This window comes from Eschscholzia californica, unplaced genomic scaffold (assembly GCF_041429995.1).
Source record: "Eschscholzia californica isolate CP2 unplaced genomic scaffold, dmEscCali1.0.p SCAF_5, whole genome shotgun sequence".
Lineage (NCBI taxonomy): Eukaryota > Viridiplantae > Streptophyta > Magnoliopsida > Ranunculales > Papaveraceae > Eschscholzia > Eschscholzia californica.
The window spans coordinates 53,091,583-53,230,982 of record NW_028238472.1 but is presented as its reverse complement, the minus strand read 5'-3'; the positions used below and the strand labels follow the sequence as shown (position 1 = coordinate 53,230,982).

General features: G+C 35.9%; 17 protein-coding genes, 2 long non-coding RNA genes, 1 other non-coding gene and 1 pseudogene across 28 annotated transcripts; 10 read left to right on the top strand and 11 right to left on the bottom strand.

Annotated features, from left to right (window-relative positions):
- Positions 1-475: 475 nt before the first annotated feature.
- LOC147540614 (F-box protein At4g19940-like) lies at positions 476-2,614 on the bottom strand. The gene is made up of 2 exons (XM_086641712.1): positions 2,385-2,614; positions 476-2,279 (listed from the first exon to the last, which is right to left on the bottom strand). Exon 2 carries the CDS (start codon positions 2,273-2,275, stop codon positions 602-604), a length of 1,674 nt encoding a protein of 557 aa, XP_086497838.1. The 5' UTR covers positions 2,276-2,279; positions 2,385-2,614; the 3' UTR covers positions 476-601.
- Positions 2,615-3,147: 533 nt separating this feature from the next.
- Positions 3,148-4,989, top strand: LOC147540613 (putative F-box protein At4g38870). Its single transcript, XM_086641713.1, has 2 exons — positions 3,148-3,240; positions 3,326-4,989. The coding sequence occupies exon 2, from the start codon at positions 3,330-3,332 to the stop codon at positions 4,848-4,850; it is 1,521 nt and encodes a 506-aa protein (XP_086497839.1). The 5' UTR covers positions 3,148-3,240; positions 3,326-3,329; the 3' UTR covers positions 4,851-4,989.
- Positions 4,990-11,057: 6,068 nt separating this feature from the next.
- LOC147540612 (uncharacterized) lies at positions 11,058-21,397 on the bottom strand. 4 transcript variants are annotated; one of them, XM_086641710.1, is made up of 23 exons: positions 20,012-21,205; positions 19,693-19,874; positions 19,153-19,268; positions 18,096-18,304; positions 17,889-18,005; positions 17,685-17,813; positions 17,475-17,600; positions 17,203-17,258; positions 17,002-17,101; positions 16,790-16,907; positions 16,427-16,636; positions 15,968-16,262; positions 15,400-15,493; positions 14,974-15,082; positions 14,212-14,611; positions 13,857-14,091; positions 13,352-13,540; positions 12,942-13,231; positions 12,675-12,849; positions 12,355-12,597; positions 12,187-12,266; positions 11,920-12,088; positions 11,058-11,391 (listed from the first exon to the last, which is right to left on the bottom strand). In XM_086641710.1, the coding sequence occupies exons 4-22, from the start codon at positions 18,210-18,212 to the stop codon at positions 11,941-11,943; spliced, it is 3,231 nt and encodes a 1,076-aa protein (XP_086497836.1). In that variant the 5' UTR covers positions 18,213-18,304; positions 19,153-19,268; positions 19,693-19,874; positions 20,012-21,205; the 3' UTR covers positions 11,058-11,391; positions 11,920-11,940. The 4 variants fall into 4 exon arrangements, with proteins under 4 accessions (XP_086497836.1, XP_086497835.1, XP_086497833.1 ...); XM_086641709.1 differs by having other exon boundaries at positions 11,058-11,375; XM_086641707.1 differs by lacking the exon at positions 19,693-19,874 and having other exon boundaries at positions 11,058-11,375; positions 20,012-21,397.
- A 4,129-nt stretch (positions 21,398-25,526) lies between these two features.
- On the bottom strand, positions 25,527-32,424 carry LOC147540611 (plasma membrane ATPase). Its single transcript, XM_086641711.1, has 14 exons — positions 32,238-32,424; positions 30,432-30,551; positions 30,112-30,348; positions 29,228-29,989; positions 28,884-29,111; positions 28,454-28,763; positions 28,105-28,343; positions 27,971-28,003; positions 27,763-27,844; positions 27,514-27,674; positions 27,245-27,418; positions 26,659-26,841; positions 26,370-26,551; positions 25,527-25,995 (listed from the first exon to the last, which is right to left on the bottom strand). The coding sequence occupies exons 1-14, from the start codon at positions 32,292-32,294 to the stop codon at positions 25,899-25,901; spliced, it is 2,865 nt and encodes a 954-aa protein (XP_086497837.1). The 5' UTR covers positions 32,295-32,424; the 3' UTR covers positions 25,527-25,898.
- Positions 32,425-43,958: 11,534 nt separating this feature from the next.
- On the top strand, positions 43,959-51,064 carry LOC147540609 (uncharacterized). Its single transcript, XR_015225612.1, has 4 exons — positions 43,959-44,022; positions 44,562-44,702; positions 46,636-46,818; positions 50,704-51,064. It is a non-coding gene; the product is annotated as an uncharacterized LOC147540609 (long non-coding RNA).
- Positions 49,244-50,853, bottom strand: LOC147540610 (uncharacterized). Its single transcript, XM_086641703.1, has 3 exons — positions 50,718-50,853; positions 50,172-50,301; positions 49,244-50,069 (listed from the first exon to the last, which is right to left on the bottom strand). The coding sequence occupies exons 1-3, from the start codon at positions 50,851-50,853 to the stop codon at positions 49,391-49,393; spliced, it is 945 nt and encodes a 314-aa protein (XP_086497829.1). The 3' UTR covers positions 49,244-49,390.
- Positions 51,065-57,985: 6,921 nt separating the features above from the next.
- Positions 57,986-61,588, bottom strand: LOC147540608 (vacuolar protein sorting-associated protein 32 homolog 1-like). Of its 2 annotated transcripts, none has more exons than XM_086641704.1 (9): positions 61,289-61,588; positions 60,978-61,216; positions 60,740-60,824; positions 59,796-59,895; positions 59,469-59,554; positions 59,259-59,350; positions 58,747-58,861; positions 58,466-58,661; positions 57,986-58,212 (listed from the first exon to the last, which is right to left on the bottom strand). In XM_086641704.1, the coding sequence occupies exons 3-8, from the start codon at positions 60,809-60,811 to the stop codon at positions 58,470-58,472; spliced, it is 657 nt and encodes a 218-aa protein (XP_086497830.1). In that variant the 5' UTR covers positions 60,812-60,824; positions 60,978-61,216; positions 61,289-61,588; the 3' UTR covers positions 57,986-58,212; positions 58,466-58,469. The 2 variants fall into 2 exon arrangements, with proteins under 2 accessions (XP_086497830.1, XP_086497831.1); XM_086641705.1 differs by having other exon boundaries at positions 60,740-60,820; positions 61,289-61,536.
- A 608-nt stretch (positions 61,589-62,196) lies between these two features.
- LOC147540607 (protein neprosin-like) lies at positions 62,197-65,559 on the top strand. The gene is made up of 7 exons (XM_086641504.1): positions 62,197-62,685; positions 62,768-62,854; positions 63,011-63,298; positions 63,406-63,564; positions 63,955-64,008; positions 64,244-64,390; positions 65,025-65,559. The coding sequence occupies exons 1-7, from the start codon at positions 62,515-62,517 to the stop codon at positions 65,397-65,399; spliced, it is 1,281 nt and encodes a 426-aa protein (XP_086497630.1). The 5' UTR covers positions 62,197-62,514; the 3' UTR covers positions 65,400-65,559.
- Positions 65,560-66,669: 1,110 nt separating this feature from the next.
- Positions 66,670-69,551, top strand: LOC147540606 (protein neprosin-like). Its single transcript, XM_086641502.1, has 7 exons — positions 66,670-67,006; positions 67,104-67,190; positions 67,353-67,643; positions 67,715-67,873; positions 67,999-68,052; positions 68,327-68,473; positions 69,078-69,551. The coding sequence occupies exons 1-7, from the start codon at positions 66,824-66,826 to the stop codon at positions 69,450-69,452; spliced, it is 1,296 nt and encodes a 431-aa protein (XP_086497628.1). The 5' UTR covers positions 66,670-66,823; the 3' UTR covers positions 69,453-69,551.
- A 1,047-nt stretch (positions 69,552-70,598) lies between these two features.
- LOC147540605 (transcription factor bHLH87 pseudogene) lies at positions 70,599-72,653 on the bottom strand (annotated as a pseudogene). The gene is made up of 2 exons (XR_015225526.1): positions 72,472-72,653; positions 70,599-72,254 (listed from the first exon to the last, which is right to left on the bottom strand). The product of XR_015225526.1 is annotated as a transcription factor bHLH87 pseudogene (transcript).
- Positions 72,654-74,669: 2,016 nt separating this feature from the next.
- LOC147540604 (uncharacterized) lies at positions 74,670-75,771 on the top strand. The gene is made up of 2 exons (XM_086643232.1): positions 74,670-75,176; positions 75,265-75,771. Exons 1-2 carry the CDS (start codon positions 74,754-74,756, stop codon positions 75,769-75,771), a joined length of 930 nt encoding a protein of 309 aa, XP_086499358.1. The 5' UTR covers positions 74,670-74,753.
- Positions 75,772-78,612: 2,841 nt separating this feature from the next.
- On the bottom strand, positions 78,613-78,693 carry TRNAL-AAG (transfer RNA leucine (anticodon AAG)). Its single transcript has one exon. It is a non-coding gene; the product is annotated as a tRNA-Leu (tRNA).
- Position 78,694: 1 nt separating this feature from the next.
- LOC147540602 (protein neprosin-like) lies at positions 78,695-84,259 on the bottom strand. 4 transcript variants are annotated; one of them, XM_086643914.1, is made up of 9 exons: positions 83,906-84,114; positions 83,607-83,685; positions 82,269-82,311; positions 82,037-82,123; positions 81,515-81,808; positions 81,251-81,412; positions 81,045-81,098; positions 80,336-80,482; positions 78,695-79,150 (listed from the first exon to the last, which is right to left on the bottom strand). In XM_086643914.1, the coding sequence occupies exons 2-9, from the start codon at positions 83,666-83,668 to the stop codon at positions 78,767-78,769; spliced, it is 1,233 nt and encodes a 410-aa protein (XP_086500040.1). In that variant the 5' UTR covers positions 83,669-83,685; positions 83,906-84,114; the 3' UTR covers positions 78,695-78,766. The 4 variants fall into 4 exon arrangements, with proteins under 4 accessions (XP_086500040.1, XP_086500041.1, XP_086500042.1 ...); XM_086643915.1 differs by lacking the exon at positions 82,269-82,311 and having other exon boundaries at positions 83,906-84,259; XM_086643916.1 differs by lacking the exons at positions 82,269-82,311; positions 83,607-83,685 and having other exon boundaries at positions 83,906-84,120.
- Positions 84,260-85,488: 1,229 nt separating this feature from the next.
- Positions 85,489-89,619, top strand: LOC147540601 (mitochondrial-processing peptidase subunit alpha-like). Its single transcript, XM_086641063.1, has 13 exons — positions 85,489-85,813; positions 86,158-86,391; positions 86,501-86,797; positions 86,898-87,065; positions 87,256-87,423; positions 87,534-87,614; positions 87,748-87,814; positions 88,013-88,110; positions 88,273-88,345; positions 88,434-88,504; positions 88,616-88,665; positions 88,952-89,064; positions 89,208-89,619. Exons 1-13 carry the CDS (start codon positions 85,775-85,777, stop codon positions 89,252-89,254), a joined length of 1,506 nt encoding a protein of 501 aa, XP_086497189.1. The 5' UTR covers positions 85,489-85,774; the 3' UTR covers positions 89,255-89,619.
- A 2,750-nt stretch (positions 89,620-92,369) lies between these two features.
- Positions 92,370-93,584, top strand: LOC147540600 (leucine-rich repeat extensin-like protein 7). The gene has a single exon (XM_086643231.1). The coding sequence runs from the start codon at positions 92,370-92,372 to the stop codon at positions 93,582-93,584; it is 1,215 nt and encodes a 404-aa protein (XP_086499357.1).
- Positions 93,585-94,076: 492 nt separating this feature from the next.
- LOC147540599 (DUF1005 family protein (DUF1005)) lies at positions 94,077-97,040 on the bottom strand. Its single transcript, XM_086642341.1, has 2 exons — positions 96,196-97,040; positions 94,077-95,078 (listed from the first exon to the last, which is right to left on the bottom strand). Exons 1-2 carry the CDS (start codon positions 96,798-96,800, stop codon positions 94,418-94,420), a joined length of 1,266 nt encoding a protein of 421 aa, XP_086498467.1. The 5' UTR covers positions 96,801-97,040; the 3' UTR covers positions 94,077-94,417.
- A 5,650-nt stretch (positions 97,041-102,690) lies between these two features.
- LOC147540598 (profilin-4-like) lies at positions 102,691-105,877 on the top strand. The gene is made up of 3 exons (XM_086640939.1): positions 102,691-102,952; positions 104,386-104,523; positions 105,532-105,877. Exons 1-3 carry the CDS (start codon positions 102,830-102,832, stop codon positions 105,664-105,666), a joined length of 396 nt encoding a protein of 131 aa, XP_086497065.1. The 5' UTR covers positions 102,691-102,829; the 3' UTR covers positions 105,667-105,877.
- Positions 105,878-106,625: 748 nt separating this feature from the next.
- On the top strand, positions 106,626-109,586 carry LOC147540597 (profilin-like). Its single transcript, XM_086640938.1, has 3 exons — positions 106,626-107,180; positions 108,190-108,327; positions 109,243-109,586. Exons 1-3 carry the CDS (start codon positions 107,052-107,054, stop codon positions 109,375-109,377), a joined length of 402 nt encoding a protein of 133 aa, XP_086497064.1. The 5' UTR covers positions 106,626-107,051; the 3' UTR covers positions 109,378-109,586.
- Positions 109,587-111,619: 2,033 nt separating this feature from the next.
- LOC147540596 (protein IQ-domain 26-like) lies at positions 111,620-114,547 on the bottom strand. Its single transcript, XM_086644064.1, has 4 exons — positions 114,509-114,547; positions 113,626-114,071; positions 112,623-112,826; positions 111,620-112,325 (listed from the first exon to the last, which is right to left on the bottom strand). Exons 2-4 carry the CDS (start codon positions 114,067-114,069, stop codon positions 111,669-111,671), a joined length of 1,305 nt encoding a protein of 434 aa, XP_086500190.1. The 5' UTR covers positions 114,070-114,071; positions 114,509-114,547; the 3' UTR covers positions 111,620-111,668.
- A 5,736-nt stretch (positions 114,548-120,283) lies between these two features.
- Positions 120,284-124,208, bottom strand: LOC147540595 (uncharacterized). The gene is made up of 2 exons (XM_086644747.1): positions 121,531-124,208; positions 120,284-120,945 (listed from the first exon to the last, which is right to left on the bottom strand). The coding sequence occupies exons 1-2, from the start codon at positions 124,139-124,141 to the stop codon at positions 120,470-120,472; spliced, it is 3,087 nt and encodes a 1,028-aa protein (XP_086500873.1). The 5' UTR covers positions 124,142-124,208; the 3' UTR covers positions 120,284-120,469.
- A 5,191-nt stretch (positions 124,209-129,399) lies between these two features.
- LOC147540594 (uncharacterized) lies at positions 129,400-134,239 on the top strand. Its single transcript, XR_015226395.1, has 5 exons — positions 129,400-129,463; positions 129,549-129,757; positions 129,933-130,019; positions 133,541-133,835; positions 133,919-134,239. It is a non-coding gene; the product is annotated as an uncharacterized LOC147540594 (long non-coding RNA).
- Positions 134,240-139,400: the final 5,161 nt, after the last annotated feature.

Genomic DNA, 139,400 nt, shown 5'->3' with positions numbered 1-139,400 from the left:
TCAATTTTCACTTTACGAAAAATAGGAGATCAAAAAGAAAGTTAGTCATAAAGTAGGGGCCAAAAATGAAATAACTCTTTTTTTTAAAAAAATTGTCACAATTTTGCGACAACTTTACAACACCTTGCGAAAACAACTTTACTTGTAACTTTACTGCTCACTTAAAGTTCTACCCAAGTTCTAATGGTAAGCTCCGCCCATAAAGTTGTAACTTTACTGCTCACTTAAAGTTCTACCCAAGTTCTAATGGTAAGCTCCGCCCATGATCTTACCGTATTTAAGATATAGAAAAAAAAAATCTGAAATAAAAAAAAAAAAATCCTTTTTTTGCCGTTCAAAATCAGCTGAAGCCTTCTTTTTTACTTTGTTTTTAGTCTTCTTCCTTTCGGTTCGATCTGTTATTGGTTTGACTTTCCACTCCCACGTTGTTTTTTATTAAGTGAAAAAGTATTTGCTGTTCTCGAAACCAAATCCAGAGAAAGAAAGAGAGCTTATAAATGGGATCACAAAAAAAAATGTACTATAAGACTAACAAAAATTACATGAATACGAATGCAAAAATAAGTTAAAGAAGGCAAACAAAGTTACTAACAAAACAATGTCAAAAGGCATTGGGATTATTAACTGACAAAAGACTTTCGGAAAAAGTAGTAGAAAAGCTACGATGGCATAGTTGTGGAACTGAAGACGGGATTCCACTTACATCCACTTTTGTCCAACTACCCTTCTTCCAGTTGTAACAATAAAGAGACACATGTTTCTCCTTCTCTCCAAAACCCCAATCAACTGATGTTACGAAAATCTTATCATCTGATCCTACAAAAGTGTGAAACTCTACACTATAATTTCTCTCCATATGAAGAGGTAATGTGATACTACTTGCTTCACTCCATCTTCCATTCTTCTTGCGAAGACTAGTAGAGGTTCCATTGATCTCATCCTTCTTGTCCTTGTAATCATTATCTTCGTATATGTACATCTTGAACGTACAATTATGCAACAAAACTACCATAGCTAAATTTCCATTCAGTTCAAATAACTTAGCAATTCCGCCAAAATAGTTACCTCGGTCCACAAACTGATCAAGAATGAAATCAGGGACAGTGATTGTTCTAAACTTTTCACTTCCTACATCAAATGCAACTAAATATACAGGACGATAATTACGTTCTGAATCCCAAAAGAAAAGAGAGAAAGTGGTCCAGTAAATAACACCATTCGCATAAACATAATCATCTGATGGTGAATAAGGAGGAACATCATCGATCCTTCTCCACCTACTATTATTGTTAATATTATTACCATGGCACCTAATGGTCAATACTTCACAAATTTTATAACGGTGGATTTGGAAAGGATCTCGCTGCATGTTCCACATACATATTAATTTGTATTCATCAGTGGTAGGATCAAAACCAAACCCGTAGAAGGCCAAACCAGACACATATCTTTTTTCTACTCCGAATGTTGAGTGAAACCAAGGTGATACTTCTCCAGTACAGATATTGCGTATACGAGCACCATGTCTTTGATAATCATTAATGAGACAGATTAAGCCGTTTATAGGTTTGGAAATGATACTGTAAGAAGACGAGTTTATCTCCCTTACTGTGTCAACTACTAGTTTCAGTTTTGTGCCTTGGCCAGTGAGGACACCATTGTTGTTGTCGTATACTTGTTCTTCTTCTTCTTCTTCAAACAAGAGGTCAGCTGTAATGTGGTATTCGATATATGGCCAAGAGTCATAATATGTGGCACCTCGCAATCTGTTTAGCGCTTCTTGCTGTTCCTCTGTGCGTGGTAGAGGAATAACAATAAATATACGAGCAGGAAAGCGTTTTTGAGGACGGGTAAAGTGTAAATCAATGATTTGTTGATCTTCCTGAATCAAAGAACACCAATTCTTGCAAACGGATTTGAAACGGAAAAGGGACTTAACCGGAAGTCTGGTTAGTATCTCAAATATCAACCAATTACCATCACCATTACTACAATTAATAGTACTAAGATTAGTAGTACATCTACCAATACTAAAAGAACTATAATGTGATGATGATGATGATATAGTATTAGTATCTCCTACACCATTATATCTACTACTAATACTAGTACTAGAAGGACTGGGTGAAGTGTTAATATTACTACTAACCTTCTTCTTCTTCTTTTTATTTAGGCGCCCCCCGCGTTTAGATTTCTTTCTTTTGAACATTGTTGTTGGTGGGAAATTAAAAACACCACCACCAGCTTTCATCATCCTAATTCTAGAAATCACCATCCCCCTGATTTAATCAAAATATAATAAGTATTATATTAAAAACCCATTGGAGAAATTAAATAAAACCCTAATAATAGAAGGACAAAAAAAAATACTACAATTCACTCACCTTTTTCTGAAACAAGCCACCGGAGCTCTTGTCCGACGACGGAGTAGAATTATAGAGAGAGAATTTGTGTGAGGGTGAGGGGGGGTTTTATTAGGGCTGCCACACACTACACTGCTAGTATCTTTTTAACTGAGGACCGACCTCAGCAATCGGCTTGTCTTGGTGGGGTGGTGTATAGGGGCACCAACTTGATTTACCATTGGCACCTCACTACACTTTTCTTTCTTTTTTTTCTTTTTTTATGTTGACCTCTTGAACTTAAGAACGATGCCCGGCTAATTGAACTTAAGAGTTGGAATCAAGTGTACAAGGGTTTTAGTCGAAACACTTGACGTCAAAGATGTTAGACCGTGGATGAGGGTCCTACTCCTGTTAGGAGAGAATAGAGCGAGAGGGATATGTAGAAAGGTGAGACGAATACAGATACAAGTACAAACACGGTTTAATTTTCTCCGTATTGATAAAACCCGCTTATAGCTTGGGTTGCTCGGCACATAGGTCCGTTACTACTAACACAAAAAATACGCTAGGACGGCATCCCGGTGCCCAAAATAAAAGAATCTCGGACGCTCAAATAAAAAAAAGTATGGCGGGTATTGAGACCTTTGTTACGCAATCAACAACCCAACCCAAACTCAAATAACTCACTTTGGGAAAGGACCAAATGGGTTGAAAACCCCACCCTTTATTTAGGTCAAGGTTTAGTCGGTGCCCCTATACTCTTCCCCAGCCCTGATTCTAGTTCTGAGACCTAACAGTCAGTGGCACCCTAATAAAAAGTAAAACTCCCCAGCCCTATACATTTTCTCTCTGTCCGTCTCCAATTCTAGCTCCGGTGGGTTGTTTCAGAAAAGAGGTGAGTGAATGATATTATTATGTTTTTTTTTTTTTTGTCCTAAATATAATTTATTACTAGGGTTCTAATATTTTGATTAAATCAGGGGGATGGTGATTTCTAGAATTAGGATGATGAAAGCTGGTGGTGTTTTTTATACCCCATCTAATACTATGTTCAAAAGAAAGAAATCTAAACATAAGAAGAAGGTTAGTAATGATATTAACACTTCACACAATCCTTCTAGTAGTAGTAGTAGTAGTAATGGTGATGAAGATTGGTTAGTAGTTGAGATACTAACCAGACTCCCAGTGAAATCCCTTATTCGTTTTAAGAGTGTTTGCAAGAATTGGTCTTCTTTAATTCAAGAAGATCAACACTTTATTGATTTACACCTTACCCGTTCCAAAACAAGGCATCATCATCCTCGTATATTTATTGTCGTTCCTCTACCACGCACAAAGGAAGAGGTAGAAGACCTAAAAAGGTTACGAGGTGCCAGATATATTGACTCTTGGCCATTTATCGAATTCCACATTACAGCTGACCTCTTGTTTGAAGATGAACAATTATACAACAACAATGGCCGTGGCACAAAACTAAAACTAGTAGTTGACACTGTAAGCAAGATAAATTCGACTTCTCACAATACCATTTCAAAACCTCTAAACGGCTTAATTTGTCTCATTGATCAATATATAAAACCTGGTGCTCGTATACGCAATATCTGTACTGGACAATTATCACCTTGGTTTCACTCATCATTGAGAGCACGGGTAAAATATGGGCGTGGTGGTATTGCCCGCAACGGATTTGGTTTTGATCCTGCAACTAATAAACACAAGTTGGTACTTGTGTGGAAGATGAAGTCAGGTACCAACCGTTATATCTGTGAAGTTTTGACCATTGGGCACCAAGGTAACAATAATAATGGATGGAGACAGATCGAAGATGTCCCACGGGATCCGTATGTACCATGGGGTGATTCTGTTTATGCAAATGGTGTTATTTACTGGTCCACTTTCTCTCTTCAATTTTGGGAGCCAAAACGTAAATACAGTCCTATATGCTTGGTTGCATTTGATGTAGGAAGTGAAAAGTTTAGAACAATCACTGTCCCTGATTTTATTCTTGATCAGTCTGGGAATGCCCTTGATAAACGTAACTATTTTGGCGAAAATGTCAAGTTATTTGAACTGGATGGAAATTTAGCTATAGTATTTAAACTGAAGAATTGCACGTTCAAGATGTATATATACGATGATCATGTTTACAAAGACAAGGAGGAGGATATCACTAACGGAACGTCTAGTAATTATTCTTCTCCCCCTAAGAAGGATGAAAGATGGAGTGAAGTAAATAGTATCACATTACCTTTCCGTACAGGGAAGTATGATTGTGTTAACTTTCATACTTTCGTAGGATCGCGTGACAAGATTTTGGTAACAGTTCGGGGTCCGAAGACAAACGGAAAGTGGTTGTCTATTTACTGTTACAACTGGAAGAATGGTAGTTGGGTAGAGGTTGATGTGAGTGGAATTCCATCCTCCGTTCCAGAATTATGCTCTAGTAGCTTTTCTACAACTTTCTTTGACAGTCTTTTGTCTCTTAATAATCATACTGCTCTATGACACCACGATCGTAGCAGAAGAATCAACTTCACTTTATCTAGAAATTTTATTTGCCTTCTTTTTTTAAACTTATGTCTGCATATTTTTCATGTAACTTAGTAGTTTTATGGATGTATTTCCTTATTACCTCATTCCATCATAAGCTTAATTGTGTCTCTCTCTCTCTCTCTGAATTTGCTTTGTCACATAGTTTGTTAATAATTCTTCGTCGTTTTTCGAGAATGATGAAGTAAAAGCCAATGACAGACCAGAATGACACAATTGGTCGACACCGGGAAGAAGCTTCTTCTCCTTCTGAACACTTTAATTATTGGCAAATACCATATGAATTGATCAAGTAAAATATGACCATAGAGCTTACGGAGGCAATTGAACTCAAAATTTTACTCATCACTCAAAGTTCCCACCCAATTCTAAAAATATCAAATATGATTCTGGCAAATTTTACTCATAATTTTAGGCCTGTGTTTTGGGGGATAAAAGAAAATTGAGAATTTTGACGAATTTTCTGGAGTGCCAAATTAGAAAGCGAAGCAAAACATCTTCTTCCTCATCTCCTACCACATCATTTTTGAATAAGAATGAAAAATTAGTTGCTATTTTCTAAAGCAATAAAACTAACAGAGTAACAGAATTACGTGAAAAAACTAATAGAATTACATGAAAATGAGTCCAAAAATAAGTTAAAAGAAAAAAAAAAAAAAAGACAAATAAAGTTTCTAAATAAACTGATGTTGATGGTTCACTACCGCAATAGTGTCAGATCAGTTACTGGTTTGGGGATGTCTCCTTTCGCTGGAAAATTAGAGACGAGAAAAAGGGAAGAGAAGAGAGGGGGAGGAAGGAAAAGAGAGAAATGATGGCAGTCGAAGGTGGTAGACAAAGTAGTAAGATTCAAACAAAAGTTGAAAGTTGTTCGCAATGGTTGTTTGTCGACGACTATTACCCGAATGGAAAAAAAAAATGGTGGTGTTGGGGTAAACCAAATAAAAGGCCAAAATATTTTGTTCAAAATTATTTTTTCATAACAATTACGAAAGAGAATTGGTCAACTAAAGTTGACTAATTTTTGTACAAAGTCTTTGCACTCCAGAAAACATATATTTTCTAAACGTTGCCCGTCTAACACTATGGGGTTCTAATGTTCAATTCTTGTTTTCCCGTGATGATAAAACCCATAACTTGGGCTTGCTCGGAACATAGGCCCGCGTCACTACTAACACAAGAAAGAACACTAGGAATTGTATTTCATGATTCTATATCTCACTGCATTGCAGGGAAGTCAGTCGTCATCAGGTGCCGATCAATAGAAGGAGAAGCTTTCGCGGCTCTTAATGCTCTAACTTTGGCCAAAAGCTTGAATTTTGTTAATATAATACCAGAAGGAGACTGCAACAATGTCATGCGAGCAATCAATGGAGAATGTAATGCAGTTCATTGGACGTGTTGAAGACTCTATTAGACAGCTTCGATCATTTTTTTGTTAAGTTCACTAGTAAACAAGTAAATAGGCTTGCCAACCGAAAAGCCAATGAGCTTGCAAAAGCATCTAGAATATCTTTTGTTGAATGAAGCAGATCACTTTAAAAAAAATGCAACTCTTCAAGAGGACTTGACTAATTCCTCTAAACTTCCATCTAGGACCTAGGTTACTCTCCATGTATGAACTAATATAAGCAGTGTTTTATATCAAGAAGAAACATCATACCAGTAAAGTAAAAGTTTTAATAACTAAGTTTCACAAAGGAACAGTATTGATCGCAAAATTTAGTCGCGAGAATCAAGGAAACGGACTAGAAATTGAAAATAAATTTTGCAGGTAGAAGCAGTACGAGAAACGAACGAGAGATTGAGAACAAAAAATGAAGAATTAGAAAAGGAAAATGATCAACTAAAGCAAAACAAAGTGACGACCATCAAGTTGTGAACCACTAGCAAGAGACCTAAGTACAAAAATTTAGTCCAAGATCAGAGGAAAAATGCAGATAACTAGTACTTGAATATCAGAATATTCAAATTCAGATATCAATGTTGGTGGAAACGGGAGCTCAATGAACCTCAACTGCATGACATAACGAATCTACCTCGCGATCTATATCTAGGACCTCAACCTAGCATTAGTACCTGAAATTTACAGCCTGGGGACAAGCGGGTCTAGATGGCACGACGAGCTGAAAACTCAGTCCAGTTAGAGACTGTCCCAGATCCTTGGGCCTTGTATCTAGGTTTCGCGTCTGCCTTAAACATGCTGGTCCCTTGTCGCCCCAGACAGACAATAAACATTACCAAATCAACTCAAGTTTGGCAATTGGTAAGAATAGGCTCTTTCCATTCTCTTGACGTTTCTCAGTAATCAACGAATAAATACATCGAAGTCTGGAAAGACGTCGTAAAGACATAGTCCAATGTTTGGAAACTGCCTTCCAAGCAATAGGCTCGGGTTCGACTCCTTGTTAAGCCAACTAATTTTCGCCTCCCTTCTAACATACGCTGGTCGCACAAAATTTGAACCTCTGTTGGGCAGATAGCTTGCTATGAGTTCATCAATACATAGTTTGACAACGTTTTCTGTGCAGGTTAAGCCTATTAAAAGAAATATAATGAGCCTATAATGCGATGTTGTAAGAAGAAAAAGACATATAATGAGACTAATAAAGTTACATGAAAAAGAATGCCAAAACAAATTAAAAAATACAAATGATGTCTCTACATAAAGTGAAGTTGATTCTTCTGCTACCGTGGTAGTTCAGGGGGCATTGTTATTGTTAAAGGACAAAAGACTTTCGCAGAAAGTAGTAGAAAAGCTATGATGGCATAATCGTGGAACTGAGGACGGAATTTCATTTACATCGACTTCTGTCCAACTACCGTTCTTCCAATTGTAACAATAAATAGACACACATTTCTTCTTTTTCGTGCCAACAATAGATGATATGATGAAAATCTTGTCATCTGATCCTTCGAAAGTATGAAATTTAATACGATGATCGTTTCCCATTTGGAAAGGCAATGTGATTTTACTTACTTCACTCCATCTTCCATTCTTCTTAGGCGGAGAAGAAATGGTAGGTGTTCTTTTGATCTCCTCTTTGTCCTTGTAATCATCATCTTCGTATATATACATCTTAAATGTAGAATTGTTCAATCTAACTACCATACCTAAATTCCCATCCACTTCGAATAACTTAACAAGCCTCTCATATTGGTAACAAACGTGAGGCTGGTCAAGAATAAATTCAGGGATTGTGATTGTTCTAAACTTCTCACTTCCTACATCAAATGCGACTAAGCATACAGGACGACGTTTTGGCATAAACTCCCAACAGAAAAGAGAAAAAGTGGTCCAGTAAATAACACCATTCACATAAACAGAATCAACCCATAGTGTATCCGGAGGGTCATCTTCGACCCTTCTCCATCTACTATTATTGTTCATATTATTACCTTGGCGCCCAATGGTCAATACTTCACAAATATTATAACTCATTAGTGTAGGTGAGTTCATGTCCCACACACATACTAATTTGTGTTCATTAGTGGTAGGATCAAAACCAAATCCGTAGCGAGTCACTTTACACACATATTCTTTTTCTACTCTCAATGATGATTGAAACCAAGGTGATACTTCTCCAGTACAAATATTGCGTATACAAGCAGCAGGTTCTCTATATCACTTAATGAGACAGATTAAGCCGTTGAGAGGTTTCGAAATGGTACCATATGAAGACGAGTCTACCTTCCGTACTGTGTCAACCACTAGTTTCAGTTTTGTGCCACAGCCAGTGAGGCGGCTGCCACCATTGTTGTTGTATACTTCTTCTTCTTCTTCAAATAAGAGGTCAGCTGTAATGTGATATTCCTTATGAACCTAAACAAGTCTAGCTAGAGTTTGGTAAAGGCTTGTTTACTATACAATTGTACAAACTGAAAAACTTACAAGCCCCAACTTGTGAACCCCTAGCAAGAGATCTAAGTAAGAATGAACTAGAACTTTAATATTCAAATTGAGATATCTAGGACCTGAACCTAGCATTAGTACCCGAATTCTTCCACAGCCTTGGGACAGACTGGTCTAGATGGCACGACGAGCTAAAAACTCAATCCAGTTAGAGACCGTCCCAGATCCTGGGCCTTGTATCTAGGTTTCGTGTCGGCCTTAAACGGGCTGGTCCCATATCGGCCCAGACACGATAATAAACAATACAAAATCAACTCAAATTTGGCAATTCGTAAGAATAGGCTCTTTCCACTCTCTTGACGTTTCTCAGTGATCTATGAATAAATATATCGAAGGCTGAAAAGAAGTCGTAAAAGGATTTGTAGTCCAAAGTTTAGGAAACTGCCTTCCAAGCAATAGACTCGCTCGGGTTTGACTCCTCGTAAACCCAACAAACTTGCGCCTCCTTTCTAACATAACACCAAATTTGAACCTCTGTTAGGCAGATAGCTTGCTATGTGTTCATCAATACATAGTTCGACAACATTTTTTTGGGCAGGTTAGGGTGAAAGTTATGCCTAGCAAAATAAACATGGCAGTAAAATAACTCATCAACTCTTCTCGTCTGATCAACTATTTTGCGTTTATTTCTTGTATACAGTATCTATGATGTTGTTTGTCAATGTCTACATCAAAAATGTCAATAGCGCTTCACATAATTCATGTATACTACAATAAGTAAAAGCAAGAAATCAAAAAGTGAATTTCAACAAAAAAAAAAAATCAAAAAGTGAAAGAGCACGATAATAAAATCAAACACTCGTACATGGAGAATACCTTTGTTTCAACATAACTCTTGCCAACTATCATTAATTACAGATTCTGTGAAATTTATAACTCAAACTGAATTAGGGTTTCAAACTATTATTGCAAAGAAAAATTAAGACAAAAAACAACCCAAACGATAAACAAACGAAAATGAGTCGTGAATAATCATCCCGTCATATAATTAGACTAACAAAATTACATGAAAATGAACAAAAATAAGTTAAGAGAAGGCAAACAAAGTTCCTAAACAAAGCGCATATGATTCTACCACTACTGTAGCAATGTTAGAGGGCATTGGAATTATTAACGGACAAAAGACATTCGCAGAAAGTAGTAGAAAAGGCTGTAGGGCGTAGTTGTGGAACTGAGGACGGGATTCCACTTATATCAACCTCTGCCCAACTACCCATCTTCCAGTTGTAACAATAAATTGACACGCATTTCTTCCTCTCCTCAGTACACCGAACAACGGATGTTACGAGAATCTTATCATCTGATCGTACAAAAAGGTAAAACTCAACTCGGTGATTTGTCTCCATATAGAAAGGAAATGTGTTACTACTTACTTCACTCCATCTTCCGTTCTCCTTACTATGGTTAGTAGTAGTTCCGTTGATCTCATCCTTCTTGTCTTTGCAATCATTATCTTCGTAAATATACATTTTGAACATAAAATTGTTCAAAAAGACTACAATAGCTAAATTTCCATTCAGTTCAAATAACTCAACAGTTGCGTTAAAGTGACTACGTGGGTCAAGGACAAGGGCATCCCAAGACTGATCAAGAATGAAATCAGGGACGACAGTGATTGTTCTAAACTTCTCACTTCCTAAATCAAATGCCACTAAGCATACAGGACGATAATCACGTTTTGACTGCCATGAAGAAAGAGATAAAGTGGTCCAGTAAATAACACCATTCACACAAGTAGAATTATTCCATGGTCCATATTGTGGGGCGTCTTCGATCCTTCTCCATCTATTATTGCCTAGGCTTCCAATGGTCAAAACTTCACAAATATAACGCGGGCATCTGATCTCATGTCCCACACACATACTAGTTTGTTTTAATAACCAAGGTTGGCCAACATCATGATGTCGGTACTTGAACTGGTTAGGTAAGTCGTTTAGTCTTGGTAGGGAAGTGTATAGATAGGAGCACCTACTCCATTTACTATTGGCACCCCATACATGTTAGAGGGATTTGGTGGGAAGTGAAATTTCATATACATTCACCATTATTATTAACATCCTACATCTCTCTTGTCAAAACCTAAAACAGGTTAAGAAATTATTTTTAAAAGTAGTTTAGGCGTCTAAAGATATCAGGACCCGGCCGGGCAAACATCATTGACCAAGTCTTGCATCTCCATCGACTCAAAACTTATTTCTTCACCCGAACTTTTATGACAGCAACCAAAACAGAACTCTTCAAAACAAGTATTTCGTCGCAAAACTTTGTATTATAAAATTTACAGCAATTTGATGTATACGATTATGTCTGTACATTCATGCAAAAAGATATTACTGTAACAAAAAGAAACTATGGTGGCAGGTCAATATAGAAGGCGGTCGATAAAGTTGTATACGAGGTGCATATAGAAGCAAAATAGCATTCAATTAGTAGTACCCAAAAAGCCAAGCATCTCAGTTCTCCCAAAAATAAAACAGAGGATTTGTTGAGATCAGCTTCTCCTCCTAACTTCCTGCCACGACTTTCTCTGTCTAACTCTCTCTCTCTCTCTCTATTCCACTGTATACCTGCAAACATGCAACTCTGATAGCATTTTTACGATACCTGTGGACCGTATTATAAATGTAGAAACTAGAACACTTTTGCAAAAACAAAAAACTAGAACATTTAAAGCTGAGAGAAGTGGTGGCTAATGGTCGTTCCGTGGCAGGCACGAAGGGGTACTGGTTGTGCCGTGCCAGGCACGAAGGCCTAATAGTCGTGCTATGCCAGGCACGAACGGCTATTGGGGCGTGCCGCGCCAGGCAAGCACGGCTATTGGGGTGTGCCGTGCCAGGCACGCACGGCTATTGAGCATGCCGTCCCAGGCACAAAAGGCTATGGGGGGTGTCGTCCCAGCCACAAACGGCTATTGGGGTTGCCGTACCAGGCACGAACTGCTATTGGGGGTGCAGTGCCAGGCACGAACTGCTATTGGCCATGTCGTGCCAGGCAAGAACTTCTATTAGGTGCGCCGTGCCTGGCATGAACTTCTATTAGGCGTGTCGTGTTGTGCCTCAGACTTTCATACGATGTTCAAACATAGGTGATTCACGTTCAGTTGTTCGTTACCTGGTTAATAAATATACTCTATCATGACTGCCAGAACAAGTTTGGATTGTTACTATACAATGAGCGATCTTGAATCTCTAGATTAGCGACATGCCAGTTGACGAGTTGTGCCTGGACAAATTTGCAAAGTAACAGTCCAGTCGGAAACATCCACCACCCATTTTCATCCCTGTAACCATCATTCATTATCATGTTTGTTAAAAGTCCCACATCGACAAACAACTGAGAAAATCTATTATATGATCAAAAGCAAAAGAATTTTCTCACATGCTGAAATTCCAAGGTTGGAAGCTCGGATGTTTTTTGCTCGTCTTATAATGAACAAACTCACAAATAAAGGCCACCGCCTGTGTAAACAATGAGCTTGGTTACGAGCGGAAAGTAAATATAGCATATGTAGGTAGACACATGAGGTTATAGTTCAGAATAACCTACCACATTGATTAAGGACGTCATGTTCCACAACGCATATACGCGTGCAAGGCCCGCGGATCGCCTGGGTCCATGGCTGAAAAGAGCATTGATTCCAGCAGGGAATGGAGATAGGATACCAAGAGGGAGGACAACCAAAACTAGAAAAAAGTCTAGTAGTGAGATGGAATATAACTGGAGCAAAGTGAGCAACACTAAGCTAAAGTCTCCTAAAAGTAGTATCGAGATAACCAATCCAACAAGATCCTGAAACACGGAGAAATCCCACGTTAAACAAGAAGGTAAAAGTGATATTCGAACTAGTTTAGGTAAGAGAAAGTTACCTGGTGACCGACTGGTTTACTATTATGCACTATAAAAGAGAAGAAATAAGATAAATTTTTCTTCTCGTTAAGTGTATGTAAACTATAAGCATCTAGAATCTCCCCAGGAGTCGACTTGTGAATCATAAGGTTTTCACTGCTTGAATCTTGGGAAAGATAGTTTCTTTGAATACCACTGCAAAATAACGTGAAAACAAATCAAGGCGAATGATATAAATTGCTCCAAGAAAAAGTGAAATTCACAAGAATAGGAGATGAGGGTATTACTTGTTCTTCTGGTCGGTTCTTTTTGCCTCATCTAAAACTTCAATAGGTGTTGGCTGAGATCCTTCTTCAACAGCGTATATAACAAGCCCGAACTGGTGATATCCGCAAGCTGTTCCTTGAAAACAAGCAAGATCAGCACGTACACCATGCATGCTCAAAGCAGGATTTGCATGAGTTTCAAGCCAACGGATAACAGGAAGAAATGTTGTTTTGAAGTGCCCACGTCGAACTAATCGTAACTGTGCATTCAATCCAGCTACTAGCCGATACCAGATGGTAGGTGGAACAGACTGCATTTACGCGAAAAAGTAACTCAAATTAACACTCATGTCTAAACAACCATATAAAATAAGTAACCTGTGACTCTGGTTGGTTTCTCATTATAAGTTGTCGATATTTCGAAGGCAAACCTGACTCATTAGACTAGTGATAACATTATCACTATGAAGCAACAACGGAGCCGTATAACTTCCATCACCTCCAAATACTAAACGCATAGGAAATCTTCTGTGAAGGCAAGGAGGAAGATCAGATCTCTTTTCATCACCTCCAAGGAAAAAGTCCACATATGCTAGCATCAAATCAGAAGTTGCAGCTACCTGCAAAAGAACAAGTCGTATATGCACATCAGCTTGATAAACATGTAAAATACTCATCTAACTACAATAAAGATCAACTCAATAGAAGGTCGATGATTAATTACGGCTTTACAAAAATAAGGAATCATCGCAATACAAGAGTTTGATGTCACAGTCAATTTGAAATGGGACACGATATCAACTTCTGTTTAAGAGTATTATATGAAATTTTCAACTCACCGATTTTAAGCCCGCATATAAATTGATAGAAGGAAATAAAAAAAAAAAAAAAAAAAAAAAAGGAAGTGATATTCACAAACATCTTCTGCTAACCAACCTTTAGCCCCTCATAAAGAGCACGAGAACGGCAAGAACGCAAGCAAGCATGATCATATTCTGACCGAACAAATTCACGCAGTCTTTGTAATTTCATTCTTCGACGCCATTGCTGCCATGACCATGCAAGAGGATATGCAAGAATGGAAAGAATACTATTGACAGATCCCTCCCACCATTGATATGTAGCCAGAGTGTTAATCTCATCGGCAAATCTATTGAATGCATCTTCATATCTGCCACGAGCATAATAAGAATGAACTTAAAGTTTAAGACATTAACAATTCAAGCTACTTTATGGTCAAGAATCCGAAGTATTAATCAAATAAAAGTCAAAGAGAGAATTCCCAACATACACAATTTCAGCTATTTCTGCTGGAGGAGAATGAGGAAGATGCCAAGGTTCGCTGAAGGTATTTGGCCCCAAAAAGTACATCCTGTGAACGTGACTCTGTGATTCCTCAGCTCTATTGGTTTCCAGGACCTCATTTAGTGACTCTAGGAAAGGGAACGAGTGATCTATTTGAGAGCCATGCTGTGTGGGAGCTGGGCCCGGTAATTCATCACTGCCGACAAACTTCATCCGTGCAACACTAAGAACAAGAGCTAAGAGTACGAGGAGACTTAAAAGAAGAAGACCAAACAACCACGGTCCACCAAAAGTATATATTAACTCTTCCAGAGCTGTATAACAGTGCGGCATATGATATCTGTCAGAAATGCATCGGTACGGACAAGGAGTCTCGGCAACACCACCTGTCAAAAGATAAACACAGAAGTGCAGAAAGAAATTTACTACCATTAGCAATCGACTGAATAGAAAACAATCGTCGAAAATGCTTTTAAGACTCCAAGACATTGATTATCTGCTTAGCCTCTTAGGTGCTATAATATGAACATAAATTTGGCAAAATAGGGTGTGAGAATTTGTAGTCAAAGACACGGTTACATATATTCACAAATACACCCCCATATTAACGTAATACCAAACAGAATATGCATACCAAATCTCAACATAATGTCATAAGACCTCAAAAATTCAGTAGGGCTACATGTGTATGTCTGTTGAAGATCGCAAATAAGATAACAAGACAAACAAAGCTGAAGTTGAAACATACCTCTAACACTAGTATATGTGGCGCGACGAGGTAAATTGAAAGGTGGGCATCGACGACAAAGAGCTTTATCAGATCCAGTGACATTCTTGTAAGTACCAACTGGGCATTCCTGCAGTAATTCAGTCCATCCACTCGGTATAAGAACAGTATCCATAACAATCTTAACAGTATTGAATATTGAAAACTGAGAAGTCCCGAGCATTAAATTCTCTTTCAAAGAACTATATCTCTCGATTCTCTCCCACAACCCAAATATTATGAGGATTATTATGTAGTAATAATATCTGCACCTAAGTCTTCAGATTGAGAGAGATCATTTTTTTTTGTTATTAGAGTAAAGCATGTAAAAATTCTGAGGGTTTTTAATAAATATGTTTAACCAAAAAAGCATATTCAAGATATATTAACATCATAAAACAAATCTACCTCACAGAAGGTCCCGTAAAGTCCTGTTGGGCAAGCTTTCCCAGTAACGGTTCCATTTTCTCCAGCATGAGCCTGACCAGAACCGAATCCTCCCCTACCATAAGAAAACAAAACCCAAAATGATTAGCTCCTTCTCCTATACAGTCTAGTACAAGTAAATTAAACGTGGATACGAAGATATCTTAGATCGATAGCATATCTTGATAATCATAAATGTTGAATTGTTGTTGTCTGTTGTTTAACACGATACATTAATTTCTGCGTAGGAGAAGACATGACTCATTAAAATTTAGACTCTCAAATAGGGTGCCTCATTTGTGTGTGGGCAATCGACTTTTCCAATTGAATCTTCATTTAACTCAAATAGTTTTTTCACTAGGTGTAACTTACTATTTCGGACTTTGGAGCAAAATAAGGCTGCCCTGATAACCGTCATCACTATCACTTAATCTATAAATCTGCAACATGATCCTATTTCGTTAACAACCCTTTTTGGAGCTATATTTTTTTCAATTAAGACAAGACAGAATCAGGGAACAGGGATAGTAAGTGTTTTTTAGATACATACCATGTGTTTATGCTTCCGTTCACAGTAGCAAGAGGCAGATACTCATCTCCAGTCAGAATGCCTGACCAATCAAAGTGGATTCTTCCACCACCCCCGCCACCACCACCTTTATGACTACCACGCCCTCCAATACTTGAAAGAATAGCAAACTCACTTAGTTTCAGAGAATGCAAAAACAAGAGGACAGTTCCACCGGATCCTCCCCCTGGGCCTGCAATTGTAGAACTTTCTCCATCTGCTCTAAGTGAACCATGAACGGACAAACTTAACAACGAATGCTCCATTGAACCCATCACTGTTGAACAATGGCAGAAGAGTAAGCATTTAATTAACAATTATTAGTTGTTTTGAAGTTACAAAAAAAATATTCACAACTTCCAATTTTTTCAGACAAATACTGGCAAAAGGAAAAGATGTAGTAGAGTTGGTCAATGCAAGTGACAAGATCCAAAATCTTACCAATGATACCTCCACCTGCAGTTGAACCGATAGTGTTGTCGTATCCACTACCACTGCCAAGCTCACAAGGCAAATCAGCATTTCCATAGGCAGCACCGCCCTCTGCAAGACTACCATTAAAATATCCATCCCCTCCTTTACCTCCATGTCCACCACCACCACCAATTCCATTGTCTAAGACTACTCCTCGGCCCAAACCACCTGTGCAGCCTAATAAACCCATGTATATCGAATATAAGGTTAGCTCTACTTGGATAATCGGCACTCGAACTTTCATAGTGTAGTAATAAATTGACTATATTGACCCTTAAGCAATGCAAAAAAATGAACCAACAAAATAAGAAAAGAGAGGAGAGAGAGAACCAAGTCCCGATGCGCTTATTGTTCCAGAAGGCTGGATAACTACAGTTCTTGCCCTGTGAAAATGAACGATACTTCCTCTAATGAGACCTTCAACAGTTACATCTTCAACTCTGCATATCTGAGGAAAAAAAACCACCATGTCATACATATGCAACTACTGCGCTGTCATTGCCTTGTGAACTAACGAAAGTAGCCAAGTTAACGAAAAACACCTGAAGAGTGAAGGGAAGTGAAGAGTTAACATTGCAATCTTCAGGCGGATGAAGTAATTCTGCAGGGCATTCTTGGGCGTCACAGTATAACCTTGGTGTCCTATATATCAAAGATGTACATCGAAGAAGAGATGTCAGTAACGTCAAACATTAATAAGCATGATAGTGTTGAATCCAATTGCCATCCAACCACAATCTTACATGTCACTAATAGTGGCGTTTGGTAATGGACCCTGCAGCGAAGATCCTGGACCAACCTTCACATAAACAGAAGAGATTCAATCAATAAGCATGTAAAGCCTAAACTAATGGGCGGGATCAACCTACGACATCTCAAATGACAAGCAAGCACAAAATGATATGGGCATATAACAAATGATAAAGACAAAAAGTGCTACAAATCAACAACACCGAACAGAAGTGCTAAAGTAGTAATTATTGACACAAAAATTAAAATGGAGTCCTCAAATTACATTGATACTGTAAAATAGAGATAGAATAAGACGCTGGGCTTCTATCAGATTTCCTGGTCCAGTCAAGTTCAGCAAGCCTTGTCCATGAACTCCCAGATTTGCATTAGAGTGTATTACAGATGATTCCTGAAACAAAAGTTTGTGTATTACAACATGCGCAATCCATCAAGTACACTTAATGAAATCGCTGATTGGTTAATAGTGAAATACCTTAAGAACAACCAAATTGCTAGCCTCAAGAAAAGATGTTGCAACAAGTGCATCACCACCACCATCTATCAGCACTTTGGAGTTCAACATCAAGAACACTTTTACCGACATTCTCAGAGCTCCATATACCTACACATAGGAAATAGGAGTTATGATTCATATGAGTAACGAGATAAAACCATAATATAGAAAGATGCAGCTTACCCTGATTATCGAATCATTCATCAGCAGCTCTTCTGCCATGAGCTCAAACTCTGAAGAAGCATAATGTGATAATCCAAAGACTAGTACCCCAGATGACAAACTAAGCTGCCCTTGTACCTGCATATTTACCAAGAAGACAATGATATAAACAAAGACGAAACTGTATTAGTAGCCTATAACACACATAACATTTGGACACTCACACACCTGCACACGACTCCAGAGTAAAGGAACAACAGCCCTTGCTTTATTCCTAACATAAACATTTGTCCACAGTGGCGGATTAGGGAAATCGAGAAGAAGTGTATCTGTTTGTGTTGACATGTTATGGTTAGTAATAATTAGGCTCCTGGGAACAGCATCATAAAGAGTTCCAGCGGCACCAGAGTTTTCTGGACAGCCATAACTGCGTCCTCCTGCAAAACAAGAACAATTAAAATGGAGTTGGCTGTAACCCTTACTGATGAACTACCAAAAATATCTTTCGTGTGGAGTATAAAGATTGAATACTGACTGATTATACAGAAGAAAGATTCGCCAATTGTAACAGGATAAGAACGGAATCAAGGACTAGATGGTTGAATGAGGGGACTGTTCAGTTAGATTTTTCTATTTCTTTCTTCTTTCCAAAAAAAGAGATTCAATTCTGATAGCTTTAGGAAATATAAGGAAAAAACTTATGCTTTCAGACCCTTTCGGCTCAAAAGGAAGACGACTTTACAATGAGGTAGTGCGACAATAATTGGGCATTCACTCGCTAAAATATACATGTCAAGGATGATATATCAGATATCATTCAATAATGCCATTGAAATCAAGGAAAGTGCGTCCTGAATGGAAATTCTGAACTAACTTACCAAAGAAATAAACTGATCACTATGAACAACTTCAATAACATACTATATTTTTCCTTGTCGACAAGCATTAGATGAATAACACACGTATGGAATAAAGAACTAGTCTCTTTCCCTAAACAAATCAAGTTGTTAATACGTCTACAGTCTGCGCCGCAATGGTCATTTAAACCATCAAGATGTGTATTAAAAGGTCAACATGAGACCATAAGAAGAGATCTAGTATTAAAATAGGAAGAGAACAGGGGAAAATCAATGAGCTAGTGAACCTGCTTTTACAAACTACCCCCACATTAACTTAAAATAGAAAAAAAAATTACTAAGAAAGGGATTTAATATAAGGTCGCCAAGAAAAAAAAAGGATTGTAAAAGAAAGCACTAGCAAGGAGAAAGAAGCAAGAGAGACTCACCATGAACCAGGATTTGTGGGTCCTCGCGTCTGCTGAAAATGTTGATAGCAACTCTTCCACCCCCGCCGCCACCCCAACCGTTACCTCCAGAGGCACTTATCTGTCCGCTTCCATTCCTATTCGTGACAAATAAGAGAACTCAGAGAAGATAACATTGAAAAAGATGCAACAAAAAAAATTACTGGCGGAGAGACTAAAGATAATGAAGCAACTAAAAGTACAATCTCTAACTAGAGTTGCCGTAAAATCCATGTGAAAGGGCAACTCTGGTGGACTACTCCAAATCTGCTGAGACTTGTTATGTCAGGATAAAATAGGAGGTGCATGTTTTCTAGAGTGTCATACAAATATTTCATATAACTGAAGCCTCTTACTCGAATACTTCGCACCTCTAAGTAGACATTAGTTGATAACCTTCCTTTTCCACATGAACAATAGTGTGTCAGAGTTTCGGGCAAAGGAGAGTGCTTCAAAACCATGTCAAGATATCGATCTCAAGGTGATTAAGTAAAATTGTCACACATTGTTCGAAATCCTTACCTACAACAAGTACTCAACCAAACCCAAACGAAGACAAGATTTCTGCACCTCTCGTATCATTTTTGTACTTTCTTCTTCATATACATCTCATATCTCTTCCTATACATTCAAGCTTCTAATGGTAATGCTAGTGGAAGTGTCATGTTTCTATGCCCGATTAGATCCGTTTTCGCCCATATAACCTAGGTATATTTAAGATTTATCATCGAACATTTCGGAAAACAATTGGTTCTTAAACATAAACAAATAGAAGCGAAATCGAAATCACTTATATGTACATGCATGTCTATAATAATGGAGAAAGAGATGAAGACATTACATCCTATGAGCATTGATATGAATACTACCACCAGATCCACCACCACCCTTGAGACCACCATCACCACCTTCAGCCAAAATAGTTCCATTAACCTCAAGAACTTCTATAATATACATAGAAATTCTCCCACCACCATCACCACCAAATTCCTTTTCATTACTAGTTGTTCCACCTTTACTTCCATAACTTTCAGGCTTCCCAAGTGAAGACCAAGCATAAGCATCACCACCCCAAACATCTTTAGGGTTTTTAGATTCATCTGTTACACAACAAGCACCTCTTCCACCATGACCACCACCAGCTCCATCAATTCCTTGTGGAGTACCACTAGTTTGTGGTGGAGGTGAACCACCTAAAGCTGTTGTATTAACTGATGACCCATCAAAGAAAATTGCATTAGTTGAATTTAATGAAAACCCACCAGAATAGATTGATGAATTCCTACCCAAACTAAAATCACCAGTAATATTGATAGTGATTAAACACCCAAAACTAGGGCAACTAAATGAAACACCAGGAAGTATAATAAAACTACCAGAACCCTCTATATAAACATCAGATTTAAGAAGTATACTTGAACTAAGAACACATGAAGTATTAAAAGAACCAGTTCCATTTAGATCTTCTTCACATGAAAGTGAAGGAGGAAAAGAAGGAGGAGGAGGAAGTGGTGGAGAAGGAGGAGAATAATCATGACTGAATAAATCAGACCCAAACCCAGACTCAAAATCAGAATCAAACTCCGACTGAATCAGAGAATAATATTCTTCTTTTGAACAAGAAACAAATTGGGGTAAAATTATAGGGTTTATGATTAAAAGGTTGATGATGAATCCATAAAAAAGAAAAAGAGAAACTCCCGCCATTGAAATAAGAAGCAAAAATTCATCACATTTAAAACCCTAAATTAAAAACAACCCAATTTGGATCATAAGTTTTTATGACAACCCACAACCACCAAACCCCCAAAAACTAACTAGTTCTTCACAAAACCCAATCTCAAAATCTTTAGTTCTGTTCAATCTGTTCGTCCAAATTGATCTAAATTAACAATTCAGACGAACAAAAGAAGTCTACTATCAAAATGGGTAAGATAGAGAAAGTGATGAAATTTTGTAAATCTATGAGAATTTAGAAGATCCAAGTTGTTTTTAATTTCTTCAAGCAAATAGAGAGAGAGAGAAGAAGAAGAGTGAAAAAAATGCACAAATAAACAAATTCTCTGTCATTAATATTTTGCCACGTGGAAGACATGTGGGCAACCAGCAGGGACCTTTTTCAATGGGGTATATTTTTTTTTAAGGATTATGAACACAATATACTTTTTTTTTTTTTTTTTTGTGAACTGAACACAATATACTTGGTGCACTATCACAGAGCAAGTCCAACATCAGTCTGTCTCAGGTCTTAGAAATTACTTTTTCACTCAAAATTTACAACTTCAACAGTTCAGCTCAGCTCCTAAATTCAGCTCTAACCTCATCCTCTCTTGAGGCCTTAAATATATGTATGCGCAGGGGCGGAACTACAACTAGGCCGGCCCCCTTCGACCTAGTCGCGTTGACTGTTGCGGTAACCTTGTTTCACAAGGATTACCAATATTAGTTCAAAGAGTATATAAAATATAAACAATATAGACTTGTAGGCTTTATCGTGTAGCAGGAAACTGTGTTAATGACTTGAGCAACCCGGGTTCACTCCCTGGTGCCTCTATTATTTTACAATGTACTCTTAGTTTTTAAGACTAATGCTATATAAAATTATCGAATTTCTCTGGAACTTGAATTTCAAAAAACATACAATTTACTTTGTCGAAAACCTCACACATATTATCCAATTTCTTTTTTTTTATTATAGAGTTTTGAGAGAGAGACCACCTCTCACATAGATTGGACAATAAAAACATATTGTGACTTATTTAGCAAAAGTTTAGTCTCAAAAATCTCTATTTAGAAGACGGTCTCAAGTGATGAAAGTAAAATGAGGTTAAAAAAATCATAATTTTAACCGATGGTAGTACTCTTATTTCGAATTATATATGCATAGAGATCATTTTTTATAAGCGAAGTATAAGTATACAATGTAAATAAATTGTCAAACAAAACAACCGAATTCGTATTAAAGTGGCCCCTCTTTGCCTGTAATCCTAGTTCCGTCCCTGTGTATGCAGGGGCGTGTTTGAGGGGGTGCAACCGGTGCCGTCGCACCGGGCCCCCCTCAAACCACATATTTTCTTATAGAGATAGGGGCCCCTAAATTCCGATTAGTTATATTAATTTAGCAGTACACAATGAAACAAGATGGTGATGTAGCTGAATTGGTAAACCTCTTGAGTGTTAACAAAGAGGTCTCAAGTTCAATCCACCCAACAGTCACTTTTTTGTTTATTTTATGAACTCGTTATTATCTCCAACTGTTTCTAACAACAACTATTTTCTTCACAAAAAAATAACAACTATTAGTTATGGTATTAAGTTGTGGATAAAGTGATAAACTATTAGTTTAGTTTGTATGTTTATGAAGTCGAATACTTATTGTTCTATCTTTTCGTGGAAGGAGTGTTGTCAAATGTGTATGGTTTTTGCATGGAAGTATTTGGGATGAAAAAAATACACAACTTAGAATAAGTATTCAACTTCACGGAAGGAGTTAAACTTTTTTTCTTATCAAACTTAGTTTCTTAAGAGATAATTACTAAACGTATAATGTGTGAAAAGAGTTTACGTTTTGATATCAGTAGAGAAAGGGCCTCAAATATTTTTTTCGCACCGGGCCCCCAAATTCTCGGCCACGCCACTGTGTGTATGCGAAAAACTCGTGTGTGGATTTTTTGTGGGTGCGCAAAGTACGTGTGTGATTTTGTGTATGTGTGAAACACTTGTTTGAACTATTTTCGAAATAATATTTTTTTTCTTAAGGTTGGAAAATTATTCGGGAACCAACATGTTGGATTTTAAAAAATGTGTGGGTTTTTGTTAGATTTTATAAAAAAAATATAATGTGTAAGTTTTCGTTAGATTTTATAAAAAACGGATTATTAATGCATTTTAATCATTTAGTAGTAATATAGCTTAAAAAAACTATTTTTTTCTAATAATATTTATTTTTTAAAAAATAAAAAATTGGGGTCGTGGGATGTGATCCAACAGCCAAATCTGGACATTGGATCACATCCAACGGCTGGATGAAGGCCCCAATATGACCTGGGGACCTCCCCAACTGTCACCAAACAAATTAACAGCCGTTAATTAAGGGTCGGTTGAACCCCCCGGTTAGGGTTGGATCGGGGGGAGGGGTTGTTAATTCAAATTAACAGCCCCTCTAGCTCCAGGTTGGACTTGCTCTTAGATTTATCTGACGGTTTATTATTAACATTTTACATTGAACAAAGACTTATTTGTGTCTTTCCAACAATGATATTGTTTGACGAGTAACGAGATTTGTAGAGTGAAAGACAATGTATAATTTATATATACAATATTGTGTTTGTTTTCTGAAGTTACGATTACCTGGTGGTTCATTATCAACATTTTACACCAAACAAAGACTTATTTGTGTATTTTGAATAAAGATAGAGTAATTTTATAGACAATGCCTAAAGTTGTTAAAAGCCATGTGTTTTGCCTCTAAGACTTAGTCAAATCAAGTTGACTAAATTTAGTTAGAAGCAATGTCATCCCTTCTTCTCTGGCAAAGGTCGCCGGTCAACCGGCGATGTTTTCCTGCCGACGACCTTAACTTAAAAAATACAAAAAAAAATTCTCTTTTATTCTACCTTCTTATTCTTCTTCCACCGGTGATGATTTCCGGCCAAAATTCTGGTTTCCTCTCTATCTCTTTCTCTCCCTTCTATCTCAAAGAAACCAGACGAGATTTGGTTTGAAATCAGATCTCGTCTGGTTTTGTTGCCAAACCAGATCACGTCTGTTTCGTATGAAAACCAGACATTCTCGGCGAAGGGGCTCCTCCCCTTTGCCGGAAATTCGAGAAGACGGTAGAGAGAAGTAGAAAAATGAGCAAGAAGAAGAATTAAAAAAATTAAGGTCGTCGGTCGACGACGGCTGGATCCGACCGGTGACGACCTAACGACAATTTTATTCCATTAAGTCGAACATTGAATGAGGTATTGCCTCCAAAATACACTTTGTCTTTAACCAAACTAGGAATTGCCTTTGTCAAGACTGCCTCTAACAACTTTGGGCACTGCCTATTAGATCTCCCGTAAAGATATTATTCGACGGCCATAGAAATCAGTAGAGTGAAAGGTAGCCTACAATAATGTACAATTTCTCTATAGAATTGTGTTTGTTTTCTGGAGTATTAGACTTCCAAATTGTTTTTCGTTTAAAATTTAAATTTTTAGTTGATATTATCTAAAAGGGAAAAATAATACAATCAGTATTCACATTTTAATTTTGAGAGAAGCGGACTTACAATCTATAGAATATAGAAAGCGCAAACATAAACATTAAGGGCATTCAATTGAACGGTTCAGATGCAACATTACATTAAGGACATTCAATTGAACGGTTCAGATGCAACATTACATTAAGGGCATTCAATTGAACGGTTCAGATGCAACATTAACAAAAATATTATGGGTAGTTTGAAAATATATATTTATTTATGTTTCAATAAAGTTATAGAATTTAGAATGGATTCACATTTTTTTAGGTAGTTTTACAACTAATGAAAGATGGATAATTATATATATATTGTGGTTATCACATTTAAAAGATGTATTCATGTCATTTTAAGTAAAACTCTAAAAACATTATCTAGATCATAATATCAATGTTTATCCTTTAAAATAATTAAAAAAGAAATCATTTGTCATATTGATTGGTGGCAATGATTCAAAATCTATACAATTAACTAAGCAAAATCCTTTTCAAATTTCTTCCCTTAAAACTTAAACAAGGATTAAGTTTGGATTATACAAGCAATGACTCATATCATAATCTCTTATTATAGTAAAATAAACATAACACATATCACCCATAATGGGGATTTGGATTGTTAAACATCATTTTCATAAAACCGGTTTTCGTAACATTAAAGTTCTCTCTGTTTTTATCTATAAAATGGGATTTGTCTCAATATTTAAAACCTTATTCAGAATCTGATTTAGCTTGAGGGAAAACTCATAGTTAGTTTTTCTATTTTGGGACACAGCAACAGTTGTGGCTTGATCTATTAACTATGGTATGAAAAACTATTATAGTGTTTGATCTATTCAAGTGAGACACAAAATAACTTGGACATCGGAAACTAAAGGGACATCACGGTAGGCAGTGGCTAAGTGAGGATAATATCGTTGTGGGGGTCTACGACATTACTACCTACTCTGATGGTAGGACGAATCGTCTGTCTTTGCCCATAACGAGGCCTCTCAGGGGGTTCGTGGAGCCTACCTAATGTGAATAGTTCAAAAATATAAATAAAATCGTCGTCTTCCACAAAAATTCTTATATCACCAACAGTAAAATGATAGAGTACAAACATAGTAAACACATTAAATAAACTCCCCTAGTCTTTTGATAATCAAATATCATAGAGAACAATTACACCCACAAACAAAAAAAAATCAAAATTAAGGATAAAAAAAGTCAAAAAAGAGAAGAAACAAATTATGGTTGCAATTGAGAAGTACATTAGCTCTTAGTACATAGGGAGAGTGAAAAGAAAACATAGCCTTTTCCTCTAACACCTAAAATAGACGGAAAAGAAGAAAAGTATTTACTCATTCATCAAATGATTTTATATTGCCAATCCGAAATTTTAAAGTCAATGATTAATATATAATTCGTATCCACTCTGATTCATCTTCTTCTCGGTTCGTTAATTAAGTGAGAGCCGAAACTCACTTTTGCCTTGTCTCCATAGCTTAAACGGTGTAGTGTTGGGCAATGGTATCAATGTCAAGACCTTTTAGCTTCACCACCGATTCAACGTGTCCCTTGAGTGTGTGGAGCTCTCGAAGCCTGTAGAAAATTAGACGGATTTAGATCAAACTTCTTTCGAATTCCCCAAACGAAATAAGAATCAAGCAATCGAGATAAAAATAAGTCGGGGTTAAAAGCTTAGTAGTTGGGCTCTCTGAGTAACTCAAGGGCCCTTTTTCTTTCTTCTTCACCCTGTTTCAGAGCGACTATTTGGTCGGGTCAAAGCACCAAAACAGAGGCCCAAAAGTGAGTGAGGAGGCTACGGGGTATTAGTCGGATGCCGAGTTGTTACGCAAGCGGATCAAGTCGTAAGGCCAACTACTTCGCTTTTTTAAGTGGTGAATGTTTAAATCATCTATGGTAAACAAGATTCGATAAATATTAAACGATGAAGGTGGATTGACATTGATTACCTTGCAACTTCGGCTCGCCTCTTGGCTTGCTCGGCGATCTCAGAGAGTTCTCTGTAACTGTTCTTGTCGGAGAACAGATTATTGGTTTCAGGTGGTTGAAGACCATGAAGAGTTCTTTGAGCATGAGCCCATTGTGCTTCTCTTTCCTCTCTTCCATAATCCTTCTTGTTAGTAAAAGCAGTCTGTTTTTACATATAAAACGATTAATTATATACCGAAGAACCCAAAATGGTAAATGTACAAGAAAAACGTAGAGCTCAAGGAATGGTGAGGAGAGAAAGAAACATACTCTGTTCTCGATGAGGTTATCCCAAGCCTTTCCACTGAGAGCATAACGGATACCGAATTTAAGAACGTCGAGTGGGAAATAGGTCACGATACTGTAAAGCCAGATGACTCCAGCCCATCCCCAACCAATTCCTTGAATCTTTGCGAAACCCCAGTTGGCATATACGGCAAGCACGGTGGCAATCTGGCAAATCATCAATCATATTGGTTAATAATGAACTGAGACTAGTTCGATTTGGTAACATCTTACTTAGGCTTAGAGTAAAATAAGATATGACTCAACGGTAGCTTCCAGAATAAACTTTCAGGCATCCCGAGCACCTTTGACTTGGAAGCCTGGTCTCTCTAATATGTTTACTCGGACTGAAGTGGGTGCCCACTTGGGCCCCAGATGAAGCCAATTGAGGGTGTATTCGACTTGGGTGGGCCTATATCCAAATCGCGGGCTCCTAAGGAACTTTACTGCATCATACAAGATGGGCGTATCACTCAAGGGTCGAATGTGTGGTGGTGGTGGTGACGATCCCATTAATTCAGGCTCAGGACTTCTACTACCTTTGAGAGGAAACAAGAAAACAGTTTCTTACCAGCTGAGCAGCTGCAAATGCACCGAGCAAGAGCAATCCGGGGCGTTCAACGAAAGACCAGCTACGAGATCGAGTAACAAAAATGAGGGCCTGACTCACGATACTCACTTGAAGGTACAAGGCAGACATCATTTCTCGAGGATTATCTCTGATAGGTCTAACATTGAATTTGTCCTGCATCATCAACAAAACGAAAATATTTGAGAACACGACGTTAGGAAAATCAATAGAGTACCGAACTTCGGAGAATTGAAAATTGTGTTTCGTACCGAGAAGAAATCGGTTTTGTATGCAGCCCAGAAGAAAATGACTGTCATTAGTGCTTGGTAACTACCAAGTACTACACCAGTTGCAAAGATTTCCTTTAGTTTCCAGCTATCAGGGGTTGGAGATGGCTTTACTCTATCTTTTGATATGGTCATGATTGTTCCTGAAGATAGATGAGCGTTTATAAGATTGAAAAGTACTGAAAATAAGTTCAAATGATCACTTCAGATTAAAAGATCGAAAAAACTCACCATCATTTAGAACAGCAATGATCAAAACCATGAAAGGAGCAAAGTCAAATTTCCATATTAGAGCAATGAACATAAATCCGAACTGTCAATTTGGAAGCAAAGAGAAAAAACAGACAGCCGGATCAATTGCCAAGATCAAGATAAAAAAAATAAAAGAAAAAAAAATCTCATAATGAATATCGGAAGTTTCATAGCTATTTCAACTTACGACAATACGGATTGTGATTGATACAGCATATATCTGCAACAGAGAAGCAGAACAATGTCAGCTTTAGATTAAAACCCTATACCAGAGAGCAAGAGAGAGGAACCGCCAAAAAAACACGACTAGAGGTAACTCACAGTGTAGTTCTTCATCCTCTGGAAAATAGCTCTGCTGGTAAGCACTGCACTAATAATAACAGATAGTCCAGGTTCTGTAAGGACAATGTCCGAAGCACTTCTAGCAGCATCTGTTGCATCAGCGACAGCAATTCCGATATCGGCTTTCTTCAAAGCTGGTGCATCATTAACTCCATCTCCGGTCATACCACAGATGTGTTTTTTCTCTTGCAATTTCCTCACTATTTCATATTTATGCTCTGTTTCACCAAAAGTCGAAACAACCGTCTTCTATTAGAACGACAAAAAAAAGCATTTCGATAATTAAGCAAACAAAGGAAAGATATTGCAAATCAAAATCCATATATACCAGGGAAAACTCCGGCAAACCCATCAGCCTTCTCAATCAATTCGTCTACGGGAAGAGCAGCAATAGATGCATCCTTGTTTTGACCAAGCAACGCCGAAGACGGATACATGTTGGTTCCCATACCGAGCCTCCTTCCTGTCTCCTTGGCAATGGCAAGCTGGTCTCCTGTAATCATCTTTACATTCACACCAAGGTTGAGAGCCCTCCTAATGGTTTCTGCACTGTCGTGCCTTGGAGGATCAAAGAGTGGCAATAGACCGATAAATTGCCAAGGTGCTCCTGGACTTTCTTTGTTTCTCTCAGGTACTTCCTGTAAACAAATGAAAAACATTCGGACCCATATAAGATGATTGGTCTATCGGTGAGTTTGGCTTTTGCCGCTTAGCCAATGAAAACAAATAACAAAAAAATTATAGTCAAAATTATGAACCTGTCTAGCAACGGCGAGTGATCGAAGTCCACGTTCAGCGTACTTATCAATCACGGAGTGAACCTTGTTCTTCACATCCTCCTTGCAGTTGCAAAGAGAAATAATCTGTTCAGGTGCACCCTTGCTAGCTCTATGCCAGCTGCCATCATTTTCGATATAGGTAAGAGCGGTTCTTTTGTCGACAGGGTTGAAGGGTAAAAAGTGAACCTCTCTAATACCAGCTCTAGCCTGCCAATATACAAATTTACATTGATGAGTTCTCCGAGTTGTCGAAATTTTTTAAAAATAAAGAGTAAAAGAGAATCGTAAGAGAAAATGATTAGTAAAGAGGGAGAGAGTTGCACCTCCTTTGGATCAGCAAGCATTCCAACCATGGCAGCATCGATCGCGTCCTGATTTTCTACTCTAGATGCCCTTGCAGCAAGCAGAACCACGTGCTCCTTGTCGACACCCTTGGTGAAAACTTCGATCAAATTCTTGTCAACACTAAGTTTGTTAAGGGTCAATGTCCCAGTCTTATCACTGCACAAGACATCCATACCCGCCATCTCCTCGATGGCAGTCATCCTCTTAGTAATGGCACCTTGCTCAGAAAGCCTGTGGGATCCAATAGCCATGGTAACAGATAAAACAGTAGGCATAGCAATTGGGATACCACCAATCAAGAGAACCAAGAGATTGTCAATTCCGTCTCTGTACTTCCTCTTCTGAATTGGGTACATCACGATAAGCTCAATCACAATTCCAACTGCGATCGAGCAAATACAGAAGTTACCAATTGCTGTAAGAACTTGTTGGAAATGACCAACATTGTTGGTGCTGTCGACCAAATGTGCAGCCTTTCCGAAAAAGGTGTGTACTCCGGTAGCAATAACAACAGCTTCTATCTCTCCTTGTTTGCAGGTTGAACCAGAGAAGACCTCTTCTGAGGGATGCTTGGTTACCGGTAGGGATTCTCCAGTCAATGCAGACTGGTCAATCTTTAAAGGATCACCCTCAAGAAGACGGGCATCAGCAGGGACGATGTCACCCAACTTGATGCTGATAATATCTCCTGGGACAAGAATGCAAGCTTCTTGTTCGCTCCATCGACCGTCTCTGAGCACCTACATAAATATACATATGTCGAGGCAGGTTAGTAATAGAAGTTTGCAACCTAAATCATATAAATACTTCTCCTTCTTAAAAGAAAGACCTAAATTGTATAAACTAGGATACAATAGTTTACCTTAGTTTTGGGAGCGAGACCAGCCATTAAAGCAGCTGCTGCGTTACCAGCGTTGTTTTCTTCATAAAAACTGATAGTAGAGTTCAGTACCAACAACGTCATGATACCGACAAAATCTTGCCAATCCGGAGGTCTATGGTCACCGTTTGCCAAAACAATGGCCATTAAGGCAGCCATTTCCATAACCCACGAGAGAGGATTCCACATGAAACCCAAAAACTTGAGAAGCTTACTCTCCTGTATCAAAATAACAAAAATGTTAAACATATGATATCAAGAAAAATGGTATTAACATTTTACTATATGTGAAAAAGGCGTACCTTTTTCTCTTCCAGCTTGTTGGGCCCGAAGATCTCGAGCCGAGTAGCCCCCTCCTCGGATGACAAACCCTCCTTTGTACATTTCAACTGCTCAAACACTTCCTCCATGGGAATCCTTTCCTGCAAAAGGAATAGACATTGAAATAAGTCAAATTCTAAGACACGAATGTCATTCAGATCCGTCACGTCCAAATTCCAAAGTAACAAAGATTTTACTGAACCTAGTGAAGAATTGTTTCACCTAAGAGAAATGTTGTTTGGCCCGAAAATGAGGGGCCAACCTCAGCCTGGAAGCTGATATTTGTTCACCTTAACCCATTGCTCCAGGCATGTGGAGAGAGCCCAGAGCAATGGGAGCCAGCCACATCAGCTTCCGGGCTGAGGTCGGTCCCCATTTTCAGGCCAAATAGCCTTTTTGTTCATCTAAACCCAATTAATTGAAATTGCAAAATATCAGGATCAAGGACCACTATAGTGATTGATTGGTCCTCGATTTCCATAGTTGGTCCCGCGTCCTTTAGCTACATAGTATTGATTCTTATGGGAAATAATGTCACACTAGAACCATTACTTTTCAGTACCGATTAAATCTTTATCGACAAGTGGGATTTCGGCCAAACCTATGGTACTTTTTCATCGGGCCTCATCGGACAACAATATTATTTGAATATTGATGTTACATCGTATTAAATTCAGGGAAGCCGCTAGAGGGGACTCCCTGTCCACTCCCGGACAAAGGGTATTTTAGTCTTTTTTGCACAGTGAAAAGGGGTAATTATGTTGACACTATTTTATAATTATTATTTAACTTATTAAATAGAAGTTCACAAAAAAAAACAAAAACTAATGTTAGGTAGAAAATCTGACGGTAATGGGGTTCGTTTCTTTTCTTTTTTGACATTTATTCCGTACAAGATACAAAAAAAACTTAAAAACAAGAGAGAGAGAAAGAGATAAGCGGTACCACGGAAGTACTCAAATCCCAAAATAAACAAAAGAAAAAAGAAGGAGAACGTGGTACAGCAGTACTAACACCACAGTTTTTACACAGCTCAAGAAAAATGATGAATGAACCTGTTTCTTTTTTTTTTTTAGGTCAAAATGGAAATCTGTCAAACACCTTGAGGTCAATAATACATAGTAGATGTTCTTAAACAAACAAATAACCTTTCTCTCTCTACTTTCTACTGAGAAAGTGGTTTCATGCTCCACTTATTGTGGCTATAAAGTGATTAAAAAAGCAGAATATAAAATTACAGAGATATTGATGAGAAAATGAAGAAGAGATTTAGGGAGATCTGGATGCAAAAGATAAGATCTACTACTATTAAGATCAGAAAAATCATAGATTCAAAATCAGGAAAGTTTTTTTTTTAACAAATCCAATTTATACAGAGGAATCCTCCATGAAAAACATAAAGATCTTCTTTGAATTACAAAATCAAAGTAACAAAAATGAAAATAAAAGTTTCCTATATAGATCGATTTCTTCAAAGCTATATAAAAAAAAACTAACTTCAATTTTGAAATAAATTTATCAAAGAACATAATCATGATTTCTAAGTAAAAGAAAAAAATCAAACTTAAAAAAAAAAAAAACAGAAGATTTCAAGATTTTTCATGCCAAATTAACTAATACAATTCTAATCTAAACTCATAAAAACAAACATAAACTAATTTCTGAGTATAAAAGAGAGAAATCAAACAAAAAAAACACAGACCAAATCAACTACTAGTTCATTTCTAATCTAAAAATCATAAACAAAGAGAAATCAAACAGAAAGAAAGAGTTAAAGATATATATACCAGATCAACAGCTTCATTCTTAATCTCTTCCAAACTAATTGCCTTATCGGCTCCCATCTTCTTCTTCTTCAATCAAATCTCTCAACTCCAAATCAAAACTTTTTTCCTCTGAATCATATAAACAAAAAGTAAGTAAATGGGAGAGAAGGAAGAAAACTAATTTCCCACTTCCTTTTTGGCTTCTCACGTTTTTTCTCTTCTTTTTCACCCGTTTTTATACTTCTAAATCTGACCATTTTACCCTTCGTTTAGTTTAGTCAAAAAATCTTGCAGATTTATCGAGTTAAACTTCCTTTGTTAGTTGACCTCCTCAACTTCTTAAGAGATTCTCTTCAAGATATTTTCCAAGTATGAATCGGGTTGTGGCGGGCTTGTGGGCAATCCAATCTTAACGACCTATGTCTTATGTGAGAGGTGTATATGCACGCACACACAAACACGAAAGATTTATCAGTATAAATTGTAAATCTCGTATGGAAAAGATTAACCAAGAGTCCATCCAAGATCTCTTACCATATCCGATACATAACTAGATAGTTTGAGGAAGTGTTTCGTAGACTTAAATAATAACTATGTTTAGCACATAGAAAATGAATGTAATTATCAAAAATATTTGATTTTTATTGTCTATCGTTTGTTCTTGGTTTGGATTGTCTATCCTTTTTTAGATTGGGATAAATCTTTACTCATAGGTTTAAACACGAATTAGATTAATTGAGATTGATTTTGTTAGTAAATTATTTGATTTGTATTGTCTAATTTTTATCTTTTAATTTGAGTTTCCGTTTCAAATATTCTTTCTCATTTTGTAGTTCTAATTCATTATTGTGTCAAAAGTTATTTTAGAGTAAGATTTCTAGTAATCCCATTTCTTTCTCATCTGAAAAAAATAAAACAAAAGGTAATATCTAACTGTTAATTCACAAGTAATATATATTTATGAGTTAGAGTACTATAACCACATAAATTTTATTCTTGGATACAATGGTCCACATAGTAAAAACAAACAATATCCCAAAATAAAAGTTAGTACACCAATGTGGGGCTATAGCATGTAGATTAGATGGATAATTTTGTAGAGTTCTATAAACAATATGTGTATAGAAGAAAATCTGTGTTGTATTTATGATGTATATAAATATATTTTATTTGGGGGGTGAAATTGTTTTACAAAATCTAAGATAATGCATTTTTAGGACTAGTATGATTAATAAGTTAATTTGATTCCAAACATCATTACCTGCAGAGATCTAAGTAATCTACTACCAAAATTTCTTGTTAAATTGCATCAGTTTCTAAACAACTATCGGTTTGTATTCAAGTCACCGTATTTTAACACATTTTTTTAAATAAAATTCTTTTGTAACTACTATATATTTCATGAAAATATAAATTTTCGAGTAAATATAATGAATAAAACTATAGGTATTTGATGTAGGATTAGAGGTGAATGAGAGAAATGATGATATTTAAAATCTAATGTGTATACCACTCAATCACTAGCATTATAGTTGACTAAGAAAATAGTTATGGACACAAAATTTTGACCAAAGATGTGGTGTAATTGAGTTGTAATGATGATTAAAAGATAGAAGATAAATCAAAATGATTTTTCATATTCAACCCCCCAATTAGATCCAAAATTTGGATAACACGATCCTCTATAAAACCAGCCCGTGAAAATGGGGACGTATTTGACTTTCAAAAAATGATGGGTCCCACATAATCACGAAGGGGGTCGTATAACCTTTGGTTGTGGCTAATTGGAAGCAATATGAAGTTCTCATGACCCTTCCCCAATTACACCTTTTAACACATAAATCTTATATGAGAAGTGTGAGATTGAATTACCTCTAGCTTATGTCAAATCTAAACAAAATAGTACCAAGTAAATTTGTCCTGATTTCAACAACAACAAAAAAAATGTAAATTTGTCCTGCTTATATAATGTCTATACTAAATTTATGTATAGAAAGGTGTTGCCGGAGTGTGGTAGCGTTTCTTATTTTATTTCAGAAGAAAAAAGATTTACAAAACATGCATGTTACTGTGTTGATTCTTTTCCAAATGAGATGTTTGTAGAATTTAGAAATTGGTTGGGTAGAGAGGCACTAGATCTTTTTGCTTGCTAAATAAAACCTCAATTTGCCCCATATGTGATTATTCTAGTGTAGTCCATAGCTTGTATTGTAGGAGCCGAATTATGACATTTAGCCTAGTTGAGATACTATAGTAAGTTTGAATACATATTTAACTCAAAACGAAAAGACCATTTACGAAAGGATCTTAAATATTGCTGGAGTAGTTGTGGAAATTGGACTTTCTTTAGTCTATGTTAGATTATTCTAAAATTCATACTTGGAATAATTGACTTTTATATGTCGATACAATGACTCTAATTGTTTTAAATTTTTGCCTCTCACAATTCGTTAAGCATTTTCCTAACGAGAGAACCACCTTGGTTCGTATGAACACAAAATGAGTCACATGAGGACGACCTTTTTAATATTTGTTTAGTGACCATTGAATCACTTCAAAAGTTGCCAAGACATTTAACAAATTTGATGTTAAAAAAGATTTGTTTATACATTTATTTCTCAACGGTTATGACAAACCATGTGTTCTAGGGTTTATTGTCTTTCCTTAGGCTCTCACATGGACCCACAACATGTGTACATATTTAGTGCTAGTGGCTTTCTTTTATTCCACTTCTTTTATAATTACAATATGTGAGTACATGAAATAATTCAATTCCAAATATAATTCAAAATAGAAAGGTATAGAACATTATGTAGCCAAAATATATGAGTAAATAAAAATCCTCCACAAATGTACTCAAAATAGTCTCCACATGTCTACTATTAAGATGAAGTAGAAATGTGGGCCTAGCTTTTTCTATGCTTCATCGTCTTAAATAGTCGAGAGTAATGATAGAGAACAAGAAAAAGTAAGTATATTCTACAACATAACTGTTACGTGATTTTCTGTTATTCGTTGTTTAGTCGATTAAAATAAAGTACGGATCACGACAATCCACGTAAAATTTATGTCTAGAATATGTGTGATTTTTCTTGTTCCTAACATTTTTTTCTTTTGTTTAGTTAAAACCGAGATTTTCATATTTTTCTCTACGGACTACATATTACTATAACTAGATAAACTTGATAATTTATTTTCTGAAAGAGCAAGTGGAATGGGTGGAACTCGATCGGCATGATGCAGTAATGTTCCTTTCAGCCATTTTACAAACACTACATGTACTAATAATCGACAAACAACTCTAAATTTAAACACATAGAACTTTATGGTTGTAAAACTATGCGTCACCATGTCTCACTAACACCACAATTTTTAATTAATTAATGCAAAAAAATATTGTACATTAGGTTCATGAATTTGCCTAACATGAAAAAAAGGCAATGGGCATCGCATAAAAATCACTACCAAAAGAATGGTAGTTCAACATTTTATAATTTTCTATCTTTTTGGTAGGAAACATTTTGTAATGTTCTTGTTTGTTAAAGTAAAGATGCTACATGGACCACCTAAATCAAATTTCTATTAATAAGGAGGAAAAGTTTATCTTGTGACATAGGTTAAATTCCTTGTAAATACACATAGATAGAAACAACATAGTTGGTTACAAGACCACTTCAGTACAATTACTGATTTTTGATCAGGTACAAAGTGAGAGCCAATGCTTTCAGAAGAAATGGCAAGGGAGACTGGTCAATCTAATTTGATTCAATAAAATTTAATAGGTTATAAGAACCTGAAATAAACTTATGAAGAAAAAACAAGTAAACTAAGAAAAACAATAATATAAGTTAGCAATTACACGGACATTAGTGATTTAACTGGTTTGATTGGTTAGACTTATGACGTGACGAGTACTTGATGCAATTATTTTCACGATCATTTTTTGTTATGAATGAATAACAAGATTACAACAATCTTTCAGGAGTTTCAGCATTTAACTTTCTCCTCAAAATCGACAAAATAAAATATCCCTTTATATTGGTATTTGGTAACAACCATTTATGAAACTAGGACAAAAATAATTTATATAACAGGTCTAAAAGATTTCTCGGATCACAAACTAAGTTAGACATCGACTCATATCCACGATACTTTTAACAACTATTTATTTATTTTTTTTAGCCCTTTACTCTTTCTTCTCTATCTTTTCTTCTTCATCGTCACCTATTACGACGATAGTGTTGATCTTGAATGAGGGTGTATATCTATCTCGGTTTGCGACTGACAAATTGCTTTCAGAATTTTTGACTCGATCCATGTAACTTATTTTTGCTCAATAGATTCAGAATTGCTAAAGTAGGACTTATCTTCGTTGCTTACAAGGCAGGACTTCTGTTTATAACGAGTATTCATGTATCTTGCTAAATTAGAAAGAGATGCGGTGAGGCGGTGGAATTGTGGTATCAAGTGAGGTATACAAATTGAAACTGTTGAGATATCTTTGTAACTTGTCCTTCATTCATAATAAAAATTTCTGCGTGATTGTTCGCCGTGGAGTAGGTCTAATAAACTGAACCACGTAAATCTTTAGTATTTTGTTTGATTGATTACTTTCTTTACTGCTTTTCATGATTGCTTGTCCTACGATACAACACAAAACAATTTGAGGACGAAAATTGACACGTAAGCCCTAAAAAAGATTCTGCAGAAGAAGAAAAGTTCGAAAATTTCAAAAGGAATACGTCCAAATATTTCCATGTAAAAGAAAAGGAAATTACACCATATCGTTTTATATTTTATGTCCTAAGACAATTTCTATTGTCCCCAAGCATCAACTAGAAATTAATATCCACATTGGTGACTAATTTTTTACTAATCAAATCAAATTTTGCAACTAAAAGTTAGATTATACCTACCAAAACAATCTTAAACAAAATACTTTTTTACCAGAATTTCACTTTTTTTAATATTACTTTTTAAAAGATATAAGTATTATTTTTAATTATTAATTAAAAAAATATATAATTCCAAAAGAGTTACCAAAATATTTAGGTATTTATTGAGTTGTGTGCCCCCTGACTTCTCTCTCTCTCTTCATGGCCAGCTTCACCTTCTTCTCTACTTGCATTCTGTCTCTGACTTTTTGAGATAAAAAAGAAAAAGTCAAAATAACCCCTCCTTAGTTTTTCTTCCTTAAACAGACCGTTGAAGATATTGTATAAGACCGTTACTCTGGTTTCGATTTCTGTCAGTAATAACTCCTTACTATATTTTAAGTTTAACTACCTTATTTTATTAGAATTTGATATTGGTGCTAATTTCTATAAATCCAACGGCTGTTTCTTTAATGGATTAGTTATATATAAGCCCCCTAACTCTTACCAACCTAACATTTTAGTCCAGTTCAGATTGATTTGTATTCCCTCGGTTCATTGTGTAGTTTGGTGCGAGGGCGGTCGGGTCTGAAAGCTGAAGCACCCAAAACGACCGTCTTGGGCACCAACGTCTCATGTTACGGATTGGTATATCACTTTCGAACTAACAACTAAACAAATCTGTTACTTAGTTATGGTTTAGTGGTTAATAGTTAAGAGCATGTGCAAGAGATTCATGGCTTCAAATCTTTCCCTAAACACAATTACAGTAAGATTTTTATTTTATTTTGGCTGACATGCATAATTATAACCGCAATCTATATTTGCTATATTAATTACGTAAAATACAAGAGCATAATCAGACAACATTACAATGATATTTTAATCAATTACGATCTAGTGGACTATCGAAGTGCTTGTATTGGTTCGAGTTACTACATTCATAATAAAATGGTGAAACTATCCAAACTCTAACAATTACCAATATTGTCTCCGCTTTTGTCCCTCAGGTCTAAGCTCAACATACACCTTTCAACCAAAAAAAAAAGATCAACATACACATTGTGTCGTCAAGGACTACATCGAAAGGGCTCAATAAACTTGAGCTCGTTATAGCTTAGACTCTAACCACTGTCCTACCTAGTGTGGGGCCTATCATTGATAGATGTTTTTTTTCTACGAAGACGTGCATTTCTTAAGTCATCGATGAGATAACACTAAAGGAGAAAAAGTAGCCAATAGCGATTCTTTATTCATGAAAATTTATAAAATTGATTACATATTATTAACAATAATACATAATTATTAATATTATATATAAATTGAAGCCATCAAAGTATTCAGAGAAGAAGATGCAAAGAGAATTATTGCCATTGAAAAGGAATCCATTTTCTTATTTGTGGAATACAAAATTGAACTTCAAAACTGTCTAATTAAAGAAGATGCTTTTAGATTACTTAATTATGATTAACCCATAATAATTTCACTAATTCTTTATTGGTTAAGATAAAGTTAAGAACTTATCTGGATCAATTAAAATTTGACATGCTTTAATTTTTTTTTTTTTTAAATTTGACATGCTGGAATACGAGTGTCCTTGACTAGAAAATGACACCAAGTGACAGCATTGCTAGATCTTTCATTCATTTTCCCTCTTTCTTTTTTAATTATAGTTTTTTTGGTTTAATTTAATTTAGTTGGGACTGTGAATAAATATATTTTCTTTTATACTAATAATTCTGGAAAAAAAAGGTTAGTAGAATTGGAAAGCACTAGAGTAATTTTTATAATTATGAATGATTTTCCGATTTGGGTATTTCGTATTAAGGAGGGGGTTCTGCCTTCTTACATAATTAATAGCACATTCAATCTATAAAATCATGTTACCCTAGTTATCTGTACTTATAATTTTGTAATAAGTACTCGTCATTATCAAAGAAAAAAGTACTTCATAACTTTTGTATTAATCACAAGAAACATTAATGTACACTCACATGTTAGTGAGAAGAAATGCCAATTAACTAATGAATATCACAACTATTACATGACTAATAATTGATATCCTCCTAATTAACACTAAACACCAAATAGTTACACCCTCTTACACCACATTCTGTATCTAGCCCTCACATGGATATGTCAATAAGATGCATAACTCCAACATTATTATAATAGTGTGCTTTTCTTAATCAATTATTCTAATCAATTATTCTTATTTGTGCTTTGTCTATATCAAAGTCGGAATAATTCACATAATTCAGTACTGTAAAAAACTCCTTTGTCTTTATGTAAACTGGAAAAATCGTTGAGTACTATGGAATGATATTTCTTGGAACTGTGTAGATTGGAGTTAGAATCTTTCCTTCTAACCGAAAGAGTGACTATATCTTAATGTATACGAGGGAAGAAAAGTTTGAGAGAGAACAACAGTGATGCACACACAGAGCGTCAAAGACGAAATCAACCAAAAATAGATTGAATGACCAAGTTTATCAAGTCAACATCTCACTTTTCAAGCAGCCAAGATCGCGGTCGTTGATTGCATATCTCTATTCATTTCGACATCCTTTTTCGGTTGGTCTATCATTTTTGGAGAGTAAGTTTCAAAAGATAAAAGAATATAGGAGGGGCTAAAGACGCACATCATGTTGGAATCGGTACTGAACTCAAAAGTAGCTGGACCGGTTTTTGACTAATTTGATGAACCTATATTCGTTAGAATCTCGAGCAAGACGTCTCGTTGGATTCATCTCGTCGAGCTCTTGAATTTAGACTCAAATTTTGTCCAAATCCGATTCCGTATGAGTGAGTTATTACAAAATTCGTTTGGTATGGTACCATTAACTCAAAACCGGGATTTTGAGTTAGTACCACATTTATGAAAGAGGAAATGGTTTATTTCCTTTTATAGAACCTTCCATATATTTATGGTATGTTCTTTAGAATAGAAAGGTGACTCACGTGGTTTGCACCACGCAAACCACGCACGCGCGGCGTGGGCGAATGGGCGTTTAGGGCGCATTGGGCGCTTTTGAGGCGCCCACACGCACTTTGCACTTCGCATCGTCGCAAGGAGCGATTGGATTTTACGATCATAGATATGATCTGACGGTCAGGATATTTGGCGCTCTTTAAGATAGATCCGTTAAGATCCGACGGTCAACATGGCACCCGAAAACCAACAGACAAATATGACTGTTGGGAAGCATCCATTCTTTTCTAAGGCACCTGTCTGAAGTGTCACCAATACTTCTATAAATACCAAACAGAATCCAGCAAACAAAATACGAAAATTTTAGCATTCACAGTTACATAGCATTTAGAGTTTAAGAAGTCGATTCATCTGTCGTTCTTACTACTTGTTCTAAGTTCGCACGCTTTCAGAAAACGAAGTACTCTTAGTCGTCATACTGAAAGGTACAGCCGTTGTATCCTAGGAGACAAACACCTTACTGGTTTTAGTACTAATACCAGGGTGTTCACTGTCTTAAGGAAAGAGACAACTCGACTCGGCTTTCTCTCTCTAATCTTTTATTTAATCCTTGTTTTTAAATAATATTGTTTTCCTTTTAATCTGTTTGAGATACAATATTAATTTTTTTTTTAGAAATAAAATTATCTCTGAATCTATTTCAGAAAGACACTCTAAAGTGTATCCCTGTTTTATTAAGGAAAAAAAAAACAGGAAGATCAGATTCTTGGTTTTTCATAATACCAGAAGAACAACACATCATAATTATTGTAGGCGCCCTATTACACAAAACACCTCACAATTTGGTTTCAAAAGTGTGCCGACCACAATTATGCCGGGTGCCTTTAGCCCTTCCTAATAGATCCAAACTGAAAAGTGAGTCTAGTGGCACTGGTGGAGGATTAGTCTGATGTTACCTATTGAAAAAGGCTTTTAAAACTTTATCTCAAGGTACATGCCCCTCCATGCCCTAAGTAGCTAGATAAGGGGTCCATTTCCACTACGAAGAAGCATTCATTCACTTTATTTTATCATCTAAGAATCTATAACAACAATAAGTACTAAATGAATGTAAAGTCATGAACCACTAAAGTTCTCAAACTCTCTCTAACACCACCGACCAATCTATATTTTAGAGAGAGAAATAAGCTTTTGTAGTGTATTTTTCCCTTGGCCATATCTATTTGATGGATATCTTTAGTCCTTTTGTCTACGAAGAGAGATATGGGTGAGAGAGAAGGATAGTTTGGTTGAGTGGTCTCAATTATGCAAACCTAAAAGAATTTTCCAACCATTGGTTGGATCTTTTCTTTCTCCTACTTTGTATTGCTAGGTCTATGAGTAATGCACTTACAAATAATTGTGAAATAGTAGGGTCATAACTTGGTCTTATAACTTCTAAATTTTTATGATTTGTTAAATGCAATGTTGAAATCCAACATTGCATATGTGTTCTTTTCAATTCAAATTTGATTCTTCCATGTCGTCTTTTTTTTTTTTTTTTTTTTTTTTTTAAATCGACTACGTTCTACGTTAGTCGTTACAAGGCATTGATACATCACGAAGTGTATAAGTTCGATAGCCGCCTAAGTTAAACCAAGAAATGAAAGAGGCCTAAAGCTCAACAAGATGAAAGAGGCCTAAAGTCCGACTAGTTTATTACATAATAACCAAGTTCAATATTTCTGGATTTACGCTTTTAGGGATCGAACCTGGGACTTCTGCATTGCAGAAATGCACTGACCAACTGGGCTACCAGTTATTGACCCGTGTCGTCTTTTACTTAGAAATGATTATTTTGCAAACGTACCCTTGATATGATATTTATGGCTAATGTAACAAAATGATTATTTCCGTTAGGCGTCACAACTTCTTAAAATTTTCAAGGTTTAAAAATACAAGATGATGGGTTCTAAGAATATCTTCAACCTACGCTTGGTGTCGAAATTGAATTTTACTAACCTTAGTTAAGATACAAATATATTTGTGAGTAAAATATTATGAAAAAGTATTTTTCAAGTTCTACTAGTTTTTCCTATTGAGTGAAATTTTACTTTGTTTTTTGTTTCATCACTTAGATTAAAATTTTAAACCCGAGTGTTATATGGAAATTAATTGACCGGAAACTATTTAAAAAGTATATCATTTTCTATTTATTTTTGTTTTCTATATTAACCCTTTTTTTTTTGTTTTGAAATAGAAGTAGTCATGGATCGTTATCATTGCTTTTGAAAAATAAAATCTTTAGAAGCTAGCTTTAAGTCAAGTATTGTCAAATGGCCCATCGTGAAAGCATTACCACAATTAAAAACAAATTAGAAAATTAGTTATATGCTGATTTCACTATCTTCTTTCCTCATTTTGATGTTGATGTGTTAATTAAAAATTATAATACTTTTCTTAACTAATGTCATCTCCAATAGAAACAAAGGAAGAGTCGTTAGATGATTTTAGTTTTTATTTTAAACAATTAGCATTATTAGATGGTATTCTATTCATGCTGCCGTTGTGCCGCATCACAATTTTGGCTCTTTTTGTTCCAGGAGTGAATATAGAGAAAAGGTAATCACAATTATTATTTAAAGTAATACTTTAATAAAATAAAATTAATTTATTAAGAATAGAATTACGTTAAATAGAGGCCTGCAAAAGACGAAGGAGAAAAAGTATATAAATGCACATATGGAATCAAAATGCCTCAAGAGAGCCATCAACTTCCATTATTCCAAGCGTGCCATAGAACACTACATTATAATTTCTATGAAAGGGATATCAAACTTGAATTTTGTAAGGATTGGTCCAATTGAGTTATGAAAATAACTCTCATCCCCATGAAAATGCTATAAATGAAAAACTTAACAATTTTAATATTAATGTTTAAAGGTCAACTCTGGAAACAAAATATATGCTTTTGTCTACCTAAAAATAAAATATTAAGAACTTTTGGTCTTACTTACATAATATATATATGTTTATATTGGAAAGGGTGTGTCTATTTATAAAATTCGAGGAAGTGATTCATGACATGTAATTCAAATTTCACAAAAAGAAACCCAAGGTAAACTACATTAACGTTTTAACGAAAAAATAAACATAAAATGCGTGGTTGGATTAGTTGCAGAAACTACAAAAACAAATTGTTTTGTTATATGATAATGATAAATGCTACTCAGACTCCCAAAGTACAGAAGAAGTCAAGAAAGTAGGCATTTTGGAAAAAATGTAAATCACTTTTACTTTGGATGAAATGACATAAAACTCAGACTCCAAAATGCCTACTTTCTTGACTTCTTCTGTACTTTGAGAGTCTAAGTAGCATCATCCCTCAAGCTTTAGCAGTTATCGATATTGTTCTTATTTTTGACTCAGAAGACCAAGCCCAATAAGTATAGAGTTTCCTTTCATAACGGACCACGAACTCCGGATTTTTTTTCGAAATTTAAGGCTGAGCATGCACCTCAATTCTAATTTCAGAAGTTCTCTTACCTTATTAGGGACTTTTACATACCCCGACCCCAAATATGATCCATCTTCGGCTTAGATACTATTAGTAACGACCCAAACTTTAGTAGTTAGCGATATTACCTTATAAAATTTTAGACACACCTACAAAATTTGTTACACACCCACTTGGTCATACCGAACTGACCAGATCTAGTTAAATTTGGATGTGAACAACAATTTCGGTACGTAGGATCAAAGCCCAATAAATTCATGGGTTTGTTTCTGACGAAGACTCTCCGAACCCACCCGAAAGACATCGGAGCTTACTAATTTAAGCACACACGTATAGTTTGGGCTCCCGAACTATGGAGGATTATTACCTTATGGGCCTAAATTCCAGCCCAACCAAAGCCCAAGATGACACTAAACTTCCCGCCAAACAAAGAACATTTTACGCTCCTCTTTTCTCAGTTTTCATCACCAGCTGCGATTTCAGTTCACGGAACTCTCTATCATGGTGAGTTGTTCTCCATAAACCCTAATTTCTACTTTCTCTCTCTAGTTTATTTGTTACAGATCATATTGTTGAATCATTTTCATTGTTATAGTGTTATCTCTTTCGACCGGTTCAACTTCAAGTAAACCTTTCTGATCTTATTCATTATCGAGTTCTTTTTTCTAGGGTTTTAGAGGAGAAATCGGTATTATAATCTTAAAAATTTGATCAGTTCGTTTATTATACATGAAAAATCACTGAATTCTATGGAGGAAATTCAAATGTATCATCTGGTTTTTGCTTTTAATTGATTTCGGATTTCGGAATGATATGATATTGTTTTTCCTTCATTATTTCTGATGGAAAATTCTACCTGATTTGATTTCTCTGAGACCTCCGTGTTAATTGGATTATACAATTGGAAACCTAATTTTCTTGAAGTTGTATTTTCCCTTATGTCGCTCAATTTTGTATTTTCATCACCACAAAGTTCTATATCGCGCGCATTGGTACTATAGTCTATACTAACACGCCTTCTCTTGTGATTCTCTCTCCGTTAGGAGATTTTCTTCACAGATAATATATTCGTAGTTTGGAAGCGGGTTTCGGAATGATTTTCCGGGAGCACAAGAGCAGCTCGAATGCATGTTCAAGGAGCACCGCTAACCATTATATTTTGATGAAACTCTCCCGTTTCAAAGGTATTGCATCTTCTGGATTGCTTTATGAATGAATGATGTGTTATAACTTATTACTTATCAGAAGAAACGATAGAACTAACCAATCACACACAGTAACAGGTTACGTGAGTCGTAAAGACCTGATCCACTGCGAAAAATGTCAAGATAGTTTCACAACATATGAAGAACAAGAATCAAAAGGTTTCACAAGAGCCTCTACCCTATAATCTTAAGACTCTGGCCCTCTTTTTCAAACGAAAATACGAAAAACAGAACACCACTTTTATATTTTCTTCAGTTCTGCACAAATAGGTATCTCTCGAGTTAAGAAAAATAAACAAATTACATCCCCGTAAATGATTGCTAGATTAATGATCATCTAGTTGTCATATGGTGGGGCCAAATGATAATGAATGTGAACTGAAGTCAACAATTTTAAGCTCATCTTCTCTTGACAGACTACCCTACTCAATTTGGGTCAAGCATAACCATCAGTTATCCTTGTTTTAAGGAAGAAAAGTGATGCCAAACATTAATGGGGGAAGGTGTATGGAGATTTTTTTTTACCAAGCATTGATTGTTCTCCTAACTCTTACGGGTGAATGAAGGCCTATAAATTGGCTTCTTCATTCACAATACAATTATCCATTCTCAAGTTCTCTTCTGTAAACTAAATGAAAGAGAAGAGAGAGTGTTGATCAACAGAGTTGTGTAAGTGTGAGGGTGAGAGAGTTGTAGTGATATATTGTAACCGGGAGTGAACTAGACTTTGTGTGCGGTAACTCGGGTATGTTGTAACTTCAAGTTCATAGTGGATTAACTTTGTGCGGCTGAAAAAGGACGCAGGACTTGATCCGAACCTCTATAAATCTTGCGTGTCATTATTCTTTATTTGCTTCGTGGTTATGTTCTATTTATTCACTATTGCATCCAATATCCTAGTTTTCCGCATTTGAGAAAATCTCTAAGTAGACTGCTCACCTATAAGGAGTGGCTATTTTTCTCAACACTAGTTGCAGGTTAAACAAATCATAATAGAGTAGTCGTTCAAGACCCATCTATCACATAACAACTCTTCCCGTAATTAGTTCAAATTTTCTTTCTCCGACATATTTCTTAGTTCATGCTCGTAGCTAAGTATTAACATGGTTGGAAGAAAACTCCAGAGATGATATTTCATCTTTACTCCTTTTATCTATCTTTGATATGGAGTGTACACAGGCAGAAACAAGTGATATCAGACCATTGACTTTAATTGAGTGCTGCTGCATATATTCGCACAAATCATCAAATTAAAAAGGGTTGAATTTGCCAAAGAATTTGAATTTCCTCTACATGAACCAATTAGCACCAGAAGGCTAGATATATAAGGTGTGTAGTTTAGGCCAAACCATGTGTTGTCAAAGGTGCCGACTTGTGGACAAGGTATAATATTGCCAAGCGAGGTGAGCGAATGCCACCCTAGGCAACACGAACTAGTTTAACATGTTGAATTATTTAAATTTGCGGTGAACGTTTTGTACTACAATATGCAGAGATAGCTTGATTGTATGTTGTGTGAAAACTTTTGACTTTGTACAACAACCTTTAAGTACATCTTTAGTCTAATTTGGCTCCTGGATAGAAATATATTTTTAATTTGATTATAGGGTAAAGAGAATCAACTCATCTTCATATTTACACGAGTATAAGATAAATGTATTTTTTAACTCCTTTACGAATGGATTGTTAATATATGGTCATCAACTCCATTTCACATGAGAATATATGACTTGATCAAATAGAAGTTCCGAATAATGATGTAGAAACCTACCCTTTCATGCCATAAACAAGACCGTGCAATTTTACTTGAACATTAGGTAAAGCTAGGGTTATCATTAGTTAAATTCGATTATGTTCTTTTTGGATTTCATCTTGTTAAGGTTCATTTGGAATAGCTTCTGTTGAAAACTAGCTTGCAGGGAAAGGATTTCCCCATGCTTATACGCTTCAAAAAAGTGCTTACGTGATATGGGATTAGTATGGACACTCTTCAGTGCCAGGCTGGAGTCACTGAGCATCCCCTCTACGAAGGATTGGAGATTTGGCTGTTGGGTGGTCTTGGGCCTCTCTCTCACCCCAAAAGCTAGCTCACGAGGTAAGACTTTTCGCACACTTATAAACTCAGCCTCAGCCTCTGCCTCATGCAGGGTCAATGTGTGATTATTCCAACAATCTCCCCCCTTGGGCCTTAACTTCAATAGTTATTGGGCCGAGACTTGTTATACCCGGGCACTAACAGTGTTGGGTGGTCTAGGGCCTCTTTCATCCTAAAAGCTAGCTCATGTGGTAAGGCTTTTCCCACACTTATAAACACCCATCCACAGTCAATGTGGGATTATCCCAACACTGGCCATAGGCAAACTCAACAAGGTACAATTCACGATCCATCCTTAGGAGCCAGAACTATGATACTATTGCTAAGTCTTAATAAGCTCAAATTTCTTTGAAAACTGCATGCAAAGAAATGGTTGTCCAAACTCTATACGCTTCACATATACACTATGATTAGGCAATGTTGGGATTAATCTAGACATATTCTTACGACATAGTAGATCATTTACGTCCTTTTACATCGTAAGAAAACAAATTTAGCCTAAAGAGCAAAGTTTCGTCAGCGGAACATAAAGAATCAATATAAATCATAAACTTTTAGTGAAATTGATTAAAAACTTGTTAGTCCTTATCTAGATTTTCATTTGATAAACCTATAGGCTATAGTCCATGCTTGACTTAGGAATAGCTATTTATATATAGTATATAAAATAAAAATTGTAGAAGAGATCATTGTCATGACATAAATTATAAGGAAGTTTGTTCTAAACTATTGACTTTAGTACGGAAGATAGTTTTTAATTGTTTTACTTTATCGAGTTCTGGTTATCCTTTTCTTTATAATAATATGGTTTATCTACTTGTCTTTGTTGATTAATATGCACCAATAATTTCAAATCTTCTTCTTGCTGTTTTCTTTGTTTTTGTCTATAGTGAATTTGATAATGATCCATTTAAATGTTTAAAAATAATTGAATTTAGGCATCGAGGTCGCTTATTTACAATAATTAACCTGAAATATTAATCTACAGAGACAATACACCTCTACGAAACTTCTTGATTCCCTTGCATTGAGGCTCGAAGCATATACCTCAACCGTCTTCTTAAAGTAATCGACCAACCATCTAAACTAATCCAACTTGTAAATATAAAATTTGCGAGGCGGCTATTGAGTTTATGTCATCATAATAAGTTAACAACAAGAGTTATTAAGTTCAGTTAGGGCATCACTTGGACCATTATCTAAATAAGTTTTGTTACTTAACTGTAACCATTGGGGATGTGCAAGGATTTAATGATTAAACCATCATTGGACTAAAATTATTTTAAGTCAATTTATTGATGTCATACCATAAGGAACTAAAATAAATGTTTTAGTAATGTATGGAGGTCTAATTATAATTTTTTTTTAGAGGGTACGGATTCTTGGGCCTTTGTACTGCTCTTCAAAACCCTAACCACAGAAATATTGACTCAAAATTCCGATTCATCGGAAAGAGTTGCTATAATGAAGTTTAATTCGATTGAGTGGTAATACTTGATGTTCTTTGCAATTTTAAATATCAAAATGTCTAAAGGGATGTCTTTCTAATTAAAAAAATTGCATGGAAAATTATAAATAACAAAAGAGCCCACAAAAAAAGTAAAAGAGAAAAAAACATACACAAGTATAGAATTAGTACCTTCTTTTCTTGAAAGTGGTTTGAGGTGGACTTTTTCTTAAAACTTTGAATTGGCCAAAAAGAAAATCATCATCTTCTCATGCAACTTTCATGACTACTGACTACTCACAGATACAGAATCTTTGCTGAGAACATCCCCATGAACATTTCTTTTTCATTTTCAAACATCATCCTAACAACAAAAATAAATATATATGACCAAATCAAACCCTAATAAAGTTTTTTTGTCTTAGATCAGCGCGTATAATCAGAAGATTAGTCTCATTAGAGAAGAGGATCAACAACCTACTAATATTTATGTCGGTCGCTAAATTAGTCTTATGTCTCCTGTTAGAGATGAAAATCGACCTAATAAAGTTTTAAGTAGTTTAGTACGTACAGACAGATAAACAGTCTCATACAAAGAGAAGAGAATAAACCCTAATAAATCTTTGTATGGAAATCTTTACGTACGATCAAGAGATTAGTCTTGTTAGAGAGGATGGACAAACTTTACAAGTCTAACACATTTCCTGCACGTCATTACGTTTGTTAAAAATATTAGTCTAGTAATGGTTTCATTATAATTAGTCCCAATTATTAATGGGTTTCATTTTTGATAGAGGTTTTTATACTATGTTTGGGTTAGTCGATCTATTCGATTAGCTAATCTGAATTAGCTCCTTGTATAGAAATTCCTAGTTCCACCTCGTGCGTGATCAAGAGATTAGTCTCTCTTGAGGACGGTCAATGTGTACCTCGCGATCTTTAAAACAAAGAACTAATAGAAGTCTTAAGAAGTAATTGTGGAAGAAAACCAATCATAATATGATAATAAAATCAACATCATAACATCATCTATAATGATAATTAACCAAGTTAATCTACTACTAAAACATCTAAGAAGAAAAATCAAACTAATTTCATTCACTCTAAACATATATAGTTTAGTTTTTAGTAATTTGTAATACTAGAAGTTTTACAAGCCCTAAAATAGTCATAAATGTTGTTAGCAGCAGAACTTGAAGCAGCAGTAACAGCAGAAGCTTCACTGTTAGTTTTCTCCTGATGATAAAAACCAAAATCCTGAAGAAGATCATCACCATAACTTAAACCATAATCCATTAACAACCCATCTTGATCAAAACTCTCATAATTACTATAATTGTTTTCAAAGTTGGGTATATATAACGAAGAAGATTGAATTGGATCAAGAACTGAAACTACTTCTTGAGATGATGATATTGTTGTTGTTCTTGATGAAACAAGACTGTTTGTGCTACTAATCAATTCAGAATTATCTTCCATGATTCTACTCAACAATGGAAATTGATATTCACTTGTTGTGTCAGAAACAAATCTTTGTTGTGTGTTATAATCTTCTTGAAAACTAGTATGAATTGGTAATGACAATGTTGATATAGAATTCAAGTTTAGATAGTTCGAGTACCCGAAATTGTCAACTTTAGGGGTTGTCACCAATGAAGTAGTATAATTCCTGTTGTTTTTGTTCTTGTTATTGTTTGGATAACTAGTTTGTTCTGCCATGAATTTCTTCTTCAACTTTGTGTTCCAGTAATTTTTTACGTCGTTATCGGTTCTTCCTTTCATTTTAGATGCAATGACCGACCACCTAACATCACCCAAATTTATATAAAATAAGATTAGTCAAAAGTATTAAAAGAATTGAGTATTGATTAAGAAAAAAAATAGATTAAGTTGATCAACTTCTTGCCTGCTTCCTATACTTTTATAAAGAGAACAAATAATGTCATCTTCTTCCTCAGTAAAACCTCCATGTTTAATGTCTGGTCTAAGATAATTAAGCCATCGAAGACGACAACTTTTTCCGCACCGCTTTAGACCTTAAGATAAACAATAACTTCATAAGTTTTGGTGATCATAAGTTATATAAAGTCTATCAATTTAAGAACTTATTAGATGAATTTTCAAACCAAATGTGCAGAAATTAAACTAATTATGTTCTTGAATTCGAAATGAACCTTCTAAAGTTGGAAAGCTAGTTAGGAAAATCATTGAAGAGTAATGGTAGACATAATTTAATATGACTAATGCCAGGGAACAAGAAAAACTAGGCAGACTCCGGGCAGAATTCCTATGGGGCTTGCCGTGATTCGCTGTTCAGTTTATCAGAATCATCCGAAACATGAATCACAACAAGCCACATAAGTTTGAGATGTTGAAATGGGTAGTCATATAAACAAATAACAGAGTAGTTCTAATGTTCTTTATATATATATATGCAGGTGTATGAACTAACCTGCTTTTTGAGGTAAAGCAATCCAATTTCCACCAGTGCCATGTTTCTCAACATAATTCTTGAGAGCACTATCTTCTTCAGGTGACCATGGCCCTCTTTTCACATTAGCTTTGTCACAACAAGGTGCTCTTCCCATCTCTCTGTTTCTCTCTCTCTCTCTCTCTCTCTCTGTATACTTCACTCTGTTTCTCTCTCTCTCTCTAGACTTCTCTGTTTTTCTCTCTCTAAATGATGTGAAGGCAGCTGAACTTAATAGACTCAAAAGCTCTTAATATATGTATTTAACTTGTATAAGAAAAGAATGAGGACAAGTTAGAAAAAGAAAATGCTTTTTATGAGTTTAGAAAGCTTGACTGTGTATAGCCTTCTCTTCCTTTTTCTTCCTTTTTCTCATGTTTGTGAAGTAAGAAAGAGAAAAAGAAGAGAGAGAGAGTACCCAGTCAAAGTTTTCACTAGGAGTTAAATTTACTGTTTAACTTGAGAATAAAATTACGACTCAATTATATAATCTAATGCATAATTCAATTTATATATATATAAAACAATTTAGTGAATGGTCTAATTTAGGGATCCCATTGTTTACACAAGTAACTAGAAGCTGGACCATTGTTTTGGAAAAGTGATCCTAGGTTATTGATTGATATTATTTGGCCCTTCAAAGACACATTTTATAAAATGTTTTAGCCTTTTAGGTACATTGTATTTAGTATTTTAGTTATTGATTCATTTTTTTTTGAGTTTGAATTTTACAAAATGAAACCGATCATCATGTTTATATATAAAATAAAAACCATATTGTCGATGTATCAATATGACTATTATTGCAACGTGTGTTGGATGTTATTGAAAATAAACCATGGGCTCTTATCTAAAGTAAAGAAAATAGAAAGATTAGTCTTTTCACCGTAAAGTTGAGATGATGTGAGGAATGCTAAAAGTGTTGGATTCTCTTTTTTTTTTTTCGATGATCAATACTGATACACATCTGATTTGTTAATTGATATTTTGAGATTATTTTGTGGCTATAGAGATGTTTGTAGTGTATAAACTATTTCAACAAAAAATAAAATAAGATCCATTCAAATTTCATATAATGTAGACTTAGATAATGAGTCTAAGACAATGTCTAACGCATCTTTACAATCAAGACTAGCCGAAAATTGGTTCTTTAGCTTAATTCTATGATTCTTTTTTGTATCAAACAAAACTCTAAAAAATGCTTTTGAAAAGCATAAGTTTGATGTATAGGGAGCTTGAGAAACAACCATCTCCATCACTAAAAAGGTAGAGAAAACTGTATAACACTAGACCCATCTTTATTTTATTTTCTTGATGGTGAAGCAATTGAAAATTACCAAATGAAAAATTGATGAAGAAATGCCAAGTCAATCAAAATCCAACACTTGTTTTTAGGAGGAATCTTGAAAAAAAAAACATGTTTAAGATGAAAAATCCAAACCTTGCTACTACTAATGTCTAATAATAATACCCTACTCCAAGAATCATTCCCAAGCTGCCCATCTCTGACCAAAAAAGAAAGGTTAGAAACTTCAGTCCTAGGCAGCCATCATACTTTTGTGGATTAGAACCCTAAAACTTTGATAAATCAATCCAAGTACTAACCTTAATGGAAAATCAGTCCAAGTAAAAAAAAGAAATTGTTAAATCAAATCGAAAAAGTCTAAATTGGGGACGAAAAAGTCAGGTTTGAAACCTAAAATGTGCAACCTTAATTGTATAAGATACCATTTGTAATATGCACCTATACATAAACATCTGAACGGTTGTGGGGAGATACAAACCAGTCTTTTGGACTGCTAATGACATTATCTGTTTTAGCATTTCTGGGCTTCACAGTTTCATAAGACCTTGCTAGAGAAAGGTGCTTGATCTCTTAAGAGGAGTGCCCCAATCTATCTCACTACCTTCGTTGCGTAAAACGTGAAATGCATAACGTTAATGCACAACACCTCAAAATTGGGAGTGTGATATACAAATGAAATATCTGTTATGTATAGGATTTACTCATCAAAGCGGACAATTACGTACCATGTGATTTTCTGATCACTCTGAACCTAAATTTTGGTTATTTTCGTAATTTATTTTTGATGATTTTGTAGACTTTTGCCCAACCACCTGTAGCTAGGGCTGGGAAAACGGTCCGGAAACCCGCGATCCGGCCCGTTCGGCCCGAACCGTGGGAGACCGATGACCGAAGCAGCCCCGAGCCGGGTTAGCCCGGCCCGATTAAACGGGCTAATAGGGCCGGGCTCGGACAGGTTCTCAATTCCGAGTCCCGGCCCGTTAAGCCCGTCCGAAGCCCGGCCCGATGAGTAGCCCGTATGTGTAGCCCGAAAGTTTGCCCGTTAGTTGAGCCCGATGAGTAGCCCGTCATCCAGCCCGAAAATGTCCGCGTGTTTTTAATGAATCCAACGGCTGAGATTACATGTAATCTCAGCCGTTGGATTAAATCAATTGGGCCTATAAATACAACTATATTCCCTGTTATAAAACCCTAGCTCATTCTAAAGTTGAAACCCTAGGGAGAGTCTCTCTCTGTCCGCCGCTCTCTCTCTGTCCGCCGCTCTCTCTCTCTCTTCCGCCCCTCTCTCTCTCTCTTTCTGTTAACCCTTAACAATAACTCCATTAAAGACCACCATTAAAGACCACCATTAAAGAGTTAGGGTTAAACTCTTACTCGAAATACCATTGATCGATCGTCCCTGCTTCGGTGTTCAACTTCAAGAATGGTTAGTACATTTTTTCGAGTAGACTCTTAACGATTATATCCTTAATATTTGAAGCCTCTCTGTGATTTTCGAGTAGCCTAAAGTGGGTTGAAGCCTCTGATAGTCTGATCTCTGTGATGATGTGTTCATGATGGGTATACACTGATGATCTTCGGATCAAATGATGTGGTTAAGCCTTCGAACACATCTATGATGTTATTTGAAGCCTCTCTGTGATTTTCGAGTAGCCTAAAGTGGGAAGAAGCCTCTGATAGTCTGATCTCTGTGATGATGTGTTCATGATGGGTATACACTGATGATCTTCGGATCAAATGATGTGGTTAAGCCTTCGAACACATCTATGATGTTATTTGTGTTTATTTTCAATGTTTATTTTTTTTTTTTTAGTTTAAGGTTGTGATTATACATTTATATGTGAAGATCTCAGACTCTAACGAGTCAGATCTGTTTGATCAGACAGATCAAAGACAAACCTTTGATCTGTCTGATCAAATAGATCGGATAGAGGTCGTTCATCCTTGGATGATCAAAGATGTACTCGGAGCTGTATTTTTTTTTTTTTTTTTGTGGTGGATGGATGATGATCATGATGTACATGTACAGATACAAAAAAAAATAGTGGATATGTTTATTTATTTTTAGTTGTGAAACAGAACACCTCATTTGAGGTTGATCTGTTTAATCAGACAGATCTGACTATCGATCTGTCTGATTAAACAGATCGAGTGTTCTGTTTCATTATCATAGTATCATACATGATAATCAAATAGTATGATACTATGATAATCAAATAAAATTCGAGTATGAATGTATGATAATCAAATAGAATCACTAAAATACGAGTCTGATTTGTTTAATCAGACAGATCTGAGTCATCTGACTAACGATCTGTCTGATCAAACAAATCAGAGTTATGTTTCATAATCATAGTATCATACTATCATTGATACTATTTCGTCCAATAGTATGATACTATGATAATCAAATACACGATAGAGTAATTTTTTTTTTGTATTTGAAACAGAATCACTAACATTCGAGTCTGATTTGTTTAATCAGACAGATCTGAGTCATCTGACTATCGATCTGTCTGATCAAACAAAACAGAGTGTTCTGTTTCATAACTATTTGATTGATAGATAAAATCATAGGTCCTAAAAAAATCAAAATGATCTTGCCTTCATTTTAAAACAACCAACTTCTCTGATTTTTTCTAAACCAACTTTTTTTTTCTAATTCTATTCTCTGTTTTGTTTTAAAAAACTCTTCTCTTTTTCTTAACTTCTACCCTAACTCTTTTTAAAACAACTAAGTTTTCTGATTTTTTCTAAAACAACTTCTTTTGTTTCTATTCTCTCTGCTTTGTTTTCAAAAACTCTTCTACTCTTTATACATAACTTACTTCTATTCCAACTTGTCTGTTTTTGAACTTGTCTATTTCTAACTTCTATATTTCTTACCTTCTCTGTAGGACTCAAGATTTCAGACTGGATCACTTGTCATTCCAGTTTTGGATACGTTGTTCAAACACTTAGAAGGACCGAATTGATGAAGAACCTATATGGTTCTCCCAATTGTGGACACTTCTTTGTTGTTAGAACTCCGTAACCAAAATGGGTGGTTCAAGGAAGCTGGTTAGAAATTGAATGTCCGAACGAATATTGATGTTCCTACAAACCGATGATGAATTTCGTTATCTTAGATCTCTCGTGAACTCAGCTTAGTAGAATGACTTTCTATGTTGGCTGTGGTTCTACTTAGGTTGATTTGACGGAGAGTCAGAGTGGTGCTCATGGAGAAGTATCTCCTGCTGGTACTGCTGATCCTCCTGTTCTTGGTGTGTCTGCCCCTGCTGGTTCTCCCGCAGGCGAAGTAGATGTGCTGACTGGAACGTCAACCTGTGCGAGAGGCAGAAGTTCTAAGGTTTGGGACTTTTATTCTTTTCATGATGCTCCTGATCCTAAAAATGGAGGCAAGATCGTTAAAATGGCAAAATGTAACTTTTGTGGTGTTTCTCGAAATTCAAAATCATCTAACGGGACAACGCATTTCAAGAGACACACATTTAAGTGTGCTAAAGCACTAAAAATCGACTTGACTCAATCAAAGTTGGTGCAAGATCCAAACAGTGGTAATATGGGTTCATTTCAGTTTAGTCAAGCGAGAGCTCGCAAAAACACGATCAAGCTTTTAATCCTTCGCGAGTTGCCGATGCAATTTGTGGAGGACCCCTTCTTTCAATTTTATATTACAGATTCCTTCCATCCTGGGTTCAAGTCATTTTCTAGGAGCACTGTTAGAAATGATATCCTTAAATACTTTAAGGAAGAAAAAGATGCACTCAGAAATGTTTTACTTAGTGCTCCTGGTCGAATTGCTCTTACTTCTGATATCTGGTCTTCGAACCAGAGGCTTAGTTACATGTGCATTACAGCTCACTATATTGATGAAATTTGGTGTGTCCAAAAGAGAATCATCTCTTACATTCTCTTGGACAAGTCTCATACGGGGGAGCACATTGCCAACGTTTTGTATGATAAGCTAACTAATGACTGGATGATATCTGGCAAAGTGTTTTCCTTGTCAATGGATAATGCAAGTGCAAATACTGTGTCTGTTTCTCGTTTAATCGAGTTAATGCCTCATTTACCTTTGAGAGGCGAATTATTTCACGTTCGATGTTGCTGTCATATCTTGAACTTGGTTGTTCAGGATGGTTTTAAAGTTCCCCAGTTTAAAGAAATGCTTACACGGTTGAAAGGTTGTCTTGAATATATCTCTGCATCGGAGACTCGAAATGCACAATTTCGATCACATTATGAATCAAAAAACTATTCTCCTAAAAAATTGCAGTTAGATGTAAAACATCGTTGGAATTCAACCTATCTTATGTTGAGAAGTGCCCTTCCGTTTAAGGATCCGATTGACTCGTTCTTATCTGATCGATCTCCGCCTTTTGTCTTATCGAGTAGTGATTGGCAGCACGCCAATTTGTTGTACAAGTTTTTGAAGCCTTTTTATGAGGCAACCAACTTCTTTTCTGGTGTTGATTATGTGACTTCTAACTCCGTCTTGGAGTATTTGGTTGATATTGGGATGGTATTTTTAGATAATCGACATGATCCTATGTTTGCGGGCATTATTCATTTCATGGAGGCTAAATTTTGCAAGTATTGGGGTGAAACTCCCGTGTTGTTTGGTGTTGCATGTATTTTAGATCCAAGGATCAAAATGAAAGTTGATATGCTCTTAACCGAACTTGAGAATTGTTTCGATACTTCGGCTCATGTTATCAAGTGTTCTAAAGAGCAATCTGCCACCATGATCGGCAAGTTACGTGAATTATTTAAAGAGTATACGGCTGATTTGAGTGTGCCTTCTTCCGTTTCTTCGTCGTCTACTGTTGATCAACCCCAGAGTGAGCCCGATGGATCGTCTAGGCGTGGTGCTTTTTGGAGAAGTATTAAGAGAGTCCGAAAGGACCCTATAGCTACCGCTTCCGAAGAAATATCTAGATATGAGTCCGAGCCAGATCCTGCGGTCGATAATATTGAAAAGTTTGATGTTTTGGGTTGGTGGAGTGAGAACGAGAAGAGGTATCCGATTTTGTCCCGAATAGCACGTGATGTTCTTGCTGTCCCGGTTTCGACTGTTGCTTCCGAGTCGGCTTTCTCTTTAGGTAAGAGAATTTTGGGGGACTATCGGAGTAGCCTAACTCCGGAAATGTTGGAGTGTTGTGTTTGTCTTAAGGATTGGTGGAAGCATGAGCTTAATGTTACTTTGAAGGAGTTTGATCCGTTGAACGACGGGTTTCCCGAACCAACTCCTAGCATTTCTCAAGTTTGATTGCTCGCTTAATGAACGTATGAGAGAAATGTAACTTTTTGTTTATATTTTGGACTTTTTGTTATTAAAATGTTGGAGGGAGGGAAATGTACTTCTTTATTATTAAAATGGGAGATTATGTAATTTTGTTTATGATATAATTTGATAATATATAATGGTTGGTATTTTAATTAATTATTGTTTTTTTATTAAATTATTATTTTATTATTAAATATTGTTTATTTTTTTTTTTATTAATTCAATAAACCCGAGCCCGCCCGACCCGAGCCCGTTGAAACCCGTTCGGGTAGTCGGGCTCGGACGGGCTACGGGCACTTCATGTGTGTGATACGCCCGGCCCGATCCGCCCGGAATACTACCTCGGGCTCGGCTTATCCGAGCCCGATCCGCCCGAGCCCGACACTTGGTAGCCCGAGCCCGACCGAGCCCGCCCGATTCCCACCCCTACCTGTAGCTGTGTAGATGTACATGGAAACAAAAATTATTTATGTAAAACACGAGGGACTTTTTTTAGGGGGATGGCTTGATTTATGTTCTAAAAAAATCGAGTCTTCGATTACCCATCTTGAATATATATGTATCATAAGATACTTGACAAAAGAAAAAAGCCAAATCGATTTGGACATAAAAGAAATAGAAAACGACATAAAAGAAATAGAAAAGGATAAAAGGTAAGAGAAGAGAAAAAACAAGCATTTATAAAGAAAGTGACTAATATACATAATATTAGAGAGAATTTTGTCTACCTTTATAAAAGCATATACAAATGTCTTACTTAGACAGCCAAAATGAAGATCAGTGCTACCATGAAATGGAGACTATGGAGCTGTTGTTAGTCTTCATCATCATCATACACCAAACCCTATCTTTACATAACTCTCATTTCATTTCTCTCAAATCTGCAAAAACATAAAAGAACGAAAATTATTGATTCACCTTCTCCCATCAGAATAAGAAGGTTCATCCTCTCCCCGATCGGGTTCAACATGAACTGAAAAAGAACAAAAAGAATCCCCCCAAAACAAGGCCGAACAATACACGTGTCATGAAATAAACAAGGCTGAAGTTTAAGTGTTTTATTCACGGATAATAAACATTACCTTCTTCTACTTCGAGTAATACAAAAACAAATGAATGATTAAGGAGATAGACCTGATTAAAGAGCCATTTCTGCTTCTAATGCAGCCAACTCATCTTCCTCGGCTCTGTTTTTCTGAGGAGCAGGTCGTGCTGGTTGTCTTCCTGCTGGGGCATGGACTGGAGCCGCAGGAGCAGTTGTTGCAGGCTGTAAAAGTTGTTCCTCCAACTCTGCCCCTTCCAACTCCTCCAGTTCCGCTTCCAATTCATCCTGCATTAGCAGACGTAGTAAGAATCTTAGGGCAGACGAAAGTGTACGGGAACAACAGAATTAGTGTTTAAACTCTATATTGTACCTCGTCAAAGTCGGCAGATGCTCCAATTGGTGTTGACAATGCCTCTTGAATCTGCTTCATGGCTTCTGTTTGCTCATTAATCTCATCCATTGTCTTGTCCACATCATCAATATTTCTGTAACACGGTGACTCGTTATTCGGTGATGACAGTTTAACAGTGTTAAGTTTCATGTGTTTACTTGTACGCGAAAGACGTAATAATAAAGTTTAAATATCAATCAAGAGAAAATAAGTATAACGTAGAGTTCACCGGTCAGTCTTGTTGGCCTGTTCACTGGCCACATGACTCGACCAACCGTTGCTCTCCAAGTGGCTAGCATCCGCCGTGCCGGTGAACAATACTTAACATTTTCGGACAGGCTAACACAGTCAACATTTAGGTAACATTTTGGGATGGACCATAACGACCTGCCCGACCACAGCCTGTAGGGAACCTCTAGTGTAACGTAGACACCGGAGATTTGTCAAACCTAGAGGGTAGACAATTGTTTACGTACGTATAGAATACTTACGTTGCCTTCTGCATAGCCTTCATTGCAGCTGCTCCACTTCTTAACGCGTCAACTGTCTCAGTTGTAGCTTTTGCACCTTCGAGCATGATCATCTAAACTTTCGGCCAAAAAGATAAAAAATGTCAAACTGAATCGATGGAAAATTTCCACTACAACCTCTATTAACAACTTCTTACATATTTGAGATTTGAGAGTACATCACAACGTTACCTGATCATGAATACGCAATTGAAAATTTCCAAGTTGTTCAACTTGTTGTTCGTACAGCCTCTTCCTCTTCAAACATTGAATCGCAGCTATATAGTACCACCAATTTAGAACAACCGCGGCGAAAAAGAATTAGCGGGGAACAAGCACAAAAGTAGATGGACTCACATTTAGTTAAGTACAGGAGCCATAGAAATTGGTCGTACATTTACAGCTGACAGGGTACTAAATTGCTACTTAGTCGGTCGAAAACCCTTAAAAACTCAATCTACTTCATGTAAACTTACATATATATAAATGGGATTCGAGTTTCAAGTGATTAAAACATACCCTTTTTGTTCTTTGCTCTTGTATACTCCTTGGCCTTCTCCACTTCTGTAGAAGCCTTCTTTAAAAGAACTCTTTCTTTTTTCTCTAGCATTTCAAGTGTCTATATAAACCAGTAAACAAGCGCGTTAAGATATGACAACTAACGCAATAAACGCAAGAACACAAATCGTCGTAATGTTCTTCTATCGACGAGAATAAGGTAAGAGTGGGCAGTGTGGGTTTGGAAAGAAGGAGACAGATTCCACATTAAATTTGTCTCCAAAGAAGGTACAGCTAAGTGATTGTTGACTCGGCGATTACTAGATATATCGCTAATCGCGGATGATCTCCAAATTTTCTAGTTTTGGAATAAAAGGACGACTTGTAGAGAAAGAGTTGCTTCCGAGAGAATGCACGATAATAAACTATAGACTTCTCCACCCAATGGTTAGTATTGATTGCTCCCGACAATAGAGTAAAGGTCACAAAAGCATCAAACAACGACACAGATGCTACTCGAGCGGCCCAAATCCGATTACTACAAATTAAGTGTCGAATAATGTGGCAGAACCCGGGATAAGAAAATATAAACTGTCCAGGACATCGCCTCAAAATCGCCCGTTGATGCATAATCATATCCTTATATTTCATAAAATGGGATCTCATATGAAACTATAAGTAGGAATTACAAAAAACTTCAATCAAATAAGGTAGGTTTCCCCCTTTCCCCTATTCCTTTAGGCATCTAAAACATTAATCTAATTGAATCATGGCAAATCACAAAATTCACATACAGGACTTAATCAATCCAAAATTTAGGGCAACCATGAACCAACCCACAAAATGATTCAAGAAAACCCCATATTCTTACAAGATCACTCCTTTTGAACAAAAATTAGGTATAAGCACAAATAAACCCATGGAACTAAACAATACCCAAGTCTAAACTGATTAAAAACCATTACCTCATTCAACTTGTCCAAAGTAGTTAGGGCATCTGTTTCTTGTTTAGGTTTACCAAACATCTTTGAAAACATGATTACTTCCTGGCTACACAAAAAAGTTAAAAAGGAATTAGATATGATTTACTCAAAAACCCTAACCTCTAAATTGAAAAATTAAGACAATTGTTAGATCAATCAGACAGATAATGAATCAATAGTAAAGGATTTTTGAGTTATTGAAGTAATTAGAGAGAGATACCTATGAATTAGAAAGAGGGAATAATTCAATAAGAAGATTGAGGGGGTAGTCTTTTGAATATTAGGTAGGAACTTAACCAATTTCTTTCAGAAGTGAAAGAAATAAAGAAAAAGAAACCACTTGTAACTTGGGGGAAGTGGACATTGGGGGACACTGCAATGTCCACCAAAGTCTGTGTTAGTAATAAAAATATTTGAAATGTCTATGTTGTTGGTTGAAGATATTGGCGGACATAACCACTTATAACAAAGATATTTGAGGACATAACTACTTTTTTTTTTTTTTTTTTGTTGAAAGGAGGACATAACTACTTATAACACAAATTTCGGTCGGTCATGTTTGACTCTAATGTTCAGGAGGAGGAAGAGGAGAGAGAGAACAACAGACAAAAGAGAGAAATGAAGATTGTGGTTGTGGCAACGAAAAAAGAGGCGTCCACAAATGGAGGTGGTGAAATTGGTCGGAGGTAAACATGAAGATAAAGATTAGGAAGTACAACATAAAAATATTGATTGGACTCAAATGTGATTGACCAAAGCATACTTATCCCATAAGAAAAAGGGGATTCTTCAAAACAACCACCTTTTAAGTGCTCAACTATGAGCTAGACTATGCACTCGTTATATTGCGGACTCACTTTTTGTGTCTAACAACTACCTTGTTTCGTTATGGTTTATTGTGTCTTGTTCCTACTGTAGGTATACTTTTTTTTTTTTTGATCTGCAACATGGGAATGTATGATCTCGACTCATCACAACTCGAAAGTACTCATCGTGGGTTGGAGTGAGTAGATTCAACTTCAAAGTCTCTTTCTTCGAACAATTCAACTTGAGTTCAAGGCTTCAAGCATCACATCAAAAATCCAGTTGTCATCGTTAAACAGTTGTGAATGTAATATGGACGACATTGACAATTTACAAATACTTGTCGCGATTGGCCCATCGGGTCATGTACATGTCTATAAGGCAGCCATTCATGAATTACTAGCCCACTTTCTTCCCATTTGGGCACACATTTTTTTCATGGTATGATATTTTATTTTAAGAGAAATTTTGTCTATAATGCTTTGCTATTTACAAGAAATATGGATGAATATATCTGACAACCAATCCAATTGTCCTACCATATTTACTAGCCATAATTACATCTTTATCTGAATGAAAGATTCTTTCTAAAATGTGTCTTTAAATGTTAAGTTACAAATTATTTCTATTTTTTTGTAAGTTAGTAGTAAATATTTCTGCTTTTAAAGAGATTCAACATCTCTCCCTCATTGTAATAATTTCAATATTTCTTAGTTCACAAAAGAAAGATATTTGTGTCTTAATGTTTGGAAAGTCCTTCAATTAGTTGTACTATATAAGGACTACATAAATTGGAATAACTTCAAAGAATCATTTTGCTACTCTTCCTTACATATATTTTTCCTCGATCGAGTATTTGTAGTCTATAAAATTAAGATGTTTACTTGTTAGCTACTTGATCTTGGGTCATATTCTTCAATAGAGAAATAGGTCGATTTTTTCGCCTAGATACAATGACAATTAGCAGGACACTTCCTATTGGTTTGGGTTTATGTGTATTAGTGTTATTAGCTTTTGTTGTTTCAAGTCATCAATTAGATGAAAAAATAACATCTAAAGAAATACTCTTGGAAGTTGATAGGAAGCTTCAACTCCTCAATAAACCTTCACTTAAGAGCATTCAGGTATATATCTTGTTTTTTAGTTTTAGTAAAATTTTTTTTATTTTAAAAATGGATCAACTTTTTAATATTTTTTTCTATACAGAGCGAAGACGGTGATATTATCGATTGTGTTGACATTTATAAGCAACCTGCGTTCGATCGCCCTAGTCTAAAGAATCATACTATCCAGGTCTTTTCTCTTTTTCATTTTCCCATAATGTGACCTAACAATATTTTCGGTCTGAATCTGAATTATTCGAACCTAGAGAGACATTATAAGGCCTTTGAGTTCATAGGATGTGACTCTTGCTTGAATAAATTCTAATCTAAGCTTACTTTGATGTAGATGGAACCAAGTTATTATCCTAAGACGGAATTTCCGTCCAAGGAAACAGAGAATGAATCGTCCGCACCAAAAATATTTCAGACATGGCAGAAAAATGGAAGTTGTCCAACCGGAACAATTCCAATCCGAAGGACTCGAAAAGAAGATTTACTAAGAGCCACTTCTCTCGAGAGATACGGAAGGAAATACCCTTATATTGCTCATTCATCGTTGTCTCATTTGGAGTCTAACAAATTTGAAACTAAACCAAATATTACAACCAATGAGTATATTTTTCGCAAACGCTCTGTAAGTACATTTATTTACCTCAGTGTTATTTCGTATAAGCAAAATGAATTACATGAACATTATTACTGATCTAAATGTGGAACCGATTCAAAATTTGGATTATGCAGGGAGCATTTTTAGTAACAAAAGATAATTATATAGGAGCTAAAGGAGATATCAATGTTTGGAACCCATATGTCGAAAACTCCGAGGACTATACTACTGCTGAAATATGGCTTGTTAATGGACCTGACACTAATTTTGAGAGCATCGAGGCTGGATGGATGGTTAGTACGTTTCGTTTTGTGTTTCTGTTTCTGATGTAACGGAAAACCCAAGAAAATTTTACAACGTCGCTAAATCTGAAAACTAACGAAAAAAAATAGAAACAACAATAAAAATTCTATTGAGGGCCTAAACAATAGAATTCGACCATGAAAGTGGCACAACCTATGCTTACACGAGGTCTCTTGACCAGAATGCCGTTTTGCATCAACGATCCAAATTTCGTGCAATTTTGACATTCTCAACTTCGACTTTGGAAGCTTAACCCTCCTTTCTTTATTTTTGGCTGCATCAATTCCTTCCGTAAAGTTGTTTTTTTTCTTGAGACGTTGAGTTAGACGACTTCGGCTCAAACAACACTCACTTTTGTTTTCATCGTAAAATTCTTACAGGTAAATCCTAGCTATTATGGTGATACTAAAACGCGATTCTTCACATATTGGACGGTAAGTTTTTCAGTCGTGGTCTTTTGGTTTCTATTTTGTAAAATTTCGAAATGTTAGGTCGTGAATTTCCGAAAGAACCTCGTTAAATATGATGTTCTTTATTTATGTTCATCTATGTCCGATTATAATATAATCGTGATTTAACACATACATATATGGTCTACCTTTTCGATTATCGATTCAATTGCGAGTTTCAGTAAATATGATGTGTTTTTTATTTGATTTTGTTGGTTAGGCTGATAAAGGACAGGACACAGGTTGTTTTGACCTGAGCTGCTCAGGATTTGTGCAAACTAACAAAGAGATAAGTCTTGGAGGTGCACTTACAACTATATCAAGCAGAGAGGGAGTTCAATATTACCTGTCTATTTCCATCTTTAAGGTAAGAAAGAAAAAACTATTCAAGTTCAGTCCTACCTCCGAGGAGGGGTCGCCAAGTGACTCCGACCGAGGGGCTGCCAAGTGACTCCAGCCGAGGGGGCCACCAAGTGACTCCGACCGACTGTGCCCTCAAGAGGGTGATGTGTAAACATGGGGTCGTAGTAGGTCTTACTAGGGATTGGTTCGGGTGCTACAATGTTGGGTCTATTAACTTCCGCTTTGTGTCTGAGGAGGAAAGCCACGTAACTCCAGTCCTTGGCGCTAAGGAGAATTTCACCAAATGAGTTTAGAAATGATGCCATAGTAGGTCTTTGCCGTGGATGACCCTGGTTGATATTACGTCGGGTCTATTTAGTCATGCATCTGATGGACGAGCCCAAGTAACTCCAACCCTTACCCCAAGGAGGATCGAGCCTAAAGAGTTAAAGATGATGTCATAGTAGGGCTTGCCAATGATCGAATGTTGGGTCTATTATGTCATTGAGGCTGTGATACCAATTGTCACGGACCCGTTAGGTCGACCCGGCGTAATACAATTAAAACACGTGGGCCGAAGTGCGGAATTTAAATTTCCTTAACAACTAAGCGCAACGGACTTTAACAAAGCCTAATATCCTTTTTCCGAGTTATTTCAGGATGCACAGACAGGGAATTGGTGGCTACAAGCATTTGGTAAAAATTTAGGATACTGGCCGAGTAATCTTTTCGAGCGCTTAAATGTTAATGGAGGCATTGCTCATTTTGGAGGTGAAGTATCGAGTCCGCCAACAAAGACAGATAAACACACAGCCACAGCAATGGGAAGTGGAGAAGAAGCAAAAAGTGCGTTCTCTGCTTTCATTAAACGTATCAAAACTGTCGATAACTCTTTCGCTGAAAAGTATCCAGGAGGGGTTTCTGAGCATATGGATGAGCCTAATTGTTATAATACTTATAACACTGTTGATAACTTGAAGGAGCCTGCGCTTTACTTTGGAGGTCCAGGTGGAAAGAATCCCAAGTGTACTTGAGACAGACAGACTGACAGACAGACGAACTGTGAGCCATACAAGCAAAGAGGGAGTCTATGTATTGTTTTTCTTATTTCGATTATAGATATTAATATTAGAAAAAGCATCAAAGAAATTTGATCCCTTTTAGACAATAATGATAAGAGAAATTTGATCAAAACTTCCTATAAAATTTTTGTTTTGGCGAAAAAACATGACTCAACTTTTTTAATATAATGTGACGAAAAATATAAGATTTGAGAGATAAACCTGACATCAATCAACCTTGATAGGGGTGGAAATAAAGCCTAAACACCCTATACCTATCGCTTCCACCCAACATTTAAAGAGGCCCCTGGACATTTGAAGCCTGAAGGGGAGAGTAGTGCCTGGGAGGCCCGCTAGATTTAGTGGACCAGGCTCGCCTATTAGAAGACACTTATTATTCCGTTCAAACCCAACCCCCAAAACATAGTTTAGTTTAATTTCTCAAGTTCTCGTGCTTTTTTTTTTAATGGTCAGCGTGATTCGAACCCTTGACTTCGACATTGTCAGACTAAACTTCTTACCACTCAAATTAAGGATTGTTGGCTCGAGTTGTCGTCTTATTTGACAATTACAGTGTGGATTTGTTGCCCCAAACTTTTTTGAATTCCTGTACCGATGGAAATAAGAAAATGAATGACCAGAAAAGAGGAAAGTAGAGTAGTACTAAAGATAAACCTTTCTTTGTGAAGTTGAACTGAAAGTTTTGGTTGAAGTTTAGGCCAAAATCTTAAGAGGAAAACAGGCAAGTGACGTTTTGTGCTGGTTACTACTCAAACAAAATTTTATTCGACCCATCCATTGTGACTTCTTAAAAGCAAAAAACATTTATAATTAATGTGAAGAGAATATTTAAATAAATGTTTTTATATAATGTGTCCTCAAGTCAAATGGAAATGGAAGGACATAAATATTTTGACTTATTAAAAATTAGAAAACATTTATGACACGAAAATCTATAAAATAAATGACTTTACATATTCCCTCAGTCTCAAAATGAATGACTTATTTGAAAAACAATTTTTAAGGGAACATTATTAATTAGAGTTTGACTATAAAAAATAACATGATCTTTTCAATTGTACCCTCATTAATTACAATAAAAAAGTTTAACTGGATTTGAATGAGGTCATTAAATTTATAGTAATGGGTATTATTAAAAAGAGCAAAACGTTCATTTCTTTATTTTTAAAAATGGGACACTAAAATGGGACAACTAAAAAAAGGAAATTAGGTCATTCAATTTGAGACATGAGGAGTATATCGGAAGGACACATGTGACAATCATTCTATGTCTATATTTGTCTCTCCTCTTCTCTTATATATTTCTCCCCTCTTGATCTTGGGTTTATATTCTTAGAGATAGAAGAGCTAAGGGAGGTCAAATTTGAATAGATACTATGAGAAGTAGAAAGGTACGTCCTTGTGGTTTGGGGTGGGAAAAAAAGTTATTTGTGGTAGTATTATTAGCTTTTGTTGTTTCAAGTTATGAGGTAGATGGAAAAAAAATATCTAAAGAAAGGCTCTTGGAGGTTGATAGGAAGCTTCAACAACTCAATAAGCCTTCAGTTAAGAGCATTAAGGTATCATATTATTAATGACTTTTTATTGGTACATACCTCTTTGATTTTTGTTAATATGTAATAATTGGATTTGGGTTTAATTTTTTTTTTTATACAGAGTGAAGATGGGGATATTATCGATTGTGTTGACATTTACAAGCAACCTGCTTTTGATGATCCTCGTCTAAAGAATCATACTATCCAGGTCTTTCCTCTTTTTCATTTTTCTAAAAATATTAAACTAAGGTGGTCATGATAGCTTATTTCGCCTAATTTGTTTGAACCTAGAGAGACATTAGTATGCCTATGGGCTCATCGGATCCTACTCTTGCATGGACTATTCTGATTTGAGCTTACTTTGATGTAGATGGAACCAAGTTCTTATCCTATGGCACAATTTACTTCGACAACCGAGAAAAATGGGACATCCTTGCCAGAAGTATTTCAGACATGGCAGAAGAGTGGAAGTTGTCCGACCGGAACAATTCCTATCCGAAGGGTCCGAAGGGAAGATTTACTAAGAGCTACTTCTCTTGAGAGATATGGAAGGAAGAGTCCTTATATTGCTCATTCATCATCTCATTTCGAGTCTAACAAATACGAACGTCGTACTAAACAAAATAGTACGACCAATGAATATCGTTTTCTTAAACGCGTGGTAAGTACATTTTCACTTTTTCTTCTGAATTGTTCAAAATTAAGACAGGGCTCACATTTTGATATATGCAGGGAGCATATTTAGTAACCGAAGACTACTATATAGGAGCTAGAGGAGATATAAGTGTTTGGAATCCATATGTCGAAGACCCCGATGAATATACTAGTGGTCAAATATGGTTTGGTAATGGCCCTTACACTAATTCTGAGTCGATCGAGGCTGGATGGATGGTCAGTATGTGTTTTTTTTCGGAAAAAATTGGTTCTTATATGCGAAGTTTCGTGTTAATTTGGTGTTGTATTTGTGTGCTATGTAATATTCATTCATTTTTGTTTTCATTGTAAAATTCTTACAGGTGCATCCTAATTATTATGGTGATAATAAAACACGACTCTTCATATATTATACGGTAAATATTGTTGTTTCGGGTCCTAATTATAACATGAAATCGCTTTCGTTATTTAATGAATTTCTAGTCCAAAAAAATGTTTTGAGGTATCTCTTCATGTTTCATGACTACCCTTTTTCGCTCAGTTAATTAGGCTTTTTAGCCTTTTTAACGTTTTCATAGTTTCCCCTTTGGCCCCAAAAATGGGGCGACCACAGGCCAAAGGCTGATGTGATATAACTGCAAATTTCAGTAAATATGATGTGTTTTTTTTTTAATTTGATTTTGTTCGTAGGATGATTCCGGACGGACTTCAGGTTGTTATGACCTAACCTGCCCAGCATTTGTGCAAATTAGCAAAGAAATAAGCATTGGAAGTGAAATTACACCTCTATCAACCAAAGGGGGAGTTCAGTATTACCTCCCTATATTTATCTGGAAGGTAAGAAAGAAAAAACTAACCAAGTCTAGCCCAACCTCCGAAGGCGAGGGCCAAGTGACTCTGATAGTTGTCTCTAAGGAGGTTGACGAGTTAAACATGGTCAGGTACTAGGTCTTGTCAGGGACCGTGCTATTAACTTGGGCCTTGTGTCTGTGGAGGAGCACCAAGTAAAGCTAGTTCTTGGCGCTAAGGAGAACTGACCCAATGAGTAGGTCGTGCCAGAGACGGGCCTGGTTGATATTATGTTAGGTCTATTCAACCATACTTCTGAGGGACCTCCTTAAGTGACTCAACCCTACGCTAAGGAGAACTGGGTCCAATGAGTCCAACATTGTTTCATAGTAGGACTTGCCAGGTATGGGTCGGGTTGATACCACATAGAGTCTATTAGCTCAGCATGTCGTCCGAGAGAGAGTCCCAAGTGATTCCAAGCCCTAACTTGACGCTCACACATAGTATTAGAATTAACCCACATTGCCTAAGCAACATTGCATATGTGAATTTTATAAATCTCGGGCAACCCTTTCTTTGCAAACTGGTGTTCCTCGCTAGACCCAATGGGCCTTAACAAGACCTAATATTACTTGTTTTTGTGCAATTTCAGGATACAACGACAGACAATTGGTGGCTAACCTGTCTGGGTAAAAATATAGGATACTGGCCTAATTATTGTTTCGACCGCTTAAATACCGAAGGAGGCAATGCTCATTTTGGAGGTATAGTATCGAGTGAGACAATACGACCAGGAAAATACACGGCAACAGCAATGGGAAGCGGAGAAGAAGCGCATAGTACGGATGCTGCTTTCATCAAACGTATCAAAACTGTCGATAACTCCTTAGTCGAATTGTATCCAAAAGAGGTTTCTGAGTATATGGATGAGCCTTATTGTTATAGTGCTTATAACTCTGTTGAGAACTTTAAGGTGCCTGAATTTTACTTTGGAGGTCCTGGGAGAAAGGTTCCTTATTGTGCTTGAGACAGACAGACAGAGTAACAGACAGAGATAGAGAGTCTATGTATTGTTTTTATTTCTTTTGACAATATGAAATAATAGTCTTAGAGATTTGAGACTTCATCGATCATTATTGTGGTAAAGGTGTCGCAGGCAGTTGTAATTGTCAATACATACTTGCCAATAATTTACGCCAGAACAATTATGAAATAAAAAATGATAGAGTAGACTGCAAAAGTAGACATACTCCAAACCTAATCAGGAATAACCGTCCTCCAAGAGAGTGAAAATGTCCATCAAGGAAAAAAACAGCTGACCAGGAAATGAGGATTGTTGATTTCGTATAGGTCTAGAGCAGGCGTTGACTTGTGGCTTTTTGTAGCAATGCTCGAAATGAAATTTACGTGCATCCGGAGTCAGGGTTGTAGGTTCGTACTCGAGGTTAGTAGTGTTGAGGTCTTTTGGCTTGGTTCGTGGAGCCTTTACTAACCCGTATCTATTGAGCTTGAGTCGTGGTACGAAAGATAGGGCAATATCGATTATTGAGAAGTCTTGAAGAGTTACATCGCAACCTTAGTTGAACTCCAAACTTCTTTTTCATTGGCAACCCATGTCATACAACTAGGGGTGGGAATTGAACGGGTACAGGCATCCACGAGCACTTGAAGCATCGGCTGGACGAATTAAACACTAAACTTCAATAACTATTAGGGTAAACAGGTTAATTGGACGGACAATTTTGAAATTTGCCTTGTCCATTGCAAACCTAGAGAGAGATACGAAAAAAGCATGTGATAGGCAGTCCAGGAAAGGGTTGAATCCAAGAGCACGCTTAAAGGGAAGAGGGAGAGAGAGGGAGAGTTGTTTATCTCACTGACTCAAGTTGACTGCCCCTAAGAGAATGTCTTTTACACCTATTGATCAAATCACATTAAAAAAATGTAAAAAATTGTAGTGGTACAAATTTGCTTGGTTTCAAAGCCATTAAACAAACACCCATTAATGATCTCTAAGAGAAGCCTGCTTTTCTTTAACTACATAGAAAAATATTGACACTCCCCAACTAATAGAAAAATACATTTAAGATAGAAAGTGGTAACCAACTTTCTTAATCAAATCCTTAAACCTTAATCATAAGTGTTATAATTGTTAAAACTTTTGTTAATCAACTTTTCTTTTTTCCTTTGAGGGTTGTGGGTTTTCTCATGAAACGATGATTAATAGAAAGTCGGTTAGCTTTCTATCACCCTAAATCATAAGAAAAATATGTGGTAATAATCACGAAGGTTAATGGGTCAAAGTTATTTTAATTCAGAAAAATGATAGAAGTGGCTACAAGAGTAGACCTACCCCTGACCTAAAGAGAAATCAACCGTCATTCAAGAGTGAAAAGGTCATCAGAGAGAGTTGAGCCGGAAATGGAAACCGTTGATTTTGGGTTGGTCGGAAGCAGGTTTTCATGACATGTAGCCTCTTCTAGCATTACTCTTTAATTATTTGATTTAAATTTGATGTTGCATGAATGGATCTGGATTAGGGTTTTAGCTATGGATAGAAAAAGTTTTGCATGGGGAAGTTTAAATGGTTAGATGGTTGTGATGGTGGTAGAACTTGTGGTGGCAGTGGTGGTGATGACAAAGGAAGGTCAGTGGTGGTGGTGTAATTAACAGAATCAAGATTCTTGTTATTTTCTAGGGTTTCTAAGGCTTTAACTTGTGATCTTAAGAACTTGAGATAATTTGCAGCCTCATCAAGCATTGATGCAGTATCCATCTTACTTCCACCAGGAACTAACTTCTGCAAAACCCTAATCCTTTCACTTACCCTTTCTCTTCTTTGCCTTGCAGCCATAGTTTGTGGGTCACTTGATATTTTAACATTCTTCCTCTTTGGTTTTTCAATCAACTCCAACCCTAAATTCACTGGCCTAAAAGCTGCAGCTCTATAAATCATCTCCTTCATGTATGCAATAGCCTCAATGTCTGGTTCAACTTTCGAAGACGACATAGAAGAATTAGGGTTTTGGAAGCTTATATTCGACAACCGTTGCTGCTTCTTCTTCGGTGGGTTGTCGTCGGTTATGAGCCTAAAACCACTATTTCTAGTATAAAAATCGGTTACCGGTTGTTGCTTCTCCTGTCTTGATCTCTTAGAAGAACTAGGCCTAGTACTTGAGGAGGAATGAGAGATAGTTTGATCACCATTAATTTTGTTAGCTTCTTTGAACCCATCATTTTTGGACTCTCCAGATGATGAAACAACATTACTTGAATTGAAGTTCCATGACGAATTCCCACAATTGGAAAATATCATTGAAATGCCATCATCTTCCATTGAGTTGATGTTATTTGTGTCATTAGTTGTTGTCGAAAGCAAGCACTCAAGAGACTCGGTTGATCCACCGGAGAATAACCCGCAAAGTGATGAACTTCCTTTTACGCCTTCGTTTTCGAATTGAACTTGATCTAATACACCATAATTTGTCATTAAAGAACTCAATGGGTTCATAATACAAGAGTTGTTAATCAAAGGAGAAGTACAAACTTGAGTGGCTAAAGCTTCTTCTCCGAGCTTTTTCGCTTTTCCTCTATGCATTACATCTAAAGATGGAGCTAGTAAATGTTGTTCCATTTCGATTATTTTTCCCGAACTTGTGTTCCATGTTTTATATCCTTGAAGCATTGATCCTAGGCCAAATAAATCTTCATGAGCAAAATCCATTTTCTCACCAATGGTATTGCAGTAATCAACACTTGAAGCCATAAAACTCGACATGTTTTTGATGTCGAAACCCTAACCCGAACTATCTATTAACACCAAATGAATCTGAAAAAACATATTAAGATGAACAAAGTCAGACACATAAAGAAAACACAATCATGATTTTGAAATCAAGAAATAGTTAAACTCAAGAATAATGAACCCAATTAAGCATTAAGTACCCTCAAAATCTAATACTAATCAAGAAACTAATTTAAGTAGAAAGCTAACTATTTCTTGAGAGGAAGAAGAAAAACAAACTTAACTAACTAGGTCTAGTTACCTTCTATATATCTCCGGTGAGCTACCGTTGTTTGGAGACCCGAAAACTAACTTAAAACTAGTACTATAGTCTAAAGCTTCAACTTGATCAAGTATATCATGACCTCATATAACAGAATGAAAGTTGAATCACCTCACACTGTTTTATTTCACCTTTTTGTGTAATGTGGGATCCAAAACAACAACCCTTTTTGAAAGTTGTTTAACGAAAAGAACGAAAAAAAAGGAAGAAGCCGATAAGGTTAGTTTTAGCAACCAATTTATCTGCAACTAGCTTGTAGTAGTTCTAATGGTGGTAGTCCACTCTCTATGTGTTCAAAGTATAAACAAAACTAAATAATAATAAAATAAAATAAAGATAAGAATCTTGATCAAATGTACTAATACTAGTTAAAAAGACATAAAAGAATCCCAATAACTTCCCAAGACCCTAAAAAAACACTTGATCAAATATAAGAATATATCAAAGGAAAAAAAAAACTCTAAAAAACAAGATGAACATAGAAAACCAAAACTTGGGTACTTGAAATTTTAACTATGTGCATTCATTCAGTCAAAATGGTGAAGAGAATGAGAGAGAGAGAGAGAGAGAGAGAGAGAGAGAGAGAGAGAGAGAGAGAGATTCTTTTAGACCTTAAGAGAAGCCATGAATGAGATCACTAGATATGTAAATATATGTAAGTTATAAATGAAAAGGTATATGACTATATGTCTTTGTCCATGTGAAGAGTAGGTAAGTAGGAAATTAGGCTACTTAGATCTTATATGAAACTTTTTTTTAGTTAGTACTAATCAAAGTACAAGCACAAGTATAAAAAAAACACATAAATATCATTTGGCCCCAAAATAGGAGTTTGATTCCAGTGTGTAAGATGATGTGGCCAGCTCCCACTGATAAGAACATTTTTCTCTCTCATTTAACCTTGACCAATAGTAACCGGTCACGTTAACCTTCGGTACAAAGTCTTGCGCCCATTTTCGGTCCAAATAAGGGTTTGGTAAAAAAAAAACATAGAGAGAGTGAATCAAAATTAAAGTATGAGTTTGTAACAGATTTTAAGGATCTGACTCAGTTTATTCCTAATAACAAATTTGTTTAGCAAGTACTTAACTATAGGTTAGGTCTTGCACGAGCAAATAAGAAAATCTAGAGGTGGTGTTCAGATGTTGAATCCACCATGACTTTTTCTGATCATCATAACTTAATCATAACCAATTAAATCATCAAAAGTTCTCTCTCTCTATCTATCTGACTCTCTCTTACTGAAATAAGAGGAATTGCCGGATTGGGTTGATGAAAACTATTATTAAAATAAAAACAGGGGGGGGGGGAAGAGTTGAGGAGGGGGGGTTTCATTTGGGACTTGTGACTTGTCAGGCAGCAGCCATGAGGCAAGAGAGTCCTAGTGCAGTCCACTATGTAGCACGCAAGCACTTTTTCTAATTCTATATTAAAAAAAAGATAAGGAGAGAGAAATGGCATGCCTAATTGGAATCCGCGACAATTGGGAGAGAGAAATTGCCAGACCAATTGGAACTGGTCACATCGTCGTTCGGTTTGTGGTTGGTCCAAATCTTTTACCTGAACGAAAAAATAAGCCAATCAATCGAAAAATGCCCATCAATAACCACGACTTTGGGTGCCTAGAAAGTGAGATGTTGACTTATGATTTCGGTGGTTGGATATTGATATGTTTCGACTGATTTTGACCTTGATTTATCGGTTTATAAAGGCTGATGCTATACAATGATGGTAGGCAAACATCATGAAAGATGGCGAGGTTTTATAGAAAATACAACATTCTTGACATCTATTTACGACCTATTTAAAATAGATATTAAAAGTGTTAGCTGGTACTAGTCTGTAAGACCAGTTATGAGCAGCCTAAGAGCAAGTCCAACCCCAGCCGGGCTGAGGCCAATAATTCAAATTATTGGCCTCAGCCCCCCGCTCCAAGCCCAGCCGCTTGGAGCGGAGGCTGGGGCCGGACATTCAGTCGCCCCTAACATTAGGGGCGACTGAATGAAGCCCCAAGTGACCGTTGGGGCTTCCAACGGTCACTTGGGGATCTGCCCTAGCCGTTGGATTTGCTCCAACGGCTAGATCTAGCCGTTGGAGCAAATCCAACGGCCAAAAATCGATCCAACCCCTATAAATAGGGGTTGGATCAATTTCATCTCTCACCCTCTTCATCACTTTCTTTCTCTCCATCTCTTGCAACTTCCTCTCCATTTCTATCTCTCTTTCTTTCAATTTTTTTTGATCTTTTCATTTGTTCACCCATGGATCCATTAGACACCAATGATTTCGATACCCAAAGTTATATGGAAATGTTGTCCCCTAATTCTACTTACCCGTCGGCTCAATTAGGAGTTGATGATTATGAAGTATGTGAGGATTCTTGTGTGCAAGGAGGGACGTCTTCGACAAAGGCTAAACGGGAACCGTATAAGGCGGATGAAGATATTTTACTTACTAATTGTTATTTGAAAATAACATTTGATGCGGTTGTCGGAAATAGCCAAAAATATAAAGTATTTTGGCAAAAAATATCGGATGAATATAATGCGAGTGCAAAGTTTCAACGCACACTTAGAAGTTGTAAATCTCGTTTCAGTGAGATAAGCTCGGAATGTCAAAGTTTTATATCGACTTTGAGGATAATAAATAAAGTTCCAAAAAGCGGAGAAAACGATTATGACCGGGTAATTGTTTCTAACTTTTTAATTTCTTTTTTCTATCTTTTCACTTCATTCATAATATATACTTATATATATATTTTGTTTATTTTAGTTACAAAGAGCTATCGAAATGTATAAAAAAAATCATCAAGGTAAAGGGTTTAGGTTCCTACATGTTTACAAAATTTTGATGACACACAACAAGTGGATGGCAGACATGCCAGGAGAGTCAACATCCGGTAAAAGAGATTCTAATACCAATCCATCGGAAGAAAGACCAATTGGCCGTAAACAAGCCAAAGCAAATGCAAGAGTTGGCGAACCATCCACACATTCTACCGCTTCAAAAACTCCCAGTGAGGGATATTGGGAAAAAAGAGAAGAAGATTCCCAACAAAGAACAGTAACTTTGAGTGAAGCAGTACGGGTTCAACAAGAGACCCTAAAGGTGCAACAAGATTTTCTACGGATGCAAACGGACTTGGCGAACCGACAATATGCGATGGATTTAATGAAGATTGATATTAGGTCTCTCGACGAACATGCTCAACAAATGCTTTTAGCGGCGCGAGAGGCTTTGTTCAACGGTGCACCACGAGACCCAAGAAACCCCTTCTAGTTATTTTTAATTAATTTTTCTATGTTGTTTAGTCGTATTTAAGTAGTTTAAAATTTTTAATCAATTATTAGTTGTAATCGATGTTTTTTTAATTGAATTTTATTAGTAAATTGGGAAAATTTCAAATTCAAATTTTCGGCCTCAAGAGAGGCTGGGGTTGGAGCTGAATTTTAGAGGCTGAGCTGAGGCCAATAATTTTAGGTGAAAAAGTGGTTTTTTCGGCCTAAGACAGGCTGGGGTTGGACTTGCTCTAAAATGAATTTCAGTGTGAGTGTAGTGTCCGGTTTCTCACACCCTAAAACCTAGTCCTTATAGATAAGGTTTTCTATGTTTTCTTTCTCACTCACACCAAAGTTAGTTGGATCTTGAACAACTACTTTCGTGTTGTTTCAATTAGAATGAGTTGTTCCTGATTACAACAACCACTAGTCTACGACAGTCCTATATTGTTTGGAAGAACAATACAAATCTAAGCGAAACATGTATATAATAAGTACCGAATTTTTTTTCAGTGAGTTCGTTGAACTTCTATCACGAACAAACTCTCGTACTTAATAAACTTGTAACAGGATGTCTAAAACTAAAACAATATTGATAGCTTCAAGAGAAAGGAAAAGAGAAAAGGATAGTAATGAGAGGTGAAAAAGGATCAAATCAAAGTGGTATTGTCTATATTATTCCTCCCTTTCCCCTATTTGATGGGACTTGTCTTCTCAATCTTAGTAGGCTGCTTGTGATTGAATTTTAATTACTTAGAGCACGTGCACTCATTTTGTAATTAGCTTCAAGTGCACACCTGGCATCTTATCAAATGTCTTGAAATGTCTATAACGATATTTTGTCTACAAATTTAATGTCTTAAAAATGTCTATACAGACATTTTGTCTATAATAAATCACCCGGAATGTCTTGAATTGTCCACGAGACATTTTGTCTATAAATGTCTGTTAAAGTCCCAATTCACTATCCCTAAGGTTATGAAACGAGAAAAATTAAACCGATTCTAAATAGAAATTTTGTGTAATTCTACTATGATTCGTAGATTTAATAGATCAGAATCATCAGAAATACAAATCACGACAAATCAAATTAGACTTTTGATTAGAATTTATTTAGTTTGTTTTGTTTCCTAATATTTTTCCGAACGAAATTTGCTAGGTCAAAATCTCTAACACTCATAGATTTGGATTTGCCAATACTTCACACTATTGTTTTGTTGTAGAAAATGTGAAATGATGGAAAAAGTGAAGAGAGCCTCTCTTGCGTTGGGGCAGCTCTTGTCTTTCAATTCTTATTGCTCTTGTTAGGGATTCGAAAAGCTTTCGATTATCGAGCTAGCCGTGCCCGTGAAGTAGGGGGGACATTTTTATTTTTTAATTAATTTGTTTGTGTCTTAAATTTTAATCTCTTTCTATATATAAATTGTGTATATAATGTGGAATTTTGTGCATTCAAAAGACTCAATTTGTATAGTTCTTGATCCCTATAACTAGTTTCTTTTTTTTTACTCGATCCCTATTAATGTCATTGAATCTGATGTTCAAACAACACAAACTACAAACATCTACTACTCCATATATTATATGTTTAAAAGGACAACCCCTTCCAATACTCTCTTTGTGTTTTCGTGCACACGAAAACACCGTTTATTATTACGGATTATTAATATTTGCAGATGGTAAGTTTTAGAAATGTATAGAATCGAACAATGAGTTTGACTTTAAGGGTCAACTGAGAGGTCGAATCATACTATTTGAAAGAAAGGTCTTACTCAAAGTTATAGATCGCTTTTTAAGGCCGACTCTTTATGAAAACAAAAAATCTCCGAAGTGTAAAATTTTGAAAGAAAATTATGTATTTTGTCAAACTTTCTAGGAAAACAAAATTTCTTCTTCATCATCTCCTCTCGTCTCCATCCCACCATTCACCATCATTCTTTCCCTCTCTCTCTCTTTCGGATCTTTATGTCTTTGTCTCTGCCTCTCTCTCTCTCTCTCTCTCTCTCTCTCTCTCTTTCACTCTCTTTCAACTGAAACCCTAGGTTTCGGCCACGAGAGAGAGAGAGAAATCCAAGAGAAAGGTGGTTGGATTTATCAGAGGAGGTGAAGAGAGCAAGATTTGAAAAAAAAGTTATCGGTGACGCATACTTGCGTCAAAGAAATGGTGGTGGGTGTCTGGAAGAAAAGCCAAAATTTTGCATCCAAGAGACCTTTTTGCTTCTCCGAAAGAGTGGCCATTATTAGTTACTCGGTATTGATAATTTTGTGTCAGAAAATGCTAAAGTGATACTGTAAAACTAATGAAATACGAATATTTGTGTGATTGAGTTCATCTATTATAAGCATCTAAATAACACATATCTACATAAAGTAAAAAAAAAATCGACCGATACACTTAATATTTCGTTACGATTATTGTTAGTTCGACTTTCACAGATGCGTGATGAAGTAAAATAACACGATGTCAATATTTGGTTGCCCAAGTGGTCGATAGTGTTGACACAAACTCCAAAAACCGCAGAAGTCTCAGGTTCGATTCCCAGAAGTGGAACCTATGATTATTGAATTCTGGTTATTAAAGGTATAAATAATACTAGTTTGTCGGGTGGACTTTAGGCCCCTTGAAATATTGATTTAACTTAGACGGTTGTCATGCTTATCACATCTTGATGATATATCAATATCTCGTAATGACTAACGAGATCATAGTCGCTTTCTAAAAAAAAGGTTAAATAACGCGATGGCCGTATGACAAATCATTTTTTTTCGATACAATATCATTTGATGGGTTGTACATTCCCATCGGAAAATAATGAAGGGGAAGATATGATAAAAGTAGAATTGTTGAGAGTGGGATTTGAACCCACGCCCTTTCGGACCAGAACCTTAATCTGGCGCCTTAGACCAACTCGGCCATCTCAACATTTACATCTTCAAATCATCATATATTTATTATATTCCATTAAGTAGTACAGCTCTCTCTCTCTCTCTCTCTCTCAAGGACAAAAGCGACCTCTACCAGCACCTCCAAAGTAAAACTCAGGTTCCTTAATATATTGAACATAGTTATAAGCACTATAACAATAAGGTTCATCCATGAACTCATGAACCCATTCAGGGTACCTTTCGGTTAATGAGTAATCGACGATTCTTATACGTCTGATGAATGCAGCAAACAGATACATACTTCTAGCTTCATCTCCGCTTCCCATTTGTGTTGTCGTGTGGTTGTTGCCTACTTTTCCTGATGTTTTACTAAATACTTCACCTCCCCATTGAGCAATGGATGCTTTTACGCTTAATACCCCGAAAAGTTTCGGGGGCCAGTATCCGATGTCTTTACCCGAAATTCTTAGCCACCAATAGCCTGTCTTTACATCCTGAAACCACGAAAAAGAAAAATTAGTTTCCGTTGAGGTCTATCCTTCGGGCGTAGTGAAAATCAGTTTGCAAGGAAAATGTTGCCCAAGATTTATTTATATAGTTCGTATATGCATTATTGTCTAGGTGATGTGGGATCTCTCCCTAAGCGCCAAAGTCACGTGGTGCTCCCCTTCGGATGCTAGGAGAACTCAAACCGTCCTTGGCGAGATCTACTATGAAACCAAATTTAGACTTGCCAGACCGACTTCTCCATAGCGCCAAGGGCTGGGTCACTCCCCCTCAGACACTAAATAGGAGTTAATAGACCCCATAGGGTATTAGTCGGACCCATCTCCGATGAGATCTACTATATAACATCATCTTTAGATTTGTCGGTCGTTCGCCTTGGCGCCAAGTTCTAGGGTCATTTGGTGCTTGCTCTCGGGTGCCGGATTGGAGTTAATAGACTCAACAGTGGATCAGCCCGACTAGTCCCTGATGAGATATACTATAACACCATGTTTAGACTCGTCCCCCCGAATTCTCCTTGGTGTAAAGGGTTGGAATCACTTGACGCTCCCCCTCGGACGTTGCTCTTGAGTTAATAAGCCCAACAAGGTAATGGCCCGACCTTTCCCTGGCAAAGACCTACTCCGAGAAAATGAGACCAATTTTCCTTATAGCAAAGGGTTGGAGTCACTTGGCGCTCCCACTCGAATGCTGAGACGGAGTTAATAGACACAACAAGGTATCAGCCCGACTTGTCTTCGGCAAGATCTACTACGAAAGTCAAAACCATGTTTAGTTTCACCGGGCACAATCTCCGTGCCAATCTCTGACATTACTTGGAGCTCCTCCCTGGATGCTAGTTTGGAGTAAATGGACCCAACATGGTACCTGCCCGTCCGGACCCTGGTGAGACCTACTATGACACCATGTTCAGACTCATTTGTGACAAAATCTCCTTCATTTCGGCTCTCGTGGAAATTGTTACTCAGGAGTTATACACTTCAAAATATAATGTGCCCATGTCATTCGGGTTCATTCGAATAGTTGCATCATATATATACGGCTTATAACTAACCCATGTATACGTGCTTGTGATGTAATTTTCCTAATAAACTATTTGGTGTAATACTGTAATTCGAAAAACATTAACTAAAAATTGTAGTAATAAATCAGTAACCTTGTTCATTTCTTACCTTGAAGATGCCAGTCTCTAAAAAATACTGGTTTCCCCATTCCCGTGATACAGGTTCAAGTGGAGATCCAATGGCTACGTCTTTGCTAATTTGCACAAATCCTGGGCAGCTCAGATCAAAACAACCTGTACTCTTTCCGCCGGTACTCTAGTGAACAAAATCAAATAAAAAAAAACGTCATACTTACTGAAATTTGATGTCGATTTTGTTTCCCTTTTTTTCGGGAAATTGAATACGTAAGTCATTGATACATCAACAAGATGTGATAAGCACAATAACCGCCGAATTTAAACCTTACGAAAACGGACCTAAAGCCCAACTAAACTACCGGGCTGAAACCCATCGATCTAATTACTTTATGTATACCTTTGACAACCCGGGTTCAATAAGCCACAGGTTTCATCTCCGCTGGGAGTCGAACCTGGGACCTCCAGCATTTTGGAGTACATGAACTTCAATTGAGTTATCAGTTGTTGGCAAATTTGCAGTCCAATTGATAGCCCAAAATATTAACCCAACAATATGCCGTTGGTCCAGTAACATTTCAAAATGTACATTTAGTACTGCGAAAAGGGTAATAACGGAACATGAAGAATCCTGATAGCAATTTTTTGGGCTAATAATTCATTAAAAAGCCAAAGAAAGACTTCATGTGAAGAATTAAACCCCTTAAATCGAAGCTAACTGGTTGAAAAACAAATATACTTACTGTCCAGTATAAGAAAAGTCGTGTTCGTCTATCGCCATAAAAGCTAGGGTTTACCTGAAAGAATTTTAAGTCGAAGAAAAAACAAAGTGAGCGGAAATTTGACAAAAGATAACTCAAGGTCAAAATTTACACGAAACTTCATATATACAAACTTTTCTTTTTCAAAAATACAAAAAGGAGAACTGCGAGAAAGAAAGCAAACTAACCATCCATCCAACCTCGACGCTTTCAAAATTATCGGGAGGGCCATTCAGAAGCCATATTTGACAAGTGGTGTATTCATCATCTCGTTCCACTCCTGGATTCCAGATATTTAGATCGCCTCGAGCTCCAATATAACTATACCCTTGTGTTAATAAAAATGCTGACTGCATATATCAAATTTTAAGTTGAATCTTAACTTAAAGCAACAATTGATAATGAAATGTTTTTTTTATCGAAAACAGTAAGAGGTGAGTTAATATACTTACCGAGCGATTTTCGAAAAGATAATTATTTCCCATAGTGGTAGCTTGTTTAGGACGGTTTTCGGATCCGTTAAGCTTCAAACTAGAAGATGATTGAACAATATAAGGATTTTTCATTCCATATCTCTCAATATAATCGGCTCTTAGTAAGTCTTCCTTTCGAACTCTTCGGATTGGGATTGTTCCTGTTGGACAACTTCCACTTTTCTGCCATGTCTGAAATATTTCTGGCACGGATGATGCATTCTTGTCCGTTGTCGTCGTAATATCTGCCTTAGGATAAGAACTTGGTTTCATCTACATCAAAGTAAGCTTAAATCAGAACACTGCATGCAAGAGTTGAATCGAGTGAATCCATGAGCCTACTAGTGTCTCTCTACGTTCAACTTTTTAGCGCATTCATCCTACTTAGTTTGCCTAAATAAAATACTTTTCGGCCCTGAATGAAACCAATCCTGGAGTTGGGCTGAATTTTATAAAATTTTCGATTTATAGTATAGGAAAACGGGGAAGAGTTAAAAAAACCTGGATGGTGTGATTCTTTAGAGCAGGATGATCAAAAGCAGGTTGCTTGTAAATGTCAACACAGTCGATAATATCACCATCTTCACTCTGTACGAAATCAAAGAGCCTAATTACGAATAAAATAAAATTGAAGTATAAAACCGATTAACTTAGTACATGATTTCTACATAAACTAATGATTATTGTCGAACATTATAGACAATGGGGAGTTAGACAAAAACAAGATATATACCTTAATGCTCTTAAGTGAAGGTTTATTGAGGAGTTGAAGCTTCCTATCAACCTCCAAGAGTATTTCTTTAGATGTTATTTTTTCATCTACTTGATGAGTTGAAACAACAAAACATAATAATACTAATACACATAAACCCAAACCAATAGGAAGTGTCCTGCTAATTGTCATAGTATCTAGGTGAAAATACTCGATCGAAGAATATGACCCAAGATCAAGTAGCTAACAGGTAAACATCTTAACTTTATAGACTACAAATACTCGATCCAGGAAATATACAAGGAAGATAAGCAAAATGGTTTTCTGAAGTTATTCCATTTATGTAGTCGTTAAATAGAACAACTAATCCAAGGACTTTCCAAACATTAAGACACAAAATCTTTCTCTTGTGAACTAAGAAATATTGAAATCATTACAACCAGGGAGAAATGTTGAATCTTTTTAAAAGCAAGAAATATTTCCGACGTACAAGAGTAGAAATAATTTGTAACTTAACATTTAAAGGCAGATGTTAGAAGAATCTTTCATTCAGATAACGATGTAATTATGGATAGTAAATATGGTAGGACATTTGGATTGGTTGTCGGATAGTTTCATCCACATTTCTTGTACATAGCAAAGTGGTAAAGAAATTTTAAAAAGATAAAAAGAAGTCGACTAAAAAAAGATTCCTTCCAGCATGTGCCCTAAGTTTAGGGTGCATGTTAAGTAATGGTTTCTACTTTCAACAAGTCAAGGTTCAACTTCTGCCAGTAATTGTATCGTTTATAATCTTCACAATTACGAAAGGAAAGATTTTATGTTATTCCCGTTGCTTGGAATCCATTTATGAGAACGGGGAGCGCGCCCCCCAATATATTGAAAATGTCAAACCAAAGAGGATAAGTTCTAGTGTTCTTCAACATTTGTTCTTAAATCTATAAATCTCAAATTCAAACTAGTTCTTATATGCCTTGCAGATATATCTAAAATAGTCAATGAATACAATTATTCGAGAATATTTACTTTCTAGTAGTGTTCTATATCAAATCATTGTTATTGTTAAGTGTGTGGGCATCCAACTCATATTTTGGATTACTAGATTACCCTTTTCACGCCCCTGTCACATGTGGGATACCTTTGAGCCAACACTTGTCTTTTTTGTCCTAGTGACGTGAAACATGTGGGGTGGACATATTACGTGTGGGTCTAGCTCTATGATAAGTTTTTGCTCGTCCAACTCAAAATTAATTAGCAATGAGAGGAGGAGATCTAGATATTATATTCTTAGCTACTAAATTACTTTTTTCCATATGAGACTATTCTCACAATTATTTCTCAATTGAATTTGAATTGTACCGTGTCAAAAAGGATCGGCGTGTCGAAACAATAAGCCAGTTCATGAGCATTTCCTTTAGCATAAATGTATATGCCTTCTCTGTAGAAAACATTAATGTCTAGTTCATACACATTTCATTTAAACAACAAAATAGTTCAAATTGGACCCTAATTCTGCATAAGAACTTAATTGAAATTAGATAATAGGCCTAAGCAACCTAGAATTGAAGCTAGTATATTGAATTTAAGATGTAAGTATGAACTATGAAGTAAGAAGTAACTAGAAAATCCAAATCTATGTGAATTTGGAGATCTTTTACCTGTAAATTGCAACTACCCAAACTCAATAAACTTTTAAGTAATCGGAAATTCCCAACCAAAAGTTTAGAAATCGATCAAAAAATGCAAATGTAGGGATTTATGTAAGAAGAAGAAGGGTTTTAGGGTCTAGGTTTAAGAGGGAGACTTTGAACAAGAAAAAGGTTTAAGAGGGAGAGGATTTTCTTTGAGGGGATATTTTTAGTGAGGCAAGACCACTGAAGGGGTGTACATTTAGTATCTGAACCAACCAAACCAATCCAAACGGATTTGAGAGCTTGAGACCGAACAGAGAATTACTCGGATTGACTCAGATACTAAAAGACCACAACCGAGGGGTTTGATTCTGTGCATGGATTTATTCGATGGACGAACTAAATCATGTGTTGATGTCTTATATATTAAAGTTTTACTATGGATGGTAACCAACCAAACCAATCCAAACGGATTTGGGAACTTGGGACCGAACGGAGAATTACTCGGATTGACTCGGATACTAAAAGACCACAACCGAGGGGTTTGATTCTGGGCATGGATTTATTGGACGGATAATCGAACTAAATTATGTGTTGATGTCTTATATATTAAAATTTTACGATGGATGGTGGAGATTCAATGGCTAAGTTAGTTACATCAAAACACTCACATGTTAAAAAGAATCATAAAATTAAAAACAGAACAAACAATCTCTCATTTTTGTTTATGATTAAGTTAGGATTTATTAAAGTCGAAATTTTGTTCTAGTTGAAGTCTAATTTTGTAGTTCAGTTATCTAACTTAATCAAATCATTCAAGTATAATTTGGTTCGGTAACTAAACCGAACCGCGAATAGATTGGCTCAGATTGAATTTCCCAGTAACTTAACCATTCGGATCGGTTTATTGATAGGGCCTAAAAGTCGGTACCTGGTCCAATGTAAAAGTGTACAGCCTTAGGGGTAAGCAACAGCCGGTTTTTTTCGGTTTTAGCTCGAGCCAAAGACAAACCAATAAGTGGCGGTTTGACTAAATCATCGGTCGAAGTCGAGCCAATCATTCAGCTAGTCGACATAGTTCGACTCGGTTTGGTTTGGTTCGGTTCGGTACTTCAGTTCTTGATTTAACCGAGCACGATTTAGACAAAATGGTAAACTAATGTTATTCATTTCATATTGCATATACAGAAAATAAAAATTGAGAATCCATCGTACTTTTCCACCATTACATATACGAAGAATAAAAACTAAAAATTCATCTTACTTTTCTATCATTACAAACAAAAAAAGAAGTAGAAGCGTGAATGTAAAATCTATAATTTTAAGTTACTAACCAAAAATAGGTTGTGGTACATAGAAAATCAGTGAAAACTTACCTCTAAAACCTTTCAATCAAGTTGAATAGGTTGATGAAGCCGACAACAACAACTAAGGAGGACGGACAGTAGTATGGAAGACTTGATTAGGGTTTTGTAAAAAAATTTTCCTTTTTAGTTTAATACTTTCTAACTGTACAAAATTATTATTAACTTTACAAAATTGTTATTTCATTTTTCCTTAGGGTTTGGGCGGTTTCTTGAAACTCAAATCGACGCCAAACCAGACCGATTAGGGTTATTCGTTTTTTTGGTCGAATAGAGTTGAACGGTGATCGGTCCGGCCCAAAAACCGATCGGTGCGGTTCGACTTAGTTTGGTTCGGCCAATTAGTTCAGTTTTTGCTCTGGATAATTTTACACTCTTCCATTAGAACCAGGACAAATAAGAACCAGAACTATAAATTTGCATGGATTTTCAAATCTTCAAAAAATAAAACCTGGTCCAGAACCCAAAGGAGTTTCTTTCTCTCTATTTCTTTCTCTGAAATTCTTTTCTAGGGTTTCCATCGCCATCAATCATGTATAGACCTGCTGCTTCGAGAATTAGGGCTCTTAAGGTTAGCACTAATCTCAGCATCTTCTAATTAGGGTATTTTATTTCCCATGTTAGACCTAATTTGTTTCATTGGTGTATGGATCGAAAAATCATTTATTTCCCTGAGAAAATCATTGAATTGAATGTGAATTTGAGGATCTGGTTAATGTTTAGTCTAATTATGGTTTATATAATCTATTTTGATGAACAAATTTTGTTAAGAAACTTGATTAATGACTAAAGTTAGATGCTTTATCTGTAATGACTGAAAAATGATTAGGGTTTTTAATTATATATGATTAGTTTTATTGAATTAATTTATATTTTGGTATATTTTGATCTTGAAAAAAATGAAATCTTTGTTAGGGCAATGCTGGAAGTAATAGGTTTTTGAGTTCGGTTTCAGTAGCAAAGAGACAGTCCTCAGTAGGAGGTATTTTCAGCTGGCTCACCGGAGAACGCTCGAGTGTTCTTCCTCCTCTTGATTATCCTCTTCCCGGTGTTTCCATTGCACCCCCACTTCCCGATTTCGTCGAACCAAGCAAGACTAAGATTACAACTTTGCCGAATGGCGTCAGGATTGCGTCTGAGACCTCCACGGTATTCCTAGCATTCCTCATATAGATAGAGATAATTATAGGAAGATTGATATATTTTCGTAAAATTTAGGTTAATGGGTGTTTCTTGTGAACTTGTGATTGTTCTTTAGAATCCAGCTGCTTCGATTGGATTGTATATTGATAGTGGTTCTGTATATGAGACACCTTCCTCGATTGGGGCAACCCACTTACTAGAAAAGATGGCATTCAAGAGCACGGCAAACCGGAGCCACTTACGTGTCGTGAGAGAGGTGGAGGCAATTGGAGGAAATGTGTCATCCTCGGCTTCGCGAGAGCAAATGGGATACACGTACGACGCCTTGAAGACTTATGTTCCTCAAATGTTGGAGTTGCTTGTTGATTCAGTCAGGAACCCAGTGTTTCTAGATTGGGAAGTTAATGAACAAGTATGTCGGATTCTTTCTTTGTGTGTGTATCAACAAGTCTCTAACATGCTGTATACAGATGTCAGATGTGTATGACAATTTTTTTTACCTGTTAATGCAGATTCAGAAAGTGAAAGCAGAGATTGCAGAAATTAGCAACAACCCTCAGGGATTACTTTTGGAAGCACTCCATTCTGCTGGGTATTCTGGTGCATTGGCAAATCCTCTTATGGCTCCAGAATTTGCACTAGACAGATTGGACGGGACAATCTTGGAGGAATTTGTGGTTGTAAGTACTAAGTGCTACTGTCGTAAATACTTATATGATAAAAATGTGTTTAACTTCTTCAGTTAATATGTTTAAAACCTTCTCATATTAGTGTTCCGTTGTTCTTTATGTTTCTTTCTAGAAATATATCGTACTCTATAGTCCATATGCTATCATGACTTCAAACCATTTTGCTCTTTGGTAATATCAGGAAAATTTCACTGCTCCTCGTATGGTACTTGCGGCTTCTGGTGTTGAACATGAGGAATTTTTGTCTATTGCGGAGCCACTCTTGTCGGACCTTCCTGGCGTGCCTCGTCCAGCAGAGCCGAAATCACAATATGTTGGAGGCGATTTTCGTTGTCAAGCTGCTTCACCAGTACGTATTAAGGGGCGTTGTATACAAAACCTCCTTTTAAGCTGTTCACTGCTATATTCAATTTGATTTATGAAGTACTTTTTATTTATTTTCCCCATTTTTGTTGGTAGAGCACACATGTTGCTCTTGCTTTTGAAGTTCCCGGCGGTTGGAAAGCTGAGAAGGAGGCTATGACATTAACTGTACTTCAGGTCCTTACTCCTTTCTGGTTATGCTTTTAGGATTGGTTATTGATGATTTTCTGTTTTCATTCACCAATCTACGGTATTTTCTTGGTCTTATGCTAAGCAAGGAGATTGTAACACTGTGTCCCATTTCCTACAGATGCTCATGGGAGGTGGTGGCTCTTTCTCAGCTGGGGGTCCTGGGAAAGGAATGCATTCACGATTATGTAAGTCTTATGACTTTATCAAACTAGTCTTTCATATCTGATAACCACCCATAACAAAATCATAGTATGCTTGACCGATATGAGTGGATCTCGTTTATCTTTAGATGTTATGTTTAAGGAGTCCTTTCATCTATCCATGTTATTTTTTCACTATCCTTCATCGTAGATGTTAATTTTTGTTGAACCTAACATGAACAGATGTCCGAGTCCTAAATGAGTATCAAGCAATTCAGTCCTTTTCAGCATTCAACAGTATCTACAATGATACTGGCTTATTTGGCATCCATGCCACCACGGTAATCAACCCTTATTATTTTAAGCTAAGCAAACTCAGATGTAGTTTTAGACAAGGACATGTCAATGGTTGTATATTACTGTATGCATCTCTTCTAAAAGTCAGTTGACTCAAATGTCTATTATACCTCTGAAACTAATTAGTTTGTTTTTGTTCTTTCCAGGACTCTGAGTTTATTTCCCAAGCTGTTAATTTAGCAGCAGATGAACTTCTTCGGGTCGCAACACTTGGACAAGGTTTGGTGTCACTATCTCCTAACTTGTATTAGTGAGGACGTTCTTTATTTGGAACTACTTCGTTAGAGTTGGTTTCTTTTCATGACAGTGAACCAAGTAGAGCTGAGTCGTGCGAAGGAATCTACTAAGTCTGCAGTTCTGATGAATTTGGAATCAAGGGTAAGACTTCCAGTTTCCATTTGTGCAAGTTCTTGTTGGTGCAAAACCTATAGCTCTTAACGTCTCTCAGGCTCTGGCTTCAATTACTTATTGTGGTTCATTTTCCTGTAGATGGTTGCATCAGAAGATATAGGGCGACAAATCTTGACTTATGGAGAGAGGTACGACCAATATATAATCTCTTTACATTGATATCATTTCTCGTGTTGGAAAATGCAATTTGCCTAGTAATATACCCACCAAAAATACTTTTTCCGAGAGCTTACACATTTTTAATTTACTTGTGTTTTACGTTTGGTCGAGTGGGAGAGTAAAATTTCTTTTTTAGGTCAAAGCACAAAATATACCAAAGTTTAGATTGCTTTCTGGGTGTTACCGTATATTCTAGTTTTCGCCTGGGATATATATTACGATCAGAGGACGAAATTTCATTATTCATCTTTGCAGGTTACCCGTTGATCATTTCCTGAAAGCAATCGACAATGTTACCTTGGAGGATATTGCGACCATTACCCAAAAGATGGTTTCTACGCCTCTAACAATGGCATCATGGGGAGATGGTAAAGTTCTCTCTAAAACTTCTTGACGTTTAGTATTTTATCTTTACTACAGTTATTGTCTTTCTTTCCTTTTGAAAACTCCATTATCTTGACTCGCGGTGAAAAAATTACTCAAACATTTCCGTTTTTTGGTTTTTCAACAGTTGTAAATGTTCCGAGCTACGAATCTGTCAACAACATGTTCCACTGAGCTGAAAGGGATGCTTAGTCGTTCTATTTATTTCTGCAATTATGGAGGATATTCATTTTCAGGCTCTCCCCTCCCTAAGACCTCAATGGATGTCGAGGAAAATAAGAAAAACAGAAGAGCTTTTTTCCTTCGGAATTTGGATCAATAAGAACTGATGATCCTATTTGGTGGATACGACGACTAAAGACTCGTCTCAAATTACTTTTTTTGCAGGGTCTCATAATTTTGATTAAAGATGTAATCTATAGTTCTTCCTTATGCATGGGAAATTTTGCATACTTGAGCTTCTGTGAAGCTGATATCGAACTCTGAGTGATTTTTATCTGATGAGTTATATTCCTCAACTGGTTGAGGAAGATGTTGAACTGTGTTTGTCGTCTCCTGTTTTATTATTGTTGCAGGTTAATATTAGACTTGACAGTAATTGAAGTGTTAACATGGAGTTTATGCTGGGCTCAATCCGCATGATGGAAGAGCTAGCCCAAGCCGACCTGCAAACAGATGGGCTAGGCTGACTAGCCCAGCCCAAATTACACACGTTGGCATGCCGTACACAGGCCCTAGTGAGGCTGGACATTGTGAGGCCTCTCACTCGGACTTGGTTGGCTAGCGTGTTGGGGCTTTATGAAGGCCGCCTAGGTTAAACAGACTAGGCCTTATAGACCTTCATGCTAGCCCAAATGTCCAATCTTGGCATGTTAAGGGGACAACCCCATCTTAGGCGAGCCGTGGCCCTTGTTTAGCGGCTCAGGTACTCCAACCACATTGACATCTTTGCCTCTGATATTGGAGATTTGAAGAAGTCACGGACTTCTTCCAGTACAACAGAGAAAGATGGTGGTCGTCGGACATGGTGGTGAAAATGAAGGTAAAACGTGAAGATACGAAAGGGTGTTTTTTTTTTTTTTGGAATCTATGAATAGTAATAGTAGGGTCGGGTAAAAATTACGAGATTATGAATAATAATAAATTATTAAAGAAAAGTGCAAGATTGCACACATTAATAACCAAGTTTAGTACATTTTTAGATAACCAAATCTTGGATTAACTTTTAAATTTCAGTCTTCTAGGTCACAAAATAAAATAAATTATTTCATGGTGAATCATAAAGTATTCCTTATGGAATACTTCATACATAACCTAAATTGGTTTTCCAATGTATACCTCAAAAACACATCTCTGATTATTTGGTTATTAATATTTTTAAGTTCTGTGTATTAGTTCAATCACTCATAAGTTGCAAGTTAATTACGATTAAACAAGTATTTCACTAAAAGAAATATCATGTATAAAATCTCTTGAAATTAGAGATGTCGATAGACAAAAAGATATCATTTTGTTCAATAAAATGAAGATTGAATACAATAAAATCGTTATTACAATTCTATAATCATATACAAGAGCATATGCTCTCACATCTAGAACTATTCAAAACTCTTAGTTTCAACAATGTAATGGTTGGGTTTGACACGTGGACTAGTCGATTTTTTATATTAAAATAAACATATCAACTACGTGCTTAGCAATTATCTTTGTAGAGCAAGTATTTGTTAACGTGGTTAATTCTGTTACTTTAGAAATCCTTCGGAATCAGATCTCTGAGTTACTTCAAATTGAAATATATGACTTCATCGGATCATTAGGATCAAATTGGCTTTTGAATTAAGGAAACGTAAACCTTTCTGATTTGTAATCACATTCATCAATCTTAGTTGATTTTCACCTAACCTAAACCATATTAACTTAAGGTGGCCAATACGTGGACAACTGTTTTTTTTATATGGACAACTATTTTCGGGCCCGGTGCGAGTCAATTATGCTTGACTTAGTTGACTTTGATTTAATAAGGGGACAACTCCATAAAGTCTTAAATACTAACAGTTACTAACTTGTGGACCATTAACAAAATAATAGTTCAAAATTGAAAACCTAAGTTGTTTTCTTCTTCATCATCTTCTTCATTATCTTCTTCTTCTTCCTTCTTAGTCTTATTCTTATTCTTGTACTGCTACTAAAAGTAAAATATAGTTTCTATCACTTCCTTTTGTTTTTTATCAAACCCTAGATGAATGAAAAAGATAAAACTCATCAATCTCCACTTTCCTTATTTTTTTAGTAAACTATATTTTTTACCACTTCTCTTTGTTTTTTAGTAAACTATAGTTTCTACTACTTCCCTTTGTTTTTTTTTATCAAACCCTAGATGGACTTTAATCAAACCCTACACTGATGAGGTAAGACTCTAACTTTTTTAATTCTATTTTGTGTTTTCATTTGGGTAGTTTGAAAGAATACAAAACGATTTCAAGGCAAAAAATCGAAGTGAAGAAGAAATTTCCAGAATTTCGTGGAAAATCTACGAAAATATGCTAGATTTTCGTGGCAAGTTTCCTTCTGTCTTGCCAAATTTTCGTAGGAAATCTACGAAATTGGCAAGTCAGGTTTTTTTTTTTTTTTTTTTTTTTTTTTTTTTTTTTTTTACGAAAACTCAGAAATTAAGATCTCTCGTGTTTTGTCGATTTTCCAGGAAGCACGAGCAACTCTACTTGTTTGTAAAAAAAATCTAGGGTTTTGAAATTTTTGATTTCTAGATTTTAAAAGTTTAACGGGTTTTAGGGTTTTTAGATCTGATCTTTCTGGTTAGGAATATCCTTCAACAATTCCCTTCCCTTTGTTTGATGTCATAATCTTCTCCAAAAAAATTCTCTCTCTAGAATTTTGGGTTGATGATGAAGATGAAGTAGAAGAAGACCAAACTTACTTAGGGTTTATGAGAAAAGAAGGAGGTGTTAAAATAATACATCTAATTCTAAGAGGACTTGAGTGAAAATAATAGAGAGTTGTCCCCTTAGAAACTGGTGTCCATATAAAAAAGTTAATTATTTTGGTAGTCCACATAAGATAGTTGTCCATATAAGAAAAACGGTTGTCCACGTATTGGCCACCTAACTTAAATCTTTTTTTTTTACCCATTGAGTATTGACTACACAAATTTCAAAGATCAAATAAAAAGTTCAAAATCAAAGAAAAATAAGCAAATAAACTTGACATTTTGCCTCTAAATTTTTAACTAAAAAAACTTCTCTATCTTTTTACTTGTTAATTGCTTTAAAACATGGAGAAGAGTTGGTTAATCATTTTAGCTCTTCTTCTCCACATTATACCAACAAAACCTTCTTTGTTGGGTGGTGGTGGTGGCAATGGTGGTGTTGTTAGTGTTGGTGTCGGTGTCGGTGGTGGTGGTGGTGGTGGTGGTGGTGGTGGTGGAGAAGAAGGAAGAACAACCAACACTCAATCTCCTCCAAATTTGAAGCTTAGAAATGCTTATATAGCTCTACAAGCATGGAAATCAGCAATAACTGAAGACCCATTTGGGATTTTAAACACTTGGGTAGGCATTAATGTCTGTTCTTATAATGGAGTTTTCTGTTCAAACCCTAAAACCACCATAGATTCATCACCATCATCTTCCTCTGAACTTGTAGTTGCAGGAATTGATCTAAATAGTGCAAATCTTCAAGGAATATTAGTCAAAGAACTCTCATTTCTTACAGATATCTCATTAATTCATCTAAATAGTAATAGATTTAAAGGTCAAATACCAGATTCATTCAAAGATCTTCAAAATCTTTCAGAATTTGATATAAGTAATAATCTTTTCTCTGGTTCTTTTCCTTCATTTACTCTGTTCTTACCAAATCTTCTTTATTTAGACCTTAGATTCAATTTCTTCACAGGACCCATTCCTCCTAATCTTTTCAATAATCAAATTGATGCAATTTTTCTAAATAACAATCAATTTGAAGGTCAAATTCCATTGAATTTGGGAAATTCAAAAGCTTCTGTGATTAGTTTTGCTAATAACAAGTTTAGTGGTGAAATTCCATTAATGGGTTCTTCATTAATGGAGGTTTTATTTCTTAATAATCAGATTACAGGTTGTATTCCTGAAGAAATTGGAAGACTAACAGAACTGAAAGTCTTGGATTTGAGCTTTAATTCATTAATGGGTCAGTTGCCGAATTCGATTTCGTGTTTGAAACAGATTGAAGTTCTTAATCTTGGTCATAATAATCTATCTGGTGTTCTATCTGATACTGTTTGTTCATTAGAAAATCTTGTTAATCTTACTGTTTCATTCAATTTCTTTAATGGGTTTAGCTCAGATTGCAAGAATTTGATTGGTAACAAGAGTATAGGTTTCGATTTTTCGGGGAATTGTCTTTCAGATAAAAATCAGCAGAAATCTTCATTTGATTGTTCATTGATACCCATAGATTTGAATTGTATAAGACTTCCTCCATTAACTCCTCTGCTTTGTGGGTTGTAACAATTAGAATTCTCTCTCCAGTGTTTGTTTTTGTTCTGAATCGGATTAGAAATCTATCTCGAGATCCAAATTGACTCAAGTCCAATATCAAAGTGTTTGTTTATGTCTGACTTGTCTCAATGACTGATTTGGGTTGATACTGGGTCCATTAGATTCAGACGATTCAGTTCCAGACAACGAGAGAAACGAACACCTTTCTCACTATACATGTACTGTTTTTTTGTTGTTGAAATGCTATACATGTACTTTATGAACATATGAATAACAAATGGATATACATAAGAACTAACTAATCCCTCTCTCTCTCTCTCTCTCGATATATTTTTTTTTTCGAAGTTGTGATGTTTGACTCGTCGAAATAGCTGACTTGGATTGATTTTGGGTCATTTTGACTCGAACAGTTTAGATTCAGAAAAGTCAGTTTCAGACAAGTATGAGAAAAACAAAAAAAACTCTCTGTATATATAAGTATTTACTTGATATAAACACACATGAAGAAAAAATGAATAGATATAAGAACAAACGAGTATTTTTCTACATCTTTACAATTTCAAACTTGTATGAAGTAATAAATTTAAATGTTTTTTTCTATAAGATGAGAAGAACTCATCCATGTTTCATGTATTGACATAACAATATGATCCGAAATCGAAAACCCTCAACCCAAAACACAAGAAAAAAAAGTAGAAGAAAAAAGAATGAGAGAACAAATGAATTAGACTAAGAAAGAATGAGCTAAAAATGAGAAATAAAAACACTCAAACCTCTGTTTTTTCACTCAAGAAGAGTAAAGAATCCATTGATTATCATAGCATTAGAAGAGAATTAAGATATCATGAGAGATAATCTTGTTGATCTTGGCAGAATTCTTTTCGAAGTTTATGAGAGAAGAGTCTACAAGCATCCATACTAAGATCAATGGCAGCCGAAAGAGCGATAAAAAGAGCAGCATCAGCCATACAAGTAACATGATGAACACCAACTTGAACAACTGGTTTACTAATCTTTCCTTCACCTTCTATAGTTGCGCCCATGACGAAACCTCGAATAAATGGCATTGAATTTGATTTTGTTTCACCGATAATACTAGTATCAATCGAAAAGTTTCCACCTTTTTTAACACTCATTGTCGATTCGGCAATGGGTATTCTACTATTTGAACCAATATCTGAAACAAGTTCGAATTTATAGCCTAAACCGTCGATGGGACCTCTTTCTCTCCAAGCTTCAAGTCTTCCCCATGGTTTCCAACTACTAACACAAAACCCATTAGGACGAAGGATAAGCCACGCACCAGGGTTCGAACGAGAGACTCGGTCTGTGCCAGGAGAAGGTACAAAGGGTGTTATCATTGATGCAGCTGCAACAGGCGAACCTGATAGATCGTAAATCATTACCATCCATCCTTTTCGTTCTCTACCCGGTCGTTCTTTTTCGTTTGCAAATGAACTCATCCATCCTCTAGTGTTGTTTGAGGGGTCTGACTGAAGTGATCTGAATTCACATTTAGGAAAACATCAAAATCCCATACTTTTCAACTCATTTCAAGCATAATATTGACTTTCAAACATTTTTGTCTACACAACGGGTTGTGTCGCTCGGCACTCCCTGTCTAGGAGGGAGATGTAGCTCGACAAAGTATATGACCTCGCAAGGCCCAGACATGCCACGGTCAATAAACAAGTTGTACTGTTGTGGCACGGCCCGTGGTGAAACACTAATCCCTTTTTGAATTACTGGTATAAACAAGTCAGAAATCAGCTTTCTGCCTGTGGTCGGCTCCTATTTTTGGGCCCGATAACATTTCTCTAAGCAAATATGTTTTTTTTTGTTTTAACATTTGATTAATACAATTCATGAATGAACAATATAAAAAAATGGAAATTTTATAAGTAGAATAGGTTAAAGATTACAACTAGAACTTGAAAGAAAACCCAATAAATAAACCCTAAAACTACAAATTGACAAACAAATGCACATGGAAGGTTTTGATCAGGTAGGTATGACAGTTGGGAAGATCCTATTAATTTTTTTTGTCTCACCAAAACTATAGCTTATATCATCATTAAGAGAATATATTAGGTATCATGACAAAAAAAAAGCTTGTATTAATGTGGTTCACATTATCTCACTTGAGATATTCTATATTGTAAATCTCAAGGAAGTAATTTAATCATGAATAAGATTATTTATTTTTTAAGAAAGTGAAAATAAACGACCCTTTTATGATGTAGAGAACTCTCTAAATTATGTCCGATTGCATACTCTAGTCAGAATTTAGTCGGGATGGTATTTGTCCGAATTCTGACCGGACTATATGTCCGGATAAAATTTAGAGAACTCTCTACATTCTGTCGTGTCACGTCTTGGGTCCGGAATTCAGTGGGGATAGTAACAGGACATAGGACCATTTTCCTAGAAAAGGTCCATGAATAGGAGTCATGATCATGCAGATGTAATATTAGCGCATTTTAGCAAAAAGTGATACCAAACAAAGTTCTCTTGGCTGGAAAACTACTGGAATTCACTCAAATAATATCCAACCAAAACGCGCACGTTAGCAAATATAAGTAGAGTAGTGCTAAAATGAGCAGAATTTTAACTAACTTACCGGAATCTTGAATTCCGATCAGCACTAAACTTGCAACTAAAAACCGGTTGCCGGATATTTCCTTGAATCTGAAAAACCACCGGACTACATTCGGGTTCACCACCAAACTGAAAAACGAATCGTGGGTCGGGTTCAGCCCGAACAAGTAAATGAAGCCGAGCCGTAGGTTTACCGGGTTCTTTACCAAGTTTAACCCACCCATTCTGATACACAGAAGCCCTAAATTCAGTTTTCCCAAGATCAAGATTAATCCTAACCCGACCCAATAATTTACCAGAGCTAATCCCACAGGTTTGACCCATCCGACCCGTATAAACAGAGATTTGAAGAGTAGTTGATTTACCAGAGATTCGATGAAGAAGAGATGGGTCGAGATCAAAACCCGGAATTGAAGTAGTAGAATCCGGTGGGGAGTCGCCGGAATTTGAAGAAAGTGGAAGAAGAGCAGTTTGGGTAGAAGAAGATGATGAATTTTTAAGTGTTAATTTACAGAAACATGGAGTTGAAGTTGGATGAACACTACCTGAACCAGCATGTTTAGTTGCTAATGGAAGTTGAAGAGCAAGTGATTCAACAAGTACCCTAACAAATGGACATGGATCCATTTTGATTTCTGTCTCTCTCTAGGGTTTTGGATCTAAGGAGAAGAAGATGTAGAAGAGTGAAATAGTGAAGGGGAAATGGTGTGGGGGGGTTATATAAAATAAAACAGAGGAGGAGTCTGAAATCGAAGCTGGAAAGGTATGAAATATATTTTGTGTTATGGATTATTAGAATGTCAGCTGTTTTATTGTTAATGACACTAGGGCCTACCTTCTCTCTCTAGTTTTTTTGGTATTTTTCGTGGGAAATTAGTTGGAGATGAATGTATTTGAGTGTTCAAATGACAAAACCCCCAAAACTAGCCATTTTGGGCTTTTGTCGTTTTGCTTGGAGTAAAGAACACATTGTCGGTATGACGGTATATGAGGCCCGATCCGAGAATCCATGATCAGAAAGGGCTCGTGGTATTTGTAACCTGAAGTTGCACAATTGTCACGTAGCGTTGTTAGATCGACTAAGAAACTCGTCTAGAGAACCCATGAAAAAGCATCATAAAATTTGGTCACATCCCAAATTTGTAACCTTCAAGTCTGTTTGTGACCTTCATGTCATATTTGGTCACATCACAAAATTGGCGGATTTAGTCATTGCGGGTATATATATTGGGTATTTGATGCTTTGACAATAGTAGAAACAGGGTTTGAGGGTCGTCTAGAGGACCCATGAAAAAGTAATAAGAGTACTGTAACCAAATATTGTATAGTTGTAGAAGATCGTTTGATGGACTCATAAATTCGTACTAACTATTGTTGAATAAACGTTTGGAAGTTGAAATTCCACGAACTACATGCTTCTATAGACTATAATCTCATCTCATAATTGAAAGTCAACCTTCCCAAACGCGTAAGTTGTATTTGCGACTCTCAAATTATCTTGGACATGTCACCACAAAAGAACTACTCTTATAGAGTTCTAACATAAAGCAACGATCACGTGTTCCATACGAGACCTTCTGAAGAGGGTATTCGACCCGTAGTTAGTCCCCCAGACCAACATGGACTTACACGGGCAAAGTGGGCCAGTCTTGGGCTAGCTTATATTAGGGCCTGGTTGGGCCCATAATCTTCTTTGCTAAGTGACAGTGTAACACCATCAATGCATGCATGATGAATAAGGAGAAATTGATATGTATATCGTGAGATATTGGAAAATGGCACGCTCGGGAAAACTGAATGGGCCCACTACAGCTGTATTTGGGCTGTCATGACGCTGTCATGATTTGGAGATTAATTAGCGTAAATACCGGACTAGATTATGTCTCGTTCTCTCTTATTAACAAAAAAAATTAAAAAGATTTTTTTGAGGATTAAAATTTTAAATCCTTTCTCTAATGATATTTTTGACGGCGCCATAACGGGTTGGTACACCTTGTGGGATCCACTCCTATTAAAATGAGGATCTTATCCTTTAATGCCATGTCATCATTTTACTTTTGACGGCAAGAAAAATGGATAAATTTCGAAAGGCCCCTCTGAGGCTTCCACAATTATATAATTTTCAGCTATTCCTTCATGTGAGTTGAGAAGAATTCTTCTTCCTCTTTAATGTCTCACTCTCTTTCTCTGGAAAGAGAGAGGAAAATGATTAAACCGAGATAAAAAAAATAATATAGTGGTAGGCGGAATGGTTAGTGTTAAGTAGAAGAATAAGATTTCTTTTTTGGTTTAACGAAGTATCATTCGACAATAACAATCTGTCGTCGACCAAAGTAAAAAAGAATAAGAGGGGTTGGGGCATTCAATATCCTCCGTACCCAACCCTCCTCCGATGTTTCGAAAATTATTTTATAAGCCCCAAAGTGGCTACCATTTCTAAATTGTATTCTGCTTTAGGGCCAGATTTATGTCTCTCATGCTTTCAGCTATATATTAGCCAAAACTAGGAGAAGAAAGTAAAAATAGAGAGACTTATTAGTCAACACTATCTATTTTGGTATGTAAGGTAAAAATCATCTAGGAATATTTATGATTCACAAACTACCCTTAGACGACAGAGGAGCTTGATCGTGAACTTAGGATAGTTAGGTAAATCAACAAATATTCTAGTCACTCAGATAAATTGATGGGATAATTGCATTGCTTTGATCGTATAACAATATAAAATGGAAATACTTTATTACATACATACTCGTGTGTTTCTAGCACACAACCTTCTATAACCGACCAACTGAGCATCAGATACTCGTTCCTGGAGTATTAGATCTATGTGCATGTGATCAAACAAATTTGAGGCATCCAATAGTTAATTTCCCGATTCAGAACATGTATTTGAAGTTAAAATATGATTCCACTTCTCTAGTATATTACTATCTAGCTATCTATATGTTAATCTAAGACAAGATTTTGGGTTAATCTTCCCACATGGCATGCATTTATTGGCCAAGCCACCAAAACAGATTTTAATCTCTAGTTAAGTAGGAAGATCAGTGGGTGCGGCGGTAGGTGGTCTAATTCAGATTGAGACTTTGACCTAGATCTATATAACCCCCCTTGGTCTTCGACTAATTTTGATACTATAACATTGGCATCACATGGATTAATCTAGTTCATTAACTCTTACCCTATTTTAAATTAAATATTTGATTACTAAATACATACTCTACTCTGGATGATGTTATTATTTATCTTACATTTTTTTTTGGGGAAATGCTAAATGTACAAAGAATCTTTGACAAGATTCTTGACAAAATACCAAGTGAACGGTCCCGATCAAAGTCAAACTTTGAAAAACTTTGATCAACTTTTGTCTTTTAGTGAAAATGAGTCATTAAGTCAAGAATTTTGTCAAGGACTTTGTACATGTAGCACTCCCGTTTTTTTGGAGGTTGAGTTTAGTTTTAACTTATCTACAAAATAAATAGAATCGTCGTGTAAACTAGTAGATTAGTATATTTTCTTAAATATACGAGATAGTACTTGCTAAATATAAAGGTTCAATGTAAGTAGGCCTTGGGATCGGATAGGGTTCCAATAGTCATAGGTACATTAAGACGTTCAACAAAAAAGTGTATGATGTTGCAGATAAATCAGATTCAATTCGATTATTAACTTTCTATCGATGAGTTCTCTTCCTAGTTTGCATCATCGATTCTACTTAGTCATATAGAATTTTGGTAAGGTAAAGATTCGAAAATACGTAACTAACCATGAAAGTTCAGATATTGTTATTGATAAAAGGGACTAGTTAGATTTTTTGCTTCAAATTTTATACATATTTAGCAAGTAAAATTTGCAAAATATTTTCCACTAAGTATGGGTCAAGATCTAGAAGACAAAATCAGGTAATAAAGGTTGGATTTTTGTCAAGTAATGACATAAGTAAGAGGTTAAGAGAACATATCAACACAAAGATCTTTGTCTATGTCACCACTTGCCAATTACAAATCTCTCTCTCTCTCTCTCTCACTAATTTAGAGAGAGAAAGAAGTGAGAGACTAGAGAGAGAGAGATGGGATGATGGAGAGACAAATAAACCACTTGCCTTCTTTTGCAAGGGTGTTTGTATCCTAATATTTCAAGTTTGGTGAAGATAGTGCCAGCATTAATATATCATGGGGTTGATTGGGCAGGGTCCAGCACTCCATGGCCCTAATCACCTAGCTAGCTAACATATACACACATATACATGTATGTCCATCTAAACAGTTGCTCCCAAGTTTCAATTAGGTCCTACCTTACCAACCAATAAATATCATGGAAAAATCAACTTTCTTTTCATTTTACCTTTTCCTTTTTAGCATGCATTTGTACTTTCATTATAGTCTATAGAACTCCTAACAAAAGAATTCACCAAAACAAGATAATGTATCACTCGACAGTTTTCATTCAGAGTCGTGTATATGAATTTTAGAACAACAGATTACAATCCTATAATGTCTTTTTTTTTTTGGAATTACAATCTTATAATGTCACTACTGCTATATGTTAAATAGTTCTCTTCTATAATATTTTAAAGAAAAAAATGGTTGAAGTGCACCGACCAACCTAATAAAAATAATAGAATGCCTAATAGCATCTTAATCAATACAAAATAAATTAACTCAAGTAATAGAAGTTGTTTAAATTTAGCTATACATACTTAACACAATTTGTAATGATCAGGCCGAAATCTTATTAATCTACAAAACTCATGACCGAGAAAACAATTAAAAAAAAAGCATTTAAATATGTTGTTATTGGTTGAGTTACTCCAGTGTGGAACTAGGTGTGAAGCTAATAGTTTAACAGAAAATTAAAGCTTAAACGCCCTTTTATTTGGAAGAGTATAAGTGCATTTTATATGAAGAATTAGAGTTGGCTTCTTAAACTAAAAAATGTCCAAATGCATATCCCCCTAATACTTATGCTAATGATCCTATTACTTAAGCATTACACAAATACTAATATAAAACCCAACAATAAATAAATATAAATATTTAACTAGAAAAATATATATTCAACAACTCTGAAATAAAAATTGTAGTCACCACATTTACGGTCATCCATCAAAACAACAATTTTGATTCCAAAATCAACTTCATATATAACCTTGTTTGCTAATTTGCTTCTATGATTATAGTTTAGACTTTATATGCTTTTAATTGTTAAAATTATTTCATTTGTTGTAGCGGTCTAACTTGTCTCTAATGCCAACAACCGCTTTATCAGTTGATTGTGCATTTATGATTTATTCCACAAATCTGAAAGTCACATGTTAGATTTATAGTAGAAGTGAAATCGACCATTTATTGACTTGAACTAAAGAACATAAATAAAGCAAAACTAGGAGCGCACTTTCATGCCCCTGAGATGGCTTCAAGGGTCTTCAAATGGTTTTTAGGGTGTTTTCTGTTTTACTAATAACAACTAAAAAGTAAGGATCTCATAAGAAAAAAACTAAAAAGTAAGAGAAACTATCATACTTGACTTGGTGCATTGATTTGGACGAATTTTTAGTTATTTTTTATTCTGAAACACCGCGATTACATGAGTACAATTGACAAACATACATCATATATTAATTGAATTAGATACATCATAAATATTGAATATGGTTATAACTGACATAAATTCATCCTGAACACACGGATACATCCTAGAGCCCACAGAAACTGTCATAAAGACTGTTATTTATATCCTAATAAGACACAATCAATAAGTCATAGATTCTCACCTCCACACAATTTCAATTGTGTGACATCCAAATTTTCAGAGTAGATGCACAATTAACTGGGCAAATATTTGTCTATGACTAATGTATTTTGTTAATTGTTAAGTCTGCATAAAAGATATCACCGACCAACCATCATATTCATCACCATCACCCCCTTTTCGTCTCCATCACTTTTTATCTAAACAAATATCAGAAAAAAACCTTCTCTCATCAAGTATATGAATGTACCTTTTTTCTTATAAAGGTGGCGAGGGTGATGAAGAGGGAATGATACATAGTGGTGGTCGGTGAAGAAAAAAGTGACGATACGGTGGTTACAATGGTGGTGATGGTAGTGAAAATGAGAGAGAAAGAGAGAGAAACAAGTCGGCGAGAGTCCTCTCTCGCAACCATTGGTTTCAACTAATTCCTTAAAAATAAAATGTGGTATGTGTACTCGGAATGTTTGTGGGCTTTGGAAAGTACTTATGAATTTAGGTAGTGTACCTTTTATCATTTGTGGGCTTCACGAAAGGCCTCGTGAACCCATGATACTACCACATTGAAACCATAGATACTCGGCCCATTAACTTGCACAAGGCTGAATGGACAATGGAGTAAGCCCATTTCAGGCTTTAGATGTCTATGGACTGCCTCTAGACTTGGCGGACAACGCGGGTAGTGGATTGTCGGGTTTGGGTCATCTTCCGATTATCCTTGCCTTTTTCCTAGAACAAAGGCGGACGTGAATGTTACTTATTCAATCTGGTTGAATCAAATTTACATATCCGTGTATATATCCATCCACCTTTCTCTCTCTAAAAACCTCAAAAATTACCGGCGAAAGGAAAACGTTGAGTTAGAGAGAGAGAGAGAGAATATTCAGAAGAAGAAGTGAAAAATGTCGTGGCAAACTTACGTCGACGATCACCTTCTATGTGATATCGACGGTCAGCATCTCACCGCCGGTGCTATCATGGGCCACGACGGTAGTGTTTGGGCTCAGAGTGCCGCATTCCCTCAGGTTTCCATCTCTCTCGATCGATTGTATGATTAGTATTTTATGATATGTTTCGTTTCTGATCATCGCGATTGATTGATTTGATATGTTCTTGATGAATCGATTGATTTGTTCATATTATCAGTATAGTTGTGTTTTATGTTAAAGAAGTTTCGTGTCGCAATGGTTTTAGATCGATTTGTTAGGATTTAGATAATTTAGGGCAAGATTTTATGGCACTTAAGAAGAGTGTGTTTGGATTAATTCAAGATGAAGTTTTGAATGTAATACTTGCATACTCCTATTAGGAAGAAGCAAAGTGACTAGATTACATGAAGACAATTTATATATCATACAAATGACTTGGAATGCAGCGTGAATCTCATAATTGCAATAAACCCTAAACCCTAAATTGTGTTAAAGACACTCATAAACCCAAAATGTCATTATTATATAGTACTAAACTACTTTTTATTAATACCCTTTTATAACCCGAATCAATTAACAATGGATTTCCACCCCTACCACTAAGTATCGATCTTGCGACTCCAGGGTTGTCCAAGTGCATGCACTAACGTTGGAGTATGAGTCGATGTGTTGCTTTAGTAGTTATTAACTCTGCTGATTTCTCTTTTACATTTTTTATTGTTGGGATATCGTCATTTATTTGATATTGATTCTTTGGTTAAATTGGTTATACATGCTTTTGATGTGTATTCGATCATGTGTTTGAGGTGAGAGAAGGTTGAGGCATGATCCACAAAATGTTATGAAAGTATGGTTTTTGAGTTTTCCTTACATTTCCTAATGTAGCAGTCAAATTGAAAAATGATGTCTTGTTTGTAAATTATGTTGTAAGATGTCCGTGTTGGTGATGTTAACAAAAGGTCTAGATTGTGGTTTAAAATCATTAATATCTTAATTGAAGAGAGTGATGTTGCTTGCACTTTACAAGAGTTGACGTCAAGGAAGACCACTTGTTCAGATAGATTTTAAGCGAGTAAATCGAATTCCGGGAATGTATTTATGTTGCTGATTCCCTTGGGCTGCATTAATTATTAGTATTCATTTTGCGTGAAGCAAGAGTTCGTTTTTTTTTTGCTTATAGTAAGTAAAGAAATAGTAAGTGGGTTACAAGAAATTCGGTACCTGACTTCTTTTTAAATGGTATAGAGTAGTGATTATTTATGATATGAAGTTAACTCCTAGGACCAGTTCCAAGTTCAACATCAAAATTTTTCCAGAACTGACTTTGACAACCCTAATATGCTCCTATCCTGTTGCTGAAAAACTCAATTTATTTCCAATTGTACCGTTGCATTTACTAACGTACTCTGAACTTCATATTCGTCACTCTCAAAATATGTGAAACGCCAAAAAATCTCTGCTTTTATTATTATTATTTTTTAACTCGGAGGAGTCGATGATTGGATCTTATTTGTGTCTTGTGTATGCAGTTTAAGCCCGAAGAGATCAACAATATCATCAAAGATTTCGATGAGCCGGGAACCCTTGCTCCTACTGGTCTGTTCCTTGGAGGTACAAAGTACATGGTAATTCAAGGAGAACCTGGAGCTGTTATTCGTGGGAAGAAGGTAATGATTGGTCACTAGCTTTTTTGTACTGTTTTAGTTCTCCAACTTGAAATGCTAGGTTGAAATTTCTTATGTACTTTCCTGGTGTTAACTTGTTAAGCTCTTAATGTTATATTAACGTGCTATCCTATTATTCTGTTTAACAAATTAGTGGTAATTTTTGTCTTTCTAGCTTGAAATACATTCTGTCCATTAGGGTTTCATTACTTATCTGTGATTAAGTAATTTAACGCGTTTTTTAATTTTACGCAGCTAGAATACATTTAGTGACAGCATCTGAAATGCTTGATTGTAAATGAAGTGGTCAGATGCTGTTCATTACTATAAAAGTCCAAGTGGCTATTTAGTACCATGAGGCAAACCTAAATTTTACTATTGAAGCTTCTATGTGGGTTTAAGATAGCCTGGCTTGCTCACTTCCTATAATATTTTGGTCAATAATAACTATACCATGCTAGATCATATGGACCACAGAAGCACTGTACCATGTGATCATCATATGGACCACAAAACCGAGTAGAGCCGACTCAAACCATCAAACAGCACATTATGAGTCAACTTAAGGGCTTTATTTCTTCGCCTGATATGCTCTTGAATTTCGATTTCGAGATACAGTTAGGAACCCCACATGTTAGTTTTCATTCGGTGGAGTATCATCAATTGTAAATCTAAAGTCCAAAGAGGCTTTGAGTTCTTTACTTTTGCTCTTTATTGAGTTGTATGATTGGATTCTAGACTCCATAACTTTTGCTTTAGCTTTTTAGCCAACCTGTTTGATAATTAACAATGACACTATATCAGAAAACAGAATCCTAGAACGAGTTCCATCGAGCCCACTACTTCATACAACCAGCTCTACTGGTTGACCTTTCAAGTACTATAACTTATTTTGAGCACATGAATCTAATCTAATTATAAGATACATCAATTATCTTGTCTGCTAACATATAAACCATGAATGAACTCAAAATATAATACTCGGTAAAATAATTATGATATTTTGAGCAGGGAGCGGGTGGAATCACAGTGAAGAAGACAGGAATGGCTCTAATTTTTGGCATCTACGAAGAGCCGATGACACCAGGACAGTGCAATATGGTTGTAGAGAGGTTGGGTGATTACCTTGTCGAGCAGGGAATGTAATAATGTTATTTTCTTGTTTCCATCATCTCCTCCATTTTTTTTACAGTTTCTCCCTAGATTTTGTCTTTCGGTTGGTCTGATCTGGTTTTCATCATCTTTTCGTAAATTAATGGCGCCATGAACTGGCAGTGAGGAGGGTCTTGCAGAAAATAATAAACTTGCGAGGACAAAATTTTGAACAGGTGAAAATATGAATCTTTATGGTTTTTCAGTTTTTACTTCTGCTGCCAAAAAAAACTATTCATACAATTGGAAACCTTTAAATACGGAAGACGACACTACTAGAATCTATTGTATGATTGATGTGAGTTTTGTTGTATCCATAGAAAAAATGTCAATTAGAGCATCTTTACCTTTGGTGCCAGAAAGTCAGATGATCCTTCTAAATTTATTTGATAGGAGTTGTTTTAGAGAGAATGAGTATTTTTCTTTCCAGTTGCTATCTTTTTTTTTTTTTTTGTTGAAGTTTATAAGAACAAACATGATTTAAAGATAGAAAATGGGTATCAAGCCTACTAAAGGCACAAAAAATGTGGTAAAATGAGAGTTGTCTTATGGATACCTCTCATTGAGCCAAGGGTAACAAATCCGATTTAAGAATCTACAGAGAACCAGCTTATATTTCAGTTACAAAACCCAAAGTCGCGCAAATCCTTTGGAAAAAAGAGCACTGCGCTTATATGACTTATATGATAGTGACCCAAATTGTTCGAAAGTTTAATATGGGCTTATGAATGTCTGTCTTTGGCTAATTTGATTGGATGAGTAGATAAACAATTGGACGAGTAAATAAACAATTGGTTCTCCACAAAAAAAATCTCAAGAAAAAAGGAGATAAACAATCTGCTCTTCTCATTGTAGTAATACATGTTTTTTACTTATCACTTAAACCTAATTTCACTTACCATACACTCACATTTTAGACATATATATACCTACTCTAGCCTTATATCACCTTCGTCCACAACCATCACCATGTTTTCTTCTGTCTTTTTATTTTTATCTTCACCTTCATTTCCAACATCACTTATATATTTATATATTGGCGATCTCCATAAAGTAGTGATCTTTGTTCTTTACTAACAGATCCCTTCGTCTCAAAAGAGTGTCGATAAATTTCATTTTTATTCATTTGTGAAAGTGCGATGAATTTAACTTAGTTAAAAAAAAGTGCGATGAATTTAACTTGTTAAAAATAGAAATAATAGGTCTTTCCACTTAAACAAGAGGATATAAACGTAATTTCGACTAAGAAAAAATGCTTATAAAATGAAATTCTTCTGTCTCCACCATACTCGTGATTCACTATTTTGTTTCTCACACTAAACAATTCATTCTTTCATTCCTCCACTGAAGAAAGAAGAAGAAGAAATCAATAAAAAAAAATGTCGTGGCAATCTTACGTTGATGATCATCTTATGTGTGATATTGAAGGCCTTGGCCAACACCTCACTTCTGCTGCTATCCTCGGCCATGATGGAAGTGTTTGGGCTCAGAGCCCTAATTTCCCTGTGGTATAATCTTCTTTTCTCTCTCAGATCTGATCTTATTTTAATCATGGGTCTGATTTATTATTGATTTTGAGTCATGGGTTTCTAAGATTTTGTTGAATCTAATAAGAATTTCTTCCTAATTTGATTGAATCTTTTTTTATTGGGATCGAAAGATGAATATAAGGGTTTTGATTGAGATCAATTTGGATTAATGATTGAGATCAGTTTGGATTGATTAGGATCAAATTTTTAGTTAAGGGTATGATTTATTATTTGTTTTGATTAATGGGTTCTTAAGATTTTGTTGAATCTGATAAGCTAATTTTGATAAGCTAATTTGAATCTTTTATTGGGGATTGAAAGATGAATTTAAGAGTTTTGACTGAGATCAGTTTGGATTAATTAAGATCAAATTTTTAGTTGTGGGTATGATTTTTTATTTGTTTTGATTAATGGGTTCTTAAGTTTTTGTTGAATCTGATAAGAATGTGTTCCTGGTTTGAATCTTTTATTGGATTGAAAGATGAATTTAAGAGTTTTGATTGAGATCAGTTTGGATTAATTAAGATCAAATTTTTAGTTGTGGGTATGATTTTTTATTTGTTTTGATTAATGGGTTCTTAAGATTATGTTGAATCTGATTAGGATTTGTTCCTAATTTGAATCTTTTATTGGGATTGAAGATGAGTTTAATAGTTTTGATTGAGATCAGTTTGGATTAATTAGGATGAATTCTAATATGGGTATGTTCCATTTTAGATAATTCAAGATCAATAATGTATATTTTGACTAGATCAATTAGATCAGCTAGGGTTTCTTACTTTTGTTTCCCCATTACTAATTTGATTTGTCACTAACCCACCATTAATCTTGTTTGATAAAAAAAATCATTTTTGTTATCCATATATTGTTGGATCATATATCTAAAACAACAAAAAAGTAATTGTCTTCTGACCCATGCCATTTAGCTTAATTGTGATTTATGTATTAGTACTAGTTTTTGATTACCTAGTTGTTGTTTGTTTTGTAGCTTAAGCCCGAGGAGGTAACTGGGATTATGCGTGATTTTGACGAACCCGGATCCCTTGCTCCAACTGGCTTGCACCTTGCTGGAACAAAGTATATGGTGATTCAAGGCGAGCCGGGTGCTGTCATTCGAGGAAAGAAGGTGATAATTTACCTACATTTTTTTCAATTGAATAATTCTCTAGTTAATCGCGATTAGCATAGGGGAATTTATGATAGAAACTTATAATTTTTAACATCAATTTGCAAATCTAAAGACCATAGAATCATAAGACGTCTAGAGTTTTCCAATTCGATGTTTGAACCCCGTGAAGAAGGTGGCTTCAATCTCTGAATGAATTAGTGCTCTCATTCCATCCGTTTCGTCTTAAAAGCGATTATCGGTATTTGGTAATTAATGAAATGAACTTGTTTGAACGAAGTGTTAATGATAATTGGTAATTATTGAACCTAATTTTTTTTTCTCTCTTTATAGAAGCATGCGATATAAGCTATTCTTTAGATATGAAGTTTCTATTCACGTAATCTTATAAATGACGTACGAAATTGAGACCTCAATCTAAATGTTTCTGAATCTGAAAACCTATTACATTATCAAAGAGTGATGTCTTATGCTATTATATTGAATGAAGGAGTTATCGGCATAAGCACTTGTCCTCGTACGTCTAAGATAATTAGAAACTTGCTAGCTAGAACCTGTAAAAGCAGCAACCCCACATTCGGAGAATACACCAACTTTTTCCATTTCTAGAAAATCGGGCTGTCTTAACTAATCTCGGTATGAGAGTAAATACCTTCTGAGGTCTCAGTTTGGCATCTTATATCATCCGGGTAGAGATAAGCCGCGGAAGGTTTTACTAATAGGTAAGACACTAAGTCGACGGCTTTATCGGGATTGAGTCATGTTCTTGCTCACTCCCTTCCCCTAAATTATTTCTTGAATGTTTTTTGTTCGTCTGTAGTTCTTACCTGCTAATATTCAACTTTATCTATTCATTCATCATTCATGGAAGAAGCTGTGAATCTTACCCCAACCATATTATGATTTTCTTTACAGGGTTCGGGTGGTGTCACAATCAAGAAAACAGGTCAATCTCTGATTTTTGGCCTCTATGAAGAACCCGTTACTCCCGGACAATGCAACATGGTTGTTGAAAGGATTGGTGATTATCTCATCGAACAGGGCATGTAAGCTGCATTTGGCGGATCGTTAATTATTTATCCATGATTCTTTTTTTATGGGTTCTTCATTAAGCAGCTTGAATCTCTATCTCTCTTATTCTACTTGGCTATCTGTTTTTCTGCCATGGATAGTGTTTTTTTCACAGTAAAAATAATTTGTTTGAGGAAGTTCTTGTGTTGAAACAAATTAATATATTGGTGAACTTGGAAGTTTTATCAGATTTTGTTGTTGATTATGGTTTTGAGTTGATGATCTTTGTTTCTGTTTGGATTTGTCTGTAAAATTCAAGTGAATTGAGTATCTTGATATGTTCATTAGTTTATCTTATCATATATACTGGAGTTCTCCATCATTTTGTTTGGGTCGGGCCTGGGCTTGATCTTGGGTTTGGGCTTGATATTAGGATTGATCTTAGGTTTTGTCTTGGGCTTCGACTTAGGTTTAGTCTTAGTCTTGGGTTTTTCTCATCTTACTCTTCCATTTTATTGTTCATTAATCCTGGTGTAGTGGTTGGACACCTACTCCGCATGAAGGAGGTCCCAGGTTCGAAGTGTAAATCCAGAATTTATTGAGCTTGGATATAAATAAATTAATCTATCTCGCTGGGTTTTAGGTTTGTTAGGTTGGGATTTTAAGCTCTTTAGGATGGTCTCCAAGGGGCTTAGATGGGGCAGTTATTGATGGAGGCCATCATCATGGGCCTCACGTTCAAGTCATTGGGCCTCGCGGTCGAGTCCATTAGGGTTAGATTTAAGAATTTCAGGTTTAGAAGTTTCTATGCTTGAGTATCTTTGATATTTAGGAATCATAGTTTGAGTCTATCTAGAAGTGTCTTAGTTCCTATAAAAGGAAGGTCTTGGTCATTCAGATCAATCGAGTTTATTATTAATTAGGTTTATCGTTTTGTTCTTTACTTTATCAGTTTATTTACGTATTTTATCAGTTTATTTACGTATTTTATCATTGTTATAATGGTGGATTCCATTATTTTTACGCTTCCGCAACAATCTACATCAGTTATGGTGCATATCCAATTCACTAATATTTGCAATATCTTTTGATGATGTATCAATGCCTTTGATTACTATTATAGTCGATTTCCAAAAAAAGTTCCTGAAGTGTAAAGGGCTGGTTTTAAGCGTATTTTGCTCTTATATTACCTTACATTTTTCAAAATAAATAATTATGTATGAATCTTCTAAACTTGTGTTATTTTCGGCCGTTACATCTCTTTAAGGTGTTTTTTTCCTTTCTTGTATGTTACATTTGAAATTATTTTGAGGAAAAAGTTATGATATCTACCCTTTTTCGTTTAAGACAAGAAAATCGGTTATTCAGCGTGTCTGAAATTTCCACTCCAACAAATAGTTTTGGATTCTGAGGGAATGATCAATGACTAATCTTGATTGAAACAAAACATATACTACTCTGTTTGGCTTAATTAATGCCTATGCTTAATCAATGATTAATGACTAATCTTGATTAAACCATCTCTAGTTATACCATATCATATAGGAGTAGTAGAATGCAGACAAACCTTGGTCTCTCGTAAGGATGCCAAGAAGCCCTAACAAGGTTCAAGTCTGCTTACTCTTGCCCTGATCTCAAGCTTAGTTTTTATTGAAAATACAATCTCTATTTTCACCTAGTGGAAAAAATGTTTGTAAGGGACATATTTTATAACTTGAGTAATGGGTCATTTTTTCAACCCATATTAGAGGAGAGAACAAACATGGAATTGAGTTGAATATTGTCAAAAGGACCTAACCTTATCCCACATTCTTAGAACCTAGGCAAGTCATGGGAAAAACAATTTCCTTTCTATTTAACATGTGCTAAAAGAATAAGAAGACAATGATGATGATGATGATGATGTGAGTTGTGAAATGATGGGATGAGGTTATGTCCATATTTAGAATTACCATAACTGCCCTAGTGCAACTATCATCCATCAATGTCTAATCATAATCATTGTTGATTTGAAATATTTCAAACCTCACCCCTAATATCCTCAAATTTCTATAACATTTTGTTGTCTTTGGATCATTGTGGATATTTATTTTTTACTTTTGGACTAGGTAACTTTACTTTGAATCATTGTGGATATTTATTTTTTATTTTTGGATGTTTTAGTTTTCTAATAAATACTGAATTTAACCCACAAAATAATGCGGAATGCGCAAAATCTACGCTCATACTAGACTCCATCCAAAGGTAAGGGTTTCGACGTGGGATGAAATGACAAAAGAGAGAAGAAGAAAAAAAAGACGAAACTTTATTATTTATTTTTCGGACTTTCATTACCATCTAGTATGCAAATAATCTCTTTCAGCTTCACAAACCATCTCACATGACCCATCAGCAATTTCACCCATTACACTCTTCTTGGAATCCAAATGCTCTTGAGACTGAGAAAAAGATTTTCTCATCTTAATACAACTTAAACTAGCCCTTGATTCCACAAATTCATTCAATAAAATTTTCTTTCTCCCATGGACAAGAGTTGATCCTTCTGTTCTCTGTTTTGGAGCACTACATGATCTTACTTTTGCCTTGTATGATTGAGTATTTGCCATATAATTTGGGGAATTTGAGTATAAACTATCAGCACAAACACTTTTTGATTGTAAATTTGATGAATCAAAATTTACAAATCTTGGAGTATTTTGTGCTGTTGAGAATTTGTATTCGTTTCCCATGAAACTCCAATCGAATTCCGAGTAGTTTCTACAGTTAGGAATTGATAGATGAGATGGAGTTTTATATAGACTTGGAGATTCACAATTTTCCCACATTGATGAACTTGTTCTTTGTGATCTTGATTTGGGTTTGTAAGTATCAATTTCAACGATTTTCGGGCTTTCGTTGAAGTTGTTCATCGATGTTTCAATCGACGATGATAATCTCCAACTGCGAGTTGATGAAGTGTACCCACTTCTCGGCTCATCAAGTCTCTCCTGAAAAATGTGAGGAAATGACTAAGTCAGAGAGATAAGAGAGTCCAGCGGTTGGAGTGGTCAAGAACTTTGTTTATGACCTAAAGGTCAAGGATTCGAGGCACTCTGGGTTGGGATGAGACTCCTTAAAATTTATTTTCACTTAGACCAAAAAAAGACACAAAGAGACCCTCTGCTAGAGTGGTCAAGAACTTGGTTCATGACCTCAAAGTCAAGGGTTTGAGGCGTTTTGGGTTCCGACTCCCTTGAAAATTTTGCCGCGTATACCAAAAACCACATAGAGAAAGATAGACTTACAATGGATTGATGGGATCGAAATTCGGGTTGAAGGAGATGATCTTTGCGAGAAAATTTACTTCGTTGCGATCGAATAGTAGCTTGAGCTCTAATTAGAGCTTCCATACTGTGAAGAGTTGCAGTAGTTTGTTTTCTAACAAGATAACCTCTAAATAGAGCTTGGATTTTGACTAATCCTTTTAAAGCTCTAAGAGCTTTCTTTGCCTAAACAAAGAAAAACCCAAATCAGATTCATTAATCAAAAACTAAACAAGATTGAGAAACTTCTAAGTTCGGTTTGAGAATAGCAATTGAATTTGAAGAAGAATATTTACTCAAAGACCTAATTTAGATAACAATCCCTAAACATTAATACAAAAAGTAGAAAAAGGAAGAATCCAAGTTGTCAATCAAAGAAAATAACAAGAAACAAACAAGAGTTTGAATTCAAAATTTATTCATTAAAAAGAAAGACAAGTAAAACCAAGTTGTCTCACTTCTTTATAAAATTTAAGAGAGATAGGTAGAGAATGTAACAACCCGAATCTTAACAGTAATCGGTATTATCTCTCCTTTTGAGCCTCAGACTCAAGCCAGAAAGATACAGCGTTTTGTTCTTGACGAAAATTCCACAAGCCTATAAGCTTGGGTCTAGATGTCAAAAACTGAACAATATTATCTCTGTTGTTGACACTTAGGCCCAAGCGCTTACACTTGGCGAAAGGCTCCACGAACCTATGGTTTGGTTCAGGATGTTAAACATCAAATCATGTAAAGCCCCAAGTCATAACAGTAACCGATATCATCTCTCATTTTGACATTTGGGTCCAAGCCAAATAGGTACGAACTTTTGCTCGTGATGGAGGTTCTAGTGACGAAGGTTCTAGGGGCCTATGGGATTGGGCCTGAGTGTCAAAAACAGAACAATATCGACGATCGAGAGAAGACAATCATAAGTTAATCATCAAATCATAGCAAAATTAAACCTTTTTTAATGAGAAAAAAAAAATCAAAACCCACTTACCAAAAATCCTCTAAAAACAGTTTGAATCTTAATAACAGCAGCCAATCTTCTTTCTCTAAAATCTCCATTAAAAATGGTTGTTCTCCTTCCATGGTTGCTAGTAAGTCTAACAACAGCAACAGCAGCTTGAGCAGCAACAATAGCAGCATCAGCAACAGCAGCAGTAGCTGCTGCAACAGCAATTGCTTTCTTACTCTGTTCATTCTCACTATAAAATGATCTTAACCAATTTGCTTCATCATCTTGTAAATTCACCACCGGAATTGTACCTGAAATTCGACTCGTATCGCCCGAATCTCTTCTACCCTTTGTAAAGCTCCATCTTTTCTTCTTCTCAATCTGATTCTGATCATACCCAATATTGGAATTTTTCTCTCTCTGTTCTATAATCTCTTTCTTTGTTGATCCAAATAAACTCTTAAACCACCTTCTTGCTCTTCCCATTCCTATAGAGATTATTAAAGAGATACCCAAGTTACTTTAGAGAGATGAAATGAAGAAGAAGAAGATGTATAAGTGATTCTCTCACTAAAAAGCAATGATCTTTGAGGAATACAAGGGAGAAAGAGAAATGGGTATGAAAGAAATTGAGATTTTTTGAATGGAAAAGATCTGTTAAACCCTAATTAAAAAACTTCAATACAAGACAAAAAGAACTCACAGAAACATAAAAAAAAAAAAAAAACTCCATTAAGTAATATAATCACAGAGACAGTATGAGTTAGAGAGAGAGAGAGGGAAGACTAATCCACTATCTCTCAAATTCAAAAAAAGGTTGAATTTTTCTTCCTCCAATAAAAATTAGAAAGAATTCTGTTTCTCTCTCTCTCTCTCTAACTTTGTGGAGCTATGTGTTGTTATAAAGAAAAGAGAAAAGGAATACCTATTAAGTTGAGTAGTTGATTAAACTCTCTATTTTTAATCACTTGAATCTTTTCTTATGGTTCTAATCCTTTTTATATCCTCCTCCACTATCTTTTTCTCTCCCTAAAAAAACTCAATTTACCCTTTTCTCCTTCCACTTTCTCTCACTTTTGGTTAACATCTAGCAAAATGACAAGAGTAATTATACGTGACTTACCGTGATTCTTCATTCTGATGATTCTAATTCACTGAAGCTCCTATCACATGAAACCGCATATGATTTCTGTCTAGAGTTTGTCTAGTTCTTTTTGTTCTTTATCATTTTTCAGTAACATGAGTAATGATAGGGAACTAGAAAAACTAGACAGACTCTACACATAAATCATACACGTGAATGCTATCAAGGCAATCCCAATCAGAATATTTGATTCAACATGGGAGTATTTTCTCCCTTTGAATTTGGTTTTCTACATATTTCGACGAAATTTGAGCTAAGATACTGGTTGGACAGAGTAGTATAGTTGGAAGATCAAAAGGTGACCACATTGTTCTTACAATAATTATAGAAAATGAGGGTACGTCTCTCAGTCTTTTCTTAACCTTTTGGACTCTTCTTTTTAACTAATTGTTTGCTAGGCCACTCTAGCACCATAGTTGAACTGTTACGACAAAAAAGATGATAATAATAATAATAATAATAATAATAATAATAATAATAATAATAGACAATCACACAAAACAAGATTATAGAAGATTTTCAAGAGCTTTAATATTTGTAACTCACTAAAATTCTAACACTCAACCTTCCCTAACTCTATCATCTATAAACGAAAATAGGATACACCCTTTTACATTGATAACAACTACAAACATAAGTAAAAGAGTCCGACGAAATAAGATTGAAATATGATTATACATCGACTCTTATTCAAGACACTTTCAAAGTGCAGTCTAATACAAATTAAAAGACTTATCGTTAGGGGTGGGAATCGGTCCGGATCGGTCGGTACCGGACTCTAACTTCATCGAACCGGTCGACTCGGACATAAACTGTTGGTGACCACCTATTTACTCGGACGGTCACTCTCAAGAATTCTTTGTCCATTGACCGTCCAAGACCGTTTATTTTACCGGTCCAGTCGGACACCAGACGGTCTCGGTCCGGACTTTCCAATAAATTTACTTAATTCAGAACTTTAGTTTTATTACCACAAACAAAATTACTTACAAATGAAGATGTTTAGCCAAGAAATCAAAAATAAATATAAAAAAGAAAAAACACAGTTGATCATCATTTGACAAGATATAATTAAGTCATGCACTAATGTTTGGTCTTCCAGAGTGACTATAGCCAATGATCATCATATATTCATATGTCTATAAAATTCAACGGTCAACTTCTAAAAATGAGGACAGTTTAGTCGGTCAACCTATTCGGTCACTCGTACCGGTCGGTTAGCGGTCGGTCCTTCGACATAGAATTTTGACCGTGACCGTCTGCCAATTCTTTCGGGCCGGTGGGACACTGACCGTTATGACCATCGGGTGTCCATGTGTCACGGCCTTTTTGTCCCGTTAGGTCGACCCGGCATATTATGCTCAAAGTCACGGGTCGATAGTGCGGAATATCAAATCCTAACGTACCGTGCGGCGCTATGTATTCCCTCCTAACACATAGCCAGCCTTCCCGAACATATTCGGAGCATCTCGACTATCAAGTCATCTTGGTTCCCAACCAATAATGCGGCATGACACCAACGTGTCCCTAACCTACGAGCATAGCTCGAGCCGTCCCGTATAACGCTTCCTTGAGTCGTAGACTCTCGCCCACTATAAAGGATACCAACATACGTGCGGAGCACCCCAAGCCGCATATGCGGATCTTGCCATCTAGTCTCAAGCATCCGGCACCTTATCATCTCGGCTTACCATCCGGACATTGGGCATAGGAGCATCCATCTCTAATAAGCTACCTCATGCCCAACATAGCACATCAAGGCTTAGCCCCTTGAATAGCTCAATCCTCCTTATGGAATATGCTAGCACGACGCACGCCTCGTCATGGCATGAGAACATGCAACACACCTTCCAAAGGAACCCGCAGTAACCTATCTCCAGGTACTGTCCCGAGCCATTTCCTATGACAAGGGAACCCGTGCAATATGCTTCTCTCGCATACGCTAGGCCGGCCTCATGGGTTGCGCCACGAGGATGCTCACTTTCGTGCATATCATGCTAAGATGGGCGAGCTCCCATCCACGAGGTCTTGACATATGCTGGATGCATATGAGGAAGGGAGACCACCCCCTCCTAAGGTGCAAACTTCTTGTTTTGCCTATTTCCACAAGGAAACATCAATCCTTTTAACCAGGCATACTCTCGTCCAAATAACCCTTCGTATCCTTGACAAAGTCTTGAATGCCACGGATGTCCCCGTGCATGGCCTAAGGAAGCTTGCTGGCACTCTTGCCCTACTTCGACCTCGTATTCGGCCCTACGGCCTATATGCTCGTACGTGCTCTCCTAGCACTCGTCACGTCATATGCATGCTCAACAATATGCACGTGACACATGGACACTTTTTATCTCGGTCGAACGGGTCGGATAGCGGTCTTCCGGATCTCTTTCCCACCCCTACTTATCGTACCCTGAATCATCAACCATGAGACTTTCCACCACGATGCATAAAGGCTAGAGTTTGAGCACCCATTTGAGGGCTAGCAAAATTGTTTGACACTCTCCTTCATCTACTCACAATGATTTCTGTTTTGGCTGTGACGTGCGAAAGCCTTTAAAGGCGCCCTACCTTTTTTGCTCATGCCCACTTACTCGTGGCGCTCCTAGTGGGTTTCAGACGAGCATTCTGAGGGTACTTGGATTGGCCTGAGCCTGTGTTGTTGGTGTTGTTCAAGTTCAACACAAATTAGGCCCATTCCGAGTGCCCTCCGACTTGCCTAGCCTGTGGGAGCCCTAAGAGTGAACGCAAACCTGACTAAAAAAAAAAAGAAGGCGGGGCACATGCTCTCAAAATTATGCCCTATCAATAACTTTTTAGATCACTATAAAACAAACCAAACTACTGTTTTTGGATTGAGAAAAATGAATGAAACAAGTAGAAGATGAATAGGGTTTAAACCTTTCTTTCTATCTCTCTCTAGAAATTGTTACTAGTACCCAAACTCTGCATCACCATTAAAGCACACCCAGCCAGATATATATACTTTTTTCCTTCTTTTTTCTCTGACCCAATGATTCAACTTAACTCTGTTATCTCTTTTGGGTCGATTAAGATCTTTTTACTCAGAGTTCTTTTTACAGCTATTATTTTCTCTCTCTAACTTTCTCTTTGCAGAAAATCTCTCTGAAAGCTTTGGACTTTATAGCAAATCTGAAAAGCTTTTTACAGAGTACAACAACAATATCATCATCATAAACCCTATGAAATTCTAGAGAGAGAAACAGAGAAAAAATGGATACCCATTTCTCTTATTTTCATGGTAAAATCATATGGGAATTGCACAAATTTGTGAAAGTTGGATACTTTTGAACTCAACTTTGAAACTCTTTATCAGCCAGCCATGGAAGTACAAAATTGAGACGTTAATTTTTAGTGAATTCTCAACCGTTGGATGAAGATACTACTTTACAAATCCTGTGGTGAACCGTGAACAAGGTGCATTTAAGTTGGGACCCATTAAATTTGTTGACTTGTCAACGGAAGTGAAGATAACAAGTAGCCAAATTGTACAATTGTTTTATTGCCCTCGTTTGTTAATTGATATGTAACGTGGGTGAACATAAGTTAAGTACTTGTCAACGAGAATGTATGCTCCATACGAGACAGATAAAGATTTACCCTCCTATCCAACTTCATGTGAATTTTGGGTCCGTAAGCAAGTAAGAATATCAGCATGGCAGACTGAACAAATAACGAGTGGTAGTAGAATTTAATAAGCGATAATATTCATGCTAGGAATCTGGGTCTTTAAGAGCCAAGGAGGGCCTCTAGGTGTATTATCATAGTGGCCACCCTAGCATTTCAATAGATATATAACTTTATTTGCAACTGTTGCGGAATGAAGTCATGATCATTAATTCTAGAATTCGTGTTATTGCAACTTTCTTTATTACTAGAAAAGGTTCGTAAATTGAATCTCTGCTTTAATATTAGAGAGTAAAACATTTAATCAACATGTGTCCTATAAGGTTTATTGAGATCGTCTATTATAAAAAGTTGCTACATTTTGTCCCTTGGTGTCTAAGTGAATCTACACTAAGGAGATTAATTTATCTTAAATGAAAAGTCAAATGCTCAACTTGAAAAAGAGACTCTGACACGTATAAGTCTCATTCTTTTGGTCAATAAGACTAGCACACGCCTTCATTCTGCTGATGGGCCGTCTATACACCCCCTTCATCAAGAAAAAAACAAGTTCTAGACATGATCTACTCAAAAAAACCAAAGTTATAGACATGTTTGAGGATTTTAATGTCATTGGGTCTTTGTCACTCAAGTTAAAAATAAGGTTAACGAAATGGTTGCGTATGGGATTTGCACCGACACATTAAGGGTTAAAAAAATAAATCCTACTGTATTAACAATAGCCCGAAATATCGGAGATGTATCTTTATAAATGGAATTATTCTGTAGTAACAGTTGGAGTCCACTAATTGTGTTGTGGGGTTTCAACAAAAAAAAAAAAAATTGTGTTGTGGGGTCCTTGGTTTGATAGATCCCAACCAATCAAAAAAAGACCTCGATTTTCACGTGATCACTTGATTTGGTGATGGAGATCTTCTCTGTATTGAAGAGACTATCAAATGATTGCAAAGGTAGCACCACTTGCGATGTCTTCAAAAAACAAACATTGTACACGTACATATTGTCCAAGCTAGGCGCCTATCTTTTTTGACTCAGGCTCGGTCCTTACTTGTAGTGCCACGAGGGAGTTAGGGCTTTGTCTGTGCAATTGTGTTTTTTTTTTTTTGTTAAGGAGTCTGTCCTATTGTGTTAGATTTGAACAACATAGACTACTGCATTTCCAACAACTGTTTGTTGGAGTGGTAAGATGTATTTTTTTTTTTTGGATGAGAGAGTGGTAAGATGTATTGTCTTTCATCTTAAAAGTTTAGAGTTCGAAGCACGCTGAATAATTTTAAAAAAAAAACATAGACTACTACATTTTTGTCTGTACCCTACGAACACCATTTGTCTTTGAGTTGGTCTTTTCACTGATTATTGGGAGAATAACATTTAGTTGTATTGTGCTCAGAGTGGGTTTTTTTGTTGAAATTCAGAGTGTGGGTTTTCACCGTGAATTAAAATGAACTAAAAATTTAATGAACACATTTATGCTAAGTGGGTATGTGTGCGCAAAGACCCTGTCATATCTGGACATCTAACAACACTGGTTGGAAAAAAATAATAATTATCCTATGTGTAGCCACCTAAGTGCCCCATTGGATTGTGTCTATTGTTTACAAATTGTGTCATCCACGTCACAAATATAATAAGCAATAACGACGTTAGTACATCTCTCGCAATATCTCATTGTAAAGTGAATATATGGATTTACTCAAAGCGCCTTTGGCCACACTCTTGAACTCTAAAAATGGTGAGAATACGGTGGTAAAAACCATTACTAAAAGTCATAATTTACATATAGCAATTATAACAAACTATACTTGCTTGAAAGCTAAATACAAGGGGAACCACTATCCAACCTGAAAATATAATAGATGATGATGCTAAATCAACACGCAAAAAAAAAAAAAATGCCCGAAAATTTCCATCTTGTCCCTATGTAAACTCTGGATCTATTATTTTTACTTTGCTTCATACTAATACAATCCTATTTTTACCATTCTTATACTCATCTTATATTCCTCACAACTGCGGTAGCCTTATTATCCTCATATACAAATACAACAATATCATGTACACAAATTTTTCGCAAAGTGTCTAAAATCATTATGTGTCTCATACATTACTAGCTAAATCATCATTATCATCATTGTCGTCGTTATTATGAGCCATATCGGATCTTCTTCGTTGACTACCTCTATTAGTAGAAACATTAAGAAGAGGAGAAGAATCATACTCAGTAATCAAGGTATTTTTCTTCGTCACTTTGTATTGGTCTTGAAGAGGCCCACGTCGAATTAGAATTTCTAGTGCTTCTTTCATGGTTGGTCTAACTGAAGGTAATGTACTAGTACAAATAACACCAAGTTTTAACACCTTTCTCATTTCCTCTAAGTACTGATCTTCCTTCACCTCGTCGTCTAGCAAAACGTCGATTCTTTTTACTTCTTGCATTTTTCGCCACACCCATTCAGCAAGACCTGTATTTTCATCTCCTTTGTGGGGTTCTTTTCCAGTTACTAGTTCTAAGAGTACCACCCCAAAACTATAAACATCGATTTTCTCGTTCACCTTCATGGTCTGACCGTACTCTGACAAATCAAATATCTAATTGTTAAAACAATCCTAACCTTAGTTGTGAAAGGGATAAGTCTGTGGGAAGGCCTTGCCTCTCGGGGTTGGTGGGTAAGAGAGGTCCAAGATCTCCCCTATTATACTCCTCATAATAGAGCCTCGTTTCAATAGTTCATTGAGCTAAAAACGATGTTTGAAGGGGATATTGGTAGGTTAATCTTACATAGGCTGTGGAGTGAGCAGATGGTCAGTCTTGTAACTGGGAGGAAAATCCACGCCTGAGCTATATTTTGGGGGTGACAGAGGACCAAAACAATCTAAAATGGCACCCATGGGTTTGGCCATAGGCACCTAGGGCACATTTCACTCTGGAAAAAGTGTACCCCGAGCGCCTTCTACTTGGGAAAAGCACCCGAGTTAGATGCACACCCACTTCATTGGACGGTCCTCAAGCGTGCATCATCGAAATTAACATATTATGGGGCCTCGACTTCAAACTCGAAGGCGCTAACGACTACCTGCCTATAACCTAATTGACAGTGCCTATAACCTAACTTTAGATCGACGAAAAAGAGAATGAGTTTTGAAATGGGTTTTCTTACCTGGAGCAATATATCCAAATGAGCCAGCAACAACAGAAGCTGAAGTAAGCTGTCCTTCCTTAGCTAGCATCTTAGCTAGTCCAAAATCTGCAACCTTTGCCTTCAGATCAGAATCCAACAATATATTACTCGATTTAATGTCACGATGAATGATCGGAGGAGAACAACTATGATGAAGATAAGAAAGACCATGAGCAATTCCAATTGCAATATCTAATCTCTTAGGCCAATTAAGAAATCTTCGATGAATCAAACTGTTTCGTCCATGAAGCCATTGATCCAAGCTGCCATTTTCCATATAATCATAAACAAGAAGCTTTGAATTCTGACTTGAGATACAACATAACAATTTCACTATATTGTAATGTTTAATTGTTCCCAAAATCTCAACTTCTGTTTGAAATTCTTTATCTAACTTCTGTTCTAATTTCCCTTTGTTCCATATCTGCTTCACAGCGACATAATATCCTGAACCGTTAATGGGTACTTTATATACCTGACCTGACCCACCACTTCCAATCAGGTTATCCTTGATCAAATTCGACAGAATGTTTGATTCTGTAAAATCTAATCTCTGAAATGAAGTTAGCTTCCATGTTGTAGGATCATCCCCTCCCTTTCGCCTATGAAATTCTCTCCTCAAAAACAATATCAAGAAGACAACAACTATGAAACTAGCTATAGAGATGACTAGAATCAAAGCGAGTAGTCGAGTCGATAATTTTTTTCTAGGGTTTGAAGTGGTGCAGGATTGAAGGTTAAGAATTTGGGTATTTCCACAAAGACCAGAGTTGTTCAAAAAGCTTGTTTGATAACCCAGATTGTCCATTTGACTTGGGACTTTTCCGGTGAGTTTATTTGATGAAAGATTAAGAAAACTTAGGATTGGACGCGCAAGTTCAGATGGAATTTCACCTGAAAGTTGATTTTCCGATAAGTCGAGAACATTAATGTCAGGAAGTGAGCCAATTTCAGGCGGGATTTGACCAGAGATCTGGTTTCTGCTTAGAGTAAGAATATCGAGAGATTTCCAGGATATTATCTTTGAAGGCAGATGACCTGAAAGTTGATTTCCATCTAAAGAGAGAGTATTTAGAGTAGAGAGAGAAGTTAATCCAACAGGAATCTCACCTGAAAATGAATTATTCTCAGCTCTAAACACGGTCAAATTCTTCGACTCCGAAATTTCTAAAGGAATTCTTCCTGTAAATCTGTTATTACTCATTTCAAGCCGAGTTAAATTCCATGACAATCTATTAGGAAGTTCTCCGGAAAACAAATTATCATTGACACTGACTAGAGACAGATTACTTAATGACCAAAATCTTGATGGTATCTCACCGGAAAATTTGTTCTTCTGAAGCATAACCTCTGACAAATTATTACAGTTCTCGAAAGATTTCGGTAACCCACCGGTCAAATTGTTCGAAAACATGGAGATTCCGACTAATACTCCTGAAGCACATAAGTTTTCCGGTAAGGGTCCTGTTAATTGGTTCTCACTAACTTCAAGATAAACAAGTTTTGAATGAAACCCTAATTCTGGTGGCAAATAACCAGATAACTTGTTCTTAAAAACCCTAATATCAGTTAAACTCGGAATCAAACCGATACTCGCCGGAATTACTCCTGTTAATTGATTTTCATACAAATCAAAGTTACTCAAATACTGCAATTTACCAAAACCTTCCGGTATCTTTCCGGTCAACATATTCTTAGATAGATCAATCCTTCTAAGATTCAAGCATTCAATCACAGAAGAAATCTCTCCTGATAATTTATTCTTATAAAGTTGTAAATCTGTTAAATTCTTCAACAGAAACAAACTTTCAGGAATTTTTCCAGTCAAATTATTCATAGATAGATCTAATTGTTCAAGATTCAATAAACTACCAATTTCTTCAGGAATTTCATCAACTAAACTCGTATTCGTCATCCACAAAATCCTCAAATTTTTCAACTTACTGAATTCAATCGGAATCTTAAAAGGCAAGAAAGGATTATAAGCAAGTTGAAGAACTTCAAGATTCATTAAATTACCGATTTCAGGCGAGAAAGAACCGTTGAATGAGTTTGAGACGAGCTGAAGAGTCTTTAATGACTGAATCCGACCGATCGAAGCTGGAATATCACCGAACAAGTTATTAGCTTCAAGATTCAGTAGTATCAAACTTGATGCAATCCGATCAATATCATCAGGAATCGGTCCGATCAACAAGTTTTGAGATAGATCGAGAAATTGAAGTTTAGAACAATTATAGAGAGATTTTGGAAATTCTCCAGGTATATAGTTCCAAGAAAGATCAATTTCAATCAGATTTTTAAAATCACAGATGAAATCTGGAATTTCATTTCTGATATCAATATTTTGAAGTTTGATTCCAATAACAGATCCAATTTCATTACAAGTGATTCCATTCCAGTTACAGTGAGATGAATTTGATGAAATGTTCCAAGAATTGAGTGCTGGTAAATTCCCCCATTGTTTCTTCAGTTTTATTAGGGTTTCTTGTTCTTGATCGTTTTGTTTCTGTGAGTTTACTGTGATGAGGAGAGAGAGAGAAGAGAGTAGAAGTAGAGAGAGAAAGATTCTAGGGTTTAATTTCGACATTGTTGAGAACTGAGAAACTCAGTGAAGAGATTTTCTAGGGTTTTGTTTTTCAGAGAGAGGAATGTGTCTATTGGGGTTTTTGCCGGGAAACTGCTGGATTTTATGAGTGCGGGAAAAAGGAAAGTCAAATATTTGACTATTGACTTTCAAATAAATCTTTTTGATTTAGGGTCAACAAGATGGTTAATTACGTTTTGGCCCGTTATAAGTGACCAACTAGCCATTTTATCCTCTACTTTGCCCGATAAACTCTTTTGATCCACTATTTCTTGTGTTGCATTGTTTAAAAGCTCACAACCAAAAATCTAAATGTCACGTGTTCAGTTGTCAGTGAAAATTTGTGATTTAGTGAACTTATTAGGAGTAAAAATAGTGGTTTTGGTTTTTAAGATAGTATGTATAACCTCTAGAGTGATCAGTTTTTATAGGACAGTTCTACAACAGATGCAAACATATCATTCTTATGATACAACCGAAATGAGGTGTGTTGTATGACGTCAATTGTACTTGTGTAATTCAATTGTTTCAAATAGGAAAATTAGTTTGGGCCTTTGACTAACAATTTGATAGAAGAAATATAATCTTTTTATTCTTTTCGACTCTACTCTTCTTCGCATTTGGGTTCTTGCTTAAACTGTAGCGAATCCACGTTGAAATTCAGAGTTACAAGTTCGACATTCTGTGGGGGTGTGAGTCTATCATTTGTTATTTTGTGCTATTTAAGACAATTGTACGACAGTTATGAGCATATCTCATCATTGTGATGCACCTAAGCCTATTGATGTACGACGTATGTTTGTGTATTATATTCATACAATTTTATTCAAAAACCAATTCATTATTCATCTAGTTTTGAATCTCTCTCTCTCTTCCTTTTTGCTTACTCTTCTTTTCTCTCTCTACTCTTCTCTCCTATGTGTCTCGAAAACTTCTAAAATGGTTGACGGGTAAAGTTGGAAAGAAATAAAAATTTAACTTTGTTATATAGTTAAGGAGTCAAGACGGCATGCTAGATTATTTAAAGGGGGAAATAGCCACTACGTCACTTTTATGGGTAAAAATTGAATTATCATTATAGTTACGAGTTATCCTTAATTATTAGATAAGCACTTAATAACTAATAATCAAAACATGTTTTTTATTGTTCTTTCCCATTTTTTATTGCTCCAAAAGGCCAAACCACCTTGTGGTGACGAAAAAAAAAGTTGTTTTGAAATATTGTCTCACTTTCTAGGTTGTCAAAAAAGATTAATATTCCCTATGTCATAGGACATAAACAAAGATAAGAACCAAATATTGTTCTAGAATGGTTTAGGTTAAATATTTAAATACCTTTCGACTTTGAAATTATAGCGTGAATGAATAATAGTACAGAAACACCATGATTTATCCCTATTTTATTAATCTTATCCACACGTGCAAAATTTGTTTAAGTTAGATAATAAGAAATTGCATATGAGTAGAAAGAGATGTTTGGTAATGGGGGCTATCCTAAAAGAAGAAACTTCACCTTTTTTCAAGAGTCACAATAACTTATTTTTGTGAAAATGCACTTAATTCTTTGTAATACAACTAAATGAGAAAATGATGCGATTTATGAGTATGACTTATGAATTTTCGTTCTAGATCTTCTCTAGTCCAGTTCAATGTAGTTGTAGAACAATACATTATTACATACTGAATTGTATAAAAACTAACAAGTCTATCAAGTATTCAGGTTTACTGGTATAAATACTTGTTTGGTAAGTCTACAACCTTTGGATTACATCATATTTTGGCCAATAACTTGTCTTTTTTACAAGGAATTCAACTAGACATAAATGTTTTGAGTAGTAAAGAAAGTTCAATTTTGTATGAATGTGGTATGTTTGAAATTTTGAATGGGGTGGCGGCTAGTGAGAGAAAGAGACAGGGAACTATTTTTCTTTTGAAACTTGTGAATTGTGTTTAATAGCAATTCTAGAATGAGATGAGAGAATTCAAATAATGGGGAAAGCTTAGTTGATTTAGGGTCAACAAGATGGTTAATTCCGTTTTGGCTCGTTATAAGTGACCAACTGTCTCTAACCATTTCAGGATTCTCAAATATCTACAAATGTCTCTAACCACTCTCCCTCATATTTAAGATGAGGGGTTGGACAAAAGGCCCGAAATAAGCCCAACAATATGTATCAGGCCCACTGCAGATAAAGAATGAGGGGCAGGTCCAACAAGTCAGGTTGGGGGTGGAATTTCTGAAACACTCTTCTTCTTTTCGAAATTTACGAAACGATCATCGAAAAATTCCCGGGAAACTCGAAAATTTCTGACATATAATCTGACACGCCTCCCGTCAAATTGTGTATTTTTCATAAATTTACATAATTGTCACCGAAAAATTCTCGGGAAATGCGAAATTCTTTGAAAAATAGTCTGACGCACCTGACATCAAACCTTGTACTTTCCGCGAATTTACAGAATTGCCACTACAAAATTTACTAACATGTCATTTTCGTTTTTTTTTTTTTCAGATTTATTTCTTATTTCTTTTTTATTTTGTCCCGCACATATTTCTCTCTTTAATCTCAACAAATTTTGTTATTTTTTTTTTCAGATTTATTTCTTATCTCTTTCCAATCTCAACAAATTTCTTCATTTTTGATAGTATTTCATTGATTTGTACAAGGAGATTTTTCGTGTACCGGGAATTATTTAGTGTACTGCGCATATTTTGGACATGTATTACACATTTTTGTACTAGGAATTTTCTTGTGTACCGAGAATTATTCTGTGTACAAGCCATTTGGTTATGTACTAGACATTTTTGTAGTGGGATTTTCTTGTGTACCGGAAATTGTTATGTGTACTCGCCATTTGGTTATATACTACACAATTTTGTGCTTGAAATTTTCTTGTGCACCGGGAATTGTTCTGTTTACTGACCATTTGGTTCAGTACTGGACACTTTTGAACTTGGAATTTTCTTTTGTACCGGAAATGTTTATGTGCACTGGCCATTTGGTTATGTACTTTGATATTTTTAGAGATGAAGAAGATAAAATGTGAAACAAATAAGAGTGATGAAGAAGAAAAATAAGAACATAAAACTTTTAGAGAGAGAAAGACAGAAAATTTTGATGATTTTAGAGATTGAAATAGATGAAGAAGATAAAATGTGAAACCAAATAAGAACGATGAACATCAAAAAATAAGAACATACAACTTTTAGGGAGAGAAAGAACAAAAAATTGATGTTTTTGGAGATTGAAAGAGATGAAGAAGATAAAATGTGAAACAAAATAAGAATGATGAACATCCAAAAATAAGAACATACAACTTTTAGAGAGAGAAAGAACAGAAAATTTATGTTTTTAGAGATTGAAAGAGATGAAGAAGATAATGTGAAAAAAACAAGAATGATGAGAAGATTTTTGGATGTATAAATAAGAAGAAAGAATGAGTTGAAACAAAATATAATGGGCGGGATCCAAAAAAATTAGCTGAAATTTCGGTATAAAATGGCGCCATCTTTGAATTTTCAATATCTGAATGTTTCTCTGACATGAGACGATGTACGGGGAATTAATTGTTTCGCCGTCGTCCGTCAAATTGTCAGAAAACACGAAACTTTCGCGAGGAGGGGTAAAAAAGAGATAAATAAAATAAAAACCAGAAAAGTGTGAGTTGTCATAACAATTTGAATTGGGTTCTCATTTTCTTTTTGGGTGAGAGTAATGCTTATTTACCTTCCATTTTATGGGCCTCTCACTCAAAAATCTATTTGCGATTTCCCATTCTTGTGTTTTGTTTTTTTGTGAAACGTGAGTTACTTTTGGTTACTCTTTGTAATTGTGGGCTCTGAGTATTCTTGGTTGGCGCGGAAATTTGTTAGTACTTTCTTTTATGTGACAAATCATGTACTTTAAGGTGGGTTTTCTCCATCAACAATGCTGTTCAGAGCTAAGGTTGAAAAACGAGTCAAAAACGATCAAATGGCGAGGCGACACGTGCCTTAAACCATTTTGATTTCTGATTTTCGGTCAAATCCAAGTTTGATCCTTGAGAATCCCGGGTTTTTACTAAGTTCCCCTCCCAGTTGTAATCTGGACCATCGATTAGATAAACGGTCTCGATTACAAAAGAATAAATCCTCACCAAAGTGACTGGACGTCCTTCTCCTCTCTCACCTAAAAAAAATTCTCTTCTAATGGTTTCACTTAATAGAACCCTAAAATCACTTGGCTACCACACAATTATCAGATGCCCTAATTTTTCATCATCTCTAAAAACCATCTATTCAACTACCCACTCTTTCTACTTTCTCAATTCTCCACCCTTACAAGTCTTCCATTTTCTCTCTTACCTTCATCAATCTTTCAAAGATCATTATCAGATACTTCCCAATTGATTGATAAAAATTTCATTGAAGAACAAACTGAACAAGGTAATCCATTAAGTGAAAAGAGTGGAAAAAATGGGTGTTTAGTGAAGAAATTGAAGGGAAAAGAGATACTGGTTCAAAGGGTAAGCAAATTAAAGATCTCAAGTCCAAATTGAGGAATTTAGAGAATGAAGCCAAGGATCTAAAAGGAAATTTGAAGGGTTCAGAGGAGAAGAAGAAGAAGGGAATTTTTTTAGAGAGAGAGAGAGAGAGGAGGAATTTTTCTTGAGAGAGAGAGGAAAAGGACGTCCGGTCACTTTGGTGAGGGTTTTCTTCTTTGTAATCTGGACAGTCCCTCTAATCAACGGTCCAGATTAGAACTGAGAGGGGGACTTATGCAGAAACACGGGATTCTCAAGGACCAAACATGGATTTGACCGAAAATCGGAAACTGAAGTGGTTGAAGCCACGTGTCTCCTTGCTATTTGATCGCTTTTCAACGCTTTTGACTCGCTGTTTAGAGAAATGCCGTTTCTCTAAACAGCATTTCTCTTTCTCCATTAATGTCTTCAACAACTTTAATCCAATTTCAACAAAAAAAAAAAAACAACTTTAATCCAAAGGTCGCGCTTTGAAAATAAAATCCAATGGTCGTGAGAACGCAGAGCTCCATTGACTTTTTTGTTTTTGTTTTTTTGTTGAACTCTCTATTGGCTTTTTTTTTTTTGTTAAGAGACCTCTCTATACCTCTTAACAAAAAAAAAGAGACCTCTCTATAAAAAATGAGTCAGTCATCTTTCATAAAAAAAAAAAACAAAAAAAGAGTTTCCTAATGGACCGAGAATCATTTCATCAAAAAAAAAAAAAAAATGGACTGAGAATCATTCCGATCAATAAGTTTTGAGATAGATCGAGAATCTGAAGTTTGGAACAATTATAAACAGATCTTGGAAAATTTCCAGGTATATACTTCAATTTCAATAACAGATCCGATTTCAAATCACAGATGAAATATCTAATTTCATTTCTAATATCAATATTTTGAAGCTTGATTTCAACAGATCCAATTTCGAGGTATATAGTTCAAAAAAATGACCGTCTGATGATTGAAACCATGAGAACCATGGTTTTCGCCCACGAGAACCATGGTTTTCGCCTTTATCAACCTCACTCGGCCTCCTTTCTATTACTTTTTTTCCTCAACTCAAAAAGAAAGATAAGAAGAAGAAGAGAATATTTGAGGTACAGAAATTTGGGTAAGGTTTTTTACTTTCATTTATCCTATAATCCATACTCAGAAAGATCTAATAATGGAGTTTTAATGGCTGATTTTTAATTTTCTTTTTTTCTTCAATCAGGTTAAGTTCAGATCTTTACATTAATAATAGTCTTCTTCCGATTCTGGGTTTTGATTGTTTTTCAAAATTACAGGTTTGTTATTTAGCCGACAAATAATTCTGAGATAGATGAAGAACTTGAAGTTTGGAACAATTATAAACAGATCTTGGAAATTCCCAGGTATATAATTTTTTTTTGAATTGTTCAGCATGTCTCAAACCCCTTGACCTCTACGATGGAAACCCTTGACCTCTACGATGGAAAGCTTTACCTCTTACCACTCCAACCAAGGGTTGTTGATAATTCCCAGGTGTATAGTTCAATTTCAATAACAGATCCAATTTTCAAATCACTTATGAATATGGAATTTCATTTATAATATCAATATTATCAATCTTGATTCCAATAACAGACCCGAGTTTGTTGCAAGTGATTCCATTCCAGTTAAGTAGGGCCGGTAATTATAAGGCCCAAAATGGGGAAGTTAAAGAGAATCAGGCCCAATACTAAATAATAATGAGGAAAAATACAATTTTACCCTCTAAAATGAAATTTTCCGCCCAAATCAATGTCAAATTTTTTTTTAACATTTCTGAACAATTATTGGTTTGATCTCGACAATTTTGTAAATTTCTGAACAAATCTTAGTTTGTCTCAACAATTTGTAAATATGTGAACAAATTCGTTTTTGCTTAGACATTGTTTTGCCAAAATATTTCGCATTTTTTTCTTTTGCATTTTACATAGACAAACTAACACAAATATTTTGGCTACAACATTTTTCAATTTGTCTTGTGAAAAAAATAATTGGTTACCGCATTTTTTGTTTTGCTTTCGACATAAATATAAAGATTAAAGCATTTTTTTATTTGACTTTTACAAAAATTAAAATGTTATGCATATTATCCTTTGTATTTAACAAATTCGTTAACGAACAAATAATATTTTGACTAATACATTATATATGTTGTTAAGAACATAATTATATATGACGCCAACATTTTATAATAAGTCGGGACATTATTATAGATATTGTCAACATTTTATAACAACACAATGATATATGTTGTCAACATATAAGGGTAAAAATGGAATTATGAAAAAAATATGTTGTATTGTTAACAACATAATTATATATCTTGTGAACATTTTGAAAAATGTTCAAAAAATGGGTTTTTTTGACATTATTATTTTTGAGTGGGTTTTTTTTTCTTATTAGGGTCTAGATTTTTGGGTTTTTCACTCATTTTTTCAGTTAAGTAATGTGTATTATGAATAGGTGGGGGTTTCAGTAATTCTCCCTTTCCTGTTCTTGTTCGTTTAGTTCCTATTTTTCAGATCTGAATTGAAGTCAACATAGCAAATGACTTGTATAACCCTGGGAAATTAGAAATATTGTTTCTTCCATCTTTTTTACACAACCACCACCAAACAAAAATGATGCAGGCGCATAACATGTGGGCCAACGTCCACGCGTGCCCACATCCTATTCGGCCATAATAGTAGTCTTAATTAGTATAGGATTAGATATTTGAGATATAGATATGAGATTAAATTGAAAAGAAAGAATGTGAAGAACATCTTGTAAGTAAAATCTATTTGTAAAATAGACGGTACCAATATGATCAACCTTGACTCGGGAGCCATCCAGTAATCGGACATATAAATCCGGTGGTGTAAGGGAATAAGTAGAAAATCGTGAAAGATTGGAACAAATATGTTTAGCGGCTCCCGAATCAATGACCCATGGAGGATGAAAAGAAGAAGAGTACTTACCGGTTAGATTGATAAGAGGATCCTTGTTGGTGCCGTTAGAATGATCGGTGGTGGGTTGCCTATTTCGGTCCAAGAGTGCCAATATGCCTTGATATTGTTCATTAGTGAAGGAGGATGTTGCAGGCACCCCTGAACCGTTGTGGTCCAAAACCGAATCATTGTTGTCCAAAACCGAGGCAGTCACGGCGTCTTGACGTGTACGGGTCCTTCCTCGTTGACCATAATTGGGTGGATACCCATGTAATTTGTAGCAGGAGGAAACATCATGTCCATGAATTTTACAATTTTCGCAAAAGGGTCGAGGACGTTTAGTACGTTGTCTATCGGAACCGTTGAATCGGTTTTGAGTATAATCGTTGGAACCAACGGCAAGGGCAGCAGTATTGGAGTCAACATTCATGGGAGTAACGAGATTTTGTTGAACCTCTTCTTGCTTGATAAGTGAATGGATTCGAAGAATTGATGGGAAGGGTTCAATCAACAAAATTTGACTCCGAATAGATGAGAACCGGTCATTAAGACCTTGAAGAAATTCCATAGTTCTATCTTGGTTGGTTCTTTCAACCAAAGAACGACCATGTCCACATATACAAGGCTCCGTGATTAGCAAGGAATTGAGTTCATCTTGAAGAGCCTTGAGATGTGTAAAATACGTAGAAACGTCCAAATTTTCTTGTTTGAGACAACAAATAGCTCTTTTCAATTGAAAAATTTTAGGAGCATTGGTTTGATGGAATCGATCAAAGAGATTCTTCCATATATCGTAGGCGGTTTCATCGTATAATATTGATGATCGGAGAGGTGGATCAACTGAATTGATAAGCCAACTAGAAACGAGATCGTTACATCGTCCCCATTGATTTAATTCATTAGGATCGGTGGGTGTTTCGATGCTACCATCAACGAATCCAAGTTTGCCTTTAGCTCTTAAGGCTTTAATCATACCTCGTGACCATGAGGAATAGTTATCACCGGTTAGAAGTGGTGTAATAAGAATGGTGGTGGGGGAATCCGAATGTTGAACGTCAAACGGTCCACCATTAGTAGTAGAGTGAACTTGAGTAGTCTCCGAAGTTTCGGGAGTTGTCATGGTAAAAAAAAGGTTTTGGCTCTTATACCATGTGAAAAGGTTGAACCCTTGATGAACACACTCGGATATAACCGAGTGGAGGAGATGAAAGAGATGAAGACACTCGGTGAAGCCGAGTGGAAGAAGAAGAAGATGATAGTCTCGGGTTGATGACCGAGAGAGAGAGAGAGGGAGAGCTTCGGGTTGATAGCCGAGAGAGAGAAAGAGATGTTGATGGTGAGAGACAAGAACTTTGATAAAATACCTTCTTTGTTATTCACTACAACTTTTGTTTACAATATGTATGGGTATGAGTATATATTGGTTTTACAAGATAGAGTTGTGAAAGATTAAAACTTATCTAAAATACAATCCTAATATTTAAGGAATCCTAGTTGTAATAGGATTCCTATGGGACCAAATCCACTCGGTTTGGCCGAGTGGAGTGGACCTTCCAACACTATTCAATGAAGAATCCGTTACAGGCGTCAGCATCTTGTTTAGTAGAAACTCCTGTCAGTCAGTTTTGTTTCCTGGTTATTATTCAGAATAGGTACTCACTTTTATCTTCTTCAGACAATTGGAAGAAAGCTCCACCACACACAAGCTCAGGCACACAGACGCGCACGCACAATAGGCACACAATGACTTAAGCACAAAGGCAAACACAGGCGCACAAATACTTGTGGATAGCTAAGCTAGACGTTAGAATATGACGCCATAAAGATACAATTAGTAGATCTTATTACAAAGTTCACAATAACATATATTTCACACGAAGCACTGGATTTATTTAAATGACAGAAATAATAAATGTGGTAGCTAACGTCTCCTTTTAAAAATGGATATATGACAGAAATCTCAAGAAAAAATTATTCCTTTCCAGCACTCTGGTATTTCAGGCAATATTATTTACAACTCAAAGCTAAGAGAGAATTGACAGAAATTGGAATAGCAAATTGAAAATGAAAGGACAATAGTTTCGTCGCGTCGAGTAACGTGGAATTTAAACTTGCACTTGTGAAGGAGCTCGCGTATCTTGTTCTGAAAGAAGATTCATGCAGTGAAGGAATCTCAGATTTTATGATTGAAAAACATTGGAGAAATAAAAAAAAGGCAGAAGAAAAATGTAAAGAGTAACTCACCTGGAGGTACAGTAATATCTCTTCAAAAACACATTCAGCAGCAGCTTCATCTTCCACATTTTCATTTTCATTTTCATTTTCTCTCTCAGCATCAGATTTTGGCTTCCACGCATTTTCATCCGACTCCTTAGGCTTTGCATCTTCTGGGTTTGTGGTTTCTGCCATCTCATCCCAATTCTCCAGCTTATTGTAACCCGGATCAGGAATTGTCTCGACAATGATGATGGGTCGGTCAAAACCATTTCCTTTCAGGTAATTAACAAGTTTCTTTTTAGCTTTCTCACTGACAACAAGTACATAATCATTATGCGCCTCACTTTTGGCGAGTTTCCATACAACTGACAGAAAAAATACATGTATTAGCGACTCCTCAGAAATGAAAATGCATACAGATTTAAGTATTTCACAAATTTTTGTCATTACAAAATCGTTAAGTCGAGTAATCAACCAACCAAACACATAGAAAGGAAACACTAAGGTGATGTTTCGCAATTAGAAGCAGAAGTGGCTCTACTGTTGAGGAGAAAAATATTACTACACGAAGCACTTGAATCGTAAAGTATTTGCTTACAAGTAAATAAGAGAGCCAGTATGACAGATATTATCAGATATAAACCAAGAGCCAAAAAATGGGTTTTAGAGAAATTTGAAGTAAACCCACAAGAATCCTAACTGGAATCCCCCCAAAAATAAGAAAATTTTAAAGATACAACATAACAATTTGACTATATTGTAATGTTTAATTGTTCCCAAAATCTCAACTTCTGTTTGAAATTCTTTATCTAACTTCTTTGTTCTAATTTCCCTTTGTTCCGTATCTGCTTCACAGCGACATAATATCCTGAACCATCAATGGGTAATTTATATCCTTGATCAAGTTCGACAGAATGTTTGATTCTGTAAAATCTAATTTCCGAAATGAAGTTAGCTTCCCCGTTGCAGGATCATCCCCTTCCTTTCGCCTACGAAATTCTCTCCCCAAAAACAATATCAAGAAGACAATAATTATGAACGTAGATATAGAGATCACTAGAATCAAAGCCAGTACTCGAGTCAGATAATTTTCTTCTAGGGTGTGACATGGTGCAGGATTGAAGGTTAAGAATTTGGGTATTTCCACAAAGACCAGAGTTGTTCAAAAAGCTTGTTTGATTTACCCAACTTTCCTAAGTTCACGATCCTATGTCGTCTTAGGGTAGTTTGTGAATAATAAATATTCCAAGTAGATTTTTATGACAGATCAAAATGGTGTGGTATTGACCGATAAGGACCAAAAATTTTTTGGCCCCTTTTTCTTTTTATTAAATTCAAATTTGATCTCTTTTTTGAAACCATTGAAACCCTTTTCATTCATAAGTGATTAAATCACTGATTTACATGGCAAATAATAATTCCTCTCTGTTCAGCGACATGAGAGTTCATAAGTAAATTCTAAGAATTTCGAAAGTAAAGCACCTCATGAGGTGAGAGAATGTGGACTAGACTCTGACGAAAAAGATAGAAAAAATATGAAAAGATCCTGAAGATCACGAATAAAAGGACCCTAAAGGTCAACAAAATATAAAGTAATACTAAATAAAGAAAATACTAATTTAAATCCCAGTCGCTTTCGCCAGAAAACCGCCATTGTCGCCGGAAACCGTCGCCGAAAAACCGCAGTCATCGCCGGAAAACCGTCACCACCATTGAAAAAAAACGCCTTCATCATCGGAAAGCATAATTAACTCCGCAAGTCTCAACGAGTCAATTCCTTCTTCTTTGTTACTGATGAAAGCGATTCCATGTTTCCATGATTGTTCTTGGTTCAAATAAATCAGTATTCGTTCCTTTCATTATCTTCCTCTTTTCAAACTTCACATCTGAAACAAAATCGAAAACCCCCTGAGTAGATACAAACATATAGATAGACCAGAAAAACCTTAAAACTTGTGTTGTTGTCGAAACCCCCATGATTGTTCTTGGTTTCAGTTTCATCTTCTCCAACTTGAAATTGAAACCACACACCAAACCAAAACCCAACAATTTATTCTCTTGTGATTGGAATTGAGAGAGAGTTCAAAGATAGATAGACCAGAAAAACCCCACACACCTATAATCTTGGTACCTAATAATTTACCTTCTTCATTAAATGATCAAACGGTGTGTTTTTCTTTGTACATGAGTTGTATTGACTTCTAGTAAGTGGGAATAGATTTCCTTGTTGTGTTTTTCCAATGAAGAGAAAGGGAGAGATCAAGAGGAAGAAGAAGAAGATCAAGAGGAAAAAGAAGAAGATCAAGGGAAAGGAGCGGTTTCGCCAATTTTCCGGCGGTAACCGCCACCAGAGGCGGCGCCACCAGGGAGCCCAGCGTTTCTGCCCAATTAAATCTTGGTTCAATTCCCAACTGTTGATAGTTAATAGACTAAATTTGATCTCTTTTAAAATACATGTCATAAGTAGGGGTGGGAATTACGCTCGACTGTCCGATACCCGTCACGGTTACCCGGGTCCGATAGAGCCCGTGGGCGCCCGTACCCGAAGACGGGTACTACCCGCCCAACCCGATGACTTTTTATGGGCGGGCTCGGGTGAAAAGCTCTGCCCGCCCACACCCGAAGACGGGTACTATCCCACTATAGATTTTCACCCTTTTAGGGCTTCCATTCAGTTAGGGTTTCCTCTAAGATGGAAAAATATATAAATTACACATTGAGTAAGGCTCCCATTATCAGTTGGAGACTTCAGTACCCTAGAGAGAGAAAAAAAAAGTATGTGGGAGAGCCAAGATCGGGAGAGATGAGAGCGAGGGAAAACTACATCTGATCTGACATTTATTCTCTTCTTCTTATTCTTTTTCGTTATCTTCATCTACAGAAGGGATTAAAAGAACCAGAAGTAGAGATGTGTTGTTATTTTCCTCTTTTCCCTTTGTTTAATTCTTTTTAGTAACAAAATATTGTTGTTTTCTTTATCATGTATAATCTGCTGCTTCAGAGAAATTTTTGTATGTAATATAATAGGGTTAATTCCGTTTTGGCCCCCGATTTGTGACCAACTGGCCGTTTTGGCCCCCATAAGTGTCCGGCAGTTCGTTTTGGCCCCTAATTGTGTCCGGGAGTTCGTTTTGGCCCCTAATATTTATCAAACATTTCAATTTTGCCCTAGTGGCATTTATGTAAATATCTTTTTCTTCTATATTTATTTTTCTTCTTATTTTGTTTTTTTCCTCCTTTTTTGAGAACCATTAATTTATTATCTCTCTTCACCTCCGTCCTCTTTCTCATCACCATCTTCATCCACCATCACCATCATCTCATTCTTCTCCTCTTCTTGTGAAAGAATTAGTTTATGGCTTTTGAGATGTTTAAAATGAAATTGAGACGGATCCAGAAGAAAAGATTTTGTATTCATTTCTTTAAATCTCTGTTGATTAATGTTCGAATTCAGATCTAGGATTATAGTTTGGGACGATAATGGATGAATCGGGTTCGGTAAAATTACTTCCCTGCATCTTGAAGAAGTAACAATCTTGGTTGTTTTTTCCCCTAATTTTGAGGGTTTCGGTTACTGTGTTTCCACTATTTATTCGAAAGACAAACTTCAAAATCTTCAACTCTTATTCAGATAAAAATTTCTCTGATTTAATTCATCTTTGCCTATTGATTCATTCTTCTTAAACTATTGATTAATTCATCTCTGTCTACTGATTCGTTTATCCCTTTTACCTCCTCATCAACTGCTTATTGATTCATTCCTCCTGAAAGGTAATCACTAACTCCCTATTGATTCACTCACCTCTTTCCCCTCATCCATTTTTTATTTAATTTCTCTTCCAATGAACTTTACTCTCTCTCTCTAACTTTCAATACTACCAACCACCCCAAATTGATTTGTAACCTAACAGTTAATTTGAACATGCTTAGAGGAAGTTATCACTGATTTATAACCCCATAATAATTAAGTTTACCTTGCTTACAAAATGTTAGGTTATATTGATTTATAACCCTAAAAGTTAATGGTTGCAGAAGTACTACCAGATGTCGAGTGGGTTTCATTTTGCTTAGTTGAAGAAAAACCTAACTACAGGCTACCATGGTTCATATATCAGTAGATTGCGAACGCCCATCTGAGTCTGAAACTTAAATCGCTTCCACCGTAACTATCAAGAAGACAAGAACTATGGTTTCCGCTCATGCTGCAAATAATTACTGCGCTCATAACCTTCAAAAGTTCAAAACCCTAAGTGGTGGCAATACACTGGTGGTGGCGACGATCTGTTTAAGCTCTGAATTTCAACAAATTTATGTGCTTAACATTCGAGTTGTACGACGGTGAGGGTGGTGGTGGTAAAGATCGAAGACCAAAGAAAAGAGAGGGGAATAGAGAGAAAGGAAAGAGAAAGTCTGAGAAAAGAGAGTTTGGGGAAGAAATAAAGATATAATTAGAAAAACAAAAAAAACTTAGTAAATAATAAAAAGAAAAATCAAAGAATTTACAAAAATGCCACAAGGGCAAAATGGGTATGTCAGACAAAAATTTGGGGCCAAAACGAACTCCCGGACACAATTAGGGGCCAAAACGAACTGTCGGACACTTATGGGGGCCAAAACGGCCAGTTGGTCACAAATCGGGGGCCAAAATGGAATTAACCCAATATAAATGGCATTGTGGTATGACGGAGATCTGAGATAAGCAAATAGATGTAATAAGAACATCAAGCTGAAGAAAGAAATTGACATTCTCTGTGTGTTTGAATATCATATCATGTTATGTTGGTAAACGGATGTTCTTGAAAAATCAAAGCCCTCTCTTCACTATCTTCTTCAATCTACATGTGGGTTAATATTTTAGAATCATGAGATGATGTTCGGTATACGCTGATGATCTCGGTTTTACTGTAATCTCTATTGTTGTAATGTTCTTTTTTTTTTTGCTAGGTTATTTTTAGATCTTTTTTTTTGTTGCTAGGTTTTTTATATTTTGTTGCTAGGTTTTATGATTCGTTGTTATGTTTTTATGATCTTGTTGCTAGGTTATATTTTGTTGCTAGGTTATATTTTGTTGCTAGGTATTGACATTATCAGAGCTTTATGTGAGTTATGGGATACATTTATTATATGGGTTTTACACAGCTGTGGCACCATATCTTTCACAATCAATAAATGAATGTTTAAGACCAGATGTGAGTGTTGGATTAGATGAAGAACTTGAAGAAACTGAAAAGATACAAATGGGTTACCTCCAATTGTTTTAGTTCATGGGATTTTTGGATTTGGCAAAGGGGTTTGTGCTTTTACTTATGATTTTCATCATCATGGGGTTTTATCTCTTGTCTTCATTTTTCACTCTTACTTTCCATTAATGGAGGTTGTTAGTTGATTATATGCAGAGATTGGGTTTCATAGATAAGAGAATTAATTGGGTGCTAAAAACATAATTTTCAAAAAAATAATAATTAAACACATGATTATAAATGAAATGGTTTTTTGTTAAATTATAAAAAAGTGTTTTGATTATTTTATTTTTTTTCTTGGAATAACCCGAGCCCGTCCGGCCCGTTACCGTCAAAGCCCGCTCGGGCTAGCGGGCTC

Coding starts and splice junctions, on each gene's coding strand:
- LOC147540614 (XM_086641712.1), bottom strand. CDS start 2,275: ATGGTGATTTCTAGAATTAGGATGATGAAAGCTGGTGGTGGTGTTTTT.
- LOC147540613 (XM_086641713.1), top strand. CDS start 3,330: ATGGTGATTTCTAGAATTAGGATGATGAAAGCTGGTGGTGTTTTTTAT.
- LOC147540612 (XM_086641707.1), bottom strand. CDS start 20,877: ATGGCGGGAGTTTCTCTTTTTCTTTTTTATGGATTCATCATCAACCTT. Junction 16,637..16,789: donor AATAAGCGCATCGGGACTTG/GTTCTCTCTCTC, acceptor TGGGTTTATTAG/GCTGCACAGGTGGTTTGGGC. Junction 12,267..12,354: donor TGACGTCCTTAATCAATGTG/GTAGGTTATTCT, acceptor TTGTTTACACAG/GCGGTGGCCTTTATTTGTGA.
- LOC147540611 (XM_086641711.1), bottom strand. CDS start 32,294: ATGGGAGCCGATAAGGCAATTAGTTTGGAAGAGATTAAGAATGAAGCT. Junction 27,845..27,970: donor CAATCACAATCCGTATTGTC/GTAAGTTGAAAT, acceptor CCAAATTGACAG/TTCGGATTTATGTTCATTGC. Junction 25,996..26,369: donor AGGCGAGCCGAAGTTGCAAG/GTAATCAATGTC, acceptor AATTTTCTACAG/GCTTCGAGAGCTCCACACAC.
- LOC147540610 (XM_086641703.1), bottom strand. CDS start 50,853: ATGGGAAGAGCACCTTGTTGTGACAAAGCTAATGTGAAAAGAGGGCCA. Junction 50,302..50,717: donor TGCTTTACCTCAAAAAGCAG/GTTAGTTCATAC, acceptor GTTTATCTTAAG/GTCTAAAGCGGTGCGGAAAA. Junction 50,070..50,171: donor TATAAAAGTATAGGAAGCAG/GCAAGAAGTTGA, acceptor GGGTGATGTTAG/GTGGTCGGTCATTGCATCTA.
- LOC147540608 (XM_086641704.1), bottom strand. CDS start 60,811: ATGTTTTCAAAGATGTTTGGTAAACCTAAACAAGAAACAGATGCCCTA. Junction 59,555..59,795: donor AAGAGCAAAGAACAAAAAGG/GTATGTTTTAAT, acceptor GGTACTATATAG/CTGCGATTCAATGTTTGAAG. Junction 58,862..59,258: donor AAGGCTATGCAGAAGGCAAC/GTAAGTATTCTA, acceptor ACCGTGTTACAG/AAATATTGATGATGTGGACA.
- LOC147540607 (XM_086641504.1), top strand. CDS start 62,515: ATGACAATTAGCAGGACACTTCCTATTGGTTTGGGTTTATGTGTATTA. Junction 62,855..63,010: donor TAAAGAATCATACTATCCAG/GTCTTTTCTCTT, acceptor ACTTTGATGTAG/ATGGAACCAAGTTATTATCC. Junction 64,009..64,243: donor GATTCTTCACATATTGGACG/GTAAGTTTTTCA, acceptor TTTGTTGGTTAG/GCTGATAAAGGACAGGACAC.
- LOC147540606 (XM_086641502.1), top strand. CDS start 66,824: ATGAGAAGTAGAAAGGTACGTCCTTGTGGTTTGGGGTGGGAAAAAAAG. Junction 67,191..67,352: donor TAAAGAATCATACTATCCAG/GTCTTTCCTCTT, acceptor ACTTTGATGTAG/ATGGAACCAAGTTCTTATCC. Junction 68,053..68,326: donor GACTCTTCATATATTATACG/GTAAATATTGTT, acceptor TTTTGTTCGTAG/GATGATTCCGGACGGACTTC.
- LOC147540604 (XM_086643232.1), top strand. CDS start 74,754: ATGGATCCATTAGACACCAATGATTTCGATACCCAAAGTTATATGGAA. Junction 75,177..75,264: donor GAGAAAACGATTATGACCGG/GTAATTGTTTCT, acceptor TGTTTATTTTAG/TTACAAAGAGCTATCGAAAT.
- LOC147540602 (XM_086643913.1), bottom strand. CDS start 82,439: ATGACAATTAGCAGGACACTTCCTATTGGTTTGGGTTTATGTGTATTA. Junction 80,483..81,044: donor GACTTTTCTTATACTGGACA/GTAAGTATATTT, acceptor TTTGTTCACTAG/AGTACCGGCGGAAAGAGTAC. Junction 79,151..80,335: donor TAGAGACTGGCATCTTCAAG/GTAAGAAATGAA, acceptor TCGTGGTTTCAG/GATGTAAAGACAGGCTATTG.
- LOC147540601 (XM_086641063.1), top strand. CDS start 85,775: ATGTATAGACCTGCTGCTTCGAGAATTAGGGCTCTTAAG. Junction 88,666..88,951: donor ATCTTGACTTATGGAGAGAG/GTACGACCAATA, acceptor TCATCTTTGCAG/GTTACCCGTTGATCATTTCC. Junction 89,065..89,207: donor AATGGCATCATGGGGAGATG/GTAAAGTTCTCT, acceptor GTTTTTCAACAG/TTGTAAATGTTCCGAGCTAC.
- LOC147540600 (XM_086643231.1), top strand. CDS start 92,370: ATGGAGAAGAGTTGGTTAATCATTTTAGCTCTTCTTCTCCACATTATA.
- LOC147540599 (XM_086642341.1), bottom strand. CDS start 96,800: ATGGATCCATGTCCATTTGTTAGGGTACTTGTTGAATCACTTGCTCTT. Junction 95,079..96,195: donor GATCGGAATTCAAGATTCCG/GTAAGTTAGTTA, acceptor ATGTGAATTCAG/ATCACTTCAGTCAGACCCCT.
- LOC147540598 (XM_086640939.1), top strand. CDS start 102,830: ATGTCGTGGCAAACTTACGTCGACGATCACCTTCTATGTGATATCGAC. Junction 102,953..104,385: donor AGAGTGCCGCATTCCCTCAG/GTTTCCATCTCT, acceptor TTGTGTATGCAG/TTTAAGCCCGAAGAGATCAA. Junction 104,524..105,531: donor CTGTTATTCGTGGGAAGAAG/GTAATGATTGGT, acceptor TATTTTGAGCAG/GGAGCGGGTGGAATCACAGT.
- LOC147540597 (XM_086640938.1), top strand. CDS start 107,052: ATGTCGTGGCAATCTTACGTTGATGATCATCTTATGTGTGATATTGAA. Junction 107,181..108,189: donor AGAGCCCTAATTTCCCTGTG/GTATAATCTTCT, acceptor TTTGTTTTGTAG/CTTAAGCCCGAGGAGGTAAC. Junction 108,328..109,242: donor CTGTCATTCGAGGAAAGAAG/GTGATAATTTAC, acceptor TTTTCTTTACAG/GGTTCGGGTGGTGTCACAAT.
- LOC147540596 (XM_086644064.1), bottom strand. CDS start 114,069: ATGGGAAGAGCAAGAAGGTGGTTTAAGAGTTTATTTGGATCAACAAAG. Junction 112,827..113,625: donor CTGTTTTTAGAGGATTTTTG/GTAAGTGGGTTT, acceptor TTCTTTGTTTAG/GCAAAGAAAGCTCTTAGAGC. Junction 112,326..112,622: donor TTCGATCCCATCAATCCATT/GTAAGTCTATCT, acceptor CACATTTTTCAG/GAGAGACTTGATGAGCCGAG.
- LOC147540595 (XM_086644747.1), bottom strand. CDS start 124,141: ATGTCGAAATTAAACCCTAGAATCTTTCTCTCTCTACTTCTACTCTCT. Junction 120,946..121,530: donor ATTTGGATATATTGCTCCAG/GTAAGAAAACCC, acceptor TTGATTTGTCAG/AGTACGGTCAGACCATGAAG.